At 34.3% G+C, this 130,060-nt stretch overlaps 1 protein-coding gene across 7 annotated transcripts; it reads left to right on the top strand.

Annotated features, from left to right (window-relative positions):
* Nucleotides 1-17,560: 17,560 nt before the first annotated feature.
* On the top strand, nucleotides 17,561-129,743 carry LOC143250437 (uncharacterized). 7 transcript variants are annotated; one of them, XM_076500931.1, is made up of 5 exons: nucleotides 17,561-17,907; nucleotides 50,765-51,365; nucleotides 53,099-53,354; nucleotides 66,068-66,190; nucleotides 114,280-115,909. In XM_076500931.1, the coding sequence occupies exons 1-5, from the start codon at nucleotides 17,870-17,872 to the stop codon at nucleotides 114,651-114,653; spliced, it is 1,392 nt and encodes a 463-aa protein (XP_076357046.1). In that variant the 5' UTR covers nucleotides 17,561-17,869; the 3' UTR covers nucleotides 114,654-115,909. The 7 variants fall into 7 exon arrangements, 3 of the variants coding, with proteins under 3 accessions (XP_076357046.1, XP_076357068.1, XP_076357057.1); XM_076500953.1 differs by lacking the exon at nucleotides 114,280-115,909 and adding an exon at nucleotides 129,191-129,743 and having other exon boundaries at nucleotides 17,583-17,907; XM_076500942.1 differs by lacking the exon at nucleotides 17,561-17,907 and adding an exon at nucleotides 49,990-50,409.
* The last annotated feature ends 317 nt before the right edge of the window (nucleotides 129,744-130,060 follow it).

The following is a 130,060-nucleotide window of genomic DNA, read 5'->3' as shown; positions in this document are numbered from 1 at the left end:
GGAGTCTAATTACGATGGTAAAGTTGCCAATCTGTTTACTCGCAAAAATATTTGATCCAAAACTCCTTAATGTTTATAAATGTATTACCATTTATCTTAAAACTATAATTCAGTTAGTTATTATAAATCATTTTTGTTAATTGAATTTGCAGATGTTTTCTTTTATATATAAAATGGTGTGTGTGCGTGCGCGCGAGAGAGAGAGAGAGAGAAAGAAAAGTGTGGGCATACATGGAAAGTCGCCCATCAGTACGGTTCGATTAATTTTACCCACTATACACAACATCTATTTACTGAACCTGTTAGGTGTTTTATCCTCTAAAAATCGGAAGTTAAAAGTACACTTTCCGTGTTACAAAATAACGAACTCACTCTTTGTCATAGCGGTATGTTTGTTTTTTGTTTCGCGCAAAGCTACTCGAGGGCTATCTGCGCTAGCCGTCCCTAATTTAGCATTGTGATACTAGAGGGAAGGCTGCTAGTCATCACCATCCACCGCCAACTCGTGGGCTACTCTTTTACCAACGAATAGTGGGATTGACCGTAACTTTATAACGCGCCCATGGATGAAAGGGCGAGCATGCTTGGTATGACGTGGATTTCAACTCGCGACCCACAGATTACGAGTCGAGTGCCTTAACTATCTGGTCATGTCGTGCTCCATAATGTAATGTAATTTGTCGGTAGCAAATAACCTACATTCTCATTCTTCGCTATCTATAGATGTTGTCACTTAATTTTTGTTGGTCTGAATGACGCGTTTTGGGGTAAGTGAAAACAAGGAAAATCATGTCCTCGCTTTGTCCAGAGTCGTCATTATATTAGCTGGAAAATGATATAGCTAAATACTAGTTAACTCTAAAGACGTGTAATCTACTTTTCGACTTATGGAAGAATATTTAAATTTATTTTAGGCGTTTAGAAATTTTAAAATTTCTTTCAAGGAAACGTAATGGAGTGAAAATTTTGGTTTTATTTGAAACGTTTTGTGAAGTCGTTATAAAATATTTTTATATAATTATTATAAACTACAGAACTAAAATCTTTGTGAATCTTAAAAGTTAAGACAAAAATACGCCTTAAAATATTACTTTTAGTTTGATTTAGAAATATAGAGTTTAATTTTTTATCCAATAGATAACTACCCATACTAGTTATTTATTTTTTTACTTAAAATTTTGATAGAAACATAAGACAAGTCTTTCTGAAAAGGTAGGTCGTGAGTTTGTTTCCAATGGAGTCACGAGCTGACCGCGTTGAATAAACGTTTTTCTTTTCTATCGAAGTACGTGAGATGCGCATGTGTAATATATGAACTACTAGGAATTGGTTTTTCGTTCTTATAAATTTAATTGAGGGGAGGAAAAGCCCTTTTATTTTGTAATTTTATAGGGTTATTTATAAAATATGTTTTTCATCAGGTACAAGAAAATGTAATTAAAAAATGTTGGTCTGAATTATTTACTGTCAAAACTAACTAAACAGGCCCGGCATTACTTGGTAGTTAAGTAGTTAAGGCACTCCACCCGAAACTGAGGGTCGTGGGTTCAAATCCCCGTCAAACCAAACATGCTCGTGGGAGCGTTATAATGTGACGGTTAATCTCACCATTCGTTGGTAAAAGAGTAGCCCAAGAGTTGGCAGTGGGTGTGATGACTAGCAGCCTTCCCTCTATTTTTACATTTCTAAATTAGAGACGGTTAGCGCAGATAATTCTCGTGTAACTTTACGTGAAATTCAAAAACAAACAGACACTAGCTAAAACCCTATAAGAGCTTGTATAATTCTTTTCCGAAACTTTAAATAGTTCTTAAATTTAATTTGAAATAGTGTAATTGTACAGTTTCTGCAGTTTTTTTAACTTTTGTTACTGTGTATTGTCATTTATTACAACATGGTTGAAACAAAAACAAAGATATATCTAATTTTGTGTTAAAGGAACATTTAAATAATAATAATAATAATAATAAATCTATCGATTACATGAAAGACAAACATTAGATTGTTGAAGAAGTATAATGAACATTTAACATAAATCTTCCAAGAAATCTTTAGTTGTTTTTGTTAAAATCCTACGTAACACCGTTTTAATTTAAAAACTTTCAAAACCAAATCAAAGTTTAAATTATCATTGAATAACTAATATCTGACAAAGACCTGTTCATGAACAAAAATCCATCACAAATAGATATTTACAGTTGAAACTGCCATAAGGTTTTCATTACAACATCAAAAAATGTGACTTGAGGTGCTCATTAAAACATATACAACAGGCTTTATTGTATAAATAGGCCTGTGATCACGGTGTAGCTCATTTAACCAAGAAGAAACTGAAATGTGTAGAGAGGATAGAACAGAGAACTGTTATTACAGCGAAGAGTTACAGCGTGAGGTGAATAACATACGTACGAGGTCTGTTAAAAAAATACGCGGACTGTTTGAATTGCGCGGCTCCATTTGGTTCCAGGGGAATCCGCTTGGTGTCGCTAGGTTTGCACAGATCAGTTGATAACGACGCCATTTCCCGATTGCAGATATCTTCATTTGTGTATTAGCTACGCGGTTTTAAGTGAAGTGCAATTTTTTCGTTTGGCGGATTTCAGAATGAATGACCTGAAGGAGCAACGACTTGCTGTGAAATTTTGTGTTAAACTTGGAAAATCTGCGACTGAAACTTTTGCTATGCTTAACACGGCTTACGGTGATGTTGCTATGAAGCGTACGGCATGTTTCAAGTAGCATGAACGTTTTGAGGATGGTCGTCAGTCCATTGAAGATGATGAGCGTTCTGGACGTCCTTCCACGTCAACTGACGACCCACACGTCGACAAAATCAACACCCTGGTGCGGGCAAATCGACGTCTGACTGTCAGGGAGCTTGCTAAAGAGTGTGGGATATCAGTTGGATCTTGTTACGAGATTTTGACCGAAAAATTGAAGATGCACCGCGTTGCTGCGAAATTTGTGCCTCAGAACTCGTGAGTTTTTGGCCAAACACTCCATCACTGTTCTTCCCCAACCCCCTACTTACCTGACCTTGCTCCTTGCAATTTTTTCTTGTTCTCCAAACTCAAAAGACCCTTGAAAGGAAGAAGATTTGAGATGATTCCCGAGATTAAGGCAAATGCGACGAAGGAGCTGGAGGACATTACAAAAGAAGTGTACCAGGACTGTTTCAACAAGTGGAAACGCCGTTGGGATAAGTGTGTGCGTTGGGGAGGAGAGTACTTTGAAGGGGTCCCAGACCTGTAACTTCTAAATAAAGTACATTTTGTTTTATGACGTCAGTCCGCGTATTTTTTGAACAGCCCTCGTATACTTTACTTCAGTTGGTGCGGAGGGTCCACATGAAAAAGAGGGAGAGACGAATGAACTAGGGTTAAGACAGGTACTGATATTGTTGTTGGGGTTAGTTATGACGTAGCGGAGCACATGAGCATGCACGCTCGAAGGTCCAGCAGTGTCCTCTTATGTCACCCAGTATCTAAATTTTACAATTTTAACTGTCCCTAATGTTTCTGGGGCACTTTTGTGAATACATACAAAATATATTCAGACCTTGAAAGAGATTACTTCAATCAAATGCATTGATTTTGCAGGTTTTGCTTAGAATAGAATTTGACAATCAGTTGCCTGGCATGGTCTTATAGACTGATGAAGCAATCTCTCCTTTTTTGGAGTATCATGATATGCAAGTTGTGCTATCTGGATAGAAGTTAGTTCACCCATAATATTTCCTATAGTTATCCATGTAAATAAATATATGGGATCTGCATACAATGAAACAATACTGGGGAAATAAATATCACATAACCATTCGTGAAAAATCGTAATTTTTAGGTCATATCTTTGGATTTTTTGTTACAAATTTAATAAAACAATTAATTTAATATTTTAACTGTTAAAAATCTCTCATTTTCGAACTATCATATCTCCAGTGCTAGGGGTGGCTACTAGATATACGGATGGGAAATTTCCAGTTTTCTCTTTCTTTGCATGAAGTATACACACAGTGCTATAAATTATTACCGGTATATTTAGGGCAAAAACAGAAACACTATTCATATTTGTAACTAGTAAAGCAAAGCATTAATTCTCCAGTTGCATTTCACTTTCATATCCCATCGATAATTTGAGGCATTTTAATTTACACACTGTTCATACATATTTTCAGTATAGACACACTTATATTTAAGTAAAATGTTTTAAATTCTCGTGTTACTTACTACTTTTGATAAAATAGAAAAATGTCTTTTCAATAATTAAGTTAAATGAACTTAAATAATTCTATTCTTCTGTACTTTTAAATATATATATTGCTGCTGGCACATTTCTGAAAAAAAAAATCCAACCGTGGTGGATTCTGTAGATAATCCAATTTGGTTTTGCTCTAAAACATACAAACATTTCACCGTACATCTGTCATAATTGCAAAGTATTCCGGTTTCAATTATGCAATATCTGCGATAATATTATATCAACATTTATATATTTAGTAGACAAAAAAGGATAACAATTTTTTTCAATAGTTAAGCGTTTTGAACTTTTTCGCTGATACGGCAGCACATTATCAAACCAGTAAAATAAAACCAACAAAAATCCTTTAACATTCCCTCTTCCGTCCTCGGCAGACGTGGTTATGCTTTCACCCCTGTGTGTTTGTCAGCAATACATATCGAAAATGGCTGAGTGGCTTTAGATGAAAGCTGGTACGAGTTTGAACTATAATTCGACTTGGAAGCGATTAGTTTTTGGATGATCGAGATCTCAGCAAGGTCAGGAAAATCCAAAACAATTCTTATCTATTAACATGGGGACCATTTTTTCACACTATTTTTGTTTATAATTTCGTTACAAATGATCGATTGTTGGACACGTGTAGAATATTATTTCTCATGATTCTACTAAACAGAATCTAAGTTCGTCGATAATGAATGACATACATACACGCTTTCTTATATTTTGAGAGCCTAATATCAACTACGCTGCATGGCGAACGTAAGCGCTCTACCAATTACCCCTAGAGTTCAATTATATTTTAAAAGGATAAGAAGAGATAATATCGAAATAGAAATGTATGTGAACATCACTTTCCGAATTAGACCACGCAATAGAAAAAACAAATGAAATAAATTTAGATATAACCTTCACTGGCCAGGTATGGCTAGGGCGCTTGATCGGCAATCTGAGGGTAGTGGGTTCGTATCCCTGTTACACCAAACATGCTCGCTCTTTCAGCCGTGTTGGTGTTATAATGTGCGGTCATTCCCACTACTAGTTGGCAGAAAGAGTAGCCCAAGAGCTGGCGGTGGGTGATGATGACTAGTTGCCTTCCCTCTAGCCTTACACTACTAAATTAGGGACAGTAATCCTATTGCAGATATCCCTTGTACAGCTTTGCGCAAAACAAACATAACTCTCAGCTTTATCGAGAGAAAAATACATAATCAATTAATGGCTAGAAATAAATTATGAAGTAAATATATACATCTTAAACTACCCCTAACCGCGAAAATATCCAACTGATGACTTAATGTATTGGTCTCAAACCCTTTTTGTCTGAGGCTCCCTTGATGCGAATGACAAAGTTTGAACCTCACTGACCTATGACCTATAACTTTAGCATGGTGATTGAAACCCAGTGCTGTAGTAACATCTTTAATCATACTGTATCACTTAATTAATTCAACACAAGTTTTATTGGATTAATTCAGCATCTTTGTTTTCGGTCTATCTCTTGACAACACCCCAGGTAAAGCTTCACCTGTCCCTGGGGAGTCGCAAATTCCATTTTGGGAAACACTGGCTTAATGCATAATTGTTACAGATATATTTGTGGGTTTCGTGTTATTCGTAATTAAGACTGATTATTATTAATTGAGTTTTCGTTTAAGATTTTTAGCAACTTTTCTGGTTGAAGATATTGCGTAAACTCACGGTTGTGCGAGATGTGACGTTTCCGTCCAACATAACTTAAGACAAATTTTAACTCTGAAAACACAACAAAACAGCCTTCGATTATGTGATAAACAGGGTATGTAGTTTAATTCCTAGAAGTATTCCATGAAGCACGATATGCTTCTCAAAACTGCTAAAGATCCATGACGTAGGGTATTCGTCCTAATTCTGGTAAAGAGCCCATAATGTGGCACGTGTCTATAACTTCCGTAAATGGTCCATGATGCTGAACTTACTTTTCAACTGTGATAGAAGGTCCATGAGAAGTAAATACTAAGTACTAATTTGTTATTGATAATATTTAGTAAACCGTAAAAAATTAGTAGTAGAAAGAAATGAATCCTGTGTATGTGTGTGGTGTTTTTTTTTTTTTCCTTTTAGCAAAGCCACATCGGGCTATTTGCTGTGTCCACCAAGTGGAATCGAGCTCCTGTTTTTAGCGTTGTAAATCTGAAGACTTACCTCTGACCCAGCGCGAGACAAACGAATCGTCATAGTATGCAGAATCCCCGTCGCACCAAACATGCTCATCCTTTCAGCCGTGGGGGCGTTATAACGTGACTGTTAATCTCATTGGTAAAAGAGTAGCCCAAGAGTTGGCGGTGGGTGGTGATGACTAGCTACATTCCCTTTAGTCTTACACTGATAAATTAAGGATGGCTAGTGCAGTTAGTCCTCATGTAGCTTTGCACGAAATTAAAGAAACAAACAAGCAAAAACAATCATAGTATGCATGTTCAGCTGGAATGCAAAGTTTTGCAATTTTATACCTGTTGATATTCTAATAATTTTGTGTCAGCCTATTCGGCGGGTAACGAAAAAAACATAAGGTGCATTCAACTTTTATTATTTTTAAAATTTTGTTTAAGTCGGTTAGAGTCATTAGATCACGTGAAGGTCCGTAATGGGAAACGTGCTAGAGTAACTAAAATTAAACACTGCAACGTGTCCCGTTCTTGGCACGACGCCAATATAACCAACAATAACCATTTTTATCTAACTGGTTGCGTTAGCTATTGTGTACATGTTCATACATAGAGAAACAAATATAGCGAATAATAAACACAGGAACGTGAAAACCGTAAAAAAGAAGTGGAAACGCAAGGACGTACAGTGTACGGTGTGATAATATACTGTCTTAGTGTGCTGTTTGAGTTGCGAGGTTTTTCCAGTGTAACGTCAAACACACGATTCCAGAGTAGGTTTGTGATTTACGTCGAAAAAAAATCTATAGTTGTACAATAAGTATACTTATTATTTACGTAATTCAATGAACTCGGATGTTTAGTATAATTTCTTGCTTGGTAACCTCATATAATCACAACCATTTTAATCTAAAGAGGTCGATCATGGCCTGGTAGTTAGTGTTCGACTCCTCATCGGACTGAACATAGAATGAAGGTGTTGTAATATGACGGTCAATCCCACTATTTGTTTGTAAAAGAGGAGCCAAAGAGATGGATGTTAACTAGCTGCCTTCCCTTTAGTCTACCACTGCTAATTTAGAGACTGTTGGCGCAGATAGTTTCTGTATAACTTTACGTAAAGTTCAATTCAATCTAGAGAAAAATATTGCATTACTCTCCCGTTGTAAATAAGATATGTGACAATTTGACCTTAAATACGCATCCAACAACAACAAAAAAGACATTGCTGATACCATTTGAAATTACTTATTTATTCGTAAGTGGTCAGAACTTCTATAATATATATATTACATATAGAAGTCTTGAATTAAGAAAACTAACTTTTTCTGTATATACACCGTTTAAAATTGTGTTATTAATATCTTATTCGGTTATTACGAATAGTGAATACGTAATAAACACATGTATTGCATACTTACAGATGTACTATCTTAACGTAGACATGGATCATTCTGGAAGAGTGCTGTACGAGTCTCAATTAATTAAGATTTACTTTTTAATTAATGATAAAGTGCTCCTTTTTGTAATATATAGTATGCAATGGTTTACTCCTTTTATATCTACTATTGTATTAGTTTGACTCTTTTGTAATATCTGTTATGTGTCATACTCTTTTTGTAACACTTAGCATGCAGTAGTTTAATCCTTTTTTTCATATCTTTTTCCAGTACTTGAAACTGAGCAGAACAGTTTGGTTTCCTGGAGTCGTGCAATAGAAACATTACGTGTTAACTAGCGACCAATCATTTCCTATGGCAAGTGAGAAACATGAAAGACCTACAAAATAAGTGTTCAGTATTTCATGATATTTACATTAAAACGAGAAACTTTTGCATCATGGACTGCCTTAGTTGATGCAGGAGAGATTTAGGAAATTCTAATAATTGCTTTTAACTCAAGGTAGGTGTGTTCCTAAAAAAACAAAAATGGAATAACATGGAAGGCCAAACATAATTGGCTTACTAAAACAAAAAGAAAGAAATCAGAGACCAAATACCAGAAAATTAAAAAGTTTGAAATGACACGTTTGTTGAAAAATGTACAGAATTATTGGCATGTTAAAAATGCCTGGCAAATGACACTTAATTGTTCTAAGTGCAAGACAGTTAAGTAATCGTAATTTGAATCATATGTTTCGTAAATAACAAATAAACTCAACAGCGTGACTGAAAAAGATTTGTTTGTCATAACAGAGAGTAAGTCATTCAAGTCATAGATTTGTTGTTATTAGTAAAATTACTAGAATTTTTGGGATATTTATAAAAGTGCTAATTACAAATCAAAAGAATTATACTTATGTCTAGTTAGGCCTCAGCTGGAATATTATGAATAGCTTTTGTCTCTATCTACGTAAGGATATTGAATTATTCAACGAGGTTCAGAGAAAGGACTGCTTGTTTATTTGTAAGTAAGCACAAAATTACACAATGGGTACTCTGCCTATGACGAGAATCGAAACCCTGTACCTAGTGTTATAAGTCTGCAGACATACCGCTATACCAATGAAAGGAAGCGAAGGGCTACAAATATGAGTTTGAGGGTGGAACGATTACCTTTTATGGATAAGTTAAGATCTTGTTGCTGTTTTCTTTTCGTTTGAGAAAAGATGGGTAAGAAATTATCTTATTGAAACTTACAAGATTATCCAGGGAACGTTTATAATTTATTTGCGCTTATATTCTGAGGATAACAGGACAATAAGACAGAAGTTTGAGATCTGGAAATAACAGATATGGCCCAGTAAAAAACATTTTTTTCTTCTAAAAGGATTATTAAATTATAGAATGAGTTGTCATCAGCAGTAGTAGAGGCCATCAGTTTAAAAGGAGTTTAAGAAGTGAGTCGATGATTTTCTGAAAAATAAAAGGTAGGTTTAAATCTTTACTTTTACAAAGAATAGATGCGAAAGAACAACGTGGAAGGATTAACTGATCCCTTGTTTTCCCTTAGTTACGTTATTATTTTACCTAGGTAACAATCTTGTGTTAAGCTATGTCATCAATTAAAAATGTATGCAAATAAAAATGCATTACCAATAAATATTGTAGGCCTGGCATGGCCTAACGCGTTAAGGCGTGCGCTTCGTAATCTGAGGGTCGCGGGTTCGCGCCCGAGTCGCGCCAAACATGCTCGCCTTCCCAGACGTGGGGGCGTTATAATGTGACGGTCAATCCCACTTTTCGTTGGTAAAAGAGTAGCCTAAGAGTTGGCGGTGGGTGGTGATGACTAGCTGCCTTCCCTCTAGTCTTACACTGCTAAATTAGGGACGGCTAGCACAGGTAGCCCTCAAGTAGCTTTGCGCGAAATTCAAAAGCAAACAAACATCTGCAGTAACAAAAACAAAAACATCATCATGTCCGTATTATTAAAAGAAACAAGAAGACGAAAGCAACCAAAATTTTGTGTTCGTTACTACTTGGTATAATCTCAACCATGATTCAATTAGAAAGCAGCTGGTAGCAGCATTTATCGCTCTGCGAAGTCCCCCACTGGTACATCGGTAAGTCTACAGATTAACAACGCTAAATTAAGGGGTTCGATTCCCCTCGGTGGATTCAGTAGATAGTTCGATGTGGCTTTGCTATAAAAGAACACGCACACGCTCTGCGAAACGATCGTTTGTACAATGTGTTTATTAAATTAGAACAACCCGGGGGCTCGAAAATAGTCTGCACTCACGTTTTGTCATCAAGTGGTTGTGCTTCTTGGAGAGATCCTAATGAAGACTACACTTTAAAGGAATTTGGTGCAAATACTTCCCAGACGTGGGGGCGTTATAATGTGACGGTCAATCCCACTTTTCGTTGGTGAAAGAAAAGCTTAAGAGTTGGCGGTGGGTGGTGATGACTAGCTGCCTTCCCTCTAGTCTTACACTGCTAAATTAGGTACGGCTAGCACAGATAGCCCTCGAGTAGCCTTGTGCGAAATTTCAAAACAAACAAACAGACAAATAAATATTGTACCAACAAACTAGCTTTGATAGCAAATAGTCCTATAGCGAGAACTATACTTTTTAATACTATTTTAACATTCTACAACGCTTGCGATTTTTTGCTAATTTCTGTATATATGTATGAAAAAAAATCAGTTTTATTTTTATTATTTTCATAATAATATCTTTAATAAAAGTTCATGATAACAGTAGCATTTGATTATTACTTACTTTGATAAATACAGTGGATATCTTGATAATAATCAAGCCAACAACCCTATCTAAATTTTACTATTTGAAAGCATTTTTAACTCCAGATTTCATACTGTTTGTGCCCAAGCATCGTAATTTTGAATTAATTCTATCACAAATTGAACCACTTGATTTTTGAAAATTCTCATTTGATTTTGATAGGAACAAAAACTGTTTTGCAAACAAGCAGCTACTTGGTAAGAAATAACCTCTAACAAACGCAAAACACAGTTTGTGTTCAGTATCTGAATTATCATTCGAATGTCACAAATAGCTTCACTGTAAAATATGAAATTATTTGCATCATAATGCATTATTACAGAGAGTGTGTAATCTTATAATTTTAGGTTTGCCTCTTGTTAGGTTTTACAGGGCAACAGTACTTTACAGTAGATGTCTGTGATTGTTGGCGATAAATTTCAACAATAAATAAATAAACACAGTCCACTTGTTTTAAACTAATATATTAAAACTCAAACGTAAATCCAAGTGCTCGTTACATAGTTAATCACTACATTTGAATACAGAGCCTTATACACTTCTTTTTTGTCAAAAGTCCACACAGTCTGGCTTAGTTACTTTAGAACCCAATTGATAAGATGAATTATTCTTCTCTAACTTGTTATTACGATACAATACGCGATTGTTACACCTTAAAATTTGCAACTAACATTTTCAAGACTGAGCTTACTTACAAGTTCAGTGTAAATCTATTTGACTTCACCTCTAATTAACTATATCTTACTTTCCCTTTCATTATCTTATTTACTTGCACTAATTTGGTCGCCTGTATACAGTACTGTGCAAAAGTGTTTGGGCAAAGTCAAAAATTAGATTTCAGGCTATTGTCAGAGTACAATGGAAGGTAAACCACAGGTATAACATCAACATTTTATTAAACTGCATATTTAGTACAAACAGATAATATTTCGTGTCTCCTTTTTTTGCTGTAATAACTGCAGAGTGTCTTTCAGGCATTGTTCCAGCACATTACTCCAAATGTCTCTAATACACTCCCTTAAAATTTCTTTGGAAGTAAAGTTCAATTTGTTAAATCCTAAATCTGTTCAAATGGGTTGAGATCGGGGCTCTTTGAGGGCAATTGCATCATTTGAATGATTCATGAAGCATCTTTCTTAGCTAAGTAATTTTTGCATAGGTTGGATGAGTGTTTGGTGTCATTATCATCTTGATAGTAGAATCCATTACCCATAATACACAAGTCACTGGGTATACTATGATAGATCAGTATTTGATCGTACTTACGTTTGTCCCTTATTCTGTCAAATTTGCAAATTTTTCCGCTTATTTCAGCAAAAAAACACCCACACTATCACACCGCCTCTTCCATGCTTCATGATAGGTACTATGCAGTGAAGCAAGCATCTTTCACCTTTCTTTCGTTTTGGACCCTACATTTCGAACTTGTTTTCATCCATCCATAACACCCTTTTCCAATCATCAACAATCCATGTTTTCTACATTTTAGCAAATTTCAGTCTCGGACAATGTTTGGAAATCGAAGTAAAGGTTTTTATCTGCTACTCGACCATATATTTCATTCTCGTCGAGTATTCTTTATACTGTATATCTGTACACTTTTCTGTCATTTAGTACATTGTTGGTTATCTCATGCTTGAGATCAATGGCAGTCTTCTTTCTGCCTCGAAGGCTGCAAAAATGAAGATACTTATCGTCAGTATCATTGAGTTTAGGTGTTCCGACTCTCCCCTTCATATTTTGAAATTTATTGTCTCTGTCTCACAATCTAGGGTGTACTTAACAGTGTTTGCGGAGTATTTCAAGTCTGCAGCAATTTGTAGGACAGTCTAATCAGCATCATGTGAAGCTTTTATGTAAACTCTCTGCTGTACTGATAATTCTCTACAATTTCTGAGCATATGTCATGACAACCAAAATTAATATACATTGTGCTAAACACTGTTTTTATGAAGGATAATTAAACTGATTTCCTTTACCATACACCAGCACCATATGTTAGCTCCTTGCTATCTTTTTATATATTTGAGACGCTGCGTGAGGTACCTTGACAGTTATTTTATACCGTACATTTGGTCAGCATGTTCATTCAAACAGAACCCTTATGACGTACCCTTGGTACAAGTATATGAGAATTATAATGAACGAAAATTATTCTCACCTCGCTTCATTTAATTGTCAACAGGGATAAATGAAGCATTACAAAAGTGTTGAAATTTACATTCTGAGAGAGAGAGAGAGAGAGAGAGAGCGGTTACTCTAACCGCTATTGACGAAAGTGACAGAAATGGTTTATTATCGTATAGGAACATATAATAAAGTCTTACAAATACAGTTATAAACATTCTCACTTCGTAATACATTTTAAAATGTATTCTGCTGAAAATACCATATTTCGATCATCGGGGCCCGGCGTGGCCAGGTGGGTTAAGGTGTGCGACTCGTAATCTGAGGGTCGCGGGTTCGCATCCCCGTCGCACCAAACATACTCGCCTTTTCAGCCGTGGAGGAAGTTAAATTGTGACGGTCAATCCCACTATTCGTTGGTAAAAAGAGTAGCCCAAGCGTTTGCGGTGGGTGGTGATGACTAGCTGCCTTCCCTCTAGTCTTGCACTGTTAAATTAGGGACGGCTAGCGCAGATAGAGCTCTAGTAGCTTTGCGCGAAATTAAAAAACAAACACACAAACAAATCGATCATCGTAACAAATAGGTGATTTTATCAGAAGTAATGCCTTAGTAAAATACGATACAACTAAAACTGTACTGTGTCTAGCAGATAATAATATCCAGAAATTGTCAAAAACAAATACAAAAATAAATCATCGTCCATCTGCGTGCATAATATATTTTTCAAAAGTATTTGCACCAAATTCCTTTAAAGTGTAGTCTTCATTAGGATCTCTCCAAGAAGCACAACCACTTGATGACAAAACGTGAGTGCAGACTATTTTCGAGCCCCCGGGTTGTTCTAATTTAATAAACACATTGTACAAACGATCGTTTCGCAGAGCGTGTGCGTGTTCTTTTATAGCAAAGCCACATCGAACTATCTACTGAATCCACCGAGGGGAATCGAACCCCTTAATTTAGCGTTGTTAATCTGTAGACTTACCGATGTACCAGTGGGGGACTTCGCAGAGCGATAAATGCTGCTACCAGCTGCTTTCTAATTGAATCATGGTTGAGATTATATCAAGTAGTAACGAACACAAAATTTTGGTTGCTTTCGTCTTCTTGTTTCTTTTAATAATACGGACATGATGATGTTTTTGTTTTTGTTACTGCAGATGTTTGTTTGCTTTTGAATTTCGCGCAAAGCTACTTGAGGGCTACCTGTGCTAGCCGTCCCTAATTTAGCAGTGTAAGACTAGAGGGAAGGCAGCTAGTCATCACCACCCACCGCCAACTCTTAAGCTTTTCTTTCACCAACGAATCGTGGGATTGACCGTCACATTATAATGCCCCCATGGCTGAAAGGGCTAAATTAGGGACGGCTAGCACAGATAGGCCTCGAGTAGCTTTGTGCGAAATTCAAAAACAAATTCATGCGCACACGTTTGTTTTAGTAAAGGTTCTATTGTCTATTGGCATTTTGAATATTATTTTTTATACGTATATGCACAAATTCATTATTCTTTTGAAGTACATAATCTTAAAAATACAAGTACATTGAACTGTAAATAATCTGAACACTGTTGGAAGTATAGAAAATAATTTTTAATGATATGGAATGATGCACTGTAGGCCTACTCTATTGTAATATCATGGGGATCACTAAAGATAATTTTCAATGTCATGTATTAATTAATGATACTAATAAGCTTCATACATCCAAATGTCGATGGCAGGGGTATAAACATTAATAAACACAACAGTTGAAATAAAAAATTAGTTAATTCTCTCTCTAAAAACAACAGTCGTAGGCGTATGCACGCCTTTTATGCATGTGTAGTTGTATCAAAAAAAAGACTGAAATCAGACCACAGCACATACTGTTACCTAAATCCAGGTTTGAGGTGTAAGGTCAGAATTTTACACAATCAGGTCAATGTACTTTTGAAGGCTTCAGAAGGTTAAAAAGCGTTGAAATAAGAGAGCTACGTGTCCGGTGGCATTAAAGGATTGTGCTACAGGTGCTGCTACCTCATTTTAATAATGGCATGATATTCAGTTGAATAAGATAGTAGATTTGTGTCAGCGGCTGCGCACTATAGGCTCATTTACCCCTAGACTCCATATAGTCAAGACAAGAACAGTATACAAATACTAATAATGAAACAGATATTTTGGTATTTATTGAACCTAGACAGCACTTTAAATACAACTACTGATTGTTTTCCACTATTTCGTAAATTACTAGGGTGTTTACCTCATCTTCTTCTATGCGTGAACTTGTTTTGGTTAAACCAGTTTCGTACTCTTCAAATATAAAATATTTGGATTTGTTATTGTACATATCTTAGCAGTTGACATTTTTGAAATTTGATGAATAATAATAAAAGTTTGAAGAACACGATCTTGAAATTGTCCTTGAATGACCTCTATAATATTCAGAGTAATTGCATCACACTTTATTATAGAATGCTGGCAATTATGTTCCTAAACTTCTCCACTTTCGTGGTATATATCTGTCAATGGACTTCAGACAAACCATAGCAAAAGTAGAGGAATGCGAGGTAGATTGCTCCTTTATGTAAAACGGCGACTCATAATGTTTTAAAATCGTTTTAACTCACCTGCTGTGTTGATGAACCTTGGTTAATCGAAACAGCAGTTCATCGCGCAGGACACCATAAATCAAAGAATATGATTAAACTTACGTTGCACTTTATATTTAAATTGTTACCTTGCGTGAAATAAAGCTGTAATATCTTCATCAGTTAGGACATGCTGTAATGCCGAGTGACTTATATTTAGCCGTTGTTCACATGACCCCTTGTGAACAAACGTGAATGTTAATAACGAAAGCGCCAATTAATTTTTTAACAAGTCTAATATAAAGTAAATATTTTGAATGTCTTGCGGGCATAAAGTAGATTTTTTAAGGGAATTTCGTTTTGCTGGTTTTAAATAATGAAGAATTATATACATTAAAATGTGCCGTAAAAAAAACACGGTTCAGAGATTTTTTTTATAATGTACGACTGATTTACAATGAGTGGCTTAGAGTAAGATGTCCTCCCTTTGGCGTAATGTACGTCGTTGTGCCATGAGCAAGTTGCACATTTATTAGGATAATTGTGCAAAAATGTGTAAGTACAAGTATATGGAAATATAATACTTTAAGTGACAAATTAAACTGTTTAAATGCAGTTGCTAAATGCAAAATGTGTTATAACTTGAATTTATTATGAGTTTGATGAGAGATATTTTATTCCATCTTTGGAGTCCGTTTTATACGACATTATAGAGCAAATAGCGCCCAACTATAAGAGGTACATTTTATCAATACGTAGATGAGGTTTATGCCCAGTCCTTGTTATAACTAAAAATGTCATTTATAGTAAAGAAGGTTAATTAGGAGACCGTTTAGTTTTCCATAACATTCAATTTAACTGTGAAAACCCAATTCAAATTCCTTAGCCTTCTTTCCCTCAACTTTTAATAATATGTTAATAAGGTTGTTACTTGTTCCTAAGCACAAAACTACATAATGAGCTGAATATCTATGGTATGCCAATCGAAGAAACAGAACCTCAATTTTTGTTGTTATAAACGTTCAAGTTTAAGCGCAGTCTTCAAGAGGCGTATTCATAATTAGGAAAAATACAAAATATCTACACATTTTTCTTATACATATTTTGTGTTTGTATTTCAGCATAAAGCTATACAATGGGCTAATGGTGCTCTGTCCTCCACAAGTATCGAAACTCAGTTTCAAGCATTGCAAGTTCGCAGACATTACCGCTATGCCACTGGGGGGGGGGGGCTTTAGACGTGTAATTCATTTAAATAGTATTAAAATGTAAAATGATAAACTTCGTTGAGAGTGTATATAAAAGAAAACTCACTTATTAATCTCCTGAAATTGATATAATCACGAAGTCATTTATGAAATTTGTAACTTTTATTCGATATTAAAAAAACAACTGCAAACTATATGACGTCAAACAAATGATTGAGGTTGTTAGACCGGCCCAGCATGGCCAGGTGGTTAAGGCACTGAAATCATAATATGAGGATCGCGAGTTAGAATCCCCTTGTGTAGTTTTGCGCGAAATTAAAACAAAACAAAACAGCAAACACATTATTAGGTATGTTAGAGGTTTTTAAAGCGTGTTTTATAAATTAGTAGAAATATGATGGTAAGCAGAAAAAAAATATCCAGTTTAAAAGTGACGTTGACCGGTAAACTAGTTCTTTTTGAAATCACATACACATATAACTAAGAATAACGTTTGAATATCGTCTGAACGTAATCGAAATTCAAAGCCTTGTGATATATGTAGTTTTTACATTAAAAATGATATATCGTTAAAAGATTCATGGAGACATGAATACAACTGATGAATCAACCTTTACCCCCTTAAGAACAGTTTTCGCCAAATTGAAATTCATAAAAGCATGAGTTATATTTATGTACGTATGCATGTCTTCTCATATTAAAACCACATCGAGCTATCCGTTGTGTTCACTGACGGGAAGACTCGAACCCCTGATTTCAACATTGTAAATCCGAAGATTTACCGCTGTTCCACCGGAGGACTACACTTAGGTAAAGAGGAACAATGCATCGTTGTCGGTGTACATATCTTTCTTTGTGTTTTGTGAACAAAACGTTTATTTAAAATGCATTTTCCAGAGAGTTTCTATCTAACTTGAGACACCTACATTTCAGAAAGAAAAGTACTTCAGAAAGTAAGACACTTTTGTCATGCCTCTCTTCCCGAGAGGTTGCAGCTTAAATCTGTTTTGGCAAGTTAACTGAAATCATGCTGTTCGGTAAAACAGGAAACTAGAAAAAAAGACACCAAAAAATAAGCAGAAGCTACAAAAGCCACAGGGGTTTCTTTCTCTTTATCATCGTCATTTTATTATAACTGACATGGGTGCCAACAGACACAGCTTCGTTCCATGCGTGATGTCATTTGGTTTGGCTTGCTTTGAGAAAGGAAGCGTTGGAAGAAGTGTGATGAGGTCTATTCTGTGAAGACTGAAACTTGAATTTAATGAACACCGCTAATCCGGATGATATATAGTGGCCCTTTTGTCATGCTCGCGTAAAGACCATATTCATCGTACGACTCAATATTTTGCTTTGCTTGTAAACGTTTGTTATATTGTATTAGAACGTTTAAAATGTTACAAATGTATATTGATCACTACAAAACGGCAAGGTAAGTAGTAATGTTCAAGTAGATAGTCTCTTTTTTGTTGTTGTTTTTTCAGGTAGATTTGTCTAATCTCTACACATTTAGTGAAAAGTGTTAATACTTATGTTTTCTTATACATCGGTAAATTCAAGGACATTAAAAAAACGACCATAGATTGAAAATGTGTGTGCATGCAATGAATTTGAAATGTGTTAGTTATATATACATTGTTATTTGATAAATATATTGGGACAACGTGTAGCCTTGTGGTTAGAGTAAATCTGAGGGTCTTTGCTCGCCTGTCGCCGTTGCAAATTCGCACCCTTCACTTTGAGGGGAGACGAGGAAAGGCGTTATAAAAGAAACGGTCAGATTTCACTATAATAACAGTACACTAAGAGTTGGCGGTGGGTGGTGATGACTAGCTGCCTTCCCTCTAGTCTATCAGTTTGAAATTAGGGACAGCTAGCGTAGATAGCCTGTGTCTAGCTTTGTGAGGATATTACAAACAAACAACGTATCAATGAGATGCCGTTACTTAATTAATAAAGATAAACTACAAACCAGCCAACAAACTCTTCTTTTTAGCTACTCACTTGTCTGCACAATATGTCAGTCACATCTTTATACAAATCTTCACCCATATATTAACTCGTTCTTTCGAGCGGCCGGATATGGCGTAGGGTCTAGCGTCCTCGGATGTAGGTGGAGAAGGTTTATGGTTTGAATCTAAGAGATGTCACTCAACAATTCAGGTGTGGGTGTGTGATTCAAACAACAGTCGATTCCACTACTTGGTTAATAATAACAGGTGCTGCTGACTGATTAACTATCTTAGAATAAGCAACTTTAACTCAAAAACGGTTAATATGATCTATTAGCTCGTGTGTTATAAAAAGTATCAAATACTCTCCATTCATGCATATATCGACCAATTCTGAAAATATTTTGAAGATATAAATTTCCTGGAAAAACTATGTGATCTCATGTCAGTGTTTGCATTGGACAAATACTGATAACCTTACATATATAAATATATATATGAATGTGCGTGTTTCAAATAAAATTTTAATTTGGACGTATTTTATGATTAACGTAATATTTTGATATTAAGCATCTCCAGCGGTAAGAACGTTCCTAAGCAAATTACTTCCTCCCTAAACTTTTACAAAAGACCAAAAATAAATTTGTAAAGTTATGTCGAGATATCGGTATAATTATAGTGCTCACTTTAACACGGTGTAAAAAGAACTGGTGGTTTTATAAATTAGATTAAGGAAGAAATAATTTAGACTATAGCGTTTCTTTTGTATAATAGAATTTTAAAACTTATCATATGTAAAGTTACTGAATGATCACCGTACAAGCAAGAGTTGAGGTGTTTATGTTGTTAAGTATATCTCAATAATCTTGTTTATTACACATGCTTGGTTTCAAAATACAAGAAATGTTATTTATGCTATGACAATTTTGTCATCATGTTGAACTGTACGTTTCTTCTATTTTTATCCCTCAAATGTTTTGAAAAAAAAGTCTCTAAATTTTCTTCTAAGTGTATTTACTATTTATCTATTTCATCTAACTATATATAATTTACCACAAAATTAGTTTGTTTTCTGACCGCATCTAATTGATATATTCTGGTTTAAAGCGTCTAGGTTAACATTCAGTATGTTGTAAATACAAAAACTGAACATTCGGTGATATGTAGGAAGCATTTTGTAAACACATTCCAGACCTCTTTATAAGTTTTCATTCCTCATAATTCCTACATTTATGAATTTATGAAACAAAAATGTTGTTTGTTTGATATAAATAAACTGTTGCCATCCTCTAAGCCTAGCAAAGTATGGTATTTTAAGGTAAACTTATTTCTCGAAAGATTAAATTAAGCAGGTAAGCTGTATATGACGTAAGGCTCGTCTACATAAATTACCAAGTAATTTTGAATTCCGCTGAAAGTAACTAAGTGCGTGCTAAGAAATAAGTGGACTGGACACAAATTGTGACGTACAATGAAGACAGTTATTATATATATCACAGTGTATGTGTACGTGAATTGGATGCTGATGTTGTCTTGATTGGATTTGTAAATTGATCAGACTGATTCTTGTTTGTTTGTTTGTTTGGAAATAAGCGCAAAGCTTCATAATGGGCTATCTGTGCTCTGCCCACCACAGGTATCAAAACCCAGTTTTTAGCGGTGTAACTCCGTAGACATACTGCAGTTATTGGGGGATCGGACTGGTTCTATTCCATTAATACTGATTTCCAAACTGACCAGTTCACCTAAGGTGATGTATAAAACTACTTAATTTCACTTGATTAAGGAAGCACATTTTGATAATAGAATAATAGGAAGGCAAACAACAATTTACAAGCATAAGGAAAAGTTTTATTGGTGTAAAACCGTAGTAAATATTTTGACAAACGTTGCCCTCTCTTCTTCAGATATGATTAGGACTAAGCAATACAAGGCTTATACTTCGTTGCAAAGACTAAAGACACGGGTAAAGGTGAATTTCAGATATTTGTTTTGATATGTCAGTATTTTACAGGTCACGAAACGTTTTGGAATGAATTCTTCTCTTATATAAACTTAAAACTAAAATATAAGAGACTCTTTAGAAATTACAGAAATAAGCTAAACTAATGATCTTTCACCAAACCGTGTTTAGGGCCCTAACAACATCAGCTGTATTTGAAAAGGTTTATTTACTGTTGTGACAGATGTACTATTATATATTTATTTTAATTTCGATGTTTGTTTCAGTTAAAATATATCTAATATTACGTGTAACTTATATTGTTAAACTATTGCGAAATTTCCGCCTATTCACTAAAGTTGTAGAAGATTCTCGAGTGTAAAAATCAACAATGTATACGTGTAGGTAAATGCCAGTATTGTAGTTTTAGCAAGCATTCTAGAATTTCGCCTAACACTTATAAACTGTCGCGACGAGCCATAACATAATAGATATTATTGGTTTGCTACAGATGGCATTCTGTTAATCTCGGAAGCTATAACTGTGATTAACGTTTATTAATTGGGAATTTAAGATACTGATAAGGAATGTTTATAGATATTGAACATTATAAATCATTTACCTTTGGCGGATTAACATCTAACATTAGTACTTTTACGGATAAATTAAACAGCTTCAGTAGCAAAAATTTCAGTTGTGATCAGCGAAGAGCTAGCTAGCTCTCCGTGAATTGTATCTAAATCAACTCAAAATTAATTCGCTTGTCATGAATCCCGGTGAGATATCAAGGAAGTTCCAGATCAGATAGAAGACTCAATATTCTTTGTAAAGCTTTTGTTATATAATCAGTATTTGTAATAACCATTTTATGTTTTATCGTTTGCTTGTATATTAAAATATATTTGTATTAAAAAGAAAACTGTGTTGTATCAATCTAGTTGGCAACATCATAAGTTTGGTACATTTCTACTTTTAATTAACTTCTAAATTTAAATTACTATTTAACCCAATTCCAGTTTGTTTGAAAGTATAACACATAACATGATAAATTTGTTCTATGTTAAAATTCAAGTCATAATTAAATTTTTATTTATCAGTGCCAACAATATTTGATCAAGTCTGATTATCAAGATTTTCCTGAATCACCATCCCTCTAAAAATGATAAAGATAAAACAATAGTGAATTGCTTGGAATTATCAAAGTTATAGAATTAGAAGTTAAGAAATTAAGGAGAAAAATAAACTAAAAAACATATTATTGAAATACTATGCAAAGATGATTTGTTTTTAACTGGTGTTGAATGATAAAAGATAAATTATAGATCCACAAACTCAAACAAATCGAGCTTGGACAAGCCCGTATCGAAGCCAAGAAAGAATGAACTCGTATCGAAGCTGAAAAAGAAAATAAACGTCTCGAGGCCCAAAAAGCCCGTGTTGGTTCTGAAAAATTAAATGGGGTGAAAGATATGGAAATCAGAGTTAACTCCGATCTGCCAAGTAAAAATGACAATTTTTAACTTAATTGATATGTTACAGTGCCACCATTCAGTTGATAAATATTTCCAACATTCTGAGAAGGTTTGTCATACCATAGAACGTCCATCGAAAAATGGTCATTACTATTACAAAATGTTTTAGCTGTTAAAGCACAAGTGTTTATGGCGCTTTCTCTTCACAAGATTGTACGGATTATGATAACATTAAAGCAGCTATTATCAAAACATACAAGTTAGTATTGGAAGTTTATTACTAAAAGTTTCCTGGTTATCGTAAGCAAGATAACCAAACTTTTGAGGAATTTGCCTACAAAAGGTTTTTTTATCAAGTGTAATTATATGCATGGTCACAGTTTCGACAAACTAAAACAATTATGTCTGATTGGAGAATTTAAATGCTGGGCAAGTGACGACCTCAAAACTAACTTGGATGAAAAGAAAGTTGAAACACTACAGAAAGCATCTGCTCTTTCAAGTGATTACACTTTAACACATAAAACCACTTTTGAAAAAAAAACATTCCTACCATCTCAGCTAAAACCTGTATCTGTTCAATCCACTAATGTTCATTGTTCTTCTAAAATCCAGCTCCTTTAATTCGAAATCTTCTGACAGTCAGGATAAAACGTCATCAAAACCATCAAGACGTGTTTGCCATTTTTGGTAAAAACAAAGAAACGAAAACAAAAAATCTGATATCAGATTTTTAGTGTTTGTAAAAGAAAAAAAACAAAAGAGGCAACACCCAGTGTTGTTTGTGTCCACATATGAACGTAGTTTCAAAGGATCACCCGATGTTGTTGATTTGTCTACTGATATGAAAACTAATGTAGTCAGGGAAGAAGTTATACCTTTTGTGTCTGTTGGTTCTACATGTTTGACAAGTGTCATTGCTAATCCCACACCAATACGTATTCTACGTGATATCAGGGCGACTTAATCACTGTTGTTAGAAGGTATATTGCCTTTAGATTCGAGTTCTACCACTGGTGAGTCTGTTATTGCTCAGAGTATTGAATGTGGCTTTGTTGATGTGTTATTATTCATATCATTTATTTAGCATGTATTGCGAAATTCTTGCCTATTCACTAGAGTTGTAGAGATTCTTGAGTGTAAGAATTAGCATTGTATATGTATATGTAAATACCAGCATTACTGTTTTAGCTGAAATGTCTATAATCTCGCCTGAAACTTATAAACAAACGTTACACGCCAAGAGGGCATTTATATCACAAACCTCAAAAGCTATAACTGTGATTAACGTTTATTAATTGGGAACTTCAAATATTGATTAGGAAAGTTTATAGATTTTGAGCATTACATTAACATCATATAACATCAAACGTTAGTATTTTAACAAAGATATATAAGTCAGTGGGAAAAATTCACGTGTGATCAGCAAAGAGCTAGTTAGCCTCCGTTATGTGAATTGCGCCTACATCAAGCAGCCAGAATTAATTCACTCATTGTGATTTCTCATATACAAATCAAAGAAGTTCCCGATTGGATAGAAGACTTAATATTGTTTGTAAGTTCATAAAACTTTCGAATATGAATCATTATTTATAACTATTTGTAATAACCGTTATTGTAAGTCCTATCATTGTTTGTATATTAAAATATATTTGTATGAAGAAGGAAATTTGTGTGTCAATCTTCTTGAGAAAAATCATAAATTTTGTACATTTCTACATTTGTTAACTTCTAAACTATCTATCGTATATCCTGTCACATACTGACACATCTATACGTATATCCTGTCACATACTGACACATCTATACGTATATCCTGTCACATGCTGGCACAATTTCTGTGACATTTAATCCGTGAGTCTTTTGTCTTTGTATTAGTTAGTACTTATTGTACCTGAAGAAGATACATCAATGTTTCGTTGAAACTTTTAGAATGTTCCACCATCAATAAAAATTTTCTTTATGCTTATAAATCGTTGTCTGCCTATATATTATTATATTGGCAAAATGTGCTTCCTTGTATAATTCAACAGATAACGTTAGACTTATCCAGAGCCATTAACGTTATCCACATGACTAGTTATTTTCATTCAAAGATAGAGGAATCCGTGAGCTCCAGAGACCATCTGACTGACGATTTTTGCATAACGTGCAGGCTTGGCATGGAATCACAAAATGAGCTTCCCCGAAAACAACCTTATGTATTAAAACACTACACAGTACAAGTTCTGGTAAAAAACCACCTTATCTATTAAGCCACTACACAGTACAAGTTATGTTAAAAGTAAGGCCCAGCATGGACAGGTGGTTAAGGCACTCGACTCGTAATCCGAGGGTCATGGGTTCGAATTCCCGTCACACCAAATATTCTTGCCCTTTCAGCAGTGGGGACATTATAATGTGACGGTCAATCCCACTATTTGTTGGTAAAAAGTAGCCCAAGAGTTGGTGATGACTAGCTGCCTTTCCTCTAGTCTAACACTAGTAAATTAAGGACGGCTAGCGCAGATAGCTCTCTAGCTCGTAGAATGAGTTTTGAATTAAGCACAAAGCTACACAATGGGCTATCTGTGCTGTGCCCACCACGGGTATCGAAACCCGGATTTTAGCGTGTAAGTCCGCAGACATACCGCTGAGCCACTGGGGGGCCTGTAGAATGATAAAGGAACGAGAGAACATAGAAGAGAATCAACGTGGTAACTTTATTGACCACGTTATGTAGAAAATGCATATACCTATACCAAACGCGCTTTTCTTTTTAATTCTGTTTTAACCTGCTCGACTTCTTACGAATATTTTATATCTATAGCTGTAAAAGTGTTTTTGATTTATTAATTTTTAATATCATCGTTTCTGTTCAAGAGGCTTTATCGGTAAAGCATAAAACTTTTATACTTCTAAGCTGTGTTTGTCTTTTGACATACACATTATTAGCACATGTCTGTTAAAAAGAAATTATTTAGAACGACACACAAAAATCACGATTTTTTTTATTTTATTAGGCTCCAACTAGAAGGATGCCGTTAGTGAAACATTTAAGGTAACTCTTCTGATAGTACGAAGATTTTAAATTCAATTAAAAATATTTTGTGTTTGTCAACCCAACAAATATTATCTTGGTATTAAATAACAATCTTCTTTTGTGGTAAACTTCTGTCGTTAACATGAATGGACGATCACACACTCTACAGTAATGTTATAGTTATACCTCTGTTAAAGCTTTTTAATGCTGGCGAAATCAAGTATGATATAAGAAACCATCCTTTTTTGTTCACGTCCAAGAAATAAAGAGCGACAAACTTGCGATATGTAATTTCAAATTTATTCGTTTCAAGTACTATACAAAGAATTTTAACAGTTAGTTACTATTCCAAAAACGTATTATATCGGAGTATAATACCTGCGTGGATACAGTAGTCAGCCCATTGTGTAGCTGTACAGTTAAAGCTAACTAGTCGCATAAATCCAAGAAAGTGAAACAATATCAAAGCATGAAACTGGTACTATTTAATCTACTCTGTTAGTGTTTGTTTGTTTTTATATTTTATTGTGACAGAAAATTTCACAAGAATTGAGAGTGGTATTGTGGTAAAATCATTGTTAAACCTAACACACATGGACCAAAACTAGAGGTTTGGAAAAAAATATATGAAAGTCTAGTGTAACAATTTGCCACAAGTAACTAGATTAAAAAAACCAAGAGAAGACGTTAAGGTCAAGTTTAAACAAAATTCTTTATTTTACCGTCGAAATTTCTTTGTTGTTTTTTTTTGGAATTTTGCACAAAGTTGCACGTTGGCTATCTGTTTTAGACACTCTTAATTTAGCAGTGTAAAACTAGAGGAAAGACAACTAGCCATCATCAACCATCGCCAACGTTTAAACTACTCTTTTATCAACGAATAGTTGGATTGATCATCACATTATAATGCCCCCTCGGCTGAAAGGGAGAGCATATTTGTTTTGACAGGGTTTCGAACTCACGACCCTCAGATTATGAGTCGAGCGCCCTAACCGTCGAAATACTAGACACAATAAAGGATGACTGAGTAGTGGTCTGACTAGTAAACATGAAAGAGGCTGAATTAAAATAAAACGAAATAAATTGTAGTTAAGTGAACAATGGTTGTAGTTGAAATAGAACAGTACACGATCAGAAACGTGAAGAACTTTAAAGTCGTTGATTAGGCTTTTATAACACGTTTTGGCTTCTTTAAAACAGAGATAATACTTCTCATCTCGGGAATAGAATTTGTTTGAAAGCATCAAAAGAACAATCATAAAGCATATTCTCTCTATACCTGACCAATCAGAGAATAGGACACTGAAACATGGAAATATCTTTGCTCTACGTGAATGCCGCAAGGTAGTCCGGCGTGTAATGGGTAAAGCAGGATATAATGTAACTAGGAAATAGTAGCAACATTTTCTTAATCAAAGAGACTACAGAAAGTAACCGATAAATTGAATTTACTACATGACCTCAACAAGATTTGTTGCGATCCAGATTAGAATTTTGCAGAGATGACACACGCACTATACGAAACGAAGATGTGTGATATTTATATAAAACAATATAATTTATACATACTATAAAAAATAGTAAAAACAGGAAATAAAATGTATATATTTCTTGTCAATTAACACCTATTACCTTAAATTATATATAAAGTGTAATCATGCTTTACAGAAACAATATGTATATGGTAATATAGCAAAATGTTATCACCACGAGTAGGACACGAGTTGGCTTTATAAAGTAGTTGTTGATCTGGAGAGACAGGTCCGATTCTGCGAAATACCATAAAATATTTCTCACACTTCAAGCTCTGGGTGTATTATGAGAGTAAAAATCAATCCATTAGAGTGGATGGTCGGTAGTAAAGTGCTGTTGCTTTCCCCTTCTGGTCAGTAGAAACCATTAGAGAGGGTAGGAAATAGCCTTAGTAACTTTACCATAAATACAAGTGCTAAAAAAATAAATAAATTCACAACGGGTGGTACGCGTAGGATTCACGTATATTATTCATGTTCAGTTTTCAATCATTCAACATTGCCTCACTACCAAGATAGATTTATGACATGAATATTTACTGCAACTCTTTATGAGAAAATATATTCATATAGCGAGAGTTAAATGATGTAGATACAAAGTAATCACAAACTTTCCAAGAGGAGAGTCTTTGATGTCTTTTTGAATAGAAAACATACGGAAAAGACCACTGTGAAGTTTTTGGCTTTAAAAAGAACCCTCTTACCAAACAAGCCCTTGTAATGAAGTTGAATATCCTAATTTACTGTTAACAAGATTATATATAAGGATTTAAGATAAAATTGGTTCACGGTCCAAACACTTACAGCCACACCTGAAAATCAACGACTTTTTCTCAAGAGAAACGAGGCCATTGAAACTGGAGCCATAACGTTGAAAACTAAAGTATAAGCCTATTTCTTCTTCAAAGATACAAAATGCTATCCAAATGTGTTTCATTTTTAATGGTATGAAAAGTATTCGTGTAGAAATTGTTTATAGTCAAACAGTATTTCACTTTTTCTCAGTGAAAGAAAGTTTAAAGCTATTAAGCTTTCAGTTTTCTCCACCTTAAATCAATTAACTTCTGTTATTAATCACATTTATTCATAACTTATCCAAACACCCACAACATTTTCCGCTGAGAATTTCGACTGATTTTAACTTTCATGAACTCAACTTGGCAGCCTCAAACGTTCATTTTATACGAAAGAGTACAAAGTCGTGTGTATGAAAGAAATATTAATCGGCGCTCGTCTTAATACGAAAGTCATCACCAAAAATCATTTATTTGAATGGCTGGTTAATGACACTTGCCATCAATGTTTGTCAGTAAAAATAATAGGAATGGATTGCTTATTAAGATTAAAAAAGTAAACTGGGCTAGAAAAGATACAATAGGACAATATTATAAAGTGCAACAGATGCCAGACTGTGTTCTCGTTGGTCGATTCATTTAGTGGCCAAGTTTAAATTATTTACAACCACATTATGAGTAGACAGCTAGTTCAAAAAAACATATCTCATTTGCACTGAAGAAAACATCTCACCAGTAATGTTTCGAGAGTAAATTGTGAACAACGAGTAACTGAAAGCCTGTGATCTGGCCTACGTTAAGATTTCACTTTGTATTATGCCGAATCTAATATAAAAGAAAACACTTGAACCCAATAATGTAAGTTAATAACGTGTGGAACACTCTCGTAACAGCAGCTGCAACGTTTCATTGTTTATAAAGTATACACAGTGATTGTGAACATTGTTACCAATCGTGCCCCCCCTAAGGCATTTCTACCTAGATGGGCAATGACTCTTTCAAGACAATAATTCAACAATTCACTGATATTGATGACTGAAGTCTGTTCCAAGAGTACGTCAATGACTTTATTCATCTGTCTTGACCTGTAATATTAGCTTAATGCCCTGTCAACATCTTTAAACCAGTTTCACATTACCTACTTTTTAACCAATGGAATAAAATATTTTCTGGCATCTGATTATTATCACGGTGAAATTTGGTTCAACCAAATATTACGTGGACGTTCTAAGAAAATGTTGATTTGTACATAAGGAAGAATAAGAGAAAATGAAGGCGAATATATATTTTTTTACTTATTTTTATCTTTGAACCTAATTTTACGGTATAATAAGGTATAGAGAAACATTTCTCTTGCAATACCTTTAACACTGGATACAATTTACTTCCCAAGGATTATGAAATTCATTAGCATATACAGTATAATCCATCAGAAATGTCGTTTAAAAGTTATTTCACTTCAAAAACACAGAAATATATATATAGAAAATACACACTTGAAGAAGATACTTAGATATTTACCCATTTTCGATATTGTTCGACGCTTAGTTTAATTTTTTATCATGACCTCTACAGACCAAAAGTTTTGGGCTCGTTTTGCTGTAAAAGTTCAGGTACTGTTACCAAGTCAGCTTGAAAACACGTGTTACTAAACGAAAGGACTTATCTCTAGCAAAGTATAGCAAAGTGTGACTATAGTACTTTTCACACTAATAAAAAGCTCACTCAGAAGGAAGTGCTTTAAATCATATACAGTTCTACTGTCTTTTCTTCGAACTTCTTATCACGTAAAGATTCATAAATCTTCAGTTGCGGTCTCATACATTGCTGCAAATGTTATTAAACAAACCGTAAAAAGGAAGTAACACTTTCTAATTATTTGCTGGCATTGAGGTTCTGATTTTAACTTAACTTTTAACGTATTTGACAAACATTTCCCAATTTTGAGTTGTAACTCAAAGTCTACTTGTGGATCTATTATTCAGCTGAAATGCCTACTAGATTATTATCGGGGAAAAAAAACAACATACTTAATTTGGTTATATCTTTTATATCTTATATTTCTCTTGGGGGGGGGGGAACTAAATGTCGCTAGAGCTAAGATAAAAATCACGACTTTTATATTTTCGGGAAAATTTGGAAATCGTACAGTGTATTACAAAAACAGTCAGAGAAGACGTTCTAAACGTTTTACAACAACCTCAATCAACATATCAAATCTGTTCTGGAAACATCGTCTGTTATGGACAGTGCTAGTTGGCCTTTGAAATTACTTGAATACTGTTATGCATTGATTGAAACTACCAATATTGTGTTATAACAATTGGCAAAGAAAAGACAAGTGACATATATTTATTTGTCATCAGTAATACGTTTTCGGCCTACTGCGTTTTTCAGTAACATATCCTTTATATAATCCCTTAGGCATTTACAGAAAAAATAGAACAATGTTTCAGTCACATTTTGTACGCCATATCCGTTTCGTACAACATCTTTCTTTCAATACGGAGCTTATCGGGGATGTGACAAACTGGGTGATCTTCACAGATTGGTTTTCGAAACGTTCTGCACACTGACAAGTATCTTATTGAAATTACCAATGTCGTGTTGTCGCACCGGACAAACAGAAGAAAGGTAAAATCAGTTCTAGTTTGTGAGAAAAGCAATTTGGATGTGCACTATAAAACGGTTTTGAAAAATTCTGTCTTATCCAATATTTCCTAAATAAAACATATGATCCTTAATAAGCTTTTTTGCTGAAACCTGCTCCACTAAAATGAGTACCTTTTAAGATGTAATCACTTTAAGTAGAGAGTTTTCTTCATAATCAGTGAGTAGATTTATGTTTGTTTTTAATTTCGCGAAAAGCTACACGAAAGCTATCTGTGCTAGTCGTCACTAATTTAGCAGTGTAAGACTAGAGAGAAGGTAGCTAGTCATCACTACTCACTGCTAGCTCTTAGGCTACTCTTTTACCAACGACTAGTGGAATTGACCGTCACGTTATAACGTGAAAGGGCACGCCTTGAATAGGGGTCGAATGCCTTAACCACGGGGTCAAAGATATTTTTGTGTGTGTATATATATATATATATTCTACATAAGCGATGAACAATATTTTATCAGGCATTTCTATCCAGTTTCTACGAGCGTCATTATCATATATTTTCAGAGTATGGACAAGTGTAGTTAAAAAAATATACCAGTAGCATTTCATTTAATTGATGTGTATTTAATAATTACACGGCCAGACATGGTACAGTTGTGAGAATCTGAGAGTTTATGGTTGGGGTTGTAGATGCAGTATAAGGGTGGTGGGCAAATCTTAGCATTCGATTATATAAGAGTCACTAAAGGGTTAGCGGTGAACATCATAAAAACATCTTCCTCGTCTCTTCTATCAGCAAATTGTCACACGCGTTCTTGCTATGGTTGTCTGATTTTGTTGGAATAACTAAATGAGAAAATACGATATGTAACAGGCACATGCATTTATATATATATTATTTGATACTAAATCTGCATTTATATTATGTGAACGTACGTAATGTTTGGAAATCAATGTTTTGGCCAGTAAAAAGATTCATTTGTATAGGAAATCGTTTGTTTCAGTAACCTGAGATGCAGACACCGATATGTTTCTTGAACAGGAAATGAGATGAACTGCCTTTTAATGATACAAAACTAATTCCTGTTTTCTTTTCAGATGAAGTATTTTCTTTCCCAGTTCGTAAAACGATGATGAAGGGACAGTCTTCGTAAATCTTTGGATGTAATTATATGAATACCTACAAAATATTTTCTTTTTTCAGTACAACGTACTTGTTATTTATCTGTATGCCTTTCTGGTAAAAACTATTTACGTCGGATATTTCTAACGTAAGAAAACAACATGAGCAACTGTGTATTCTCACGGAATCCTGCTACGCGATGACGTAAGCACCAGGTACCACCTGCTGATCCCCGTCAGAAAGAGTATGTGTGTGTGACGTTTAGCAATGCGCCTCACAGTGAAGATGTCTGGCTGTCTTTTGTTTATTTATTGTTTAATTACCCACGTGTATTTTGGTTTGATATTTACCTCTTTGTTTAACGACCTACCTATGTATTTCTGACTAAAATTTTTATTATTATATATTGTTATCTATCTAGCTATTCATCAGTTTTTTTATCTTATTAGTTTGTTCTGTGTTTGTCACGTATAACACGCATGTATTCAGGTGGGGTGGGATTTCGGCGGAACCCCTTATTTTCGTGATGTAAATAAATGTGCTTATATAGTAACAGCACAACTACTTATGGTATTTAACGTTTTTTTACTTAGTTTATTTTCTTTTGATGAAGCATTAGCATTTTTTGGTTTGAAATGTTGCATCCAATGGGCTCTGTTGACACTTTGCAACTGGAATCACGAGTCCGTGTTGCTATTTTTAGGTTAAACCAGGTGGAGTGTATTGTTATTTGTTTATTGTTGAAATTTATCACTAACAAGTCACAGACACCTACTGCAAATAATCTGGCTTAAAATAATATATGATGTGAACATTCGGCATTTGCTCCCTGCCGATTGAATAATTATCTGAAATGTACATAAAACTGAAAAAAAGACTAAGTGCTCTAGCTTTAGTACATAATCGTTGTGACACTGCTCTCAACATTGGAACTTTATGTCAGTTATTTGTGAAAAAGCACTCCAGAAATATGGAGCATGCTAACATTTATTTCAGTAGTTAATACATGTGCATATATCAACAGTCAAAGATTGAAATAGCTAAGATACTCTTGCTGTACAGATTTCTTCAAATGAGTAATATAATCTAACTATTAATAACTACTCTTCTTACAGATAATATAGAACTTTACTATAATAAAACATACATTTCTGTACTCATTTAAGTCTAGCTGCAAATGTAGTGTTCCAACAAAATGGTGATTTGTTGAGTTTTCATTGAATGTTTGCGGAGTTTATGTGAGCAGCCATGAGATTGTTTTAGATATATTTCATGCAACATTGTTTACATACTTAATCAAATAGTATCTATTTTTTTACACATTTTTCCGGGGATTGGCGTACTACTAGATCCCCATAGTACTTACATGCTTTGCTGTTGTTGTTCAACTACCAATCAGGAAGACCGAAGCCAACATAAAGTTTATAAACGTGACGTACTACAAGATAAGCGAGGAAAAATCAAAGTTTTAGTTGGTAAAAAATAGAACAATATTTTATCTTTCAGTAGTTCTTTGCAAACGTCTGAAGAATGTGCGTAAAATTATCACTGTTATTAGCAGAATTTTTGAAAATTTGTTTTTGTTTTTGAATTTCGTGCAAAGCTACTCGAGGGCAATTTGCGCTAGCCGTCCCTAATTTAGCAGTGTAAGACTAGAGGGAAGGCAGCTAATCATCACCATCCACCGCCAACTCTTGGGCTGCTCTTTTACCAACGAATAGTACGATTGACCGTAACTTTATAACGCCCCCACGGCTGGGAGGGCGAGCATATTTGGTGCGACTCTCGGATTACGAGTCGAAAGCCTTAACACGCTTGGCCATGCCGGGCCAGTTTTAGAAAATCTCTGTTCCTTGTTGTCTAGCGCAACTAATTGTATACCATATTGAAGTAAAGGCTCTCGATCAGTAAGTTGAGCGACACAAAAGATATATTTCAAACACTATTTTTATATATTTTTGATTTGGAATCTGAAAAATGGATACATTTAGAGGAATTTATGTGTGTGGGAGGGGAGGACATCTATAATTTATGTTATTTTCATAGAAATTATTATGCTTATTCGTTCCTAATTCTTCTGCAGCTTTCGTCGTTTAAACCATAAGAATATAATATACATTAAGCTCGAAGGAATCTCGATGGACGTACAGCTGCTCGAAAATTGCCTCTAATAAGAGGTGCCTAAACAGAAAGGTTGAAATGAACATTCGACCCCAACTATCAAATGAGAAAAGGTGGAAACATGTGCTCTTTACTAAATAAATCAAATTAAACGTGTTCAATAACAAGGAACAAAAGTTTGTTTAACGTTGGAGAGGAAAATAGTATCATACATATTATATGTACCTTACTTACAGAGAAATATGATGGGAAATCAATACGAATTTGGGACTGCATCACGGCTACCCGTGTCGATGACTTACATGAAACTGATGGCACCTTGACAGCAGAAACAGATAGCAGATTTTGAGCCATCACGGCATTTACTCAGAAACACAAATCGTCAGGCTTGGATTTATAAATTTACCTTCGAGCAAAACTGTGATACCACCTATACAACAAATTTGGTGAGATGATATTTTGATGACATAAAGTGTGGTTTGTTTTAAATTTCGCGCAAAAAACTCGAGGGCTATCTGCGCTAGCCGTCCCTAATTTAGCATTGCAATACTAGAGGGAAGGCTGCTAGTCATCACCACTCACTGCCAAATTGTGAGCTACTCTTTTAGCAACAAATAGTGGGATTGACTGTAACATTATGACGCCCCCACGGCTGAAAGGACGAGCATGTATGATGTGACGTGGATTCGAACCCGCGACCCTCAGATTACGAGTCGAGTGCCTTAACCACCTGGTCATGTTGGGCCGTCGATAAGGGATAAAGCATATAACTAGCGTAGTTTTGTTGCATAATGCGATATAGCTTTTTTAGTATTATATTTTTCCTGTTTAATTTGTCTTTAATAATAGCATTACATAATACTATTGAACCTTAAAATTTACTTTATTTAGGCACGTATACAAATTTCATCTTTTATATGTAAAGAGGTTAAAATGATTGAAATTATCACCTGTTTAAAATAAATGTATTATTTTACTTCGCAAAGTTTTCATTTTTGATTTTGCTGGAAATATTTACAACGATTTTTTTTTTCAAATCTAAAACGGTTTCTCAAAAAACAACTTCAAATGAAAGTTGATGTTTGAATTTTATTTTTCATTTCAAATCGGAGAAGTCTTTAGAGCAAGAGTCTCCCTTTTTTATTCAAAAGGGACTAGAGAACCTTGCTGGCTCTCCTAAATCAGTCAAGAAGCTACATTCTGGGGATATTTTAGTCAAAACATCCATCCAAAAAACAGGTTACTGCCTATGCTACTTTGAATACGTCGCGAGGAGTTATTATTGAAGAGGATTTTAAGAACATCCCCGAGTCAAACTTTTCGCTGGTTTCTCTATCCAAGGAGTTTTTGCAGTGAGGCTATATACCACTTACAAAGATGGAATTATGCAACCTATCAATGTTGTACTTTTAATCTTTCATCAACACATCTACCTGTCACTATCAAGGCAGTTTATCTGAACTGTAAGGCTCGTCCATATATTCCTAACCCTCTCAGATATTTCAAGTGGCAGCAGTTTGATTACTCGAAAACATAATATCGTGGTTCTTTGATATATGCTTGTTGCGGTGCCAAGGACCATGAAGCCTACGAGTGCAAACTGGACTCTCACTGTGTTAATTGTGGTAGCTCTTACCCCTCTTAATTTCGTTTTTGCCCTAGGTGGGCGGAAGAAAAAGAGGTACAGCGTTTGAAAATGGTTTACAACATTTCTTACCCCAAGGCTCGGACGTTATTGTCCCCACCCCATCCGAGACATATGATGCTGCACTACATTCCACTACTTCATTGGGAGTGCAGACAAATCTTTCCATGCTTACAACAGAGTTGTTTTCAAACCATGTACAGAGTCTTTTGCCCTCTTTGAATAAGCGTGTTGACAAGACCACTTTTACTCTTGTCTCTGTTCCCACAATTCCTTCCAATGACTGCTTGGATTCACTTCCTTTAGCCCCTGCTCTTGGCGTATGTTCGACTTCATCTTCATTAGTCCCAAGTTGTTGAACGATTATTCGTTATCACTTTCAGTCGCTGAATTCTACGTCTGATGGAGACTTGCCCATCCGATTCAGGGTAGAATCCATGGAGACCGAAGATCTCTTTCTAATAAAGAAAAACTACATGGTTGTACACTAAAGGATTATTTACCCATTTCTCTTCAACCTAAATAAAAATAGCCACATTAACACAATGGAACTGTCAAGGTTTCCTTTCTAATTTGAATGACATTTAACTATTTCATTGATTCATACCATCCTGTGTGTCTTTCCTTACAGGAAACATTTCTGAAAACTGCCCATACAATTACCTTTTTATAGTTTTCTTTCAACCAGAATGACAGTTTGTGTGATCGACGAGTGCATGGAAGAATGGCACTATTGGCTGACCAGCATGTGCCCACCTTGTCGTTTCAGGTCGATACATCCTCGGAGGCCGTCGCCATCCGTGTTTCATTGGGCGATATCATCACTGTTTTTTCTCTCTACTTGTCTCCTGGAAAGACTTATGATCAATCAGAAGTTGATGCTCTCGTTGAACAGTTGTCATCTCTATTTTTAATCCTGGGGTACTTTAATGGCTACCTCGAGGATGGTGCTGACACTGATGGGAGTGGTTATTCTGTGGAACATATGATCTCAGATCACAACCTTTCTGTCTTCAATATTGATTCCTATACTTATTATCATGTAACTAGTCAGCCTTTTACTGCCGTTGATCTTTCCATCTGTTCCCTTAACTTTTCTTGGAGAGTTGACAGTGACCCACCAAGAGAGAGTGATCATTTTCCTATCATTATGAGAGAGACTGGTCGTGGTCGATGCACCCAACCCGCGTGCCTCGATGGAAGCAGGACCATGCTAACTGGCCCTTTTTTTCACTGCTCTCTCAGAACTTTATCCTCCTGTTGTGTGTGTGCCATCGATAGACGACGGCGTGGCAGCAGTGACTGACTGTATTGTCCAGACAGTTGCTCAATCTATTTCTAAAATCTCGAAATGTTTCCCACGGTATCCTCATTCATGGTAAAATCCTGTCTGCCAAATGGCACAGAAGACTCAAAAACGGGCCTGGTATACCTTACGTGGTTATCCCACACTTTCATACTTGCTTTTCAACGGATTCGTGCCCATGCTTGGCAGGTAAGAAATCAAAGCCAGAAGGAATCTTGTATTAAGTTCAGAACCAGCATCTCTTCTACCACCAGTTCTAAAATAATGTGGGGCAAGATTCGGATGATCAGTATAAATTATACTTCTCTCCTCTTTCGATCTTGCTCTTCGATGGCCAGGAAGTTACTGATACCAGGAACATTGCTGATACTCTTGGCATGTAGCACTTCCGTTTCGCCCCTAAACTTCTTGTCTAACAAAGCTCGATCGGAGTGATTTCCTCTTTCCTTTCGAGCAGATCATCTTTATGGCTATAATCGCCCCTTTACACTGGTGGAACTGAAGCTTTCATTTCATCAGCCAGGAAGTACATCATTCAGACTTGATTATATTCACTATGAGGTACCTCGCCATCTCCCTCCTGCTCCGGATCTGACAGGAGAATGTTTTTCTTGATGCTTGGCGCCGGGCTATTGTGACAGTTATCCACCTTACTTGCGCTTAAACATTTTGAAAGGCCATTGGCTTTTTTAATTCTATTTAAGTTTTTAATACGAATTTTTTTACACCGTTTTCTTTTATACTGGTTTCTTTTTACATGTTTTAATAATATCACTTTTATTTCGTTTACCGGTTGTTTGGCGCAGATAGCCCAATTGCTTTGCGGTTATAAGCGCCAAACAACGAATTAACCGTTTGATAAAACTTGAATCACACACCAGTTCCATTCGGCAGCATACCTCTTGGTTTTTATTTTATATGTTTATGGCCTCCCAGTGTCTGCGGATTTACAACTTTAAAACATGAGTTTCGATACTCGTGATGGGTAGAGCACAGATAGCCCATTGTGTAGTTTTGTGCTTAAATAGAAACAGCAAACGATAGCCATGTTTATGTTTAACATTGGACTGACTTAGCTACCACTACAGAAGCTTATTACAACGGAAGTTAAAAGTTGAGGCAACAGTGTGAAATGATAGCCATTAAAACTGAGTACGAGAAACAAAAACAAAATATAAATATATCTAAGAACGGCTGGTATGGGTATCAACACTTTTACTTATCAGTTAGTGTTATTATCCATACTAGCTGTTCTGAGACATATTTTTATTTCAAGTGGGTTTCTCGTCGTCAAGAATAACAAATATAGTTCCAATGCAGGAGAGAACCTGGAACACTACTCTTATAAATCCCACTTTGTTTCAATACATCAGTGTTTGAGTTTTAACAAAAAATAATAATTACTGATACTTACATATTCTTTATTTGGAGGTTGAGAATAGAAAATCCTTATTAGTTCTTACAAAACTAATCACCTTCGTTATAAAAATTACTGACACATTTACAAATCAGTCACTTTTCAAAATGACTCGAACGTTACAGTCAGTTTGTGGAGTGACTCAATTTTACATGGCCATAAATTTCTCGTAGTGAGTATAAGCTTCTAGTAAATTTACAAAATAGCCAATTTCAGAACGTGCTTTTAACAAAAACACGATTTACAACTAAAATATTTTTTGTGTTATTTTTAAGTCTGCTCCAAATCATGTATCATCTTTTGAATGCATACTTGTCTATATTAGAGCTGCTTTGAGTACAAAGAATTATCAATGATAATTTATACAAGAACGTGATATGAATCAAGTCGTTATTATGTTATGTATTTTATTTACTTAGTGTATATTTTCATTCACGATATTTTATTTTTCCGATATGATAGTAAAATAATAGAATCGTGCTAAACAAAAAGTGCTGCTCTCGTGAGAATAACTAATAACTACACGAATTCGCGCTACATTCACATAGAGAAGGTAGATTCTGAGAATGCACTATAAATAAATATTCTTTAATATAAGGGAAAAGTAGCGTGTTTTGGATGGAAAATAATAGCACACAGAAAAAAAAAACACTCATTAAAATCACATTTTACTACAGATTCGGCTGTTTTCTTTTTGTTTATTGTCGTCAAACTTATTTTAATCAGTTCATTACCGATTTCAAACTAGAAGCTAAAATAACGTTTGATTTTTGTGTTTTGATGCCACATATATTACCTACTGCCCAAGAAACCTTTCGCTTAATATAATAACACATCTATGCACACTCATATATATATATCAATACTAAAAACTCTTAAGTTTTGATGTATGATAGATACAATAAATTTAATTAAAAGAGAATTATAGCAATTCTTCAAAATTTCCTCTAAGTGTCTATAGTGTAGTTTTGTACTTTGTTTTATTTTAACATGTTTTTGATCTCGTAAGATTATGAAGTATTTGAAAACGATAATAGGAGACTTTTTAAATTTAAAATAACTTCTTTTTTCTTGAAACGGAGCAGCGATACACTAGTTTGACTGCAATCTACAAACAGCTCTAATATATTTTATCAATTATCTAAACCTGCGTATCTTCAAAGTAGGCTTGCATTCTAAAATATAAAATTGTAATTTAATTCGTTTTATACGAAAATTAGAGCGATTATCGATCCATCAGATATAATTTGTCCTCATTTGACTGTCTCGTGCAATTATGCTATTGATGATTTAATTAGTCTCACAGGAATTATGCTGCCAACATTCAAAAACAATGTATTTCACCATCGATTCACACCAAATTACAGCTTCCTGTTAATATAAGATGGAGCTACGGTGATAGTAGTTTGAATTGACATGAATGAGAAAGTTTAACTTCCATAGTAAAAGAGACTACCGGTGATTATTGTTGCTTTAATGAAATATTATAATAGCTAGTTAAAAAGAAACGTTGACGCTAAAAAAGCATTATATATATTTTAGATAGTAAATAATAATCAACATATTTTAAAATATTTAAAAAATAAGAACAAAAAATAATATTCAAACATATGATTTTACCACATTGGACACCGCAATTACATTAAAAGATTTAATCTTTGTTTTACATTCATTAATAGAACAGTTCTGTTATCATTTTATAGAAGTGGAAAAAAGAATATTTAGCTTCAAAACATAAAAGTTTCTGTACTTATAATACTTATACATTTTTCAGTAACCAGGTTTTTAAACAAATAATAGGAGTTTTAATGGGAGCTAATTATTCTACTTATATAACTAATTTATATCTTTACTAATGTGAGAATAGATTTATTGAAAACTACACAAATCCAGATATTTTTACCTTAATTTACAAACATATAGATGATTTAATTAGAATAAATAATCCTGAGATAAATAATCTTATTAACACTATTTATCCAGCAGAATTAGAAATTGAAAATACTTTCAATGTCTAATACAGTGATACATTATTTAGATTTAGAAATTAAAATAATTGACATCAATGTAAATATTTTTGATTTAAAGAAAATATTTTGCTTTTCCAGTTCATGGTTTACCCTCTTTTAATAGTAATGTACCATACCCTTCTGTTATAAGCATTATAACTTCGCAGTTATTCAGATATTGTAAAATTTATAGTAAGTTATAATATTTTATCAATAATGTTGAAATAGAGATACAAAAATTAATAGTTAATAGATTTACTAAAGAAATTTTAAATGAAATTATTAAACTATGCTGTAACAAATATAAGAATGTATTTTATAAATATAAAGAAATACAAATGAGAGAAAGTTTACTAAATATTTCTAATGAAACTATTTTTAGTTATGAATAATGTCATTTTACGACTTGGCACCACTTTATGCGGAAGTGCACCTTGTCGCATATGACGACTTGTTTAGAACATGATAGTCGCAACAGACCTTATGAATGTTTATTTGGTATTTTAATTTCGCCAAAACTACACGAGGGGTTATCTGTGCTAGCCGTCCCCAATTTAGCTGTGTAAGATCAGAGGAAAGGCAGCTAGTCATCACCACCCACTGCCAACTCGTGGGCTACTCTTTTACTAACGAATAGTGGGATTGACCGTCACATTATACGCCCCCACGGCTGAAAGGGCGAGCATGTTTGGTGTGGCGGGGATTCGAACCCGCGACCCTCGGATAATGATTTGAACGCCTTAACCACCTGGCCGTGCTGGGCCTTTTGGTGAATAGGATATCCCTGAAGGACACGACGAACAACGAGACCCACTAACCAATCGAAGATATGTTCAGACGACGAAAGTATTTCTATAGTTAACTATCTGACATAATTTTAGTCACTTATTTTACAATAATATCATTAAAATGTATTGATGTACAGCATTACCCGAAAGAAAACAATATTAATAAACTTAATTAGTAAAATTTTACCTCAAAGATAAATTCATTTTTACTTAACACTTCCAGTGATAGGCTTGAAGCTGATTCTGTGTGGAAGGAACGGGAGTTACTGATGGTAAACTGTCTTATTTTCTTTCATTTTTCTTTATCAATTATTTGGTAAGAAGAAATTGCATCCTCCATTTTTCTTGCCGCTGTATTTCTGTGATCCACGTCAGGGTCATTTTTCAGATGTGAGTTCTACTGCTTATTCCAGGTTTCTGAGAGCATTTTGTATCTAAGAGTTCCTTCTGGTGGAGCCACTTCAGCAGCATCACCTGCAGCCATATTTTCTGCTTGATGAGCCAGCTTTATGAGTTTGTTATTCTCTATCCATGATAGTTCAGTAACTCCTCCACAATATTCTAGTTAAATTCATTAAAACCAACCTGCTGTGCAAGATGTACAATGTTGTTGTGAATCAGAAGCATAGCATGTTCAAAACTAACGAAGTAACTTACAAAGTCAGCTTTCTCCACACGCTGTCTTGCACTTGACAGTAACTTTCTCCCATGACTCGCCAATGTTTTCATTGCCTTTATGATGTTGTAAGGTAAGCTTACGTGTATGGGAAAGGTCTTTCTTTGGATTTAAGACCCCAGTTCTTATGGCCTCGATGTTCAAGTCTGATATATACAGCCAGTCCTCGTTATTCGTCGCAGGTTCAAATCTCTGTCACCGAACACGTTCGTTCTTTCAGTCGTGGGAGCATTACGGTCAAATTCACTATTTGATGATAAAAGACTAGCCCATAACTTGGTGGTAGGTAGTGTTCACTTCCCTCTAGTCTATCTTTGCTAAATTAGGAACGGCTGACGGCCCACGTGTAGCTTTACGCGAAATTCAAAATAACGCAAACATAAATCACACAATGATACACAAAATGGCAAACTGATGTCAGATTAAGAATTTTGTTTCAAAGCGTGGTGGTACTTAATAAACTATATATATATATATATGAACGATATAAGATACAAAAGGCTTATGCTTTAAGTAGTTGGAAATCTACTGAAGTGTTTCAAAGTAAAATTTCTTTTTCCTGCAGAAAAAAGTGAAACATAATTTAGAAACCGAATTAAATCTTTATATGTACAAGACTGTTTTGCCTGGTGAAACATTCGCTCACTGATTAACGTTCCTGTGAACCGAGGGTTTATGAATTACGCCACATAAACACGCTCCTCACTTATGGGTAATGGGTGCACTATGAGAATGACAGCCAAATCACTCTATTCGGAGACAAGAGTATTCCATGAGTTGGTGGTGGGTGCTGTTGACTAGCTGCCTTCCACATAGTTTATCGATTCAAATAGTCTTTCTTGCGCGAAAATCTCAAACAAACAAATGTTAAAGCAAGGAAATCAAGTTAATATTCTAATTCGAGCGATTAGTGACTTTTAGTATATTCTGTCTGTAAAGCAACCGCTATTTAAATTTTAAAATATTGACTGAGAGTGAATTGGCGTAATATTTTTAAGCTTTTAAGAGTGAAATGGAAAAATATACTTTGAAATTTATTGTTAACTGTTTCAACCAGCTGATTCAAATTAAGACTCTAACTCTAATTTCTAGGCTTTTTAAATTATCTGATGACTTACGATAAGGTTATCTGATTTTAGATATAACTTTAAGTACATTCAAAATACTACTACTTTTACTTTTTAAACAGTCATGACATTTGGAACTCCACTAGGTTTTATTCTTGTTATGATTTGCAATCTGTTATGGTTACTGTAGCAATAACTTTGTTATCTGGTAAAAAACATATTATGCTTTGTATTGTTTGTTTGTTTTGAATTTCGCGCAAAGCTACTCGAGCGCTAGCGCACAGCGCTAGCTGTCCCTAATTTATTTAACAGTGTAAGACTAAAGGGAAGGCAGCAAGTCATCACCCCCTACCGCCAACTCTTGAGCTATTCTTTTACCAACGAATAGTGGGATTGACCATCACATTATAACGCCGCCACAGCTGAAAAGGACGAGCATGTGTGGTGCAACCGGGATTCGAACTCGCGACGTTCGGATTACGAGCCGAACGCCTCAACCCACCTGGCCATGCGGGGCCATTATGGTTTGTAAGCTCTGATGTTTTACTGTGGTAAGAACTCTATGTTAGTTGATAAAAAGGTAGATCTTGCATCACAGTAAGAATGATAGTGATTTGAAATACTTCATTCATCAAGATAATTAGAAATCGTTAATTTAAAAAGGTAGAATAGGGATCGTCACAAATAACAGAAACAAGTAGAATCAAAATGAGAAGAATATATTTTCATGTCTACAACTAGGGACTCCAAAAGTAAACAAATTAGGGTGACAATATCGTCTATATTATTTTATATAAACTACAAGTGCTCATTTTGACTCCATTGAATTTAAATTCAATTTATTTTTGTACTTTTTGACGTTCCTTATTCCCCTATTTAAATTAGCAATCTTTAATTATCTTGTTTTTTTAAGTTTTTATATCGTTTTATAAACAATACATTATAAGCTACATCCATGCATATGCGCTCGGTTAATGTTATCTGTTTTTACAATTTACTGCTGCATTATTCCCCCCAACCATTATTTACTGAGCCAGATGGTTTTTTGCCTGACATTTTGTGTAAACACGCGTTTAACAAGAGTCGATCACAAGAGATTGTTTGTTTTGAATTTCGCACAAAGCTATTCAAGGGCTATCTGTGTTAGCCGTCCCTAATGTAGCAGTGTAAGACCAGAGGGAAGGCAGCTAGTCATCACCACCCACCGCCAACTCTTGGGCTACTCTTTTACCAACGAATAATGGGATTGACCGCACATTATAACGCCCCACGGCTGAAAGGGCGAGCATGTTTAGCGCGACGGGGATGCGAACCCGCGACAATCAGATTACGAGTCGCACGTCTTAACACGCTTGGCCATGCCGGGCCGATCACAAAGGAAGTCACTAATAACAATAACACATATATTGTGTATTTATAGCCACGTATATAAATTTTCAATTAAAAATAATCCACTTGTTAAATATGGCATAGGCATTCGCATCGTTTGATATATTGTTTGTTTTGAAATTCGTGCAAAGATATACGAGAGTTATCTGCGATAGCCGTCCCTAATTTAACAGTATAAGACTAGAGGGAAGGCAGCTAGTCATCACCACCCACCGCCTACTCTTGGGCTACTCTTTTATCAACGAGTAGTGAGATTGACCGTCAATTTATAACACCTCCACGACTGAAAGGGCTAGCATGTTTAGTGTGACAGGGATTCGAACCAGCGATCCTCACATTTTGAGTCGAGCGCCTCAACCACCTAGCTATGGTGTTTGGTATAATACATTTTTCTAGGTTTTAGTATAAAATATCCACTTTGCTGTAACTTGTGAAATAATAATAGTGAAATACACACTCGCATTTTGAAATGGCTTCTACAATACTGGGATTACCGAATAGCTTTTATGGTGGCAACGAAGAAGAAAGTTTTAGTGCGTGTAAATCTCAACTTTCAAGAATCAACTTAAGTATAACCGTATAGCCTTCGAAAAGGTTTATTCAGTAGCTGTGCATAGATTTTGGTGCAGTATACCGAGCCGTTTTTGCTGTGAGCTTCGGTGCTTAAATTGCTTCGATTAAAAAAATGGTTAGTATTCATGAAGCGTCTAATAAAATATCTCCTTCTCTTTCAAGAATCAACATAAAAATAGTCTTATTGCTAGCACAAGTACTGTTTAGTGGGTTTGTCGAGATTCGAATAAAATATTCATATTCGTTTTTCTGAAAGCTTGTGAAACATAAATCATATGAATAATAATAACAATAACATTATGAAGAACAAATGAATGAATTTTTATTTTTACTACTATCAATATTTTAGCAGCCTGAGCCATTGAGATAGAAAAGCTAGAGTATTGTTTCAAGAACAATTCTGCTTTTTAAGATCGTCTTTTGTCCATTTCTGTTATTACAATTTTTGTGAATTTCCTGAGCGACCACACATCTTCTGCTCAGTAGAGTGTTAGATTTAATTTTGTCTTTCTTGTATTGTGACGATGCATAACATATGACGATTTTCTTCGTTTGGTGAATTTCATACAAAAATAGTCGAGGGTTATCTGTGCTAACTGTAAGTAATTTTTAAAGTTATATAGACATATATATATATATATATATATATATATATATATATACACAGAGAGAGAAACACTAGAGGCTAGTAAACATCACCTACCACCAAATCTGGAGATACTGTCAGGTTAGATAGTTGTAACTGACCATCTCCCTTACGATTTACACGTGACTTCAATGGGCGGAACACGATTATTTGTTGTTCTGATAATAACGGAGCTTGAATCACGTAAAGTCGTATCAGAAGTTCAGCACGTTAATCATTAGAGCACGTTGCGAAAGCACGATGAGATTTAAATGTTATTCGTTTATAATTTTCTCAAGTTGTAGTCAAAAATGTTTGTTGCGATTGACAACTCAAGGTAGGAAACTGTCAAGATGCTTCACGTATTGTGTTTAACCTCAAAGTTTACTTCACCATCATTCTATCGCTTCGGCCCGGCATGACCAAGCGTGTTAAGGCGTGCGACTCGTAATCTGAGAGTCCTGGGTTCGCATCCCCGTCGCGCCAAACATGCTCGCCCTTTCAGCCGTGGGGGGCGTTATAATGTTACGACCAATCCCACTATTCATTGGTAAACGAGTAGCCCAAGAGTTGGCGGTGGATGGTGATGACTAGCTACCTTCCCTCTAGTCTTATACTGCTAAATTAGGGACGGCTAGCACAGATAGCCCTTGAGTAGTTTTGTGCGAAATAAAAAAAAAAAACAAAAACAATTCTCTCGCTTGTTTGTTTATAATTAAGCACAAAGCTACGCCAATCTGTGCTCTGTCCACCACGGGTATCGAAACCTGGTTTATAGCGTTGTAAGTCTGCAGACATACTTCTATGCCACTGGGGGAGGTGGGGAGGGCTAGAAGAAGTCATGAGGCTCTGACAGCAAATGAGCATTTTTTGCCTCACAACTTCTGCACTATGCGTTTTTAAACTCGTTTAATTACAATCGTAGACACATTAACATAACTGAACGTTCCTTTAACCATAGAGGATTTACAATACATATTTCCAAAGTCGATTCAGTAACATTTGCACGAGGCTTATTTCCATGAAGACCATGAAGTTAATTGCAGATGGCGGTGAACTACTTCCAAAAAAAACACCAAAAAAAACAAATCTTATATTTGCTATACACAAACATACTTACTGATAAATGTATAAACTTCCTAATGTCCCTAGGGTGAATTTTAGTTAAGCAAATGAAGCCAGCCGCTCTTCATTCATGTTCGTAACCATAGAAACCGATCTTGTCACCAGGAATCTTGTCAAAAGATTCGCTCTCTCATCTTGAGCTAGAACGTGTATGGACCAGTTATGTACTATTGTAAATACTTAGAGTTTTTCACTAGGTTTCCAGTGTAACTGCTATTTAACCCTCTATTACGCGTTGTAACATAGAGCTATTTTGGTTTCTTAATACACTTCAGTTCAAGGTAACAATGTAAATAAACTGTGGGTTTATTTTTGTTAGTTCTTCAACCACGATACTTTTAGGTAACGTACACAATGACGACTTAATATCTAGATTTCACAAAAACGTGTTTTTGTGCAATATCAACTTATTTATATAAAAAAACTTTTGAAATTATTTACTGTATTTTTGCAGTGCGTGTAGTAAAAGAATAAGACACTAGTATATTTGAGTTTTAAAATGGTTGATTTGAAGCGCCATGGGCCCGGCCTGGTCAGGTGGTTAAGACACTCGACACGTAATTTGAGGGTCGCGGGTTCGAATTCTCGTTACACCAAACATGCTCACCCTTTCAGTCGTGGGGGCGTTATAATGTGACGGTCAATCCCACTATTCGTTGGTAAAAGAGTAGCCGAAATGTTGGCGGTGGATGGTGATGACTAGCTGCCCTCCTTCTAGTCTTACACTGCTAAATTAGTGACAGCTAGCGCAAATAGCCCTCGAGGAACTTTGCGCGAAATTCAAAACAAACCAAAATGAAGCAACGTTTGTGTTCATTGCAGTACAAATAAAGAAACAAACATACAGAAAGCTTCATTTATATTTCTTCACGAGAAATGATCATTAACAAATCATTTTTAAATTCCAGATACCCGGGACACAGTACTAAATAATAAAATATCTACACATTCAAAAATATTTTAATTAAGGTCAGTATAATGTCGTTTCGACGTCGAACTACTTAGAGTCAACTTTAGAGTGGTCATATATTGACCTTAGTTAAAATGTTTTTAACTGTATACCCATCGTAACGTTGTGTGTTACATATTAACATTATACACAAGACTCGTTAAAGAAAGTAACCAGTCACAGACTGTCTAATAAATAGAACTAGAGTAATTACCCGTACGTGCTCAAACCAGAGACGTAGTCAGAGGGGGGGAAAGGGAGAGGTCAAAATGGGTCCGACCTCTGAGATATCTAGATAAATTGATCATATTTCATTTTTCAGCTTTTATATATAATAAACTCGTTTCCTGTGATTTAACAAAAAAATAAAACTTCAATTAGAATGCAATAATGTTTATTGAAATTTTATTTTTTTGTTAAATCACACAAAACGAGTTGATTATATATAAAAGCTGAAAAATAAAATATGATCAATTTATCTAGATATCTCAGAGGTCGGACCCATTTGAACCTCCCCCCTTTGACTACATCTCTGGTTTTTATTGAAAATGTATATCAGTTTCAAGTATTCAATTTATTGTCCCCCCTTGAAACGTTTTGTATTTGCAGTACTGGAGTATAAGCACATCCGGTGTTGAATATTTTAGTGTTTCTATTTTAAACTCTTCACATTACTGTCCTGTATATGTTATAAATTTTAGACGAACTCAGTTTTTGGTAAATCAATGTCTCATCACGCTTTAAATACGATGTTTTAAACGATTTATACACCAAACTGTTTGTGGGTCTCTAATAAAAAGGTCACCGGAGACTAAAGAAAAAAATGCAAGTGATACATTTTTTAAACCACAATTGCTTATTATTTCAAGTTTGTTTGTTGTAGAGCAAAGTTACATTAGGCTATCTTCTTGTCCAGAGCAAGGAATCAAACCCCGGGCTATAACTTTGGAAGTTCTTAAACATACTGGGTTCAACTGTTAGTTCAAACTAAACATATTTTACTAGATGTTTAGAACACCTTTTGGGGAGGGGTCATCATCAGCTGGATGATGATGACTCACTTTTATAAATCAAATGGCACAAGAGAAAAAGTAAAACAATTAAAAATACGTTAATTACTAATTACTGCCGATATCGTCTATACATTCTACATAGAAAATGAGTGAGTTGATTTAACGTTTTTGGTTAATTTTCTACACTGAATGTTCTAAGAATTAAAAACACATAATTAATTAAAAATTAGAAAGGGTTACAATACACCATTAAATGTAGCGACATCTGTTGAATATTAGCCACAACCGATAATCAATTTTAACTTATTATAGAACTTGATTTTTATGTTTTTATTTTGACCCTTGAACAGCTAATGTTTAACGCTTTAGGGAACCTTATTGGTACCTTTTTTCTACTTGTTTGCCTGTAGTTAAGGATAAAACTGAACAATGGGATCTATCTGTGATCTGCCAACCATGGGTATCGAAACCCAGTTTTTAGTGTTGTAAGTCTAAAGACATGCCGCAGGTTTTCTATAGGCGTATTAATATCAAAAGCTATATATCAAGTTCCTCTTTTGGTTGTTAATGTTTCAAACCTTTTATTTTCTACATTTGTTACATATTTTGTGTTTGCCAAACAACGTTTTTTTTATATATTAGTAATAAAGATTCTTTTTTTTTCTTTTCAATATATCATAATTTGAATAAAGAGTAGAAAATAACGACATTAAATTCAATATATCTTCTTGATATATGATTTCATATATCTCAAATATAAGGACCGAATCTATAAGTTAATTTAAAGATTATTGTGATATAGATGCTATTGGTCAGCTATATTTCGATGGGCGGAGCTTATTTATGACGTATTCTAGTCATAGTTACATCTTCATCAGTACTGATCAATATGATAGTAGACACATGATAGTTCAGTCACATTAAGCAATGATTTAAAAATATCAACGTAATTTGAATAGTATAGTTCAGTCTTTTGCAGTACTTACACTAGTTTATTGTAAGAAGTGTTTTATAACAGTTCCATGTGCTTTAGTGAAGATCTAAAAAAAGTATACTTTCTTTAACGTAATGTTTTGAGCAAGGTTTATCGTTTCGTTCTGTTGCTAATATCTGGCATTTAGTACGGTCAGGACCACACTGGTGTCCTTGCAATATACTTTGAATTTGAAATCAAATTCCGAATCATTATTGTTCTAAATGGATAAAGATATTTATTCCTCGTTTACTCAGCTTATCTCCATACAATAGGGTTACAATACATCATTAAATGTAGCGACATCTGTTGAATATTAGCTACAGCCGATAATCAATTACTCAGTATTTCGGACTTATTAATACTACTATTGTAACCTATATTTATTTTAACTATAAGACAGATCCTTATATAGAATTACAAATAATCGTATTAGATTTCAACTGTAAACAACTAAAAAGCATTATATGGGAGACTTTTTATTAACAAAACATATATTTGTCTTAATTTATTCTTTCAGAATTTATCTGATTGCAGAAATTATCTTTGGTAACTCCTTGTTTTGGAAGTTTTAAGTCTTAACTACCATGTTATGGATGATACATTGCTGTATTAAATAAAATAAGCTGTTACTTCGTATTTTGCACGACTATGGAGAATCCGTTTTAATGTCTATGGTACTGGAGATTTATGAAGTTAAATTAGCTGTTACAGATTTTATCAGTGGTTGTAAAAATGTTCTTTTTTTCCCACGCGAACCAAAACTTTTCAATCACACTTTTAAAAATAATTATCATGCCAATGTTTTAAAAACTTCACCTATATTTTCAAATACGTTTTAATTAAAAGATAGCAATTTGCTTTGTTTGTTTTAAAAGCAAGGCTAAACAATGGGTTACTCGTGCTGTGCCTACCGCGAGTAACATTGACGCTTAGCTTTATAAGCCCTCATACCCGTAACTGATCCAACAAGGGCCATAATAATTGGTAGTTGCTCAAAAGCAAGCTCATTAGTAGAAGTATAGATTTTTTTTATTTAAAATATCCAGTAGGAGTTAAAATGACAGACACGTATACCATAAAACAGTCTTTATCTTAGCACTTCAGGTAAATTTTATTTCTTTATTTAAAAAGTAAAAAAGGAGAAAAAAGACAACTTATATGAAATTATAGAATGGGAACAGGGTTCGTGGGAATGCAATTAAAGTCTTAACGTTCACCGTAGAAGTATATATACACACCATAAGCAATTACCACTTCGTGTGATGACGCGAAATATTGATCAACACATGACAAAATATTGCACGTGGGCTTACATGCTGCTTTTGAGTAATGGTTTGTGTTTAGTTGGTTTGTTGTGTAGTGGCGCTGCAATAGGAGTAACTGTATGGATTGTATGTCCAAGTGCTGAGGTGGCTGGTGTTTGGTGATATCAACGTTTGTTTCTGAAAGAGTCTGTTGCTTGGTTTGTTTTGATTCAAAGTTTTCATTCGTTGTCGCCAACGTAATCAGCTACTACATACGTTTCATGTTTATAATTATAGATGAAAGTAAAAGGCAATGTAATACTTATTAACGAGGATCGATGTTTGAAAATAATTTACATGGAGTTCAACGCACTAGAGAACATATGTTTTTACTATATGGCCTCGTGTCAGCCATGAAGTTTGTACGTTTGCATATTGCTGAGCAGCAGTAGGTGGTTTGTATGCAAGATTGTGCTACAGAATGGTTCGCAGTTTAAATTAAATTTCCATCACGCACCTATTGACGTAACGGAAATCCCACAGAAGGGTACAAATTGTGTAAATAGGTCTGTTCAAACCATTTTTATAACTACCTCTTTCCCTCTCTAAGCTTTCTATAATGTCTGTCTCTTCGCAGATTTCCATAATGCACGGATTACACTTTTTTACCTTAAAACTGGGTAGTGTGAGGATTGAAATGTCTGCTTGCATAAGCAGTTTGTATAGTTTAATTATTGGCACAACAAATTCTAACTACAAGCTGTGGTTTTACTGCCTCATGTGTATCTCTCGACCTCACATTTATCATTGCTTTTTATAGTGGGCCACTACAGAAAAAAAAAAAAAATTGTAAGGATCTTTAATGATAATGGCTTCTTGCACTAAACATCTCAGCACTCATGTTTATTTCCATATGGACAGGACTGGACCACAACGCAAAACCGGAACTAATACTGGCTTTTCCGGCTTTGTCCAAGAAGTGCCACCTGTAAGCAACAACGGAAAACGAAGAAACAAGGAAAATAATCTAGAACACCAATCAGATCGATTTCATTACCATCTCTTTGATAGAGAATTTTCTGATAGAAATAGATTTACAGACACCCGGAGCTCCGTAATGGGGAGAGAACCTTCTTGTTCGCACTATGATGATTTTGACATTTTCTGCCAAACTCCAACAATGATTTCACCTGAGCTTCCAGTTAGGGATAAGACCACACGAAGACTGAGGCGTAAGTCAAAAGATAAATATGAACTGAGGAACGTGGACGCTTTCAAAGCTTCAACTCGTGCATCCTCGTCTCGATTTTCTGAAACAACCATAGACTGTGAAGGTAAAGAAAAGGACCAACAGCCAATGGACCAACATTTACAGAAACGGAGAGGAGACGAAAGAGGTCCATGTCGTTCCTTCTCGACAGACGTTGTGGACGAGCGTCGAGAAGATTTGACAACACAGGAAGTTCAGGACTGTTTTATTATCCCTACTCATCTCATAAATCGCTTCATGCCGTTTTACCATGTAAGAATACTTTATAGTTTTTGTGTATTGTTTTATTACATTTCTTCGTAGTTTAATCTAAACAAATTGAACTTTTGATTTTGAGATAAGTTGAAATGAAATTATAAAGTTTTACAACTAGGCTAGATTTTGTTTCTCATTAATGAATTGGTTTAACAAACAAATATTAGCTGTTGTTTTGAATTAAGCACAAAGCTACATAATGGACTATCTGTGCTCTGACCACCACGGGTATCGAAACCCGGTTTTAGCGTTGTAAGTCCGCAGACATACCACTGAGCCACTGGGGAACACGAATATTAGAGTAGACTCTAGTCAACGCTTTGATCTCATTTACTATTAACGTAATAGTTTAACAAACAAATATCAAAAACTACTGTAATCTACACTTCTGATGTTGCTTACCAAATCTAGACTTTTAGTTATCTCGTTTATGAGCGAAATGAGAACTGTGATCTATAATTTTGATCATGTTTATTAGCTCTATACTTTTATCTTGCTTATCATGAGTAAACTGTTTTTACGAACGAAATGGACAGACTGTAGACTACACATTTGTTTTTGTTTATAAGACGTAGACTTTTGATCTTGTTTATCATTAATTTTAGCTGTTTTTACGAACGAAATAAGTCAACTGTAATCTAATTTCAAACAACAGAGAGTTTAGTAAAGTTCAGTTCTATGTTCCTTTATCTTTGCTGTTTCTCTCTTTGACTTCCTTTCATTTTTACTTAGTTTTACTTCGCATTTATTTGTTTGTTTGTTTGTTTTGGAATTTCGCACAAAGCTACTCGAGGGCTATCCGTCCCTAATTTAGCAGTGTAAGACTAGAGGGAAGGCAGCTAGTCATCACCACCCACCGCCAACTCTTGGGCTACTCTTTTACCAACGAATAGTGGAATTGACCGTAACATTATACACCCCCACGGCTGGGAGGGTGAGCATGTTTAGCAAGGCTAAAATCAGCGGTTCGATTCCCCGCAGCGGACTCGGTAGATACACCCATGTGGCTTTGCTATAAGAAAAATACCCATTTATATTAATATTGTATCTAGCGAAACGATTTAATCACTACACAGATACAATCCTAAACAAATAAAATATGAAATTTCTAAAGTAAAATACCACAGTTAGAAACTCCAAGACTAACCTAGTTGTAAAAACCTTTTGAGACAAATATTGCTTGTTTCTTTTACATTCAGTCTTATATTTTTGTACCATTTTTACGCTTAAATTAATCTCTTCTTTTCAGTAATAACTTTAGATCCAGTGTTTCCCTTTTGGATTTTTAAACACTCTTTCATCTAAGATTTATCTTTCTTGAATCCAAATATCTATCTTGTTTCTACTTTCGCAGCGTCATGTCTGCGCACTTACAACGCAGGAAACCGGGCTTCATTACGCGTGTTGCGCAGGCCACAAATAGTCCCTTGTGTATCTTTGTGCTTAATACCGAATTAACAGTTTCTACGTTTACTCTTCTCTTAATTTATTCTAAAATTATTCGTGCGACAAAAAGGTTTCCAAACTTTAAACGATATATTTTTTATACGTTCTTGTGGTGATACTGAAGATTCGTACTTTTTTATACGTGAGTGTTGGCGGTATAAATATTGTGTTTATGTCTGAATGTATTTGCGAAACAAGGTTCGCCAAATATAATGTATTAATTCATCATACGAGGAAATATATATTTTCTTCAGTACATCTTATATTTTATTTTTACATTCCAGGAAAGTAACCTTAGTCTCCCCGCTCAGCCTCTGAGTATGATGAAAATCAGTGACCCTAAAATTTGCATCATTTTCGATTTCGGCGAGAACGCATCGTTCGGTTCTCAAGACCTACCCTCACCTACAACTTCGCTTGAGCCGCCGCCGAAAGACTGGCTGATGGTTCAGCTTCTCCGCCAGCGGAAGCAGTTCGGCTGGATACAACAGTCTCTAACAGCCACGGAAGGCATGTTATTGATGAACGTCGAGCAGCGTAGTAAGTTATGCATCGCCCAAGCAACTATATCTTTTATTATTCATATCAAATACTTTCATACCTTTTGATTTTCTTTGTATCGAGGTGCCAGACACAGAAACACACAAAAGACTTTCTATGTGCAAATATATCAGATGCATAAAATTACGTGGTTTTGAACAGCTACAACAAATAAAAGTGAATAATGTTTTTCTGAGAATATTAAACATACAAGTTTTCGAAATTTATAAAATAATTTCTAACAGAAGAATGTTTTATTTTCAATATAATCAGTATTTTATATAAAAAACTAATACATTTATAATTATAACTATAATCTATGACAACACAAAAACATTTAGCATTCTAAAGTATACAAATACAAGTATTACTTTCTAGGAATTTCGTGAACTAACTGAACGCGAAACATTTGATCAGCTAGTGGCTAAATGAGAAAGATTTGGAACTGTGATAAACTTATGTCTAAACATGAAAAACATTTGACACGTGTTGTCTATTTGACGGACAATCGACTAGTAATTATATGTGAAAGTTTTAGCCTAACTCCATATATTTTGACCTTTATTGTCTTTGGAATTAAAGCGCGAATACTTTTCATTTCATAAAAGGCCCGACATGGCCAGGTGATTAAGGCGCTCGATTCGTAATCTGAATTGAATTTCCGTCACACCAAACTTTTTCAGCCGTGGGTGCGTTATAATGCTACGATCAATCCCACTATTCGTTGGTAAAAGAATAGCTCAAGAGTTGGCGGTGAGTGGTGATGACTAGCTGCCTTCCCTCTAATCTTACACTTTTAAATTAGGGACGGCTAGTGCAGATAGCCCTCGTGTAGCTTTGCGCGAAATTCAAAGCACGAACATTTCATAAAAACGCTCTTGTTCTTCATGAGTCAGTCACACCACATAGTTATCTTTCCGGATTGTGTATCTGAAGTTCAGTGATTCGTGTCTCATCATCGCCACAAACAATCGCGCTCCACATTTTTGGGCCGTGGGTGTATTATACGAATAACTATCAAATCCTACTACTGTATTAGAATAACAGATGATAGGTGGTGCTAACTACTCACGGCCTGGCATGGCCAAGCGTGTTAAGGCGTACAACTCGTAATCTGAGGGTCGCGGGTTCGCATCCCCGTCGCGCCGAACATGCTCGCCTTTTTCAGCCGTGGGGGCGTTATAATGTGACGGTCAATCCCACTATTCGTTGGTAAAAGAGTAGCCCAAGAGTTGGCGGTGGGTGATGATGACTAGCTGCCTTCCCTCTAGTCTTACACTGCTAAATTAGGGACGGCTAACGCAGATTGCCCTCGTGTAGCTTTGCGCGAAATTAAAAAAACAAACAAACAAAGCTAACCAGTCGCCTTCTATCTAGTCTATCATTTCGAAATTAAGGTTTAGCTAACGCAGATAGACCTCGCTTAAGTTTCTGCGAACTTAATCAAGGCAACAACTTTTTCTCAGAAAACACTTACTTATTCTCTCCCTCAATTCGTCATCATTTTTTCTAAACAAGTTTAATGCTTTTTTAAACTGGCGAAACATTATTATAATTGATTATATTTGCTATGAGGCATTAGTATCGGGCATATTATATTTTTAACAGTGCAATCTTTGGGTATTTTTTTCGGGGATTTAGAAGAATTAGAGGCATGTATTATTTTATTCCAATCACAGTATATTCACCATATTCACTGTCGACGACGTGTTTTGCTTAATCCAGAGCTCATCAAGCCGGCTGGGACACAATAAACACAAAGTCACGTCTTATGGAAAACACATTTAAAACATTCACATAATCGCCAATGTCCATTGAAGATGTTGTCATTTAGTGAAACAGAGAAATAGTCAGAGACTTGAGATTTATAGACTGAATAGTGTTCAAATTGTTATAATCTTATATTCTTATAATTTTGCTTCGTAATTCTATTTCCTTCTCACTGTAATTACATCTTACGTCTCATAGAAACAGAGAATATCTCGAAACTGTAACAACTATAACAAACAATCTACTTAGCATTTAAATCAAATAAATATCGGAAAACACGAGTTAAATAAATACAAAACTAAAAATGAGTTAAAACAGAAATAAGGGAGGATTAATTTATTTATTCTTTTAACTCGTTGTTTGTAATCTTTACAACGTTTTAATTCGTTGTTTGTAATCTTTACAACGTTTGAACTAGTTGTTTGTAATCTTTACAACGTTTGAACTAGTTGTTTGTAATCTTTACAACGTTTTAACTCGTTGTTTGTAATCTTTACAACGCCTCCTCGCATTTGAGCGTGAATTTCTAATGTTGGAGTTCACCAGGATACCAACTTCTGTTTGCTTGCTTTAGAACAAAGCCATTGGACAACCTGGTGTGTCCGCCATAGGGAATCGAACTCAGAATTGTGGCGTTGTAAGTTCGTAAACTTACTGCTGGTCCACCGGCGGATTAGGATAACATTTACTTTACACGTGGGAAGTTGAATTAATTTAAAAAACGTAATAGGAGAAGAGCTAATTTTGTTAATGAAAACTGCCATTCAGTTACAAAACAGAAGATAATTTTTAAGATTTTCGTAAGGAATAAATTCACAGCAATAAAACGTGTATAGGTTTTCGAACAAAGTAACACTACTAATTACTTATTCATTTAAATACGTTAGTGGAAACATACCCACTTCCTCTAAGGGTTTTTATATTCTGATGCATCTATATATATATATGTCTCTTATAGCAACGCCACATCGAACCCCTGATTTTAGCGCTGTGAATCCGCAGAAGGACTGTCTGTTAAATGCTTCAAACTTTGCTCTTTTATCGTATCTTTTACATGAATCACATCTTTATACAATTTACATCACACGAAATCCGTTGCTTTATTTTAACTATTAAACTGCACAAACGTTATCATATAAAAAACATTAAAATTTATAAATTGAATTAACGGTTCTTATTATACCTACAAACAGCGAAACCGAAAGTTATTTTGTTGCAGAACCAAATTACCATTTCGTTCAAATCTCCCTTCAACACAATAGTTAACAGACACACCTTGTATACATTAAGAATTTGTTTTTACTTCAAACGTGGTTTAGTCAATTAAGAAAATAGCTTACTGATTATTTTGGACCATAAAATATATACGTGTGAGAGGCGATCCTGATGGAAATACAATAGCTGCGCAAGCGAGATGTACATAAATCTTTCAGTTAGAAAGAGTTCCTTCGCAGCACGATTTTAAATATTTCAAGGTGTGAAATATTTATGTCATGAATAATGGAAGTTCTGACATTTATTTCGATTCTTCTACTAAACCCTTACTGTATACTGACTATGGTATATTAGTGCACACGTGGCATGGTATAGGATAGTGGATTGGTTGTTTGTTTTTGGATTTCGCACAAAGCTACTCGAGGGCTATCTGCGTTAGCCGTCCCTAATTTAGCAGTGTAAGACTAGAGGGAAGGCAGCTAGTCATCACCACCCACCGCCAACTCTTGGGCTACTCTTTTACCAACGAATAGTGGGATTGACTGTCACATTATAACGCCCCCATGGCTGAAAGGGCGATCATGTTTGGCGCGACGGGGATGCGAACCCGCGACCCTCAGATTACTAGTCGCACGCCTTAACACGCTTGGACATGCCGGGCCCCAGGATAGTGGAACACGTATCGACAGTATCAGTCTTTTAAATAAAAGTTTGGCTGGACATGGCTAAGTGTGTTAAGGCGTTCGACTCGTAATCCGAGGGTTGCGGGTTCGAATCCCGGTTGCACCAAACATGCTCGCCCTTTCAGCCGTGGGGGCGTTATAATGTGACGGTCACTCCCACTATTCGTTGGTAAAATAGTAGCCCAAGAGTTGGCGGTGGGTGGTGATGACTAGCTGCCTTCCCTCTAGTCTTACACTGCTAAATTAGGGACGGCTAACGCAGATAGCCCTCGGGTAGCTTTGCGCGAAATTCAAGCTACCAGGACACATGAAAAGAAGTGAATAGCATAATATTGGTATTAATTTACTGAGTTTTTCTATACCTGAGGATACTTGATGAAATTGGTACTTAATGTATTTAACCTAAATCATGTATCAGCATTCGTTATTTATACATCTACAGTTAACCAAATACCAAATAAAACTTTTATTGTACTCACTGCTCAAACAGCGGATAGTGTTCATTCCCTAAATCCGTACGCTACCCATAAGAAATGCTTGACGCTTACAGGAAGGAAAGCATGAGCTTCAAATGAACTTCCTTCAAGATTGGAACATAATATAAATTTACAACTCTTATAATTGCTCCCAAACCGTCTAGTTACAATTTTGTTTAAAAAGTAGCTAAGATATTTTATTTAGTGGAAAAACATTTAAATCAATAGCTATCAAGTAAATACTTCACGTTGCTGAAAATATGACGTGAAAAGCGTTGCGTGAAAAAGACAACGGAAGTAAACTATGGAGAGTGAACGTTGCTAAGCTATACTGTTTAATATTTAATATATATTATATTATTTTCTATAGGGAGTTTTGACGTGACGTATGACGCCCAGAAGTTTCCTGAGTATCTAGTTTTGACGTAATTGGTTCTATAGAATAATCTACGCAATCGAAATTTCACATTTAATATTTGTTTAGCCAGACATAGAACTAGTCTGATTTTAACTGATTTTAAATTTTACCTGTTTAATAGTATTAACCTTATTTGAATATTATATATAACACTGTCAGCTATACGTTTCAGAAAACCGTTTTGTCCCTCAGTGGCTCATCAGTATGTCTGAAAACGTTCAGCGTTAAGAACCTGGTTTTGATACTCTTGGTGGGCATACCACAAACAGTCCATTGTTATGCTCTGTGCTTAACTACGAACAAACAAAACCGTTTTTATTCAGATATTTTAGTATCATTTAAGTTATAATGACAACATTCCTATATGCTAGCTATTGTGTAAGTACACTGAATTGAAATTGTAACTAGATTTAGTACAAACAGCTCTGAAATCTACGAAATAAAATTAAACTTATGATATAAACGTGTAAATGCCTTCTTATGACACACTTCACGTTTAAAACTACCATTGTTACTGTATGCCAATGAATAAAGAAACACGAGCTGATGTTCCACAGTAATTCGTACATTTTTAAAATAATTGCTCAAATATTTTTAAAATATATAAAGTTCAATGGACAATTTCACAATAATTTTTGTCATAATGACAAAGAAACAACTTGGTAAGAGACGATGCTAACCTTTATCCCATTGAAACTACGTCAGTTGGACAATAAATCATAGTATTTAATAAAATATGAGCTTCCTTTTTGTCAAATGTTAATTTCTGAAAACTCGCTTTAAAAATCTTGTATCATATTCATCTCGATATAATAAGTTAGCTATTACTTGTAGGGTCTTTTCTAAAGGAGCATTAGTGTACAAATATTTCTCTTCAAAACTTGAACAATAATGATGTTTACTAAATTGCAAACTTTTAATTTTATCAGAGAATTAAAAACTATCTTCAATCTTTTGTCGAGCGGGCGGTAGCACTGCCTATCTAGGGGTGGTTCGGATTATGCATTGAAATGGTATTTTAAATATCTCCTGAATAGGAGAACTTTACAATAATATACAATGTTTTCTTTTATAACACTATCTATGTGAGGACTGAGTCACAAGTCCTGGGAATATCGGTAAATATTATACCAAAACATTTCAATTTCTATTTCATCTTTGTTTTGCCTATGTTTTTATAACGTAACTAGAAACCAAAACAGTCGTGCCAACCAATTTTCCTAAGGATTATAAATAACTTGTAGTAATTTTAAAAAAATTATGATTATAGTGTAAACGATGTTATTATTATCCTTAAAGTTAGCTTTCCTACAGACATCTGGTGCTAATTTTAAAATATTAGGTACATGAAGAAAAAAAAGAATTACCAGCCATTAATAAATGTTGGGATGACCAAAATTAATTCTTGGAAAACAATGTAAACAAGTTATTAGATCCGATCTTCATCATCCCTACACACATAATATAGTTGAATGTTAACAGATAAAAATAGGCTAAAGTAAACTAAATTGTGATTGAATAGTTACATACATTACTATATGTTAATTCTTGCCTGTACTATTATGTAGGGATGATGCATCGTCTGCGTTTTTTCTCAAGAACTGATGATTACCTTACCTAGATTTACTACCTTTTATGAAGAAAAGTTTTTCTTTACTTGTTAATTAGTAATATAATATTAAAATACTTAGTACAAAGATAAGCAAAAAAGACAGCTACTTGATAATTGTATTTTTTTATATTAGAAGTTATACGTTTAGCTAGACAAACTTCTATATGTACCTTAGAAAATTCATACAAATTTTAAACATACGTACCTTCAGTGACTATTCTTGTGTTATTATGGAATTAATTAATAGATTCAAGTTAGAACTGAACGAAATGGGCTTAGATCCAACTAATGGTACACAGGATTATTTGCCTACCTTTTGTATTTTCTGGGATAATGTTTATTACTAATGATATATAGGTTGTTTTAACACTTTTAGATTAATCTTTGAAAATCGTCATTGATTGGCGGTGGAAGCGGACAAGTTTATTTAACAGGTGCCATACAAGGTTACTCCACAGATGTCGAACAAGTTTGTTCGACAGGTGTTGGACAGATATATTGGACAGATGTTAGACACGTTTACTGACTCATTTCCTTTCATATCTCCGTTACAACTTTAAAAATATACAGTATTCACTCAGTAATTGGTCAACAGTGTACCAGAAATTAATTAATTGACTGGTTGGCTGATACCCTAACTCTTTGATCTTTATAGAATATTTTACTTCAAGTCGCACGAAAATTCAAGAAACCAAGTGAAATCTAGATATTAGGTAATTTCTAGGCGCCATATGCTATCACCACGTCATGCTAAAACTGTCTAAATTAAAATGTTAAAAAATATTTTACAGCAGTATTTATTGTCTGTTCAATATCTAGAGATCGCTTATGTTTCTTAGAGAGTTTGTGCACTTTATTAGGAAGAAAATATTCGTGAAATATAGTTTTATTCTCTAAGGTAGTTCACGAAAGTTAATGAAATTCGAATTTTAAATTGTACGACTTTTAACCACTTCAACTAAAACAAGTTTGAATGAGTTTATTTCTGAGTGGCCTTTTCCTTTTCTCTAAAAAAACGTTTCCATAAAAATGATGGCTTCAATTTAAAAAAAAATGACACCAATCTAATTTCTGTTCTCTTCAGAGCAAGCACTGAAAATACATTATGAGTTAGTAAAACATTTTTGTACTTGAATTGGGAAGATATAGAGTAATAAACCTTTTTCGTGTAACCATAAGCAGTCTTGAGAGCCTAACGCGTGAAAACAGATTGTCAGGACCTCCTTACATTTAAAAGGAAGTTCATTCGGAGCATACATATGCGGTTCACTAGCAGTAAAATGATTGATAACCTTTACGTGAATGAGGAAATTACGAAATTTGCTCTAGCGTAAATAGCAATAAATGACGAACGTAAAACTGAGTGTTAATTTAAAATACACGTAAGAATGTATGGATGGTTGATCTACTTTTATTTAAAGGAATTCGATATAAATGAAATAACTGCCTTCGAATGTTCTCTGTGTCGTGTAAGTCCTTCAACGACGAAATTTACTTAGAATAACATGGATTCAATATGTTACATAATATCACATAATACATTAAATATTTTCACTGATATAGTAATATGAATTTATTGGTAGAAACACTCTCTTAATATCTTTTGATTTTAGTTTATTTTTTAATTAATATTTACGGAAAGAAATGTATGTATGGTTTTTAAAAGTCTCTGCTTTTGTGGGTGCGTACGGAAAGTGGCACTTCATTTTAGTGATCATTAGGTTCATGTGTTACGACGAATTTGCTAACTTGAAGAATATCAGATAGTGTTTGTCTGGTGTGTATAATTTTTCAAGTCTGAAACAAAACATTTTAACAGCTTCAAACATTCGCATTTTACATAATGATATCCTATGAAAATATTTAAAGAACAAAGGTTAAGGTTTTTGAGCAAATGGTGAAATCAATTGTTATAATCTTTGTTAAAATATTAAAATTTGGATGACATATATATATGCTTATTTGATAACGATTTTTCCAATGTTAACGGGAGATGACAGTTTCTATAACATATGTGTACACACTATACATATAAGTGACGAAGTTCATAGTTCAGTTCATTCAGAAATATAGATTACATTATAGGTTTTCAAGTGACAATTGAACTGATAACATTTACAAGTATGGAATCGAAGATGCATAACATATAACAAAATCTGAACCAGAGGTACGTAACATATAAAATTTGAACCGGTGATAGATAACATATAACAAAAATTGAACCGGCCAGGCATGGCCAGGTGGGTTAAGGCGTGCGACTCGTAATCCGAGAGTCGCGAGTTTGCATCCCCGTCACACCAAACACGCTCGCGTTTTCAGCCGTGGGGGCGTTATTAATCCCACTATTGGTAAAAGAGTAGCCCACGAGGTGGCGGTGGGTGGTGATGCCTTCCCTCTAGTCTTACACTACTAAATTAGGGACGTCTAGTGCAGATAGCCCTCGAGTAGCTTTGCGCGAAATTAAAAAAACAAACAACAAAAACTGACCCGAGATGCATAACATACATCAAAAGTGGAACTGGAGATACATATACATGTAAGAAACGTTGAACTGGAAATGCATCACACTTAAGAAAGAATAAAGGGGTAATTAATAAACATGTAACTTATTTCATCGAAACAATGAATGTGACAAATAAATTATAAAATACAAAGGTCTGTGATTTCTTTACTGACAAGATAGTTTTATATTTTCTACAGTAATTCCTGTACGCTGAATCCAAAAATAGTATCAATTTTTCTCCATCACGTACAGATTTTTCATAAAATTGCATAATTTCCTTAAAATAATTGAATATTTTTAGTGAAATCGGGTTACGTTTTGTTATGCTTAAAATGCTGACAATCACTGGCTATAGATTTCTCTAGATCAATCGCGACGCGAGAGTCTTATCTATCGTTCCAGAACCCATGAGAAACGGACCGCTGGTATATGAACGGTTACCTATCACGTTTTACTTCTGTGTAGCATTTGTTTTTTCATGCACTTTGACATTATTTTTTCTTCTTTCCAATATTAGTTATTCGTCGCTATGGCAACAAGAGATTGTGCAAATGAGATAAACATGTTCTGTTAGATTTTTTGTAACTTTTTTCTTCCCGATTTGTAAAAATATCTTTACGTGATAAAACAAAATGAATATTTGTGGAATTCAAGTTTATATGTTGCTAAAAAAACAACAACCATAATTTCTTGCTGTGCTGTTTCTTAGCTTCGTTGTCAGAGCATGTGCTAGCTTGAAACTTGTATTGGGGAAATTTTGTTGTTGTTGTTTTTTAAATTTCGTGCAAAACTACACGAGGACTATCTGCGCTAGCCTTCCGTAATTTTGCAGTGTAAGACTAGAGGGAAGACGGCTCGTCATCACCATCAACTCTGAGGCAACTCTATTATCAACGAATAGTGAGATTGACTGTCACATTATAACCCTCCCACGACTGAAAAGAACGAGCATGTTTGGTGCGACGGGGATTGGAACCCGCGCCCCGCAGGTTACGAGTAGAGCGCCTTAAACACCTGGCCATGCCGGGATAGTGGGAAAATAATGACCTTTTTTGTCATTTGTAGTCATTCAGTGAGCTCTGAATTTTTTAAGTTTCATAAACATGTCAGCGTGCTGTATAATTCATTACTTTGAGATTTCGCAATATTGAATTCATATAATTAGATAAATAATTTATCACTTCTTATGGGCTCATAAATATTTGCTTTGTTGTTTTGTTTTGCTCGTGGAAAACGTTGTCGCTCTATGCTGAGCTAAACATGGAATCGAAACTTTTTCTACTGGCTAAAACAAAACAATAGAAATATATACAATACTTTCTAAAAACAAGATTTCATTCATGTTTATTTATTTAAAAGAGAGCGAGCGATGACGTCATATGGATCGTCAAGAGACATTTCAAAACACAAAAGGTATAATTCCTGATGAACTTGTGGGGTAAATTTTGTTCCGGAAATAGTTTATTCTACTCACTTTGTTCACTGTTTTCACTTTCTCTGGAAAAAGTAAAAAACAAATAAATTAACTTCGCAGTGTTGCAGAAATAAGCGTTATATTTATTTATTTTTTTTATTTCTAGAGACATATACGCAATAAAATAATACACTTGCGAAAAAACAAAAAATGCAGTGCATAAAATTCACTGCTAACACGTTCTGGCATGGCAAAAGTTATTGTTCTTTTAAATTACTCAGTAAGAGGCCTGCTAACACTCACTAAAAATGTCAGTTAACGATCAGCTAAATAGTCCTTTCCAACTTTTTGGGTGAACTGATGAACGGGGACATTAAGCACCTGGAGTTTCTCCCACAATGCTGTCCCTAGTCGTCTACATTGACGTTTTTCACGCGAAAAGTGAATTAGGAGAAAATGTAGATTAAATTTAGAAAGGTCTATTTTAGTTTGCTTCATGTTAAAGTTGCAGAATAGACTATCTGCGCTCAGCCAACAGCGGGTATCAAAACCTGAGTTTTAGCGTTATTAGACCAACGAGTTGCCGCTGAGCCGTCGGGATGGCATATAATAAAAGATAATGAAAAGTAATTTATTATGTAATATTCTGACCCTTTAAGAACGTTAAATTAGAGTTTCCAGTTTTATATCTAACCAAAGTTATTCTAAGAAAGTAAGAGGAGAGTTACATATTTGCACACTGTCAAACACTGTCTGGGTTTAATCAATTTTTAATGTTAGCGGATTTTGCACCCAGAGGTTTATGGCTCACTTCTCGTCGTCGAAATGTATGCTGCACTTTAGGGCTGTAACAACGCTATAAGAATAATGGTGAAATATCTATTCAATCAGACAAGATTAGCTCAAGATGGATATTATTGAATAGCTGCTGCTTTTCCTCTAGTTTGTTAGATCAAAACTATGAACCGGTATGCATGAAAAGCTCTTGCGTATCTTTGTAATAACTCCTCAGTAGCTCAATATTAAACGTGAAAACTTTTTTGTTAAAAACGGAGTTCGATACCCCTGGTTGTTATAGCAAAAACAGCCTATTGTATAGATTCGTGCTTTACAGGAGAGAATAAGCTTTGTACGAAAATAATACAAACTGAAACTGGAAAAGTCTTTTAAAACATTTTGTTAGCGACAGAGCTCTTTGGTTTATGATTATTATTGTTTATATTAAATTGGCCCGGCATGGCCAGGTGGAAAAGGCCCTCGGCTGGTCGCGGGTTCAAATCCCCGTCACATCAAACATGTTCGCCCTTTCAACCGTGGGGGCGTTGTAATGTAACAGTCAATCCCACTATTCGTTGGTAAAAGAGCAGTCCAAGAGTTGGCGGTGGGTGGTAATGACTAACTGCCTTCCCTCTTGTCTTACACTGCTAAATTAGGGACAGCCAGTGCAAATAGTTCTCGAGTAGCTTTGCGCGAAATTCACAACAAACTTATATTAAATATTTTAACCAGATTAATACCACTTTATCAAGATACGCTTCCTTACACCACAATTTGCTTTGGAAAAACAACTTTATAAAGTTTTGAAACATAAAAGCTGAAGTGTTAAAACATATTTTACGAAAGCAATTTTTATTCTTTGAATTTAAAATGAAAGTACATGTTAACTGCTGTTTGTAATGTTTGTCCACAACTAAATAGTTCATGATATGAAATGTTAATGCTCTTAATTTATGAGCTGTCGAATGACGTCTCTCCTTCAATAATGACTTCAAAAGTTAAATATCACATAATAAGACAAATAAACAGCATAAGATGACAGCTATAAACGCTATGCTCACTTTTTAAAATCGTTATAGCCCCGGCAAGTCTGAAGGCTTATAACGATAATAATCTGGTTTAAATACTGGTGATGGGCACAGCAAAGGTAGCCCATTACGTAGTTTACTGCTCAACAACATATTGACGAAATGTAATAAACTCCAAAACAAAACATTTTTTATAAAAACCATCATTACAGGAAATGATACTTTAAGGAACAACTAAAATAATACATTTTATAAACAAAATGTGAAAAAGGAAACAGTCACATCCATTGACCAGAGATATACGCACAGAATTAGTATTTGAAGATTGATTCCTCTTATTCCATTGTTCATGAGCCGCCAATAAAAGGGGAGTATCCCTCTGGTCCCGAATCATCAGGAACCCCGTTAAAAAGCTCGCCAAACTGATTTTTCAGAGTTCATTAAACACTTTGCCATAAAAAAAATGTTCTGAAAGTTGCACTTTACTGTTAAATGATATTATGAGGGCCCATGAGTACGTGATTATTCGAGGGTTCAGAGTAACTCTCGACGTCCGTGCCATTGTTCTTACTTTAAATTTGTAATGTATAAACTGGCTATTCTACACTATTGATTTGCTATTTACACCAGAAGATTATATTTTTATTTTTTTACTTCTATGTTACCAAATCCTTAACGTTCTCGTGAGGACACTGCAAAATATATGATATATATATATGTATGTAAGTATGTATACACACACATACACACATATATGCTTCTAAAGATATTTATGTTGAATCCAATTGCTGTAAACAATTTCGTTTCTTTTTTTTAGGCCAGTTTCCCTTTATAACATATTTAGTGCTTAACACAAACTACTGCGACCCCAGGCAATTAGTGCGTGAACTAGAAAGCACTTCTCCACCACCTTCCTGTCAAGACCAACTTCACCACATAGGTAAGTACTCTAATTATATATTATTATTTACAATAATATTTGATATATAAAGTAGCGACACTTGCAGTTTTACCACTCTCATCACAATAAAATGTGTCGGTTACATGAATAATGCATTTTAACCATTTTTATAATGGAAATAAACACAACCATTGTTTTATGGGGTCTTTCAGGTGTATAGCTGTTGTTATTAGATCAGATACAACATACATTTTGTTTTTGATAATTTAATTAGTTGCAGTCAAACTCCTAACCGGTAAGTTATCTGGTATATATTGAGACGTTTGCTGACATTTTTACTGACTGGTATGACCTTTGCGCTTCCTCAAATGACATTGTAGCAACTACTGAGCTTGATTGGAAGAAGTTTATCAGCTAAGTTTCAATTTGTTCTGGTGGTAAAATTCTGTATCAATACTGTAGGCAATATAAGCAATTACTTCAGATGTTGAAATAGATTTAGTTACTAGTTTCGCCTTAAATTTCAGGAGCAGACACATAAAATACACAACTAAGGAAAATCTTGCAATAACCCAACTCTTAAAACATTTAAATTCAAAATTTTCTTGACATCTACATAAAAACGTATCTAGAGAATGATAAAAAATCTGGTATTATTTCAAAATAAATTGTTATTTTTTTCTGCCTGACCCAATAAAATCAAAACGTTAGGTAATGTTTAATTATTAGTTAATAATTGCCAAAAGAATGAGTGTGATATGAAATATTTTGTTACATTGTTTTAATGACACATTCTGGTTGAAAGTGTTCTAAATGTAACAATTTTATAACAGAAACTGTACCTTTACCAGTTTCTGTACATGAAATTTCTGAACGATTGTAGTGGAATGTACGAACAGTGATGTGCTTCTGTTATTGTGCGTTCGTTGATAACGGCTAAAAATTATCTATGGGTGAAAAAATATTAGACCTTTAAGAGAAAGATAAAACAAAAACTGAACAAGGGCTTTGTGAAAACATTACATTTATATTGAGTGTATACAATACCTTACATACACCTCCGGACTATATTAATAAGGTTTAGAACTAGTTTGATGTGTCCTGTATTTAGCCTGGCGGGCTGTGGATCCGTTAATTAATATTTCTCGTCCTGTTACTATCAAAATTAATATAAGCTTGTGCTCCGTACTTTAGGGACGTTGGTGAAATATAAAAGGACTATTAAAATTCATTCTTTGGTTAGACAAGGGTCGGCGGCGAGTACTGTTTCTAATTGCCTTTCCTTTAGTCTATCAGTTCAAAATTAGGGACGACTACTGCAGATAATCCTCGAGTAGCTATGCTTATACAGGCTTATTTAGTACGTTCTATGTGAGGCAGAATCATTGTTGTAATAAGTAAGTTCCACTGTTACATAATATTTTTTGGTACTGGAGTCATTTATCTTATACTTAAAGACGATAACAGATAACACTGTTTTGTGCTATTTGAACACTTTTATACATATGGTTTGAAATTTAAACCTGCTGCATTGTAGTCAGTAACACTTGTAAGTTACAAACTTATGATGTTTCTTCATTTGACTATTGAATGTAGTTTTAACAAATTGCAGTTTTAAGTACCGAAAGTGACTCCGCTAATTTATTTGCAGTACTTTTTAAATCTAAAGGAACAACAACAAGAAAACAAAGTTTCTCTGGTCCTTTAGCTAACAGTTGTTATTACAAGAAAGAGGTTAACTTGAATACATAATATGTGCCACACATTGCAAACCCAGTTCATGTGAATTTTTATATTTGTTTGAAATTTCGTACTGGCAAATAAAGTTTAATTAACACGTAATTATGAGTGTTATATTTTTAAATAATAAATTTGTTTTTTTTTTGTACTTATTGATAACACTTACGAACGGACATAAATATTAGAACTTCTTTGATAAAGGAAATGAATGTGGATAGTAAATAAACTTAAAATTCAAAGCCTGTGTTTCGTATCAAATATACATATATATAAATAATATATAGATAAACAGAAACATCGTTTACCCAGAATAATAGGAAAACCAGGATTAAATATTTTAATAAATAATAAACCTCGAGGGTTATCTGTTTATAACCCTTCTAAACTGATAGAACAGAGGGAATCAACGGTACCAACAGCTAACTCTTGGGCTGTTACTGTTGGAACGTATAGTAAGAACTGATCGCTACTGTTGGAACGTATAATAAGAACTGACCGTTACTGTTGGAACGTACAGTAAGAACTGACCGTTACTGTTGGAACGTACAGTAAGAACTGACCGTTACTGTTGGAACGTATAGTAAGAACTGACCGTTACTGTTACAACGTACACATGATGTATAAATGACACAGACTCGGACCTTTAGTCCACAAACCGACAAGCTAACCACTAGGCCTTAGTCGGCTCTTTAAACACTGTTTAAACGTGAACTTGCTAAAATAATTTCAGTTTGTAACTACTATTAATAAAAATCAATATCTTTATTCACACTTAAACTGTACCTTTTATCTCTCTTTTTTTTTTCGTAATCTGAGGGTCGCGGATTCGCATCCCATTCGCGCCAAACATGCTCGCCCTTTCAGCCGTGGGGGCGTTATAATGTGACGGTCAATCCCACTATTCGTTGGTAAAAGAGTAGCCCAAGAGTTGACGGTGGGTGATGATGACTAGCTGCCTTCCCTCTAGTCTTACACTGCTAAATTAGGGACGGCTAGCACAGATAGCCCTCGAGCAGCTTTGTGCGAAATTCAAAAACTAACAAACAAACAAACTTTTGTTTTGCTTCTTTAAGAACATGTGAACATAATGTTTTTATAAAACTCTTAATAAAAGTACCTAAACACCAATATATATATATATATATTTACAATAAAGCTTAAATCAACACCAACGGAACAATATCAAATTTAAATGGAAACTAGTTTCGACATTTCACAAGACCCCTTCCGTCCAACTGAAATCTTTGGACTGAAGAGAACAAACAAACCTTAGACTAAAAGGGGTATGTGAAATGTCGAAACTAATTTCCATTTATATTTGGTATCAATCCGTTAGAGTGGATTTATAGTTGTGTGGAAATTACCGCACACGATACTGCATAACATACCTATATTGTTTATTATATACACGTATGTTCCTCCAAGCGATCCTAGGTGTGCTTCAGTAATTCATGAATTTCACGAATATCGTTTCATGTTGATGTAACTGTTAACGAACTTCATTTCTCTTAAATCATTACCTTAAGATATGAAATTAGGACTAGCCTAAGTCGTCTTAGCTGTTCGAACCTTGTAACATGCTGAGATTACGAACGAGGGCTGTTTGTTTGTTATTAAGCACAAAGCTACATAACGGGCTATTTGTGTTGTCCCCACCACAAGTATCAAAACCATATTTTTAGCATTGTGAGCCCTTGGACACGTCACCGAGCTATCAATACACCCTAGTCTATATGGGATTTAGTCTTCTGGTTTATTGATATTATATGTTTCTAGTTAATCTGTTACACAGGATTAGCCCCATTAATGTGTAAGTTACTTTTTGGTAAACATTTTCGCATAAAATCGAATGGCACGTTTAAAATCGAACTATACTAATTCTGAAACTTCGCTTGAAAGTCATTTAATGTCAAAGAGAATGTCAAATATGAAACAGTTTCATAAAACTAAGGTTTTCACACACATTATAGATATTCTGACTCTTTATAAAATATATTTAAACATTTTGTAACAAAAACACGTTCTGGTGTAAATTGCAAGTAAAACGTATTTCATAACAATCATCTCCAATAATTTGTAATAGAAGCTCCAGTCACTCAAAAGAATATTTCTCAAACACTCAAGATCATGTTATGATCAAACTTTTTGTGCTTTATTACCCTACAAACACTCAAGATCATATTATGATCAGACGTTTTGTACTTTATTACCCCACAAACACTCAATATCATATTATGATCAGACTTTTTGTACTTTATTACCCTACAAACACTCAAAATCATATTATGATAAGACTTTTTGTACTTTATTACCCTACAAACACTCAAAATCATATTATGATCAGACTTTTTGTGCTTTATTACCCTACAAACACTCAAGATCATATTATGATCAGACTTTTTATACTTTATTACCGCCCTAGAATTTCGTGTGGGATATGGAGAGTTATAAAGTACAAAACGTCTGACCATAATGTGATCTCGAGTGTTTGTAGGGTAATAAAGTATAAAAAGTCCGACCATAATATGATCTTGAGTGTTTGTAGGGTAATAAAGTATGAAAAGTCTGACCATAATATGATCTTGAGTGTTTGAGAAATATTCTTTTGAGTGACTGGAGCTTGTGTTACAAATTATTGGAGATGATTGTTATGAAATACGTTTTACTACAAGTAGTAGACATTTATTTGTACAGTTAGTCACCAGACATCAGTAACTACAGCGGCATGTCAGCCTGTGCGGGCTCTTTTTATTAATGGTACCAGCGTCTAACAAATGTTGCGCATCAGTAAAGTGCGAGGAAAATCACGAGCTCATGTGATTTCCTGTGTTTGCTCTGAGTGACATGACCACGCCCCATCAAGGCAGGCTTTTCCTGCTTGGTTGGAATTCACAGGCTGCAAGAAATCAAACCACACAGGAAAGATAAATATATATATTTCTGTTCTCTCATAGAACATACAATGATTTTATTTTCTGTCTTTCCTTTATGTCCATAACAAGCTGCCTATTTTATACTTATCTATAGCTGACAGGAAACCTCGAAAAATCTATAGAACGTTCCACTGATTGCTAATAGAAACAATAGATATCCTCTCACCCGATAGGCCAGCAGTAAGTTTACGAGTTTAGAGTGTTTAATTCGGGGTTCGATTCATGCCGGTGGAGCAAGAAATTTCTATGCCTTTGTGTTTGTTTGATTTTTGTTATAAATTAATAAACGTATAAGTTGGTGCATATATCAACCAATTTCATGTGAATGGAATGACAAAGTCTCGTCATTTGCTTTATCGTTGTTGCTTCTATTAACGAGAGACACTTAACTTAATCCATCAGAAATAGAAGGTTCTCATACGTGATGTTAATATCTATTGAAAATTAACAATTAATTTTCGCCGCTAGTAGCTAATATTTACAGGATCAGGCGCCACTGAATCTTGACTTTTGTTTCTCTTTTCTAACACTCAATATTAGTGTTGTCAAGGTATATTAGTTATTAGTATTGTGAATAATAAGTGTTCAGTATCTCACTAGTATATTTTAGGTTAACGTTGACAAGCGATGTCATGAATAGTGTTATCACTTTCCATAAGATTTTTCTGTGTATTTACATATAATGCTTTCTATTTCATCACGTTTTCAATTGTCTTTTGCCTCACTACTGTAGCTCATATTTAAACTATATTTATGGAACTAATTTTCTCTCACATATAACGTTTAGTGCTATGATTAGATAACTCAATTTTTATGAAGTAAACGTTTTACTATCAGATATAATATATATATATATATACATGAGAAAAAATTAGTATGTTATACAATAAGATAATAGAATTATTAATTGAAATGTTGCGATAGATTCGTAAAAGGGCCTGTCTTAATAACAGCTCGAAATTTCTAGTTTATCTTTATTCGATTAAACGAGAATGTGTATGTAGAATTGTAATAATATTCTATGTTGAATATTAACTGCAAAGATCACTTGTGTATAGATAAAATCAACTCGTGGTATTCTAGCAAGCTCCGAAAGCTCAGTTCGGGTAGAATTCGTTTCCACGGTAACATGTGCACGTAGACAAATGCGTGTTTGTGGAATCTCACTGAAAGAAGAATGGAGATTTATAACACCTCATACAGATCGAGGATATCAGTGGTTCTCAGTTACTTCTTAACAACGTTGTTGAGTATCACCCTCTCGTTGTTGTTTGAAGATAAGCAGAAAGTTACACAATGAGCTATCTGCGGCTCTGCCCACCACAGGTATAGAAACCCGATTTCTAGCGTTGTAAGTCCGCAGACTTATCGTTATCTTTAGATTTTGTTGAGGTTGTATCTGAAGAGTGAACTATACTAAAAGCTTAACACATTGAGTACTCATTGTACTGAACTGGTGCGTCTTTGTTGTTATGTGAAATATTTATTAGGGGTGTGAAACGTTCACAGTTTAAAAAGAAGTCATTGTTACATTTCAAAATGAGAAATATCGAGATTGTGAAATGCTCGTTGTGAATGGAACACATTTTGTAAATTTATAGTATGTGTTCTGAAAGGATAGAATATTATATAAAATAATAGGCCTTATATTTTGTTTCCTTGTCAGATTTGTTCCTTAACTGTGATAACAACCTTGTTTAAGGAGCTATTGCACGTTTAATTGACTGCGGTGAAGTAAATCTCTCGTAGCCATAGTGAGGTGCCTATCTGATATGAAGTGAAGGTATAATCCCTGGAGCGGCTCAAGATCCGCTTCTCCTGCCTCCCCCCCCCAAAGTACTAAAATAGTATTGGTCAGCCGTAAGTATTAAATAAAAATAAGACTCGTACCAATTTTTAATCGATCGTTCTGTATCAGCAATATATTTCTTTCAGGTAAACTTATGGCTCAATTTGTGGACAAGCGACATATATAATTATATATAAAGCAGAATATACTAAGCTAAGCCTAGAATCGTTTAGTTATAACCTTACATTATTGACTTAAGACGTTGCCCATTCCTAATACGTATTTACAATTTAATTTAATTTAATTAAGCCAAAATACAATAACAGCAACTTTTATAATAGGCAAGATCTGGATTTAATAAATACAACATTTCAACCTGTAATGTCCAGTCATTTTCTGACCTGATGTTGACCAGATACCATGGGTAGAAACTTTGCGATTATTAGAATTAGAACTTGTATTCTGTAAAAGTTGGTGTTATTGTATGTTGTATATTTTAAGTTAGTTATCAAATTAAGTAGACTCTTCGTTAAACATTACTTACAGTTCCTCTTTTTCATAAATATTCATTGATGATTTTTTTCTAGTTTATTAATTAATTGATAATCTGAATTCATATAAACGATCATAAATCTTCTGTATGACAGGAGTTTTCACGATAATTATTTCCATAAAAAATAACCCTAGTAAAATACTTGATACTTAACGCATGGCCTCTTATTATTTGAACTCATTGTTGGCTTTAAACCCTGGAGTTTATAGTAATACATGTGGTTTACTTTGTCTGAGGCTTAGCAGCAAACCATTGGTTTTACGAAACATAGACTCAGTTATTTAGTTCACTTACTTGTGGATGATACTTTCGCCTCTACGGGCTTATAATGATAGAAACCGGGTTTCGATACCAGTGACGGCACAGGTAGCCCATTGCGTAACTCTGTTTTTAACTATAAACAAATAAACAATACTTATGGATGGACAATATTCTAAAAAAAATAAAATATCTATCATGCGCATGACAAACCACACATGTACTAGAAGAAAAAAACAAACAACTTCTTTCTAGCCTGCAGAACACGATCTGAAATACTTACATCTGTGAATTATAAATCCAACACTGAATTAACGTATAGAAGTAGACAATAGTGTGGATATTTAACCATGAATCTGGAAACTAAGTACGTTTTTATTTAATGTTTGATTATATTTTTGTCTTCAGATCTAATGCGTTAGTTAAACATAACTGATACACTGAATTTGTAAACGAGATTAAGTGTGACATTGCAGATGTAAAATATCAATGTAGATATTCCGTTACACTTAGTCACTTATTTTTTGTTCATAATTGTATCTCAGCTAGATACGTTTTTAACTAACCTTTGGACCTACTGTATGAGTTCGTTATAAGAGTACCTGTAAAACCCCACTCTTTTGTCAGCCTGAGATAGATGATTTAAATATAAGTCTATAATTACATTTTAGAATGGTGAGGCTTGGCATGGCCAGGTGGTTAAGGCGCTCGACTCGTAATCTGAGAGTCGCTGGTTCGAATTCCCGTTCACCAAACATGCTCACCATTTCAGCCGTGGGGGCATTATAAAGTTACGGTCAATCCCACTATTCGTTGGTAAAAAAGAAGCCCAAGAGTTAGCTGTGGGTAGTGATGACTAGCTGCTTTCCCTGTAATCTTACACTGTCAAATTAGGGAAGGGTAGCGTAGATAGCCCTCGTGTAGCTTTGCGTGAAATTAAAAAAACAAACAAACAATTAGAACGATGATCTGCGAATAGTTTATAAACATATCTTATTACATGAATTTATAAACAGTGTTATATCTTAAGGGCCTAACTTCACAGTGTTTACAAAAATTGGCAAAGTCTACTTTTTAAAAAGCAAACGAATCATGACATTTTTGTTCTGAAACATTTTCTTTTTATATTCATAAAGTTTTCAATAAAACTTCCATTATATTTTGTTTTAATTATTTTACATTTCCAGAACGTTTGAATTATTTTAATATTTGTAACTTGAAAGTGAGTAAAATGAATAATAAGAAAAGAAATAGCCTTTGTCCAGTTTGAAATGTTTTATTATTTCGACTAATATTGTCTTTTAGTTCCCTCAGGTGAATAACGTTATATTAATTGATGGCCTTAGTCGGTTCAGAACAACAAATAAGATTAAAACGTTTGTGGCGCTATAAACACTAAAATAAACGCATTCATCAATGATGCATGATTCCCTATCTAAACTGTGAGTATCGTCACGGTTATTGTTATAGTCTCTAAACATAGCGACAATTAATTTCCTGGTTCTTATCTAGCGTTTGACTGGCCCATAAGATGGACCTTACAGCGTTTGCCTTTTGCGAGAACAAGTAAAGGTTTTATAATTAAACATTAAAAAGGTGTTCTAATTATTTCCTTCTTTTGCATCAGGGATTCTCTTTGGTCAAATAAAACCACCAAAAATAAAAACAATACCCTAACTAAATATTGGGCCTTAATGTTTAGTTTACCTTGGCTTGAATTTTCCTTATCAGAATTTCTCTTTGAGCAACTAAAATCCTTTTTAGATTTGGAAGCGTCACCTTTTAAGAGATCAGAGTACTTGTTATGAAGAAAGTACTAATGTGAAGTTATACATTATATAGCTGACAATACGTTTCTCAATCGAAACCTATGACAAATTCTTAGTTTCTGTTCACCAATTGAATTAAAAGTATCAATACGATACGATGGCTTTGCTCATTGGCTAAAACAGAGGTGGAATCATAATTCACAAACAAAAATGCAGGTGTTGTTGTTTGGTTTACTCAATAGCTACAAGGTGTTCGGAAAGTCACTGTGCAGTTTTGTCTGTTAATAAATATATAAGTGCACAGTGACTTTCCGAACACCCTGTAGAATAGAAACGTTACCAAATTGTTTAGTTTATTAACGAAAATGGATCATTATTCAATGGAGGCGTTTCATGGTGCCTAGTTCATTTACTAGTATGGTGCTTCGCGTATCATGTGATGTTCAAGGACTAAAAGAAAAAAATTAAATTCTATGTGATTGTTCTCGTAGGCTTAAATTTTAAATATTTTGGCATTTGCCAAATGACAGCCTTTTGAAATACGCAAACCTATCTTAATATACATAGTCCCTGATCTAGCTTTGATTTACCATTCATTGATATACACCGGTTTCAGGAAATTATACTATTCATCAATAACCATAAAAAGTCAAATCGATCGAAACTAGACTGGGAATTTTAGTAAAGAACTGTACATTACATGCATTAAGGCTACTTCGTCGCATGTGATGGATAAACGACAGAAAAAAACAAATATCCAAATCTATTTTATTTTAAGTTTAAATGAAGTTTTGTAAACGTCTTTGTAGTGATATTTGACACATGAATTAAAATTAAAATCCTGATTACTCTGTATACGCTACCTCCTAGTGCTTATTTTTCAATATTTAATTTTATTATTTACAAGTTCAGACATCCTTCTTTCAAATGTTCTTTAATACATTTTTGTAGTTTTCTATAAACCGTGTACTTGGAAATGCTAGAATGAATTATGTACCTAAACACAATTCCTATTCACTTTATAAAAAAAAATATATATATATTTGTTTGTTTTGGAATTTCGCACAAAGCAACTCGAGGGCTATCTGCGCTAGCCGTCCCTAATTTAGCAGTGTAAGACTAGAGGGAAGGCAGCTAGTCATCACCACCCACCGCCAACTCTTGGGCTACTCTTTTACCAACGAATAGTGGGATTGACCGTCACATTATAACGCCCCCACGGCTGGGAGGGCGAGCATGTTTTGGCGCGACTCGGGCGCGAAACCGCGACCCTCAGGTTACGAAGCGCACGCCTTAACGCGCTAGGCCATATAAAAATATATACATTTGAAAATTTTCTAGTTCAGAAATATGAAGCTATATTATTATATAAACAGGTAGCGTAGTTATAATGTTGTCGTAAAGGGCCTAAGATATGCAGATATTCTGAGTGTGCATTGTATATAAACAACTTATTTGTAACGATGACTTTACTAATTGTGTAATAATTAAGTATAAAATTATTCTTATTAGCAATAATGGCTCAGAACATTATATGACATTTACCTTTCTAAATCTTATACTAGATTAGACTTAGCACATGAGAAGGACATTCTCTAATTATTATATGTGCCGCTTCTGTTATTACATGTAATAGCGATTAATAAGGATATTAGAATTAGTGATGACAGCTAATTATTTTGGTGGTTAAGAAAACACTGATACCAATGATTGATGATTTGTACATGGAGTGTAACTGTAGAAAGTGGTAACTAAGCCAATCAACTTTATAAATCTACCACAACGTGCAATAAATAAAACTATAATAAAACTGCTGAATCAACGAAGGTTATTGCAGAATACTACTAGTATTTAGAAATTTATCAACAAACTACACGTATATGCTTTTCTTTGATGATATTCATAAAACAGTTTTATTGTGGAATTCTGTTGCTCCTGTTGTTGTTTTTTACAGTAGATTTGAATAGTTGTGAGACGTTTGAAGGTGATATTTTGAATATGTTAAATATCAATATTGTTCACAGGGAGTGGAACTATTTCTGTACAGTTGATGAAATTCTGATATTGATAGATATATTACTAATCATAGAGACATTTCCGAAAGAAGTTGAAATCTAAGTTATAATTTGGAAGACTAAAAAATATATAGAAATAGAAGTAATAAATGAGGAGGAGAAATTTTAACTTTTTTTTTTATATAAAAAACATTTATATACAGAATTAGTGAAGTTAAGTTTGGAAGATACAGAAATATCATTTACTGTTGAGTTAAATGATTATAGTTTTCTTACTTCCAGTTTACATACCTCCAAATTACAGTTCTAACCTTTCTATTTTAAATTTGGAAAAATTGTTAAATGAGTTTATCATGGTGATATACATATATACATGTCAACATTAAAGAAAAAATGAAATCAAAACTTGTTTGGAATTCAGTAAACTATAATGTTAGCACAAGATCAAAATGGAGAAATAGAAAGTTGGTCAAATCTTCTTTAGATCATGTGTATACAAACTTACATATGTAAATAGTTATGTGATCGAGGAAAGAATATCAGATCATAGATGATTTTGGTTATTATTATAAAAAGACAGTAAAACAAACTATGAAAAAGAGCATAGATAATGCTTCAGTCACTAATAAAATTAAAATCGTGTTATCTTTTTTTGCACTCAGGGTAAAGTGAAAGAAACATAGGAATGTATCAATGAGTTAGTAAATAATCATGTCAGTGATGAGTCACTTGAAGAAATAAAGCTAAATCTATCAGTACAAATATAATTACCATAGATTTAGTGAATAACTGTAATAGAGAATTCATAATAAGGTAAGTATGCTCAAAGATAAAGAAAATAATAATAATTATGTTCTAAATAGAAAAATATTTTGAAGATGTAATCTCATAGACTAATACAATTTAGTTCCCTCTAGTAATAGAAAATCTGAGGGTTGCAGGTTCAAATCCCTGTCACATCAAACATGCTCGCCCTTTCTGCTATGGGGGCATTATAATGTTATGATTAATCCCACTATTCATTGGTGAAAAGTAGCTTAACACTTAGTGGTGGGTAGTGATGACCAGCTGCCTTCTCTCTAGTCTTACATTGCGAAATTAGGGACAGCTAGTGCAGATAGCCCTTGTTCAGCTTTGCACAAAATTCAAAACAAACCAAACCAATAACAGAAAAAGTTATTGACACAGTAAATTTAATGAATATTAACACAGGACCAGGAACTGGTGGCATACAATTAAGGTACATAGAACCATTTATTAATGTTTTAGCAAAGGTTATAAAATGTCTATTAGCTTTAATCCATCAAGAAAAGAGAGTACCTGATGGATATAAAATATCTATGATAAAATCTGTTTACAATTTTTTTAAAAAATGTCAATAAATTTCCACTTTACCTGTAATTAAAAATATAATGAAAGGGCATATATGTATGCACCAAAGTTTTGGATTTTACTGGAAAATATTTACATCATAAACAAGTGCCACTATGGATTCATTAAAAATTAAAGTACCACGTTATTATTATAATTTTTTTCAAATGATATATGTTTACAATTAGATGGAAATAAAAGGTACTGCCTCTCAGTGGCACAATGGTATGTTTGCAGACTTATACTGCTAGATACCAGGTTTTGACACCAGTGGTAGGCAGAGCACAGATAACCCTTTGTGTAGCTTTTTGCATAATAACAAAACAAACAAACAAAATTACTTGTATCATTTCTTGATTTATGTAGAGCTTTTGATGCAGTAAATCACACACACTTTATGAGTGTAAAGGGAAAGTTACATAACTGGTTCATGAATTATTTGAGTAATGGTATTCGGATAACAAGAACTGTTTACATAATGAGTAACCCAATAGCTATGAAATATGGTGTTCCACAAAGTTTTATTTTGGTTCCACTACTGTTTAATTTTTATGTTATTGATGTTGTAAACATAAATTTAAAGAGTAAAATATATCATTATGCAGATGATACAGCTTTAACTGTAACTCATGTTGATGTGAAAGTTGGCAAACAAGTTTTATAAGTTGACTTCCACAAATTAAGGTATTGGTTAATGCATATGAATACTCATAAAACAAAAGCTAATACTAGGAAACCTTAAGACTAATTATAAATGATGTTTTGGTTGAAATAAAAGATATAAATATTATTTGGAATAAATTAAGAACAATTACAAGAAAATTACTGAGGATACTGAATATTTTACCAATTAATACAAAAAATTGACGTATCTTTAGCAGAACTTGTTATACATTATGGATTGACAATATACGGTACAACAAGTAATATTCATTTAACAAAACTAAATATAATTTAATAAAAGAATATTTCAGATGTCACTTTTAAACAAAAATGATGAACTTAATGCACGTTTTAAAATAACAGATTAAATGATAAGAAATCAGTTATTTGATGTACATTTACTTTATAAATATATAATAATTTTGAATTTGTATTATAGGTTAAATCATTAATTACTAAAAATCATATGTATAACACTGGAACACTAGAAAACAAATATTAGTAATTTGAAATTATACTAATTACTATGTAGCAAGAGTGAAAAAGTAAATAATACCATATATAATGAACCAACTCCCCAGGGAGTTATGGGATATAAATACAGCTACAGAGTTAAAAATTAAAATATTAGTTATTAACTAATGTTTACAGACAAACTGGTTAATACTTCATTAAATGGTACTTTATTCATATAAGATTATGTTACAATTAAGTTAATAATTTTTATTAAGTACATAATTACTTATTTGAGATAAAGGTTCAATAACATTACACGATATGTTTTGGGGGTTATGTTCAATCATTGTTAATTTCTAATATATGTTAATATAAAACGATGATTAAGATAGACTACTAATATCGATTTCACCTTTTTGTGTTTGTTTATTTTTATTTATTAATATGTATAGAAATGTTTGGTAACAGTTGTTAAGGTGTATTTCACAAATAAACTTTGTGGGAATTTCTTTATTTTGATATGTTTATATTTCATTGATATATACATACTGTATGTGACAGAAAGAACTACAGAATAATAATAAAAATCAAATGGTCACATAAAAAAATAATGTCAACTACTAGTCGGGCCACATGTTTTTTTTGTTGCAACATTCCTTGTATAAATCAAGCCAAGTCAAGTGGAATCGCTTGCTTTGTAAATAAAATTTATAGCTGACCTCAGGAATAATTAGCAGAATTATCAATGATATCATATTTTTATTTTTTGTGTGACTCTTACACTATTAGGGGCCCAATTGAAACAAGGTAATAGACCCTTAAGCAATTTGATGCACAAATTGTGTAGGAAAGTATTTTTGATAAGGTGATGATGCCTGTATCCCATGATGTTTTAGGGTTAGGCAAACTGACCTGTCCTTTATTAATTACTTATGTTATTTGTTTTACGGCTGTGCATTCATATTTAGAAATTAAATTTTTCTAGTGCTTGAAATAATGGAAAATGTTAGGTATAAAATGATTCAAATAACAAAGTAGGATAACACATAACAAATGTATGTCAAATTGTTTTACACAATCAGAAAAATTACTTTTTTCAAGTAAACTAACTCTGTATGGTTTTAATACTTTTACCTTTAAAACCTCTGGTGCACTACATCAATACATCAACTAGCCCTAAACCTATGTACACATATATGTATCAGAAATGGTTAAATGTGTTACAGAAGTTATTAAACATTTCTTCAAGAATAAATGTATGAACAATATTTTATACTCAATTGTATTTGATTTAACAAAAGTGCTACCATATTTTTAAGAGACTGGGATTTACCTAGTGTGCTTCACTGTGAATTACATGTTTATGGTTTGTGTCTCTTTGCATAAAAATTGTGCTTTGCATTTTAACGTTGTGGGTAGGTTATAAGAGTAACAGTCCAATTTTGCTATTAGATTGGAGAAGCCCAAAAGTTAAGAGTGGGTGCTGTTTGCCTTCTGTAGCCTATCAGTTTCATAATTAGGGGCTGTGAGCCCAGAGAAATATTCTTTAGATATCTGAAAAAATAAGCAAACTTTTTTGTAAAGATTGACACAAGTAAAATGTGATTCTCAGTTGTTTTTTATTTTAAAATCAAACTGTTGGTATAATATCATTTTCTTTCTCTCTTCATAAACACATAAACATAAAACACATATTATAATCTATATAATAACATGGAACTCCTCAAAGATGAGCAAATTATGATTCCACTGAAACGTTTTTCAAGAGCAAACGAGATTTAAGCTCTATAAACCAAAAACACGAATCACAAATAGAAAGAATATCCGATGAAGCAGAAGAGAATGATGTAAAAGAACAGTTTTCAGAAAACACCATTCCATCATATACCATATTCTTACCTTCGTCGTAATTTGATACTAATCAGTATTATGTGGGTTGAGTTTGTATCATTAACCTGTATTAAGGCAGGTTGCAGGCGCTCACCCATCTGCTAAAATTATCCATATTATACACGTTAGCACTTCTACATATATTTTGATTATGCTGCTTTTAATTCTACCAGATATTCATTTTTTTTCTTTCTGTGTTGACAGAAGTGATCAATAGGTCCAAGGTCCGAGTCACGATATGTGGTCAATTTAGCCTGCGAGAATATTTTGGGCTAGTCATTCTAGCTACTAGGTTATAAGTAGCTATATAAGTGACGAGTGTTGTTAAATAATTGCTAATCCTTTGGTTAGTAGTTCTGTAACTGGAATTTAAGAGCCGTTTAGTTCACTTATCGCATAACGTGCTGTTTAAGTTGAAAATACTTAATATCAAGCCTTATACACGTACAAAAAATCCCAATAATTGAAGTGGCTAATAATACAGAAGAAAAAAATGAATAAAATATTAATTCAGTTTCAAATTTTAATAAATAAAATCGTGATACCAAACATATCCATCGATACAAATGTTAATTAGACTTGCATCTCAAGAAGGCTGACATGGGTATTAAAACCTTTATTAAAATAAAGTAGAGAACAACGTTACCACCCATCTTGAGATACATTTTTACTTCAAGTGAGTGGGTTTCTCGTCATCATGAATTAATTAGACTTATTGTATTTTAACCCTACATTCCTTATTCGGTTCGTGTGTTTGTGTGTCTTTCTTAGAGCAAAGCCACATCGGGCTATCTGCTGAGCCCACCGAGGGGAATGGTGATTTTAGCTCAGACATACCGCTGTACTAGGCTATGGGCTTTAATGGCTCAAAACTTTAATGTTCAGTACCTGCAGTGAGCAGAGCACAGACAGGTTTTCACTCGACAACAACCAACTAAGAATCTCCAAAATCGTTTAATAGTATTTTTAACCAAACTATGTCCGTCATATCCACAACTGACGATGCATTTTACTTAGTATGAAGACTATTGCAACCTGCTGGGTTACAACAAACACCTAGTTGGAACGTTATTTGTGTAAACCATTTGTTTTGTTGTTTTTTTAATTTCGCGCAAAGCTACTCGAGGGCTATCTGCGCTAGCCGTCCCTAATTTAGAAGTGTAAGACTAGAGGGAAAGCAGCTAGTCATCACCACCCACCGCCAACTCTTAGGCTACTCTTTTACCAACGAATAGTGGGATTGACCGTCACATTATAACCACCCCACGTCTGAAAGGGCGAGCATGTTTGGTGCGACGGGAATGCGAACCCGCGACCCTCAGATTACGAGTCGCACGCCTTAACTCACCTGGCCATTCCAGGTCAAACCATTTGTTAGAATAACAGTTTTTAAGATGTGAATACCTATTGGGGGCGAGGTACAAGTATGATCATTTATCAGACAATAACGTCAAGCTTTTTATTAAATAGTGATTAATTGAATTCTTTGGTTTTTCCGGTAAGAAAATTGCATGTTTCGTTTACAGCATGTCTGTTATATCAATCACCAACAACGACACCGTTGAACGCACTTCGCGTTATATGAGTGAAATGTAATCCTATTTATTGTCTTAAAACCTTACAAAGTCCTTTAGTGACCAGAGGATGTAAAATACAAAGATATATCCCACCCCATCATACTGAATCGACACTGAAACTTATTTGATCATCATGTAGGCTAATTGAAATAAGAAGACCTATGAAACTACATCAGGTATACAACACGTTTTATGAGAATATGTAACTAAAATCATGAGAAGTTCAGGTACTTACGAAAGTCAGTGTTAAAATTAGGATTTGAGTTCATGTGTGAACAGATCTTGTCGAGTTCGTTCTAAAAAACAGTTTTACATATTTTTCTGTTATCTAATAAAAAATAAAACGAATTAACAACATTTTCAGGGAGGGACACTTTTTTGTCCACCACTTGTAAGTTCAAGAAGTTTAATAATAAGATATAAATTAGCACAAAATAGTCTCAATAGACGTGTAGTTTATAGACAATCACTGCTGAAAAGAGGTAATCAAACCGAAAGGTTGAAATGGGTATGAAACCAGAAAGAACATAATGAACAAAGTTCGTGATGTGTGCTTTTTGCTATTTAATCTCTAAGTTCAAAATAACATTGTTAATCTGCAACAGTATGTTCAACGATGAAAAAGAGAATCATAACTTTGTCAATGTATGACGTAGAGGAATATTAGTACATGTACCTGTATTTAAACAGTATCGATGAATTACATGAAAATGATGGCAGCCTGACTGCTGACTTGTGCATGCATGTTTTTATTTATCATGCCATTCTTCCCAGGAACAAGATTCATTGGTTGAGGATTTATCTTCTAACAGTGATCTGAAACATACTGAAAATGTGTTTCAAAGCTGTTCTGACGTGAAGAAGGTCGGTGGAACACTTTTGGTCATGGTTTGACCTACACAAAGTCTCGATACGAACATTATTAAGTCTTGAAGGCTTATATAAAAGCTGAGGGCAAAAGACAACTAAATAACTTGGTTAAATAGTTAGGGAGATGTAATACAGGTCATTTGAAACAATATTCTACAATAATATATTGATGATTGTTATTGTGTGTTAGTAAATAAAAAGTTACACAATGGGTCATCTGCTTAGTGTTCACTCTGAGGATATAAACCCTGGATTTTAGCATTATAAACTTGAACCATATATTTGTTTGTTTGTCAAAGTTCGCCCAAATCCTCTCGAGGATTATCTGCGCGAGCTGTTTCTATCTGTGCTAGCCGTCTCTAATTTATCACTGAAAGTGAGCCCGGCATGGCCAAGCGTGTTAAGGCGTATGACTCGTAATCTGAGGGTCGCGGGTTCGCATCCCCGTCGCGCCAAACATGCTCGCCCTTTCAGCCGTGGGGGCGTTATAATGTGACGGTCAATCCAACTATTCGTTGGTAAAAGAGTAGCCCAAGAATTGGCGGTGGGTGGTGATGACTAGCTGCCTTCCCTCTAGTCTTACACTGCTAAATTAGGGACGGCTAGCACAGATAGCCTTCGAGTAGCTTTGTGCGAAATTCAAAAAAAAAAAAAAATCATTGAAATACTAAAGGAAACCCACCACCAACTTTTGGGCTACTCTTTTCCAACGAATAGTGAGTTTGACTGCCACATTATAACACTCCCACACCTGAAATGGCAATTATGTGTGATGGGACGGGGGATTCGAACTCGCCACTGTCAAATTGTGAATCACTCCCCAGTGACTCAGCGGTATGTCTGCGGACTTACAACGCTAAAAACAGGGTTTCGATACACGTGATGGAGAGAACACATATAGCCCATTGTGTAGCTTTGTGCTTAATTCAAAACAACAACAACAACAAATTGTGAATCATGCGCGCGCTCTAACCACCTGGCCATGTCGAATCTGGGAAAGTCTTAAAAGTTGTTTTTTTTTCTTTCAACACCTGCGTCAAGAGTTACACAAATGTCGTCATCGTAACCTTAATAAGATATTATTTTAAATAAAATCACTCTTTGAAACCAGAAACATAAACCATTTAAAATTAAAAAGGATTCACTGTTTGAAAAAGTTGTGCAAAAAACAATATCATTTTACTCGTTCTAAATCCCCAGAACAAAACACCAGAACAAAGGCTATTTGAATAAGAATATATTTTCAGCACCCAGTTTCTTGTCTCTCTGTTGTTCATCAGTAAGTTTTCGGACTTACAACGCTAAAATACGGGATGGGCCTAACAAATAGCCTAATGTGGCTTTGTTTTAACACTCATACGAAAAGACGTTTCTAGTCCTGATTTCTCCAAGCCCGTTCCCCTGGCTGTGGTTTCGCTAGATAGTAGATAGGGACAGTGGGAATCTCGTTAATCCATTCATTAATGGATTTAAATGTCAATTTCATTTAAATACAAAATTATTAGCCTAATATTAATAACCTTTCAAGTTGCTCTGGGGCCTATTAGGCCCCACTTTTCGTAGGAGTGTTAAAGAAACAAATTATTACTTGGATAGCTCTTTACAGATTTCAGTATTTTTTATCAGACTTAAAGTACTTCACCAAAAAACTTACATTATTTAAATGTTAGAAATAATACTTGACATATCTGGAATATTACGCATATTTTATAATGTGACAACTTTTCTGTAATTACCTCCGTGGAAAGAAAATGATTGTTCGTTTGTTTTTGAATTTCGCACAAAGCTCCTCGAGGGCTATCTGTGTTAGCCGTCCCTAATTTAGCAGTGTAAGACTAGAGGGAAAGCAGCTAGTCATCACCACCCACCGCCAACTCTTGAGCTACTCTTTTACCAACGAATAGTGGAATTGACCGTCACATTATAACGCCCCCACGGCTGGGAGGGCGAGAATGTTTGGCGCGACGGGGATGCGAACCCGCGGCCCTCGGATTACGAGTCGCACGCCTTACGCGATAGGCCATGCCAGGCTTCAAAGAAAATGAATACAAGGTATCAACATAATATAAACTCAATCAAAAATATTTTCATTTGTTTATTCATCACCCGAGTTAAGTAAAAGTATCTTCTCAAAGATAAGTCTCCTATTTATGGAATATAGAAATGTTTCGAATTATCAAAATACTGTAATTAAACTTTCCATAAATCATGTATTTCATTTAATTATTTCTGGCGAAAAAGAAAATTAATATACTATTTAGAAACACAAAATATAAATCAAATGTTGTTTCGTGATAATGCCGTAGACGATTCTTCTGTTGCTTTTTGTTTTTGTCAGTATTAGTCATAAAGTTAAGTAAACTCCGTTTACTGTTTTATAATTAGTTTGGTTTGTTTTGAATTTCGCGCAAAGCCACACGAAGGTTATCAGTTCGAAATTAATTCTAATAAAACGTTAGCACACAGGATCACACATGTAAGGTTCAATGAAATTATTAGTTCGTAATTAAGAATAAGTATTGAAGGTAACCCTCTAGTAGCTTAGCGAAAAATACAAACAAACAAAACTGATTTTCTTACACTTAATCTTTTAAGTTTAAGATAATTCACAGTAGTAAATATTTATGTTAAATTCACATTTCGTTAAGTAGAGGTCTCTATACAGAGTGGCACACATATTACAAATCGATTATTCCCATTCCTGTTTATATGAAAGCAGAACGTCAACGCAAGAGTTGATTTTAATTAGGAACTTAATTAGAACAAATTACTGTTACATCACGGCGGATGACGTACGTATACATCTCATAATTCCTCAGTGAATGGTTTTGTTTGTAATGGTCGTTAAGAAATCGAATATTCATTTTGAAACAACCACAGCTCGCTAGTGGGGAAAATAAAGAAAAGGTGGTTGACATTCAGTTTTAGGATAAGCTGGTGACAACAAGTGCTAAAATTAGACATTTAATACAAGCAAAAAACCTCAAGCTTATGCACACGTGGACTGGTGTGTCTTTTAGTGTTTTACTGGCTGATTCATACGTATAATAATAGTCTTCAAATTGCTAACTGTAAGAACGAAAGTTCTGCAGAACTGAACATTTAGTGAGGTACAATACTTACTAAATAAGAAATTAATGCAAAAAATCTTTCTTGATTAACTGAGGGGATAAAAAATCTTAGTTATAATTGAGAACCAAACCTTAAGATTTCGGAAGCATGTTAGATCATTAATAAATATGTTGAGAGATTTCATTTTTGAAAAACAAACAAACAACAAACTAATGTCACAATTAACACCTACTTTCTTCTCACACTGTTATTTGCTTTCTTCAGGATGTGTTAGAATGCTACTTTAGTTAATAAGCTATACATAATGATAATGTATCAGTATTATTCGTCATAAAATAGCAGATCTTTTGAACAGCGAACTCGGTCCAAACAGTAAATACTTTTTCTACAAAGTATGAGTAATGACTAGTTTAACCCTTCAAATGTGCGGCTGATAAAAACTGAAAATGCATGTTAAGTGTGATGCGTTTTCCATTCCTTAAAATATAAAGATAACATTTATATGCAAGCCACGACTAGTAAAACATTTGCAGTAGTTTTATGTCTTTCACATGAACTTTCCATATCGTTTTCACGCACAACATTTAAACTGCCTTTTCTTGGAGGCCTTATGTGTTACATCGATAAATCCTGGTCTATTTGGAAAAAACAAACAAAACGCAGTCAAACAAACTCAGGTAAAAGTAACGTTATTAACTAAAATTACTCATAAAGTAAACAATAAAATATAGTAATGGTATTTGTAATAGCCTACAGAATATGAAACAGTTATGAGCGTTCAGTGTATAACAACATTTTACGAGTAAAAACAAAGAAACTCACTGATGTGAAGAATATTACCTGTATTGAAGAAAAAGTAGTTAAAAGTGTTTATAGCAGTTAGTGAAATGAACGCAGCTAAGCTATTGAGAAATAAAGTAAAATGTAAAGATGTCACTAAAGCAAACGTAGCTGATAATGAGGAAGCGTCTGAATACCTGTTCACAAAGTGAGAAGCATGTGGTTTTGAACTAACTGCACGTACCTATTTTAGTCGAGAAAGCTCAAAGCAATTGTATTTCGTGTAGTGTTCATTTTCAAAGGAAATTACATACGATTTGAGTGCTGTTTTTGTGAGATACTTTGCAAATAAAAAAGTTTTATACTAAAATCGAAGCTAGTCGTCACATACTCGTTACATTAGAAGTTTGATTTAACAAAAATCAGGTAAGATACTTCTAAATGAAAAATCCAATATGCAATCCGGACTCCTCGGATAAAGGTCTTTCTAACGATATGAGATTCGTAGAGTTTCATTGAGAAATTTGTGATAACGATTTCAGACAATTTGTTTGTTTTTTTAATTTCGCGCAAAGCCAAAGCTACTCGAGGGTTATCTGCGCTAGCTGTTTCTAATTTAGCAGTGTAAGACTAGAGGGAAGGCAGCTAGTCATCATCATTAAACGCCAACTCTTGGGCTACTCTTTTACCAAAAATTACTGGGATTGACAGTGAAATTATAACGTCCCCATGGCTGAAAGGGCAAAAATGTTTAGTGCGATGGAGCTCCGAACCTGCGACTATCGGATTACGACTCAAGTGTCTTAACCACCTGGCCATACCGGGCATTTCAGAGAGATAACCAAAAGTGCATTGTTTATGTAAATATACGGGAATATTTTTACCTTTTAAAGATATCTGACTTTAACATTATGTTTTTTTATCTTTAAAACAACATTACAAATACTGTAACGTTATGATATAATGTATTTTTGCAAACGAAACATAATCAAAAACGTTTAAGAGATATGATGGCATTTTTACACTTAAAGCTACATATAAACCTTGATAACAAGCTTCATCAAACTTTTGAAACATTATATGTATGAATTCTTAAAACAGCGTACAAAACGTATTAAAGCATTGCAACTCTCTTTTTGGCCTGGCATGGGCTGATGGTTAGGTTACTTGACTCGCAATTTAAAGGTCACGGGTTCTATTCTCACCGACTCGCCATTTCAGTCGGTATGGAAGGGGTGCCTTAATGTTAAGACGAATCCCACTATTTGTTGATTAATAATAGTTGACGGTAGGTGGTGTTGACAACGTGCATTTTCTCTATCACTGCTAAAGTAGAGATCAATAATACAAATAGACATCGAGTGACTTTTCGCGAAATTCGAAACATAAACAAATAAATAAACCATTTTTGTGTATCAATATTGTAAGTTTTTGTTATCACTTTAGCACAAAGCCACACAATTATTAATCAACACCATTTCCACCGCAAGGAATCAAACCCGAATTTTAGTTCCAAGTTTCACTGTGTCGGTATTTGGGTATTGATGTTGTTAAACACCCAGGAGGGTCAGGTACATTTGACCTTTTCCTCCCTCCCGAACGATTTATAGCGTCTGTCTTTAGGGTTTTTTGTTTTTTTTTAAGCTTTGGGCCAGAGTAAAAGTATATCATCATACTCAGGCCCATTTCAGGGCTCAGTCCATGCATGGACGAACAAGAAGTTTTTTGGTTTTTTTTTCCTTTTATTATTTCTCTTGTGTTTTTTTCTTCATTTTTTGTTTTTTTATTTTTTTGTATTTTCATATATATATTTTTTTTTTGTATTTTTCTCCTTTTTCTCGATAGAGAGAATGCTACTACTACTTGTAGTAACACACACACGCACAAAAAGTATTAATAATTATTATTATTCAATACTTGAATAATAATTATTATTACTTGAATAATAATTCAAAAATGATAAAATAAAATAAAATGAATAAAAAAAGAAAATGTAAATATAATAATAAAAAGAAACAAGGACTAAGTATCTAGCGCACAGTGGTCAGCTTGTGTTACATTTCTTAAATATATGTTAAAAGGGGAGAGGTATTTAGGACCATTTACATCATGTACGTGATATCTGTCGAGATCACACATTAAGTCATTTTTATGCCAATTCTTATTGAAATATTTTAGAGAATTATGCAAGAGTCTTTCAGATATTGTGTCTATGTTTGCATACTTGTGCATGAATGTGGTTGAGGTGCTACGTGGTACTTTATATGCCGAAGTTAGTACTGAATTTTGTATACGTTGAAATTTCTGTAAATGTGTGGGTGCTATGTTAATCCAGGCAGGTGATGCATATTCTATTGTTGGTCTAATGTACGTTTTGTAGATTTTAAGTATGTTGTCTGGTGATGTTTCTTGGATTTTACCTGAAAGACTTCTTGCATAGTTTGCTCTTTTCCAGATTCGTATCAGTACATTTTTAATATGTGGTAGCCACGTTAATTTTGAATCATAGGTTAGACCTAGAAATTTAGCAGAAGTAGCAGTCAGTAAAAGGGATCCATTCATATAGAGTTTTGGTGGATCTTTTTTCAGCTTATTCAGTCTGCTGAATAATATGACTTGGGTTTTTGGAATATTGATTTTGATTCTGTATTTCTGGCAGTATTCTTCGATGTTATTTAGGACTGGTTGTAGGTTCGTTGCTGCTATTGACGGAGTGGGGGCACTTTTCCAGACTGCTACATCGTCAGCGAACTGTGATGCATAACCTAAATTTAGGTCCGACAGAGGCATATTACTCACGTACATGATAAATAATATAGGGCTAACAACCCCTCCCTGCGGGACTCCTGCTTCGGGTGAAAAGGACCCTGAGTGGGCCCCATTTACATTTACTTTACACATTCTGTTATCCAGGAAGTTGGACAGCCAGCGAATAGTTTCCTGGGGTAATGCCATTTCAAGTAATCTATGACGTAAGCCATTACGCCACACTGTGTCAAATGCTTTCTCAATGTCGAGAAAGCAAGCTACAGTGCATTCTTTTTTTTTGAAGCTGTCGGTAATTGATTCTGTAAGTCGAATCAGGTGGTCTGTAGTTTGGCGGTTTTTTCGAAATCCGTTTTGAATTTCTGGTAATTTTGAATTTTCTTCTAAGTAAACTGACAGACGATTACTAATTATCCTCTCTAATACTTTGCCAATACAACTGGTTAAGCTAATCGGGCGGTAGTTGTTTGGTTTATTCGCTGGCTTTCCTTCTTTCTGGAACATTAATATTATTGCTTCCTTCCAAGAAACGGGGATATATCCAGCTGATAGTGAGAGATTAAATAATACTGTTAGGTGTTCATATAATCTCTGAGTGCCTTGTTTTAGGAGGATAGCTTGAATACCGAATTTTAGCTTTGTTTGGTTTGGTTTATTTTGAATTTCGCGCAAAGTTACACAAGGTCTATCTGCGCTAGCCATCCCTAATTTAGCAGTGTAAGACTAGAGGGAAGGCAACTTGTCATCACCACCCACCGCTAACTGTTGGGCTACTCTTTTACCAACGAATAGTGGGATTGACCGTCACATTATAACGCTCTCACAGCTGAAAGGGCGAGCATGTTTGGTGCGACAGGGATTCGAACCTGCAACCCTCGGATTACGAGTCGAGTGTCTTAACCACATGGCCATGCCGGGCCTTTTAGTTTTGTAAGCTCGTAATATCACCGCTAATCCCCTGGAGAGTTTTGGATTCAGAACAACTTTAAAGGTTTTAAATCAGTATTGTATTTTCACCTTTAAAGCAACATTTAAAAATGTTTAAAGCGTTGTTTTTTTTAAATTTGCAGTTGTGTGTTCATCTGTAAACAAGTACATATATTACCATTCGTACAGCAGAAGTTTTACCTCATTATCGCACTTACAAAGAAACCAAGATAGTTGTTATATAACAAATATCTAACGTTAATTACATCGTTTAAATTTGAAAACCTGAGAACTTTATTGCATTTGAAAATTGGCAAATATCAGGTTTCATCAGGGATTGTCGCTCATTTATGTCTTTTATAGTTTTTACGTTACAAATAGCTACAGTTACTTAAGAAACAAATATCATAATATCTAACTAAAATTAAAATTAAAATATACTGCTTTTATGCAAATTTTGGAAAATTGTTATATAACTAAACGATATTAAGTTTATCCAGTCTTTCTGTAAAATAAGGTAGTCCCACGCTGGGAAAGCGGTAAGTCTTCAGTTTACAACGCTCAAATCAGAGGTTCGATTTCCTTCAGTGGACACAGCAGATAGCCCGGTGTATCTTTGCTATAAGAAAACGCATGCACACAAAATAAGACAAAATGTGCAGTTAATACCTTACAAAAATAATACGGACAGGAGGGTATTATAAAAAAAAATTGGAACAGGGCAAAAAATATTGAAACAGATCAAATCTTGGTGAAATGTTTATTTCTTCAAATTATCAGTATTACAAATTATGTGCTTCCAGAGGTCAAATCAAGAGAAGCTTTTATGCAGCATAACAATCTCTCCTCATCAATTTCTAAGTGAATATTTTGTTTTAAAGTATATATTAATATAAACTAAATTGTTCATAGAACTATAACACATGGATAAGGAAAGCTAACAGCTCAAATAACACTGGGTTTACTATGTTCGGTCGTTAAATCAAAGTTGAACATTTCTTAGTTCATTCGCAATCTATTTTCTGATCTTGTTCGAACCCTTGCTACTCTGATCATTCAATTCATAAAGGAAATTCTGTATATAGATATTTCAGTAATGCCTATGCTCTAACAAAGGTCAGTAATTAAACGCATGTTATGAAGATTCACTGTGGCGTGTCCTTGTCTGGGTTAACTGTTCAGCTACAGTTTGGTTTAGGTCCAACAAACAATAAGAATTTAATACAAATACACGTGCTAGAATAGAAAAATAGAATGTTTAAATGAATATACGACAACAATGAAATTATTTACGGCATACAACACAAGAAACATGCTCAGCAAAATCTGCGAACAAAACCAGTATTAGCATATTGGAAACCTTTTGTTACCTCGGTAACAATTCAGTATGATAAAATAACTTGTTAGATGATACTCGCTGAATAAGTCAGTAAATCATTGGATGAAAATAAAAGTTTCCTTCAAGTCAGCTTAAAACTGAAACACACTGGCATAGCAATTTTATTAATTAATATAGATATACTGATAAAACAAGGCATTTTTTCAAGTTGTTACACATATTCAGCTTAATAGCATTATAGACAAAGTTTGCTAAGTCTCGAAATTCATTCCGTTATCTCAAGTTTTCAGTCTCGGAGAATTCTGCTATAATGAATATTCTCACCAAACTAAATCAGCTTAGCATATGTTTCAACTACGTAATCCAATCATTCGCTTTTAAACTTAAAATAAATCAGGAGAAAACAGTACGTTTTTACACACGCGCAAACAAAATAGTGTTATCTAATATATCATTAAAACAGCAATATCGCGTTTGAATATTACTACACATTAAAATAAAAAAAACACACTTTATTGTTCACTTGAAATATAGAAATGGTTGAGAGGGTGGAAACTGGTAAATGTTACAGGTGATCATTGCTGTATTATGTTTGATGTTTTGATTCATGTCGAAATTAGAAATTATGACATTTTGATTGCAAATTTTTAAAAAAGTCATTTTTAAGGGATACAAGAAGAATTATCTGTTATGAATTGGGCAACTGGGTTACTTGGAGACAATGAGAAAATGCGGGAAATATTAAATAAATATTATTCAATATTCACAATAAATACATTGCTAACAGAAAGAAAAGTGTAGCTGCTAGTGAAAAGAACCAGAGAACCAGGTTCGCACACAAAAATATGAGATAAAATTAAAGAAAAGCATCAGAAATTAAGAAATAAATTGTCTGCAGTTATAAAAAATTTATAAATTTTGTCAAACAGGAAATTAGAACATAAAAGGATGTATAAAAATTATGCTTAAACATAAAACTTAACACTAAGGATTTTTAAAACTACATTAGAGATAAATAAAACGTTTCAGAAACGACAAAGGAAGACTTGTATCTGATGATTATGAAATGGTTAGGTTATTAAATTATGATGCTTCTTCAGCTTTGCGTAATGAAGACTTAGCAGTTTTCTTCATCTTGAGCTAGTGATAGATGAAAACAAAGTTGAACCCGATAGTTGCACAAATTATCTGCTTCTTAAGGTAAAATTGGGAAGTTTAAATAATAATAATATTTACCCGAAGGTTCAAAAGAGATTTAGGATTGGATATGTTAGCCATTTGTGACAATTAATTTGTGTAAGTCCTTGAAAAGTGGACAAGTACTAAGAGATTGGAATTTATCTGATGTCATTCTTATCTTCAGGGGACATATTAGAGGTTGTTCCAGTAGTTACAGGCCTGTTAGTCTTATATAATGTGATGATAAAGTTTCGGAGTGTTTGATAAAAGATACTTTGTAAAGTAATTTAACAAAGTTTAGTTTTTATTCAATAGCCAACATGGTTTCACTAACTGAAAATTTTGCATTACAAGCTTTTGGCATGTCTTGTGAATGTTACTGCATATGTATACGAGGGTAAAGGAGTGGATTTGATGTATCTGGATTTTCAAAAAGCATTTTACAAAGTGCCGCATAAAACGCTTCCAAAGAAGCTTATCTCTATAAGTTTGAGGGATAAGTTAACTAATTGGATAGAAGAATGACTTGATGGAAGAAAGCAAAGGGTTGTTAATAAATGCAGTTTAGCCAAATTCGATTAATATTGCAAGGGAGGTGCTTCAGGGCTTAGTCATTCGACTATTGCTCTTTTTGATTTACATTAATAATACATATTAAAGAATGGTAAATAAGATTATTAAGTTTCCTGATGATACCAAGGTCTGGGTATAAATAGGATGTTTCTACTTTACAAAATGATTTAGATCATTTAGTGAGTTAGGCAGATAAATGGCAGATGGGTTTTAATTATGGGAAATGCGAGATACTGCATGATGGTTATCATAATTTTAATTATAATTTGGACAGAAATAACTTTAAGAGTGTATTCAAAGAATAGGATCTTGGTGTAGTAGCTGATAATCTCTTAAGCCATCTAAGCAGACCGCTATTGCTAGTGGTAGGTCGAAAATGATTTTAGATTGTATCTACAAAAATATTGAATACAAGTCTAAAGATGTTATAATTTCATTGTATAGGTTACTGGTTACGCCATATTTGGAGTATTATGTTCAGTCTTGGGCTTCTTATCTTGGGAACGACATTGAATTGTTGGAAAGGGTTCAGAGAAGGATTACTAAAATGGAACCTTGGATGAAGGGGTTGTCATATGAGGAGAGATTAAGATCCTTAAAATTGTTTTCTCTTGAAAAAAGAAGTTCTAGAGGGGATCTGATTGAACTGTTTAAAATTGTAAAAGAAATTGATAATGTTGATGCAATAACATTTTGCATACTCGACAGCGAGAATTATAGAAATAGGGGAAACAAATATAGATTTAGACAAGGTAGAAACCGTCTTCAGCTAAGACAATTTTAATTCTTGCAAAGAGCGTGTTTCGCCTATGGAATGGGATGCTTTCGGAATTGTGGAAAGAGTTAGCCTGAGCAAGTTTGAAAAATAGTTAATAGATACTTTAATGATAAGGTCTGGATTTTAATTTAGTTATTTAATAGTTTTAATTTGGCTTGTTGGATGAGACAGCCAAGATGGACCAACAAGTTCCTTGTTGTTAATAAATATGATGTCATATTAATTTAGCAAATTATATTGTTCATTTGACCGGCAGCTAGTTACAAAATATTTTACCATCCACTTTCTCTGTATGAAAAACGTGCTTGTCTTTTGCAGTTCAGTTCACAGAACTCTTTAATGATGGATTTACAATCATATAAGCTCAAATTTATATTCACTAAATTTGCACTTAATTGCTTTACAAAATCTGCAAACGAATATATATTTTTTTCATTGTCAAGGGTTTAATAGAGACATTTATTTAACTTTAGTAGTATTTCATTAATTATTTTTTAGTTGTCCATGTACTGCTTATATAGTTTAGGTTTGTCTGGTGTTTTGTATGCTCAGTACCTTATGATCAGAAATACAAGTTGTTAATCTTTATTAACTTATTTAGATGTTTAAATGATGACATAAATGAGTTATTAAAACAAAGTAATTAAACAGTATTAATCAAACACTAATGACTTCATTGATTTACATATGTAGAAATCCAAATTTTTAATGAGTTGAAATTCCGTTAAAGATTTAAATAAGCAAACATATTAATTACATTTGACAAACAGACAGATTCAAATACTATAACCACACTGACTTCATTGATTACTCTTATGGTATAGCATGAAAGGCACAGAAATGGTATTTGCAGCAACGTTTGTAGTGTAATGCGTTTATGTAGTTTCAGTTGTTTATTTCATCTACTCTACAGAATACATTGATATACATATCTATTATAAGTGAATAACTTCTTGTTGATACCAATAATTATAATCTGTTGCCATGTTTGTTTTTTTTTATCTACTAACATGAATTATCTATAGGTATAAGAAATTCGTATACTACATACATTTACAATATGCACAGAATCTCAATTTGAAGACTAGAGGGTAGATCAAGTTACCCTGTTTTAAGTTTGAATTCAGATGTAAAATAATATAAGTCTTGCTGAATGCTCCTGCCTCAGAACAACAGTTTACCAATAAATATATACCTGATTTGAACTGTATTCATGTAATTTAGTACAAACTTTTCGTTTTATCGAGTTCTGTTAGCCTAGTACATTTTTTAAGATGGTAATCGCTTTGTTTACAAAAATTTTATTTTAGTACTATTATCACCATTTTTAGGCCTAAAGAATCCCACTCTTTGTGATATCGCTACCATGAATTCTTGCTTCTGGTTTTATTCTTTAAAAGTTAAAACTTAAATGCGTCAAGTATCTTGTGATACTGTTTGTTTGTTTGTTTTTGAATTTCGCACAAAGTTACTCGAGGGCTATCTGTGCTAGCCGTCCCTAATTTAGCAGTGTAAGACTAGAGGGAAGGCAGCTAGTCATCACCACCCACCGCCAACTCTTGGGCTATTCTTTTACCAACGAATAGTGGGATTGACCGTCACATTATAACTCCACACGGCTGAAAGGGCGAGCATGTTTAGCGCGACGGGGATGCGAACCCGCGACCCTCAGATTACGAGTCGCACGCCTTAACACGCTTGGCCATGCCGAGCCATCTTGTGATACACTGACTCCTGTCAATTGCCAGTTTTATTGGTTACTTCAGATTTCGAAGAGGTAAAGAAAATATAGTTGGCCCTGATTCCAGATCGTTTTACTTTGAGTATATGCCCGTTCTTTAACGCAACTTACCGGTAAAAACAAAATAGTTTTCCACGTTTCATTGATCCACTGGACGTGTGCTTGGTCGACGCCATTTCATTCGGACCATTTTGTGTCTTGCCATGAGCAGAATGCACCTCAATAGGAATTTGGTATGGAAGTTGGTCTTGTGAAACCTGTTTCTAATTCTATAACTGACACGATCTCCATTTGTGGCTACAGAAATCTAACAGATATAATGCAAGATATTATAATGTAATAAATGTCTGTTTATTTGTGAGTGATGATATACCTTTGATAGGTGTTTGTTTACCTATATCATTGATTTCAGTGTGGGCCCATCTTCTGCGAATATTACATTGAGGCACTTATAACCAATTTGCAACAGCTCGTCAGTACTAGCAAACTGTATTTTGTCTGATGGCTCTCTGCCTGAGTGAAACATTTCAACTATGTTTTGTAGATTCTATTCATGGCTCTTTAACATCTTCCAGCTCTGTCAAGTTTGTATTTTCTCTTCAGAGTAATAAGTGAAATAACAAACGTCAGGCCATTATGCATAGAATAGCCTTATGAACCATTTATTTGCATTTCAGCTCACTTGTCTGAAATGAGTCACAGCTGATTGAGGATACAATTGATATTATACCAACAACCTTATCTTGTAGTGGTTATCCTATTATAAATTGATATGATCTTTTAATAATTGGTTTTTTCAGTGCACAACAACTTAAATTTTTTGTCAGCAACGAATTATTAATATTGAACTAAAGTTTGTTGTCATCATTAATTTATATTAATTAAAAAAGGCAATGAAGACCTAGTACAAAAAGTGACGACACTGTAACAGTAGATGAAAGTAAAAGTCTCTGTGTGTTTTTTTCTTATAGCAAAGCCACATCAGGCTATCTGCTGAACCCACCGATGGGAATCGAACCCCTGATTTTAGCGTTGTAAATCCATAGACTTACCGCTGTACTAGAGGGGGCAAAAGTAAGAGTATATGGAAATATAGGTGTTGTTTAGGCAAGTAGCAATGGTAGATCATGCATTCCGCACTAAATAACAGAGATTATTTTATACTGGTGAAGCACAATAATCACTAAGATAAAATTTAGTGTTGCATAATTATTTTATAGGGTTAATTAAGCTATACAGTCTTAGCCAAAATTTTGCATAAGATCATTATTATTAAAATTGAATACAAATACACTTAGCACTGTATAATTAAGAAATTCTCTTTTCAAACATCTGCATTTGAAATTTTTATAATCAGATAGGTTCTGTGGACATCATGAAAGTTTTATTAGAATACCAAACAATTTTATCAGACACCAGTAGAAAGATGTGTAGTTCATCAATTCACCTATCACAGTAAAAGTTTACCAAAACGTATATAATCACAACATATATCATCAAATTATTATAATTAGTTCCTGTTTACCTAATATAAGTTTATATTACACATTAAGTGCTTAGTTCTTTCTGTACTCTAATAACCTCCGCAGGGCGACGTGGCATGCTGTAAACAAGATTAATATTACTTATGTAATTCACAGTGATTTCATTCCAACTTATCACTAGGAGGTTCAGCGACTCACACTGTAGCTAGTTTAGGGTCAGGGTTACGATCAGTTTCCGGCTCAACAGTTCTCAATGGGATTACACTCTGGAGAACTTGGTGAGAATGGTAATCCTGTAACGTCCTCCTGGTCGAGATAATCCTGTACAATTCGTGCACTGTAGGCAGTGGCATTGTTATCCTGGAATATAAAGTGCGACAGATATACTATCACATAACTCTTCTAATATTGATGTTTATTTAAGCTAAATTTATGTTTAGAATTGTGCATAACTTATACTGTTAAATCTGTATTGCAAAATTCCTGCCTATTCATTAAAATTGTAGAAAATTCTCGAGTATAAGGATAAACAAATATTTGTTTAGGTAAACCCTTGTTTATTGTCTATATTGTTGCGTGAATTTCGAGAAACTTTCCTCACTCTTATAAATATAACCAATACATCACATCAAAAGATAGTATATATTATTGGTTTGCTGTAATTAGTGTGCCACAATACTCGGAACTATAACTGTAATTGTAAGTAACCCTTATTAATCAAGAACTTCAGATATTTGACCAGGAACATTTATACAGGGTTTTCGGAAACTCACTGTGCTGTTTTGTCTGTTAATAAAAATATAAGTGCACAGTGACTTTCCGAACACCGTGTAGATTTCGAACATTAGTGTTTTTACGAAAACATTATGTAACTTCAGCAGCAGATAATTCGGAAAGTGGCCATCGAAGAATAAAAACTACAACAAACAACCATATAGAACTTTGACACATCCATGATTTGTAATTTATCCTGCCTGTAAGATTTTTAAATACATTTCTTCTATTTTCTTAAGACCTATGTGATAAATTTTATCAATGGAGTGTACAGAACAAAAGAATATCACGCAGCCTGGTTGATTAGGGTTAATATTCATCATCCTTTTACAGATGGGTAAACATAAATAGTGGTTTCTATAAGCTGAATGCAACCCAGCTGTTATTGCACTGGACTGTGGAACTGAGGCTCAACAACAAACAAAAAAAAACTCTTCGCACTTCAGGCCCGTAGGCACGTTATGAACGTGACTATCAGATCTCACTATTTGGCCTAAGAAGAGTAGCCTAAGAATTTGTGGTGGAGTTACTGGTCATCAGTTTTCTTTCAAATAGCAATTCAACATTAGGGACGGCTATTGGAGATAGATCTGGAATAAGTTTGCGCAAAATTAAACAACACTCGAACAAATCGCTTCTTTCACAATTTCTTTTGTTAATATTGTTACGTACTATAGTTTATCTCGGACGAGTATATAATTCATTATGTTACGTTACGTATTACTATTTCAAATAACCGGAAATTTGAAGAAACGAAGTTAGAAGATAATTAAACATTAATATGTATCAAATTTATGATATTTACCAACAACATTGATAAGCACAATTTCCTTTCTTAACACAAATATATTTTAATGTACAAATAGTAATACAATTTATAATAACGGTTATTACAGATAATGGTTTATATACAAGAGTTTTACAAACTTACAAACAGTACTTAGTGTTCTATCTTGTTTGGACTGAATCTTTTATCGACGCTTCACAGAGAACGAATTAATTCTAATTTATATGCAGAGGTTTTACAAACAATATTAAGCCCTTTTTCCGTTCTGGAACTGAATACCTTGTCGATGGTTTGCAAGGCGAAATTAGTTTTATTTTGAAACACAGATACAATTCACTTGACAGGAAGTGCTAGCTAGCTCTATTCTTCACAAATGAATATTTTTCCCGGCAAAAATATGAAATGTCTTCGTAGAAATGCTAATGTCTGAAGTTAATATCTGGTCAAGTATCTGTTGTTTTCCGGTTATTAAGCGTTTGTTACAATTATAGCTTCCGAGGCTTATAGTATACTAATCGCAGCGATCAAACAATATCCTAAAACTGTCTCTTGGCGCGTTGATTTATAATCTTTAAGCGAAATTCTCGAAAATTCAATTGACCCAACAATATCCAAAGACACGCGAGCGCTTTTATAAAACATATATAGTTGATTATTACCTGAGAGAATCTTCTACAAATTTAGAGAACAGAATAGACTTGCGCAATACATGTTTAACAATATTATTTACATAAATTTCTAAATATACATTAAACTGTAAAAAACATAGATATTAAAATAATATTAAATCCGTTACAACAGTTCTATAAATTTTAAATATATATAAAACAGTATACAATGTTTCCAGCTTGAAGTACACTAAAGCAAGAAAACAGACTAAAACTGTTCTGCACTGGTAGAATTACTAATACGCTTTTGTTTTATCCCTCTGAAAAGAAACGGCTTTAGATGACACTCACTTAATAATCCTTTTGTCGCGACGAATCAGCCACGACGTTTTAATTCCTCAAGTGACTTTTACTGAGAGCTTAATTGCCACATGGAGATTAAACCATAGAAAGGCCTAATAGTCGCAGTTTGAAATTGAGCTTAAATTACAGAAAGACCTAATACTCACAGTGTGAAATTGAATTAAAATACTTATTCAGATAGAACATTGCATTATGAGTCAAACCGAATAAGAATTATAAGTCAAGAATATAAAAGAACAGTTTTCGAATGATTTAGAGTACTTATTTCATTTAAAAAAGAATAACATGGCAAAAACTCAAGCAATGAGCAAAGTAAGTATATTGAAGCAAATATAATTACATATTTTTAACTTTGATAGTTGATGCTAATATTTCAGGTTCAAAGTTGTAAACACAATTCATATGCAGGATTATTGTTATATAAGAAAAATAGTTACTTTTATATTAATTATTCTCGTTAGTATTATTCTTTAATAAGGAAAATGCTGATATTTTTGTCTCGAATTTCTACTTTATTTTTTCTGTATTTTAACGCATCAATACACAATGGACTATTTGCCCCCTGTTTACTAATGGGAACCGAACTCCGGATTTTAGTGTTGCAAGTCCGTAAACAACGTTCTTAAAAAAACAACAAAGATGAAAAATTTGACAAAAAAAAGATCTATGTTAGGAAATAGTGGTTGCAAAAAAAAGATCTATGTTAGGAAATAGTGGTTGCAGTTTGTATTGCATTTGTTCCTGAAAATATTGTTATTACAATCCGAAAAAGATTAAACAATAGAACGATAAAAAAGTCAGTAAAAATAGGCCTATAGAAATAGATTTATTAAGTTATCTGATTTGTTATCAGTTTTACGACCTCGATAATAACACCTCAACAACAAGAATTAGCCACCATATACAACTCTCGATAGTAATGCCACATAAATACTGGGGATTTCTGCCTCTTCTCAACAATGTAGCCTGAGTTACAAAGGAAGACGACATAATATGTTTACTGGTTTGTTTATATGCCTATATGCTTAGTTATTGTCCCAGAAGTATAAATATATCTAATAATGGCCTTATTTTGTCTATCTGTTCCTCAGGAAATGGCAAATATTGGCTTTATATTCTGAACGTAATTAATGTTTATATTAGGTTCCTGTTTCCTATACAATAATTTTCTTTCAATTTTTAGTTAGTTCCTTCTTTTTTATTTTATCTCACGAGAAGAAAAAATATTTAGTTTTCTGTGTAGATCCTACTGGAATGAGAAACAATCGAAAGTAGGGGGAAATACATTTATATTAAATAAATGACAAAAATGTCGAGAAAAATAAACACTGTTGGCAACATTGTTTTCTTACGACCTGTGCATAAAACTTCTTGCAACATAATTTACAATTTCACTCGCTTGATAATATCACTTACTGGTTAGTTCACAACCTTGCATGATAATATGATTTTACAAGTTCATCCACAGTTCAACTTGCATGATAATATGATTTTACAAGTTCATCCACAGCTCAACTTGCATGATAATATGATTTTACAAGTTCATCCACAGTTCAACTTGCATGATAATATGATTTTACAAGTTCATTCACAGCTCAACCTCCATGATAATATGATTTTACAAGTTCATCCACAGCTCAACTTGCATGATAATATGATTTTACAAGTTAATACAAAACCTTGTCTACTAATATGACTTACAAACTAATCCACCACTTGACTTGTTTGGTAATACGATTTACAAATTAATTCATAACTCGATTTGTGTATTAGCATGATTTATAAGTGTTAATCTACAACCCTGCCTCCTAAAATGACATACAAATTAATCCACAACTCGTCTTTTTTGGTAAAATGACTTACAAGTTAATTTATACTCGTAACTCTACTTGACAAGTAATGTCTTTTAGAAGTAAAACAAGTATGGTTAAGGTTTTGCCTATATAATTATTAATCAAACAAATGAAAACTTTCTCGGAGGAAACTCTTCACTTATGTTTAGATTTTACTTTCTGTTGCTCTCCACTCTAGCGAGGTGGCCCGGCATGGCCAAGCGTGTTGAGACGTGCGATTCGTAATCTGAGGGTCGCGGGTTCGCATCCCGGTCGCGCCAAACATGCTCGCCCTTTCAGCTGTGGGGGCATTATAATGTGACGGTCAATCCCACTATTCGTTGGTAAAAGAGTAGCCCAAGAGTTGGCGGTGGGTGGTGATGACTAGCTGCCTTCCCTATAGTCTTACACTGCTAAATTAGGGACGGCGAGCACAGATAGCCCTCGACTAGCTTTGTGCGAAATTCCAAAACAAACAAACAAAGATAGTAGGACACAACTGTACGTCGTATGTCTGCGGACTTACAAGCCATGTAGCTCATCCACTTTTATATGACATCACCCAATGTTGCAGTTCTTCTTCTGGATATATTTCTTCTGGTAATATTTAATTAGTACCGAATAAAATATTTCGTAGGATTCTGGAAAAAAATTGGAGACTGAAAAGGAAACATAATTTACAACCCCTAATTTTAAGAGTTATAAAAAGTTTCTCAATTTACATTCTCAAGCAGAAGATAAAACATTTTATTTGAAACAACTTACATGTGCACTAGATGTTTTGTTTCTTGTTGAGAAAATACAAATAAAGTATGTAAGTATCTATAGAGTTAACAATCATATGAGTGGTTAAGCCGTATTAAAGTTTGAAAACTACTCATAACATAATTCAGGAAGGTATGTCAGACGTGTGACCTAGTGGTTAACGTGGTGAGCTACTGATCGAGGGGTGAAAGGTTCGAGACGTATAATTGCTGCACGTGTTCCGCACAGTAATTGAGAGAGAGTTGTGAAAACTTCACTCAATTCTGTATTTGGTTCAAATATTTGAAATACTACTAGATGGTTGCCGTTAATTCTGGTTAGTAGTTTAAAATTATAGATGGCTACACCGAAGCCCTATCCGTTTAGCCCTCTTACATATATGGTACAGTTCAGATTAAAAATTCCAATTTCTTAATGACATAAATAAATGCTACCAAGATCTGTACGTTAAAAATGTTAAAGGAAGTCCAATATCTTTTATCACCAAAAAATCATATTGCAGGCGAAACCATTCGTTATTATGTCGGTGTAGTGTATTTTTTGTCCTTTGAAGGTTTTGGCCCGGCATGGCCAAGTGGTAATCTGAGGGCCGGAGGGTCGTGGGTTCGAATCCCTTTCACACCAAACATGCTCGTCCTTTCAGCCGTGAAGGTGTTATAATATTACGATCAATCCCACTGTTCGTTGGTAAAAGAGTAACCCAAGAGTTGGCGGTGGGTGGTAATATACTATCTGCCTTCCCTCTAATCTGGCCCGGCATGGCCAAGCGCGTTAAGGCGTGCGACTCGTAATCTGAGGGTCGCGGGTTCGCAAACCCGTCGCGCCAAACATGCTCGCCCTCCCAGCCGTCGGGACGTTACAATGTGACGGTCAATCCCACTATTCGATGGTAAAAGAGTAGCCCAAGAGTTGGCGGTGGGTGGTAATGACTAGCTGCCTTCCCTCTAGTCTTACACTGCTAAATTAGGGACGGCTAGCACAGATAGCCCTCGAGTAGCTTTATGCGAAATTCAAAACAAACAAACAAACAAACCCTCTAGTCTTACACTGCTAAATTAGTGACGGCTAGCGTGGATAGCCCTCGTGTAGCTTTGCGTGGAATTGAAAAAAAATAAACAAACTTTGAAGGTTTTATTGAACGAAAGGGCTCTTCGTCGTTCAACTCGGATGGTGTGTGGTTTAAATGTTATTATTTTGTTTTATTGGGAACCAAAATATGACTATAAAGAAAGATCTTATACAAATTGCGATTAGACTTATTTTGATCTAATATCACATAAACTATAGATCTGCGAATAGTTTATTGGGAGATTTCCCAAAATTGTCTCATTATAAGTTAAGTAAAATCCGCATTTTAAATAAATATGTTGTTTTCATAAGTAAAACATGCCAGCAAATAATTTACACTTTTTTGTATTTCAAATATTCTACTTGTTTAACAGTCCCTTCACAGCTTTCGTTCCGGCTGACTTTAAATTACTCATGTAGTTGATAACAATAACATGACCAAGGCCATTAGCAACATTATATATATAGCTCTTCTTTAGATCTTAACACAAAACCACTGATGTTTTTAGAATGCATTTCTCTTTAGTTCTCTAGTATAATAAACTTAAATGATTGCAGTATCTCAGCTTCAGTTGTGTACTAATGTATGTATTTGCTTATAATAAAACAACGTTATTAATACAATCTAATAGATACAATGTTGAAAGGTTATGCAAACTCAGCGGCTGGTTTAAGTGTATCTTTCGGTTCTGTATGAAATAGCTTTAGTTTGACATGGTGCTGGTACAATGTGGCACTAGTCGTTTACGGTCACTTTATGAAAGAATATTCACTATTTTGGCGTGTTGGCACTGTATGAGTGAAGATATTTACAGCCGCCTTGTAGAAAAATGTACAAGGTTTCAGAGTTTATCCACTATGTGGGTGTGATTGTTTACAGTCACTTTAAGAAAGAAATCTCACCTTTATGATGCTTGACAGAGTGTTGGCACTATGTAGGTGAGGCTGTTTACTGTCACCTTATGAATGAATTTTTAATGTTTTGGAGCCTAATAAAATGTTGGCACTGTGTGAGTGAGGTTGTTTACAGTCATGAAGGAATATCGACTGTTAGACATGGGTTTTGGCGAACATGTTACTTGAGGATTTTTTTAAAATGAACTTTTCGACCTCATCAGGTTCTAAAAATGACATTCCACTTGTGTTTATTTAAAGATCTGCAATATATGAAGTCATGTTTCTTCTTTTATGAATGTTACAAAATATTTTACGCTCCTCCGTCCTTCTTTACTATTAATTATTGAATAATGTGATTCGGCAAGAGGGACTTTAATAAACACTTCTTTAATTTTGATTGAAGACATTAACATAAAAACTGCAAGTATTACATTAAGAACGAATTGTATTATATCCTACTTGAATATTTGGACAAAATACATGGGAAACAAATAGTATTTAATATAACATACATGTTCTAGATAATCCAAAATCAATTTGTGGTTTTGGGAAACGTCTTAAGTTTCTATCAAATTCAAGTTAGATACTACAAATAAATTGAACAATAAAGAAGCTCTCAATATAGCAACAAATAGTATCAGAAGTATCTTTACAGCGAATAGGTTAGCATATTGTGATTGGTTTTATAATTTTTTGGCAGCAGTGAGAATAGTTTGATATTCAATCTCTTATCATAACGAAATACAACCACCAATGTATTGCACAATGACAGAACCTAGCAAGCTTTTGACATCACACTCATGAACAATACTATAATATATAGTGATATGTAACCATATTGAGAGAGGGAAAAGAGAAATGGAACAGTCCTGAACGAACAACATTATTGTCCAACAGGATATACGTTATTCTCTGCTGACATGGATAGTTCTTCAGGACATCAGTGCAATAGAAATGAAGGATTAAATTTTTTCTTAGTAATTCGCATGTTTGTTTTGAAATTTTTTTGGCATTTACGCTGAACGGTTTAAAGAACTTCAAGAATACTCAATGGAAAAAAAGTCCAAGCTGAAATCAGTAAAGTTATTTTATTTCATGATAATATAGCTAAGATTGCACTACAAGAAAGGCGTGGCAGATCTGAACTTAAAAACAGGATTCAGGTGGTACTGCGGCATATGAGACTATTCAATCGTAACACATAACCTACACCTTTATTTCAAAATTATATGATAGCGCTTGTAATATAAATGAATGCTTTAACGGCAAGTTAACCCTAATATAATTAATGATACTGATGTTGGAGAAGCAGGTACAGGATATGAACTGTCTTACATAATGGGCAACAGCTGTTGGTTACTTTTATAAAGGATATTAAAAACTAACCAGTACAGCTTTTAAATATTTCACAAACCCAACATTATATTATACTATACTCGAGACTATCTTAGACTTAGTCAGTTATTATTTTCAAGGAATACCGCTGCTATATCACTTTGGAAAAAACGTTGACAAAGTCGCTTTACTAGAGACAAACATTTTTAGACAAGTACGTAACGCTACTAGGAGAGTTCGAAAAATTTGTGGATCGGCATGCAAAGAAGAGACATTGGTTCAACATTGATATTTTTCAACGCAATCTCTTCCTGAGTCTATACACTTGCGCCAGTGGTACTCTCAGAGCTTTATGTCCTTCTGAAAGAGCTCTTCTTCTTGGTCCTCAATCCATGATTGGACGGTATTTACAAGATCATCATGACTCTGAAGTCTTCGACCTTTCAGAAATATTTTGAGCTCAGGGAAGAAAAAAAGTCACTTAGGGCTAAATTTTATTAATAAGTAAGTTGTTTAGTTACTTAAAGCCAGCATTATTTATAGTGTTCAAAGAAATGTGCTATTTATCAGTTGGGGCATTGCTCTGATGGAAGAACACACCCTTTTTTACCATTCCTCTTCTCTTTTCTTTAATTTCTTGACTCATACTGTTGATTAAGGGTGCTTAGTAGTTTCTTATAATAGTCTGACCCTCTCCAAGTAACCAACTTGTAAAACACCCTTGACATTTGAAAAAAATTGAAGCCCTGACCTACCCAGTAGAGGGCTGTGACTTAAACTTCTTTAGGATGTGTGAACGTGGGTGTTTTCATGGAAAACTTTGCATTTATGTCTCTGGATAAAAGTGATAAGCCCACTTTTCATCCATAGTTACGTATCTATTGAAACCTTTCGGGTAGAAGCTGACTATAACAACTCAGATCCCTTTCTGTTCAGATGACAACATTTTTGGAATTCATCTGGCATTAACTTCACTTGTGTTCAAACTGTCACTTAGAATACTCACTACAGTACTTTTACCTATTTCTGTTTCTTCTGATAACTTTCTAATAGAAAGTTTTATATTGTGACTGAAACATAAAGGCTTCAAGTACATTTTAGATTTAAATACATCTTCCTCGTTATGTTTTCGGAAACAAAAGCATTAGTAATTATGTGACTTTATTATTTTTTTGTGAGCCGACTTACAAATTTTATGAAAAAATGACCTCGTGACGTATAGCCAGGCCCACCGACAGGAAGGGTAAAAGGAGTAACTACCCAGGGCCTCAGACGGATGAGATAGATAAGTTTCTTTAATTGAAATACATATTTACGACAAAAGTACTATTTGTTACCTGTTATTGATAGTAGGATAGGGCCTGGCATGGCCTAGCGCGTTAAGGCGTGCGCTTCGTAATCTGAGGGTCGCGGGTTCGCGCCCGAGTCGCGCCAAACATGCTCGCCCTCCCAGCCGTGGGGGCGTTATAATGTGACGGTCAATCCCACTTTTCGTTGGTAAAAGAGTAGCCCAAGAGTTGGCGGTGGGTGGTGATGACTAGCTGCCTTCCCTCTAGTCTTACACTGCTAATTTAGGGACGGCTAGCACAGATAGCCCTCGAGTAGCTTTGTGCGAAATTTCAAAACAAACAAACAAAGATAGTAGGACACAACTGTACGTCGTATGTCTGCGGACTTATGACGCTAAAAATCGGGTTTCGATACCTATGGTTGGTAGAGCACAGATAGCCCTTTGTGTAGCTTTGTCCTTAATAATAAATAACAACAATATTAATCGAATAAAAAAATAAGTTATGAGAGTCAACAGTTCTCTTCTAGAAGAACATCGCCTGTTCTACCCTAGAACCCTGAATCTCTGTCGGTGGTTCCACCTATAGCCTTTGAAAAAAAGCGACTTTGCGAAACTTAGGAAGGGCCATATTGGGGTCTCATATTTTGAAACTTGACAGAGTTGTGACACTATGTAGGTGAGGTTGCTTACAATCAGGAATATCCACTGTTATTCACAGGCAATTACTGACAGTGAGTGAAAAATCTTCTTACTTGATCTAAAGAGATTTCTTTGTGAGAAGTAAATACATCTTCTAGACATTCTTTCCATTTTGTGATTTACTAACTTTACAGTATAATCTGATTAAGGAAGCTAATCTTGTTCTCTGTTATCTTCTGTCTCTTCTTTTCTTATTTCATCCGTCGATTCAGTATCTGTATATATTTGTACGAATTTTTTTAGAGTTTCGTAGTTAACGCTATTCAAAGACTGGATAGAAAATGGGACAAAAGAAAAAAGTAAAATATGTGTAATGCAAACCACGTGTCACATGCAGATGACTGGTCGTGTTCTTTGTCCTGTTTAGTTGTTGATCAATGAGCATGAAACATGTTACTTTCGCTTGTAATTACATACATGCCGGTATGGTAGTCACACTTGCATATGGGATGAAGATAGGCGGATTATTTAACTTAATATCATTCTACATAAGTAACTCATTAGCTGGTAATCATCTCTTAATGAGGTAATTTCGATGCTGAAGATTCCTCAGAGACTGAATAAGTAAACACTATAATCTACAAGATAAAGAAGTAAGTCGTTTTGATTCGCTAGACTTTGAATAATTCAATTTTTTGTTTTTATATGTCAGCATTATATTTTATAATTCCTGCCATAAGGATGTGCCCTAGTGAATGTCTGTAGTATTTTTTTCTTTTACTGTCCCCAAAATTCCCCAATGACTCAGCGGTAAGATCGAGAGCCTATAATGTTTGAGTTCGGAGTTCTATCCTTGCTGAAGACACGACGCAGATATCTCATTATACATTTTTGTGATAAAATGAACAAACAAAAATGTTTTAAAAATTTAGAATACGTTGTGCATAAATTTATCCCACGAAGACTATCTCAACAGAGAATCCACATTAGAATTCACGTAACTGTAATTATTTGAAGCAAAACAAGTTCTGTTGAAAGCTCTTTAAAAATAATGACTTTTGTAACCCTACCTGCGACATAACTCTGGAAACACCTAATATTTATTACTTATAATTATTTATTTTATTTGAGTATCAAAGCATGATATTCACAGTCTTAGAAGAAGTTTACTGCATACTTAGAAAGTATTTTGTTTGGTATCCAACATTGTGTGATATAGACCGACGAATGTGGAGTAACGCGCAAAGCTACTCGAGGGCTATCTGCGCTAGCTGTCCCTAAGTTAGCAGTGTAAGACTAGAGGGAAGGCAGCTAGCCATCACCGCCCACCGTTAACTATTTTACCAACGAATAGTGGAATTGACTTAACATTATAACGCCTCCACGGCTGAAAGGGCGAGCATGTTTGGTGTGATGGGGATTCGAATCCACGACTCTCGGATTACGAGTCGAGTGCCTTAGCCATCTGGCTATGCCTGACCGGAATAATAAGAGTCAACTTACTCCTCAGTATTGACCAAACTGTGATATTTCTTTACCAAACTTCCCTTCTCAAAACACTATTGCCCAGTATTGCAGACTTCCTTACGTTTAACATATTTTCCATTCGGTCTTGATATTTTCAACGCACCTTAGAGGGCATAGCAGTGTTACTTACAAACATAACTGAAAGTGCTGAGCGTGTTCAGAGGCAAATCGCAGTTCGAACTGTGAGCTTTACTATTCACATTTCGTAGTTTTCTTCTAGTAACTGCCATTCTTAAATATATGTCAAATACGCGTTTATAAATTTACTGTGTTCCAGATTTTAAGACGTTGAAAACACTTAATAACTGTTCCACAAATATTATTGGTGACATTTAACAATTTACATCACTCTACATATAGCACAGAAAATGTAAACATCGATGATTATATGATTAAATTGCTCCTATGAAGTTATACAATGTGTTATCTATTCTTTACCCACTGCGGATTTCGAAACCCGGTTTCTAGCGTTATAAGTCAGTGACGTTGAACAGCTTATTCAGATATAGTCTTCTGCTTATATAGCGGTAAGTCTATAGATTTACAATGTTAAAATCAGGGGTTCAATTCCCCTCGGTGGACTCAGCAGATAGACTGATGTGGCTTTGCTAAAAGAAGAACAAACGCACACACGTAGATGTAGTTCAAAAGGAATGATGTTAACTTCACACTGCATGCATCATGATACAAGAACATTGTGGATACATTTTTGTGAAACGATTTAGATAAAATAAATATATTTCATCGTCAAAGCTATGAGTAAAGGAAGAGTTATATCACTTTTAATGAGAAACTCCCAATAATGTTTATTTTTCTTCCATTTATTTCAAGTGCATATAATCTTAAGTGCTAAAAATCCCATGAAAAACATACTTCTTCATAAATAGCATTCACAGCAATAAGAAGAAATGTCTAACGTTGAGATTTTTCTTTGTCAAAGGAATAAGTAACACACTTACTTTCTGGTTGATTCACTTCTGTGTTAAATACGTAAGTGTTCGTTTTTCCTTAATCTTTGTTACGACTCACTTCTGCGCTTCAGAATATTACGGTATACCTATGGGTATAATTAACGTTATGCTTGATGGACTTCTACTGTTTTTCTGTTAAAAAAATATACTTGATGCAACTTACACATCAAAGGTTTTCTTTTTTTCATTCATTGCACCTAACCCTAAGGAATCGATTTTATTTTACTTCTAAGCAGAAGTTTTCATACTACGTATTCATCTGTTTGTTTGTTTGTTTGTTTTGAAATTCGCACAAAGCTACTCGAGGGCTATCTGTGGTGGCCGTCCCTAATCTAGCAGTGTAAGACTAGAGGGAAGGCAGCTAGTGATCACTATCCACCGCCAACTCTTGGGCTACTATTTTACCAACGAATAGTGAGATTGACCGTAACATTATAACGCCCCCACGGCTGAAAGGGCGAGCATGTTTGGCGCGACGCGGATGCGAACCCGCGCTCCCCAGATTACGAGTCGCACGCCTTAACACGCTTGGCCATGCCGGGCCTATTCATCTGCATTTTAAAAACAACAACAAATTACACAAAAACTTACAGAGATCAAGGGATCTTCTAAGTTTTTAGTTATGAACTTTCCTTATAACATACGAACATAATTTATTGTATAAGAAGATATGCTATAATCGAATAATGGGATATAACTGTCACTCTTGTAACGCAGCCATGGTCCCGAAGTTTGGAGTACGAGCTTGTAGCAACGAGACTCAAAACAAATATCTCTGAATTCACGATCCAACACGATAGCCACGATGTCACGTTTTACATATGGTGGAAAAACAAAATATTATTTGTTATATTTTGAATTACGGATACAGGTACATTGAAAAGTACAGGCGCAGTACCATAACGTGGGGGCCCGGCATGTACCTTTTATCTCTTTTTTTTTTCGTAATCTGAGGGTCGCGGGTTCGCATCCCCGTCGCGCCAAACATGCTCGCCCTTTCAGCCGTGGGGGCGTTATAATGTGACGGTCAATCCCACTATTCGTTGGTAAAAGAGTAGCCCAAGAGTTGGCGGTGGGTGGTGATGACTAGCTGCCTTCCCTCTAGTCTTACACTGCTAAATTAGGGACGGCTAGCACAGATAGCCCTCGAGTAGTTTTGTGCGAAATTCGAAAACAAACAAACAAACCATAACGTGGGAAATAGTCTTAGCACCTGCTGTTATCTGGTTAAGCATATTTGACTTTGGTTTCATCCGTACGTTCTTAGGAACATTTTTGAGAGTTGAAAATTTTAAAAGGTCGAGAATTTGGTGATCGAAGTCATTTAACTGGATACAGTTGCTAATTAGGTTTTAGAGTGGGTTAAACCAATAACTTGTGAAATTGGTTTAAAACGCATATTTAGCTTTGTTTTCTTGTAACAAACACGTTTAATATCAACATATAACTTTTGTTCAAAATCCCTGCAGTTATGTGATCAACTTACCAATCTTCTCACAGAAAGAAAGTAAAACTGAACACACTGTAGCTACTTTTATTTTCTCTCTCTCTTGTACATAGCATCAGTCGTCTAAGCTTTTACAAGTAACAGTATTTTTCTGGCAAGGTTAGATGATCAGAGCGTTAAACTGATGAGGAATATTTTACTTCGTGTACCGTTTACACTTATTTTATGTTATTTTAGTGCGAAATTCGATTCTGTTTTAAGTGTGATTAAATTTGTTTTTTGTGTTCTACACGTTCGTAATGGAATATAATATGCACTTGCAAGTTTATTGATCAAAGTGTAATGTTAACCAAGTGATATTCTAATTGTACGATACAGTTCTGTTATCGCGTCCACTCTTGAGTATGGGTAATGGAGTGTTTCAATATTAATAATCAGTGCATTAATATAAGCGGATTTTTATTTTGTAAACTGATAGCATTTAGTAGACTGTCTCCTGTTTAATACACGAGTCCATTGTATGTAAATATTTGTATTTGTTGCTCTTCTGAAAATAGAACTCGGTTTATTTTTATATCTAAAGTTTATGTTATGGTAGAGAGTGTTTGTTGTAACAAAACCACATCGAGCTATCTGCTGAATCCACCGAGGAGAATCAAACCCCTGATTTTAGCGGTGTAAATCCGTAGACTTACCGCTGTAATGGTAAAGGGAACCAACATCTTAGATTTATAAGCTAATGCTCTTCGTCTGTGAATCATAGGATCCATGGCTCCCGGCTCGTTACAAAAAAAAACACCCACTGTCAACTCTTGGACTACTCTTTTACTAACGAATAGTGGGACTGACCGTTACATTATAACGCCCCAAGGTCTGAAAGGACGAGCAGATTACGAGGCGAGTGTCTTAACCACCTGGTCATGCGGGGCCTTCTTATAATTTGGAGTAAAAATAAGATTACATTAATTCTGTTTTCATAGTTTTTTAACATATGTAAGATGTCAGGTGCATTTCTGTTCAAAATGATACGAACAGTTGAGGGCTTATAACACTAAACTTCTAGGTTCTATTACAGAAGTAGACACAGCCTAGATGGTTAAATGATTAGCTCTACATGAACAGAAGAATGAAAACATCATAATGTAGCCGTGGTAATAATGCAAACTTCTATGGAAAAAGTTTAAAACATCAAAACACACACACACACACAAAACAATTGTTTAATGAGAGTCCAATAAAAAGCAACGATATATGATTATGTTTTTATATTAATTTATCTGTGCTACTTGTTTTATTTGCAGCTGGTTATGAAGAAGTGGCCACAATCGCCAGACCACCAATAGATATGCTCCCGAAAACGCCAACCACAAATAACACTGGTTATATTATTTCGGCTTTTCGAGTGTTTCCGGGTGAAGATCGTGAAAAACTCGAACGTAGCTGGTTAATGTGGACAGGTGCGAGACTCATCTACAAGCGATTACCTCGACGATTAGGTTTGCGTCGGATAACTTTCCACAAAAAAATTTGTCCCGAACGAGGGATTACTTATGTGCTTCTTTGTGAATGTGCTGCCCTCATGGAACGCGTAACAGAAGCTTGTGTATTCGTGGACCAATTGAGAGCAAGATGTTGTGGATACACCGCTCTCTACCGTGTAGTAGATATTTTCTGATGACTTTTGTACTAGTCAAGGGGACAAAAGCTGTGATTGATTAAGTGCCATTTGATTTGGTGAATAACTTCAAGAAGTATTTGTGGAACAGTTTTTAACGACAAGTTATGGATATTTTTTAAGAAAACAAAGTGTACAAGTAATTGATAAAATCACTACTAACATACACATAAATATCTCTTTGAGTGTGTATGTAAATGTATTGCTTGTTGGAATGTAGACTATCGCTGTAATTTTAATGAAGTTTTCTTAATGAGCAAGTCATTGAACTCTTCACTGAATTGCTCATAAAATATTACTGATAATCTGGTGGCAACTTTGTTTTTTATTTGTTTTTAAGCATAAAGCTTACACATCGAGTCATTTGTGCTGTGCCTACCACGGGTCCCAAGATACGATTTTTTAGCGTTATAAAACTTCAGGCTTAGTGCTGAGCCACTGGGAGGGAGGCCATTTTGTTGGCTACTGGACTTAAAATAAACAACTTCACAACAGTATTTTTAACAAGTAAATATGCCATTAATGCTTGCACTTTAACAGAAAATACGCATTTAATATGATTCAATCTAAATAACTCGTCTAACTTAAAATGGGAGAAATTTCAATCTTAATGACTGGACCAGTTTATAAGGAGGGTGCGTGTCTTTTAAACCAAATCCTACCACAAATAATTCGGTGTTGTAGAAACTGGTGTTGAACTGTTACGTGTATGTGTTTAGCCTCTGCTTTTCAAGCTCATAAGTGCTAGTTTGACTGATATATTGAAGTGATAAACGTAAATGGCAACTATAATATTTTCCAACACTTACGAGAGAGTATTCAATAGTTTTAAAAATATCACAGCTATTAATGTTTAGCCATCATAATGAGCTTCTTATTTATCATTGACCTCATTATGATTATTGTAATGCATTGTTTTTATTATAAAAATGCCATGTTCTTCAGGTGGGCCCTCTGGTGGCTCAACGATAAGTCTGAATGCTTATAACATTAAAGATCTCGTTTCGATACCCGTGATGAGCAGAACACGGATAGTCCATTGTGTATCTTTACTCTTAGCAACAAGCAATCGATCTATCTTTTAGGTGGATAATTTTTAATTAATCCAATTAACCACTTTTATAGAGGTGAGATAATTACGAGAAATAATAAAGCTCTCCTTACTTCAGTCTCATTAAAACTTCTTTATAATAAAATAGATTTGCTGTTGTGAAAGACTTTAGTTAATAAAAAGGAACCTTTAGAATGAAAGAAAATTACTAAATATAATATTCGCTTCCTACTTTTTCCCGGAGTGGTTTGTAAGCTGACGTGTTCTTGAATAATTTTGTTAAGCTGACGTCATGAAAAATAAAATACCAATGCTATTAAATGATATTACCATATTTTAAATTATCTAAATACTAATAATGAAAAATTATAATTACCGATGACTGAATCCATGAAAATCCGATTAACAATTTAATGGTGCAACTCCTTCCTTAAGATTGTCGAAGAAGAACTACTTATAATTTGAAGAGAAGCCAAACACTCATCGGAAGTAAAACGCGTAGAAATGATGATAAAGAATAAACTTACTTGTATAAATGAAAACACTTTCCTAGTTTATTTTGTGCGACGTTTCGAGCAGTCATGCTTTGTTAAACAGTGCCCTGTATAGCTGGTGTTTAGGGCACTCAACACGTAAGCTAAGGGTCGCGGGTTAAAATCCCCATCACACTAAACATGCTCGCTCTTTTCAGCCCGTGAGTGCGTTATATTATAATGGTCAATTTCTCTAATCGTTGTTAAAAGTGATGACTAGCTGCCTTCCCACTGGTCTTACATTAGGGACAGCTGGTGCAGAAAGTTCTCGTGTAGCTCTACTCGAAATTCAAAAGACAAACAAGTCGTTAGGCAGGACTTAGAAATATAAGTACTGGAAAATAATAAACATATGTTTGTAAAGTAATAGAATAATATTCTAGTAAAATAAAAAATAATCCAGGGAAATAATTATGGCACGGAAAATACTTTGGCATGGGTAAGGTTGATGAAGAAGGTTTAACCAGGAGTCAGAGGAAAACGTGCCTAAAGCAAAGGTTTTACGTAATGAAATTAGAGAAAGGGTTAATGGAGTTTTATAATTATTTTGAAAGTAAATCTTTTGTTTATACCATAAAGGAACTTTATGTTGTCTTGGAAGATAAGACAGTGTTCGAGGCTTTCTTGAGTTAACTTGTTAAGTGGTGCATTTTTCATAACTGAGACTGCTATGTCAAAGGTGTCGTTGTGGTCATGAGAACTGAATGTCTATGAACTGAAAGATTTATGGATCCTTCTCTTACGGATCTAAGGTGTTCATGAAACTTATCACCCAGTCTGCAAACTGTTTCCGCAATACATTTACATAGTTTGTGATACTTGCTACACTGGATATAGTAAATGACAGATTCTGACGTACAGGCGTAATGTCCTGTGATATGGAAAATGTCACTAAGGCCAGTCGTTGTGGTGTTATTTGAAATGTATGGAGAGATATAACAAATTTTTGGTACAATGACGAGTTAGGGCAACGGAGGTGTTGTTGTTATAGTTTAGCGTGCACAAAGTAACATTGTAGGCTAGAATTACGTCTGTATGGGGTACAGGTGAGATATAGTAAATAGTTTAGCAGTGGTGTGGCAAGTAATTAGTAATCTGATGCTTCTGTATGACAATGGCTGCTAATCTGTCGAGGAGATGGTATGTTAAAAGTAAGGGGTTTTTGTCATGTTGATCTTTGTCCTTAGGTTAGGTGGTATTGGATACGTTGTGTACGTGGTTATGCATTTTTTATATGATATCGGCCGAGTAGTTACTTTATTGGAAAATTTCTATCATCTTATGATTTTTGGAAAGAAGGTCTTGGTCCTTAGAATACAATTTTTTGAATAGCACTTTAGGAAAGTTAGTCTTGAATGTGTAGGATGGAAAGAACTATAGTCTAGATAAATGTGACTATCAATGTCTTTATGGTGGTTTTAAGTAAATAGGATGAAATGTAGATGTTGCTGTCCAGAAACGAGGCACTAGTATCTGAGACTTAGTAAGGGTTGGATGGAGTTGTTGAAGAAAGTCAATGAACTTCTGTACTTGGGCGTTGCTTCATGTAATAATAGCTAAAATATCGTCTTTGTAACGGCTAAAGGTACCAGGAAAAATATTATCAAAAGTAGCATAGGCTCATTCCTCGAAATGACCAACAAACAGATCATCGAGGGGAGAAGCCATTTTGTCCCCATGGAAATACCAATAACTTGGTGCTAGAGGTGTTCATTGAGTTCGAAGGTTTTTATTGTGAGAACTAATTCTGGGAATTGAAGGAAGGTTTCTGTGGTGGAAAATTTAGCATTTTATTTGTTTAAAAAAATGTTTCAGCGCTAGCAAGGCGTCATTTTGAGGAGTAACAGAGTACAGAAACAGTAAATAAATTATAAAGATGTAAGTTGCAGGTTTTGCGTGATGAGCGTCTTGAAGGAGGTTCCGAATATCGGTGGTATATTTAACATAAGATGGGAGGAAGATAATCAGGGATAGTAGAACAAAATTTAAGTAATTAGATATTTGTTCAGTGGAGTAATTAGAAGCTGGAAGTATAGAGTAATAAGGATAACCAGATATGTGAATCATGGCAATAATTAAAAAAATTCCTGTTCTAGGATACTCTCAACTTAGATTGTGGATAGAAGACTAGGGAATTTTGACAAATTTTCAAATGGTTTTCTGAATGTGTTTCTGATATTCAGAGACTGGATCTTTGTTGAATGTGTTGTAGAAGTTCTGGCTGTTCAGTTATCCGAGGACTTCTTGTATGTGTATATCTCGTTGCCATACGACCACAACTGCGCCCTTCTGGCTAGTTTAGTCACTATGTCACTGTTCCATTTTTAAGTGAAGATAAAGCATTTCTCTCTTCTTTATTCCTACTCGGTTGTGAAGTATTTTCTTTAGATTCAGTGCATGGATTTCAGTCCGACAAAGATTAATAAAGGTTGCTGTTTGTTATTAAACACAAAGGGCTACATGCTGTGCTTACCACGGGTGTAGAAACCTGATTTCTAGCAGTCTGCAGACACACCACTGTGCCACTGAAGTGAATGAAGGTATTAAGTGTCTGTAATTCTCCTTCTAGAGGTGTCCATTCCTGCTGTCTCAGCTCAATTTGACTTAAAAACACATGTATAGTTTGTTTTATATGTGTTTTGTTTTTTTATTTGGCACAAAACTATATGAGGGCTTCTGCGCTAGCTGTTTCCAATTTAGCAGTGTAAGACTAAAGGGAAGACAGCTAATCATCACCATCCACCACCAACTCTTGGGCTACTCTTTTACCAATGAATAGTGAGATTGATCGTAAGATTATAGGGTGAGCGTGGTTATTATGTAGAAGATTCGAAGAGGCGACTCTTAGATTACGGGTTAAGCGCTCTAATGACCTGGCCATGCCGGGCTAGGCAGATATAGAGTCAGATGTGGTATCGTCAATAGAATTGGTGTTTTATAAAGAGGAGACTAGTAATAAGTGTTTGATTGGATGTTTCGTTCCCCGTGTCGGTGGGTGTTATATCAACAATAGTTTTTATTTTAAAATGTGATTTCAGGTGGCGGCATCTTGAAACTCTTTCTATACTATCTCTAAGAGTGTATTCAAGAGTTTGAGTACCATTGGACAAAAAATTCAGTGCTTTAGAAAACTCGCTTCTTTCACTATCAGAAAATAATATGGTACCAATAATAGTTAAGGCACGTTTAGAGATATCCTATTGTAAAGTTCTTATTACGATAATATCAAGTTTTTGCAACTTGATAAGTTCAAAGTTTCACGGTAAACACTGTTGAACTAATGGATGTACTGTCGAATTCTGATAGCCACTGAAGTTTCACAAATGAGGTGTACATTATTTCGTAATTTTCCATTTCAATTGATTTTTCGTCTCGTTATTTTTGTCACGATGTTCCACGATGAACGTGTTTGATTAGAGCCCATGTAATATTTTTTTCCTTTAACGATTATTTCTAAGCCTAATTACACTGTAACACGATCTTTACTGTCTGACAAAGGGTTCTTTTTTTTTTGTTCGTTTTTGAATTTTGCACAAAGCTACTCGAGGGCTATCTGTGCTAGCCGTCCCTAATTTAGCAGTGTAAGACTAGAGGGAAGGCAGCTAGTCATCACCACACACCGCCAACTCTTGGGCTACTCTTTTATCAACGAATAGTGGGATTGACCGTCACATTATAACGCCCCCACGGCTGAAAGGGCGAGCATGTTTGGCGCGACCGGGATGCGAACCCGCGACCCTCAGATTACGAGTCGCACGCCTTAACGCGCTTGGCCATGCCAGGCCCTGACAAAGGGCGTCTCCTCGAAACATCGCACAAAATAAACCTGAAAAAAAAAATTTAGACGTGTCAGTTTAGTCATTGTTATCATTTCTAAATTTTTCTTGTCACTCTTTGTGGCACTATACTTATTTTAGAATTCTCATCTGAAGTATGCTTCTTGTCTTTATCATCAGTATTGTCAAACGTGGTTTAATTCTCTGTGAAAGTTTCCTATAAATGTTTTGAGGAAACCTGAATCTCTAAAGTAATTCAATTCTATATAGTGTTGCAGGATTATTTCAAATTACATTCAAGTATAGATTATACCATTATTGAAGGTAAATAACAAATCAAAACTGTGACGATTTTAAATAATTCTAAACTCCGTAGCTAATAAGTTAATGAAATATTTTATCTAATATGTTCACTTCGGGCTTAATTTTGCTATTAAAAATATACTTAAATAATTTCCAAAACGTCTGGCACAATTAAGTTTCACACAAAAAACTAACAAACAGAAAACTATCTGTTAAATTTAAACCATTTTCTAACAGAAATATTATGTAGAAATTTTGCTACTTTTTTTATGCAAGGTTATTTATTCTATCTATCCATTTAATTGTAAGTTTAATCAGTGTGCTTAAATTGGAGGGAAAAATAATAAGACAAAGGCGTTTCAGTTGTTAAAATACATATAATTTTGTTCTTCTTGTTCCTCTCAAGAAGCCCCTCAGTGGCTCAGCGGTATGTCTACGGACTTACAACGCTAAAAACCGGGTTTTGATACCCGTGGTGGGCAGAGCACAGATAGCCAATTATGTAGCTTTGTGCTTAATTCAAAACAACAACAACCTCTCAAGACATGCGCATGGGTGAATGTTTCTGGAGTGAAACCAATGACGAGAAACTCACTTGAAGTTAAAATGTATTCTCAAGACGGTTGGGTATGGGTGTTAAAACTTTAATTAAAATAAAGTACGAAACAACGTTTCGACCCTTTTAAGTCATTTTCAGATTAACGGTCCAGGTTCATTTCCTGTTTCTGCAAGTCGTTTAGCTCTTTGTATTTCGATTTTAACACAGCTTTTAGCAGTTTTTTTTTCTGTAAATTATGGTTGATGTTTGTACACATTAAAATTCTTACATAGTTTTATTTTCACAAAATTAGGAATAGTTTTTTTTCCTTTATACACTGTTGGATGAAAGAAATATAATTTCTTCCATCAACAATTGTTTTGGTTTAAATTGCTTAGTTTCGTTAGGATCGCACGAGTGTATACGGTTAACAATGGCATAAAGAAGCTAAGCTCAGGCATAATATGATTTAAACAGATAACACACTAAACAAAGAAACAATAGACTTAAACTTCTCGTGTAATCGCCGTGGAGAAGTAATTCGTGATGACGAGAAATCCACTTGAAGTAAAAGTGTATATTCTAAATACGATTGGTATGGATATTAAAACTTTAATTAAAATAAAGTACAGGACAACATTTCGACCTTTTTAGGTCATTTTCAGGTTAAAAATACATCAACTGACCTACCCTTAATGTGGGTTGTGAAACTAGAGATGTACTGATTCTCCCTGTGTCAAATATTATCTCGATCTCTTTTTAATAAAAGTTAGCTTTCGATGTTTTTTACATGTACAATTATTACTAAATTATAATTTTGATCCAGTTATAGACCGACCAATGAGGTAATTAAATTCGCAGTATATCTATACACACGTGAAAATACCCGTGCAATGTGCAGTTAAACTCACAGTATATTTATATACGCATAAGACTACCAGTATAGCATGTAATAAAATTCATAATATATTTATATTTATACATGACAGTACCAGTACAGTGTAAAATTACATTTTAATGCTAAGTTTAAATATATTAAGTTTGGTTGGTATTATTTCATATATACACACAAGGCTACGTAAGAGATATTTGAGCTAATGCCTCTCATTTTCAACAAAAAGACTCTTCTGCTATTAAAATCAGTAATTATAGTATTTCATAATTCTGATGTGTATTCTTGTTTCTTGGGTTAATTGTGAGGTAAATTAAAATATCTCCAAACAGGATATACAGATGGTAGCAAGTAGTGAGATAAATCTATTCATCCCTATGTTTAATTTCAAAATTGGTGGCTTTACGAATACCTCATTGGTTCGCGCTGCCGTATTAGCTCTTTATTTTTATTTAATAAATTCAGTTACATGTTAGGAGTCGAGACTGACATAGCCACTGTGTTTAAAAACTAAAAACATAAGAAAAACAGCTGTCTTGAGGTTATGTTGTTCACATTACCAGTTAACGACTAGTATCATGTTATTTAATGTTCATCCTCAAGAACTCAGCTACCTGGTGTGTTTCTTCGTTATTAAACTCAATACTCCGCAATGTGTCATCTGTACTCTGCCCATCGCTGGTATCAAAGCCTAATTTTTTCTAGTTATATGCTCTCGGACTTACCTCTGAGCAACTGGGGGTGCTTACATAATAGAAAGCACTGATTTTGTGTGGCACTACGAAATGGTACTATGTATACGGTAGTCTTCGGATTTACAACGCTAGAATCAGAGGCTCGATTCCTTCGGTGGACACAGCAGATAGCCCGACGTGGCTATGTTATAAGAAAACACACACACATTTATACCCATATATTGAAAAATTAATAAGGTGTCATTATCTTTTATCAAGGCATCCATAATCAACTTCGTTATTTGAAAGCCACTATTTGTATGTAGTTATTGTATGAGGTATGCTATTTAATGCGACTTAGCATACTTTTTCATTTCATTTAGAATGTTATTATAATTTTCGTACAGGTTGGTTTACGTACTTTACGGATTTTTGTCTGTAACATTCATGTTTGTAATCGTATTTATAAATGTATTCTATACTAGTAATGATGTACTTCAACCATGTCGTACGTGAAAACTATTCTTGATACTAAACATGCAATATCATTCTTGTATATTTCTTGCGAAAAATACCACAGGGTATAAACCCTTATACATATCTGGCGTATATGTATTTTTATAACATTTTTGAAGCGCAAACAAGTTAGAATTTCGTCATTGTTAATACTTTGTTGTACGAGTAATTAAATAATTTATTAGAAATTGTCTTTCTGCTATGAGATGTTGTTACTGAAATCCCTGTATGTGTTGTTTTGTGTTAACAGTCAGTAAGAAAAAAATAAAGTATCAGATGACTATTTTTCTTTTAACATACTAGTTTTAAAACTAACAATTACAAAACATTTTTTGTTTTTCATTCGTAAATGAAACTGGTAACTTTACAACAGATATTAATTCATGCTTTCTCAGTCCAAGAATGTTTATAGTTAATGGGGCGGTTGTTACTATTACCCCATATTTCATTCCGCCCTCATTTTTCCTCGTCCTTCAGTGGCATGACACTGTGTCTGCGAAGTCAAAGAGCCAGAAATTGGATTTCGATATTCGTGGTGTGCAGAGCACAGACAGCCCATTGTGTAGCTAAATACTTAACCTCAAACAAACAAACAATCAGCCCTAAGTTGGCATAAAATCGAGTCGTATCTGGCTTCAGCTGGAATAAACTAGTCAATAAATATAGAAGTTAGAATAATATTGGCCAGGCATGGCGAGGTGGCTTGGGCGTTCGACTCGTAATCTGAGGGTCGCGAGTTCGTATCTCCTTCACGCCAAACATGCTTGCCCTTTCAGCCGTTGGGGTGTTATAATGTGATGACCAGTCCCACCTTTCGTTGGTAAAAGAGTAGCCCAAGAGTAGATGGTGGGTGATGATGACTAACTGCCTTCTCTCTAGCCTTACACTACTAAATTAGGGACGGCTAGCGCAGATAGCCCTCGTGTAGCTCTGCGTGAAATTCAAAAACAACAAAGAACACAACAGTATTAATTATAATTCTATGTAGACTCCAGTTCACGTATTTGAGATTTAAAGAAACGAGTGCATGTAGATGAAGTTATACATAAACAACTAACATGTTAACTTTAGAGTTTCTTCACGCACATGCTGTTGCTTACTAAATATATGTCCCCCGCTGGTACAGCGGTAAGTCTACGGATTTACAACGCTAAAATCAGGGGCTCGATTCCTCTCGGTAGACTTTACAGATAGCTCAATGTGGCTTTGCTATAAAACAAAACTCACACTAAATACAATCATTTATGTTGAAACTCAACAATGAACTATAAGATACTTAATATGGCAAAATAAGTATTTTAGTTTTTGAGTTAAAAATAACAGTATGGATATTGTGAGAAAAAATAGTGAGGAAAGACAGAAAGATTTTCTGGTCGACTCTAGCACACTTGACTTGACTTCCTTATTGGCTTCAGAACTTCACGTCACAGACCCCAACAATGTAGTTTTAACTAACTGAGTTACAATTTTGAGATAATACATTAGAAACTCTTTTCCTGAAAATAGCTTATAAGGTTGACTTATCTAAATGCAATCTAAGCTGTGATATAACGTATTAATCCCCCTGGGCAGAAGTGTTATTGCACTAATTAGCTGACTACTATACTATAGTGTCGTAATCACATCAATTCCATTGTGTTAAACATTTTTCACCAGAATAAAACTGTGAACACTGAAGGAATTAGAATACACTTTAATGTAACACTGACGTTGGCCGATGATAGCTAAAGAAACAAAGATATACTTTAATGTAACAATGATATTGACGTCGACCTATAAATAGCTAAAAAAGCAAACATGCATATTATGTGATATTGACAAGAGCTTACTGAAGTGACTTTGAAGTCACAATAATGACTTTTTCCACTAACAAGTACGTTTAAGTTTTACATAATTTCATGTGACGCTTTCGAGACAAGATATTTCGGTCCACCTGATATTTTCATGTTATCATGACCGATACTGTTTCGTTTTAAGGGTTGTAGTAATTAGTTTAACAAATATGGCATTTAATCACTTGAAGAAGTGATTTTCGTAAGTACACTCAATGAAAAATTCGAGTTTAACCAAATGTGCGTAACTGAATGAATACTTCTTTGGTATTACACGAGTAACCACGATATGGACAAACAGCAGGACATGTTTTGTGTTAAAGACATTTCATTGCTTACAAATAAATCGTTAAAATAACAACTATGGGTTGAATGTTATTGCTTAGTAGGTTTCTGCCATTGTTCTACTAAATGAAACAATTGAAAAAAAAGTTTTGAATCACATAAAAGTCCATAAACCTAACACGTCACCCGAAAATATAAAGATCGAAATGGACGATTGCTGGGAAATTCTTTTCTGCCAATAATATTGTATTACCAAATGTGATTTAGTTGTGTTGTGATTGAAAATCTAAAGGTATCTGTATACATAAAAGAAAGGTTCCATGTGAACACCAAATATATCTAAAAGAGATAAGTAAAGTAACTGGAGAGCAATGAATTTGTTGAATCAGCTTGATAAGTCGATCATAAGGTTTTAGTACGTTCTAAAGTTTGAGTAGGAATAAAAAACGACACTTATGGTTCTAGATACTTTTTATTTTTATTTTGGTGAAGTCAACTAAAACACAAGTGTATTTTTTTAATTCTATAGTTCATCAGCAGAAACATACAACTAGTGATCGTGTGTGATTCACTATACTGTTTCAACAACTGCAGTGACAGATGCAAAATACATCTCTTTTACTTCTTTGTTGCTCTGAGCCTTTGTTTGTGATAACTTTCTATAACCGAAACATTTACTGTAGAATAGCACAGCATATGTTGTCTATCTTTTTTTTCAAAAACTATTTCGTTTTAACCTAACATATTTTTGAAACACATAGGGTAGGCTGACAAACTAAAATATGGATGTGTTCTTCTCATATTTTCAGTTGCACATTTTATGCTTTCAAAGTATTCAATATTCATTTAATGTTTGTCATACCTCATGATTAATAGTTAAATAATGTACATTTCAGATGACTCTGAACTTTGATGGGTTCCGCAGGTGGTTAAGTATCTTAACTTTTACTCAGAAGTTTCTGTTAATATCAATTTCAAGAACGACAAAAATATATGCTATGAATCTTTATTTGACTCCAATCCGTATTTGCGAATCATCATATGTTGTAATGTTCAGCATTTTATAGTAAATATGAGTACTTAGTTCTCTCTTTAAAACGGCCCGGCATGGCCAGGTGGGTAAAGGCGTTCGACCTTTCAGCCAGAGGGCATTATAATGTTACAGTTATTTCCACTACTCGTTGGTAAAAGAGAAGCCCGAAAGGTGGCGGTGGGTGGTGATGACTAGCTATCTTCCCTATAATCTTACACTTTGCGAGAAATGAAAAAAAAAAAACACTTTTTAAAATAAAAACAAAACAAATATGTCTTGGTTTTCAAATGTTACATCAAACCGATAAGTATACAATGAATTTATCTATGGTGTTTAATTAAACAGCTATCTTTAAAAAGGCTTTGTGTGTTTTAAAAACCTAACTTTGTATCTCAAGTGTGGTTGCCATCTTGATTTAACTATTCTCTAAGGCTACTGACAATTTTTCTTGAGTCTCATTACCTGTTACTGTAAGTGTGTGTATTTTCTTATAGCAAAGGCACATTGGACTATCTGTTGAATCCATCGAGGGAGATCAGACCCTTGATTTTAGCGTTGTAAATCCGTAGATTTGCCGCTATACCAACGAGGGACCTTGTTATTGTAACTATGGCATTGTTTTTTCTTGAAGGGTAGCCTGAAATTTATTTTCATCAAAGTATAACTTTGCAGATATATAAAACTTTTGTAGTTGTTAGATAAAAGCCATCAGCTTGGAACTTATTTTTTTAAAGACATCTCATACACTTATTATAATAAACACAGCACCATTACATGGTTATGTGAGTTAATTATTACATTCACACCATTAACTTAATTACAATTAAAAACAACGCTCACCATTCATTGCTATGGTGTATTTTTTCAGACTATTTAGTTGCAAAACCTATGATTTTCGTAAAGAATGAGATTGGTCTGCATTGGCCCCCCAGTGGCTCAGCGGTATATCTGCAGACTTACAACGCTAAAAACCGAGTTTCGATACCCGGGGTGGGCAGAGCACAGATAGCCCATTGTGTAGCTTTGTGCTTAATTCAAAACAACTAAACAACAACAATAGTCTGCATTGATAAACGTGTCGTCTAGTGACAGAATGATATATCATTTTAAATATGTGTTGATAACCTATATTGGATTCCTGAGTTAATTTCCAGTTTTATTAAATGAAAACAGAATCAGCACTCAGTCAAGTCAAATATGAATAACTCTTACCTTTCACTGCTACATGTTTCAGCATAACGCATGGTAATTCACATACATTCTATGGATAATAATTGTCAGAGGACCGACCTCCCTTGCTTAATCTTTCACTTGTGGGTCGAGCTGTCGTGCATAGCGATCGTAAAAGGGGATTTTTATTCTTGAATTGATTCGATTGCTTTTCAGCTTTGGAACAGATATATAAGCTAAATTTGTATTAGATTATTATTAGTATTTTAAGTATTGTTTTTAACTTACCAGCCAATTTGAATTTACAGCAAACTGTATTTTGAAATATTGTTTTTTCAGAGATATAACTCTGTACTGATTAGTTATATATATAAATTATTTATAAAACACATTCTTCAACTTTTGTGTTTAAAGCTTCAGTAATGCTGGGCACAATTTTTAATATTTAATTAAGTCTCTCCGCTATCACGATTTTATCTAACCCTTCCACCCTTGAGGCTTCGTTCATCAGAAGAAGATTACAAAAACAAAAACGAGATAACTTATAGAACACAAAAATCTAAAAGCATAGATTTAAAGCTAACTACGGAAGCTTTTGCTTAAAATGCGTGAATCATGTTGAGTTAAACTAATTTCCCTTATATTACTAAAAGTGCATAATGTATCATTCTACTGTAGGTTAGCTTCATTGTATAAATCCGCCAAGACTAAAAAAGGTATAAATTACACTTAGACAAACAAATACAATTAGTACCTCGTTTCATAGACTAAAAGGTATGTGTTGGTTGTGTAGTGTTATAATTTATGTTTCACTGCGGGTGTTAAAAGGTAAATAATTTGTTACTTTAATATTTCTTTAAATTTAGAGTTGTAGTTAGCTACAGGTAAAGAACGTTATTCTTGTGAGAACTATTGTAGTAGTACTATTTCGAGTTCAAACATTTATTTAATCGGAATCCTTTTAACGACTACTACGTAAAAGAACTAGGAAATTAACTGTAGGAACGGGTAAATTAATTGACCTGAGAATATTTTGTGTTTGCTTGTAATGAGTAAAATAACAGGTTTACTGCCTTTGTTTAATCTATGAAATACGTTTATTTTTTTCTTGTACTATGAACTACTAGTAACTTCTGCTTTACAGCATTAGAACTAGCGCTGTGCACACGAGCATAAACGCTTGATTTTTGTATTACCAACTTGATTCCAGGTGTATTGTTCTTAGTGTTATGTAGCTTAAGAGTAAATTATGCTTTGGTCTTCACATATTGTTTTAAGTTTCTGATTACAAAAAAAATCTAGGTAGGTAATACTGGGACCGAAAATATCCTTCACAGTAAGGGCACGTAACACAAATATACTTTGCATAATGTTTCGGTGAGAACAGTTTAACTATCTATACTCAATACCAGGTTGTTTTTCACGCTTGGTTCACGTGAGTTTGTTTTTATCTGGGATTACTCGCTCAATTAATCACTACTTTGTAGGAATAAGAGATCAACTGATGATTTCCAAACAAAATAGTAAACTTAAATTATCTTTTGAAATGTGGGTGTTCAAGAATAGTCAATAAGGATTAAATAATCCCCTGTTTGTTAATGTAGAAATAACAATACTACCAGATGACTGGTCTACATAAGTTAAAAAAATCTGCTCTTAAAATCTCTCCTAAAATAACCTTTATAGCTAAAAGTTTAAATGAGCAGCAAACATTGTTTTGGATAAGTTTTTTAAATCTGTATTGTTCTAGTTTCGTCTTTCTATCGACGACTATTTACAGTAACTGGTAATACTCAAACTTCATTCTTGATTCCTATATGTTGTACTCCAGATCTTTTTTGTTTTGTACGAAGTATGTCACTCGGTGATCTTGATTCAAAATTTATTCCTCTTTAAAATGTAAACATTTTGTTTTATTTACGTTTTAACTCCAGTTTAGATTTTGGTCAACAATGGTTCGTCGTGTCCAATGCTGCAACGGTTGGAGTGAACAATGTAGTTACTGCGACCGTCGTCTCACTCCCTGGGTTCTCTTGGAGGAAGTTAACACTGTGTTGCCTTCAACGCCAGGTGTCTACGTTTATGGATGGCTTCCTCAAAGTAAATCAACTCCAGAAGTAGTCTACATTGGCATGACTGAAACTTCTCTCAAGGAAAGAATTTCGCAGATAAACAGAAGCCTACAAGGCCAAGAAATAAATAATTTCATTCAAAAACATAAGGGGTCAATCATGGTTAGATTTCTTGATGATTTATCTGTAGGAATGAAAGACAGTTGCAATTTATGTGCTCACTGGCGAAATTTTGGGGAACTCCCTAGATGTAATTTTAAATGGCCTGGGAAGGAAGATGTGTTGAAGAGAAATGGTTACCTTTGTTCATTGAATGGAATATGGGCTCGATGATTTATACTAAATGTTAGATTAATATACAGAAGATGTAAGTTTTAAACTATTAGCAAGTCAATAAAGAATCTATTTTTAAGTTGCTAATTGCAAAAGAAGCCTTTAATACAGTCTGAGCAGAAATACAAGTTTGACGTCTCAAAACTTGCAAAATTAAATTTTATATTAAATACATACATACATACATCGTTTTTAGTTGCAATAGTTTTAAATATCTTTTGGTAAACATTTTTAACTTTTAAAAGTTACGCATCTCTAAATTCTGTATGTAATTTTCTTTGTCTTGTGATAGCACTTATTTAAATCCCTAAGTACTACAACAATATTAACTTCTATATAAATTTGTGTACATGTGAAGTTGAACTGTCCGAGTATAGTAACTCTTCTAATCTAAGAAAT

The sequence above is a fragment of the Tachypleus tridentatus genome, chromosome 1, assembly GCF_004210375.1.
Source record: "Tachypleus tridentatus isolate NWPU-2018 chromosome 1, ASM421037v1, whole genome shotgun sequence".
In the NCBI taxonomy this organism is placed as follows: Eukaryota; Metazoa; Arthropoda; class Merostomata; order Xiphosura; family Limulidae; genus Tachypleus; species Tachypleus tridentatus.
This window is presented reverse-complemented; position numbering and strand designations above follow the sequence as displayed.

Excerpts from the sequence above, each read along its gene's own strand:
- LOC143250437 (XM_076500931.1), top strand. The coding sequence starts at position 17,870 with ATGTTACAAATGTATATTGATCACTACAAAACGGCAAG. Across the intron at positions 51,366-53,098 it reads GCTTCATGCCGTTTTACCAT|GAAAGTAACCTTAGTCTCCC; the intron begins GTAAGAATACTT and ends TTTACATTCCAG. Across the intron at positions 53,355-66,067 it reads GATGAACGTCGAGCAGCGTA|GCCAGTTTCCCTTTATAACA; the intron begins GTAAGTTATGCA and ends TCTTTTTTTTAG.